General features: G+C 39.7%; 6 protein-coding genes across 36 annotated transcripts; 2 read left to right on the top strand and 4 right to left on the bottom strand.

Annotated features, from left to right (window-relative positions):
- Positions 1-6562: 6562 nt before the first annotated feature.
- Positions 6563-25942, bottom strand: ANAPC7 (anaphase promoting complex subunit 7). Of its 10 annotated transcripts, none has more exons than XM_081540006.1 (13): positions 25678-25942; positions 21769-21955; positions 19343-19462; positions 19027-19094; positions 17803-17842; positions 16076-16187; positions 15653-15806; positions 14827-14969; positions 13137-13254; positions 12355-12551; positions 9856-10080; positions 9075-9225; positions 6563-7402 (listed from the first exon to the last, which is right to left on the bottom strand). In XM_081540006.1, exons 6-13 carry the CDS (start codon positions 16179-16181, stop codon positions 7213-7215), a joined length of 1284 nt encoding a protein of 427 aa, XP_081396132.1. In that variant the 5' UTR covers positions 16182-16187; positions 17803-17842; positions 19027-19094; positions 19343-19462; positions 21769-21955; positions 25678-25942; the 3' UTR covers positions 6563-7212. The 10 variants fall into 10 exon arrangements, with proteins under 10 accessions (XP_081396132.1, XP_081396134.1, XP_081396131.1 ...); XM_081540008.1 differs by having other exon boundaries at positions 17579-17842; positions 21769-21980; positions 25769-25942; XM_081540005.1 differs by having other exon boundaries at positions 17579-17842; positions 25769-25942.
- An 18763-nt stretch (positions 25943-44705) lies between these two features.
- On the bottom strand, positions 44706-55492 carry ARPC3 (actin related protein 2/3 complex subunit 3). Of its 2 annotated transcripts, none has more exons than XM_081539989.1 (7): positions 55422-55492; positions 52793-52892; positions 50262-50338; positions 46943-47011; positions 45951-46077; positions 45499-45593; positions 44706-45009 (listed from the first exon to the last, which is right to left on the bottom strand). In XM_081539989.1, the coding sequence occupies exons 1-7, from the start codon at positions 55425-55427 to the stop codon at positions 44947-44949; spliced, it is 537 nt and encodes a 178-aa protein (XP_081396115.1). In that variant the 5' UTR covers positions 55428-55492; the 3' UTR covers positions 44706-44946. The 2 variants fall into 2 exon arrangements, with proteins under 2 accessions (XP_081396115.1, XP_081396116.1); XM_081539990.1 differs by having other exon boundaries at positions 45499-45590.
- Positions 55493-61754: 6262 nt separating this feature from the next.
- Positions 61755-74947, bottom strand: GPN3 (GPN-loop GTPase 3). Of its 3 annotated transcripts, XM_081539976.1 has the most exons (9): positions 74853-74880; positions 74723-74817; positions 71306-71414; positions 66746-66913; positions 65302-65426; positions 64477-64592; positions 64250-64346; positions 63332-63460; positions 61755-62359 (listed from the first exon to the last, which is right to left on the bottom strand). In XM_081539976.1, exons 2-9 carry the CDS (start codon positions 74798-74800, stop codon positions 62297-62299), a joined length of 885 nt encoding a protein of 294 aa, XP_081396102.1. In that variant the 5' UTR covers positions 74801-74817; positions 74853-74880; the 3' UTR covers positions 61755-62296. The 3 variants fall into 3 exon arrangements, with proteins under 3 accessions (XP_081396102.1, XP_081396099.1, XP_081396100.1); XM_081539973.1 differs by having other exon boundaries at positions 74723-74947; XM_081539974.1 differs by having other exon boundaries at positions 74753-74947.
- Positions 74948-75080: 133 nt separating this feature from the next.
- FAM216A (family with sequence similarity 216 member A) lies at positions 75081-83854 on the top strand. 8 transcript variants are annotated; one of them, XM_081539983.1, is made up of 7 exons: positions 75081-75216; positions 77067-77101; positions 79775-79918; positions 80552-80681; positions 80761-80941; positions 82089-82171; positions 83503-83854. In XM_081539983.1, exons 3-7 carry the CDS (start codon positions 79787-79789, stop codon positions 83619-83621), a joined length of 645 nt encoding a protein of 214 aa, XP_081396109.1. In that variant the 5' UTR covers positions 75081-75216; positions 77067-77101; positions 79775-79786; the 3' UTR covers positions 83622-83854. The 8 variants fall into 8 exon arrangements, with proteins under 8 accessions (XP_081396109.1, XP_081396107.1, XP_081396110.1 ...); XM_081539981.1 differs by having other exon boundaries at positions 77067-77107; XM_081539984.1 differs by having other exon boundaries at positions 75081-75246.
- Positions 83855-84992: 1138 nt separating this feature from the next.
- VPS29 (VPS29 retromer complex component) lies at positions 84993-92594 on the bottom strand. 2 transcript variants are annotated; one of them, XM_081539987.1, is made up of 4 exons: positions 92512-92594; positions 88001-88192; positions 85736-85971; positions 84993-85496 (listed from the first exon to the last, which is right to left on the bottom strand). In XM_081539987.1, exons 1-4 carry the CDS (start codon positions 92524-92526, stop codon positions 85379-85381), a joined length of 561 nt encoding a protein of 186 aa, XP_081396113.1. In that variant the 5' UTR covers positions 92527-92594; the 3' UTR covers positions 84993-85378. The 2 variants fall into 2 exon arrangements, with proteins under 2 accessions (XP_081396113.1, XP_081396114.1); XM_081539988.1 differs by having other exon boundaries at positions 92524-92594.
- Positions 92246-118601, top strand: RAD9B (RAD9 checkpoint clamp component B). Of its 11 annotated transcripts, none has more exons than XM_081539970.1 (12): positions 92686-92842; positions 93480-93541; positions 94787-94857; positions 96281-96430; positions 96639-96753; positions 102664-102763; positions 104781-104887; positions 108174-108280; positions 108368-108432; positions 108983-109105; positions 110283-110553; positions 117629-118601. In XM_081539970.1, the coding sequence occupies exons 4-12, from the start codon at positions 96380-96382 to the stop codon at positions 117755-117757; spliced, it is 1068 nt and encodes a 355-aa protein (XP_081396096.1). In that variant the 5' UTR covers positions 92686-92842; positions 93480-93541; positions 94787-94857; positions 96281-96379; the 3' UTR covers positions 117758-118601. The 11 variants fall into 11 exon arrangements, with proteins under 11 accessions (XP_081396098.1, XP_081396096.1, XP_081396094.1 ...); XM_081539961.1 differs by lacking the exons at positions 92686-92842; positions 93480-93541 and adding exons at positions 93026-93104; positions 93618-93626; XM_081539972.1 differs by lacking the exons at positions 92686-92842; positions 93480-93541 and adding an exon at positions 92246-92627.
- Positions 118602-122851: the final 4250 nt, after the last annotated feature.

Here is a 122851-nt window from a genome sequence, read left to right as displayed (position 1 = left end):
TGGACAGGGAGGCCTGGCGTGCTGCGGTTCATGGGGTCACAAAGAGTCGGACACGACTGAGCAACTGAACTGAACTGATGCTTATTAAAAAAGAAAGGAAAACTTTATCTGGCCTGTGGGCAAGCTCTAGCCCTAGTGCCCCGGCACAACTATTCTTCATGGGAAGCAGCTCTCCAAGATCTGGTTAGGGGGCTCCCCCTGGCCTCCCCTAGGCTGACAGAAGCTGCCTGCCTGATCAGCGCATGGCTGGCTGGAGTAGCTCCAGATAGAGGTCATCTCTGTCCCTTCCTGTCAAGCAGCATCAAGCTAAGCAAAGCAGCAGCATGGACTGGGGAGCAATGGGGACCTGTGGGGGCTTTGGGGATCAGCTTGTTTTAGTCCATCAAGTATGGGGCTTCAGTCTCGGTACTACCCAGGCTGAAGGACAGAGGCCTCTCTCAGGAAAGGTTCCTGCTTGCTACCATTCCTTCTCAATTCCTGGACAGAATCCTCACTGTCCCTGGGGATTGAAAAGGGGGATAGGCCAGTGAGGAGAGTGGGCTGAAGTCATAAGTGGATGATGATGCAAAAATTAAAAATAATTTCCCCAGGGCCACAAATCTACATAGGACTAGACCTGGCACTGAGAGGAGCTCACGACAAATCTGTTGATCTTGCACCAAAGGGGCACAGCCTATGGGCCAGAAGGCAAAGGCTCACGTCCACAGGGATGCTGACCCCAAAAGGACAAAAATTTAGCCTTGGGAGGCCAGTCTTCTCCCACAAGACCCACCCTGAGACTCCAATGGTAACAGCCCTACCACAAAACCCCACACACCAGACGATCCAGAGAGGGCTCCTGACCCCGAGAGATTAAGGGCCACATAGCCATTGACCTGAGCCTTCTTCCTGGTGATAGGGAGGCATCCTCCCTTTGAGAGGCTCAGGCCTCCAACTGGGGAGAGTGGAATTCCTCCCAGGAGGCAATGAAAGGATGGAGGCTCAGAGAGGACACAAGTAGCCAGCAATCACCATCACACACACACGCACACACACGATAGGAGGCTCAAAGAGGACACAAGTAGCCAGCAATCACCATCCCCCCCCACACACACACACACTAGAAGGCTCAGAGAGGAAACAAGTAGCCAACAATCACCATCTCCAAAATACATACACAAACATGATAAACCTTGTCAAGCAGTCTCCCTCAGTCCTAAAGTAGAGATATGACCTCAGTCCAGGAAACACCCTCCAACCCAGAGCTAGCAATGGCTGTGTCATAGGGGAAGAGGTCCCAACCCAAAGGCCTCAGCAGACCTCACCCGAGTCTCCCATAAGCTCCCACTCCAGCAAAGGGAAGTGAGATGGGAGTTTCAGAGACTGGCAAGTTCCTGGTTCACCCCTAACTTTGCAGCCCATGGATGGATTCCTGAGGCAGACTAGGGCAGCTGGGACACACCAACCAGAGACAGGGAGGCTGCAGGGCTGGCCTGAGCTTACAGATTCACTTCACAGAAAGAGGTCCAGCTAGTTAGCCTCCCCGAAAGTTCAAAAAAAGATCATTATATCCTTTCGCTCTGAAATCCGCCCCCCCCCCCCCCCGGAATTTACCCAAAGGAAAAATTTGTGAGCACAAAGGAGGTCACCAGTGTTGTTTATAGAGACAGATACTGGAAGATTTAAGTGGCCAGTGAGAGCTGCACTGTGATGGTACTGTCCCTGCCAGACAGTTTGGAAGCTCTTAAATCCAGTGAGCCTGGATGGACAGCAAGAAGTGCTTAGAGCCAATTTTTTCCTAACAGCTACAGAGATCACCATCAAAAACACACAAAAACTCTAAGGTGAGAAATCCTGGACAGATGAAGCCTGTTTGCTCATCTATGAAATGTGGCTAATTTAGTGATGATGCCTCAGGAGTGTGAGGTTAAGATGTGATAACACAAGGACAGGGCTTGCCTCATACCTCAGGCCAGACGAGTGCTCAAGAAACAGCAAATCAAAATACAGCTTTTTATCACCACCAAGACCAGTAAAGAAACAAAATCACTTGAGCAAGTGTTGGTGAGGGTTCAGGAAATAAGCACTCCCATCTATTGCTGGAATGCAATCTGACAGCATCTACGAAAGCCTTAAATGCACATACTCTGAGACCAGAAATTTCACTACAAGAACTTGCCCTCTGCAAGTCTTTGGCATATTATGTCAAGACATGTTCAAATCCCTTATGATTATACAGTGGAAGTGACGAATAGATTCAAGGGATTAGATCTGGTAGACAGAGTGCCTGAAGAACTATGGATGGAAGTTCATAGTATTGTACAGGAGGTCGTGACCAAAGCCATCCCCAAGAAAAAGAAATGCAAGAAGGCAAAGTGGTTGTCTGAGGAGGCCTTGCAAATAGCTGAGAAGAGAAGCAAAAAGCAAAGGAGAAAGGGAAAGATATAATCAACTGAATGCAGAGTTTCAGAGAACAGCAAGCAAAGATAAGAAAGCCTTCTCAAGTGCAAAGAAATACAGGAAATGCAAAGAAATAGAGAAAAACAATAGAATAGGAGAAAGACCAGCGATCTCAAGAAAATTGGAGATACCAAGGGAACATTTCATGCAAAGATGGGCACAATAAAGGACAGAAACGGCAGAAAAGATTATGGCGACAAGAATATACAGAACTACACAAAGAAGGTCTTAATGACCTGGATAACCATGATGGTGTGGTCACTCACCTAGAGACAGACATCCTGGAATGCCAAGTCAAGTGGTCCTTAGGAAGCATTACCACGAACAAAGCTAATGGAAATGATGGCTGAATTTCGGCTATTTCAAATCCTAAAAGATGCTGCTGCTAAACTGCTGCACTCAATGTGCCAGCAAATTTAGAAAACTCAGCAGTGGCTACAGGACTGAAAAAGGTCAGCTTTCATTCCAATCCCAAAGAAAGGCAAAACCAAAGAATGTTCAAACTACTGCACAATTGTACTCATGACAGTGCAGACTGTAATAATTACATACAAAGCTGGAACCAGGTGTCTACAAACCACAGAAGAGTTACAGAAGTGGTTCAGGAACAGAATGGGATTCTTGGAACTGTTAAGACAAGGAAGAGCAGAGTGATAATGCTGGCAGCAATTTCTGTGTTTACAGTATGACCAGTTTAACTTCCATATATGTATCATTAGGTAAAAGCTCAAAACTATTTTTCTACATGTAGTACTGGAAAATTATTTTGTGGAGACACTGGGATTCAGTAGAGACTGGTAAGTAGATGTATTTTTAATTTTAAACCTTTCTCTGAACTTTTAACCAAGTGTACATTTATGTAACACATAATACATTACAAACGTGTTAATAGGGTTATCTGAATGGCAGAATTATGTGTTTTTTTAACCATTTTTAAGTAGTTTGTTATACAACCATCATCCATCTTGAGTTTTCTCAACATTCCAAACTCCTACTTATTAAACTCCCCATTCAGTCTTCCTCTAGGCCCTGGTAAGCACCACTCTGTCTCGATTCATCTGACTCTTCTAGGGATCTCAAACAAGCAGAATCATTCTACTGTCCTTTAGCAGCTGGCTTACTTCACTTAGAATAATGAATGTCCTTAAGGTTTATCCATGTTTTACCATGTGGCAGGACTTCCTTCCTTTTTAACATTGAGTAACAAAATATACTACGTTTTGTTATTCTATTCATATGACAATGGACACTTGGGTTATTTTCATCGTGAATAATGTTGCTATGAATGTGTGTATGCAATGTTTTGAGACGCTGTGTCAATTCTTTTGGGTATACACCAGGAGAAATGGAATTGCTGGCTCATGTGGTAAATGTTTTTCTTTTAAAATTTTTGAAAACCGGTCAGGCTGTTTACCATAGCATCTGTATTATACTCCTACCAGCAGTGCATGAGGGTACGTGGTTAAACTGTTTCCTTCTAACAGCTGCTGAGCAGACTGACATCATCTTCTGGCTTTTCTTGGTGTTGCTGGCACCGTGTAGTCTGTGAAATAAGTAACACGTTCTGTGACGGCAGCTGATACCCTGCACACACCCAGGCCCCAAAGGTGTACACAGGGCAGGTCAGAACTTCTAAACAATAGAAGCCTGCCCTCTGTGGCCCATGACTGGTACCCCCTTCCACTACCCCAGGGCAGGGAGGCTCCTGGGGGAAATGGAAAACCTTAGTAAGGCACTTACCTCAATAGGCCCTCCCAGTGCCAGGGATTCCTGGCAGGCCTGGTTGTGGCTGCTGTCCCCAGAGGCCGAGGTGAGGTTCTTGTTGAGTCAGGCTTCACTGCCTGTTGTCGGCAGAGATAATGCAGTCACTATGCGGCAGGCAGTGCCCACAGCTTCTGGGTCAGCAAGCAGGTCTAGGCATGGGCTCCAGAGACCTGGTTATGGGAGGTGTCCCCACCCACAAGCAACTACACGGTCAGGTCCCCAAGGGCCCTCTAAAGTCAGGCCAGCAGCTTCTGGGGCCCTTTAACTCCCTTCTGCCAGGTTTCTCAGTATTTGGAGCAGGAACACCTGCATCAGAATAGTAAATTGGGATGAGATTGAAGATATAGACTCTTCGCTCCAGGTCCCAGACTTGGATTAAGGTTTGGTGTCGAGCCCATAAATCTGAATCACTGAGACACATGATCAAGTTCCAGAACTACAGATTCAGGCAAAAGCTGGCCTCATTCTCTGAGGAAGAATTCAAGCCAGGTATGTGGCCTCTAATAAGGCTGGCAAGGAGAGCACCTGACACAATCCTGTAAGGACCACATCTGCCAGATTCCTGGCACACGGCATGAGTTCAGAAGTGAAGAGCGATGACCCAAGCCCAGGGGCACGGAATACCCTTCCTTAGGACCCTGCCTCGCTGGTCAGCAGAAGGACCTCCAGGAGAGAAGAGCAAGGTTTCAGGGTGATTCCACCAATCCCCAATTCCCAGAAAAGAACTGGCATTCTAGAATCTCCATTACCCTGGTGGTAACGATGATGTTCATAACGGGGACCATGCTGAATTCCTCACAGCATTATTCAGTCCTCAGTCCAGGAGTGGATGAGGGAGCCCAGTGTGTGCAGGCTAACAACCTGGCCCCTGACCCACAGCACTTACAGGTGAGTTGAAATGAGGTGAGACTAAGAACCCAGCCCAGCCTGCTCCAAACACATACTTCATACAATCTGGAAGGAGTCAGGAGGAACACCACACATCAGGTTAAAACATCCCCACGATGGCCGTGTGGAGATCCCGACAGCAGAAGGAGACTGCAGGCACATGGAAGGCCATCCCTTAGCAGGTTGCTTGGTCTCCTGCAGGTGGCTCGGTGAGACAGTCAGAGCTGAGCAGCCTGATTCTGCCCCTGCTTCCTGGGGCTCCTCACTCTCGTTAAGGTTTTTTGTTTAGGAGAGCAAGTAACAGTGGCAGGGAAAGCTTCATGCCAAGTGAAACTCTTCCGATTCTCCAAAGTGGACCAAGGGTGTTTTCAATCCTATGTCAGGTACTCTAAAAATACAGTATTGTCACCCCAACACTGTCGTGATGGACATACTGGAGCTGCAGGCATGAAGGGCCTGAAGAATCCAGCGCAGGATATTGCTGGGGTGGAGGGGCCTGGGGTAGACAGGCCAGACTAATCCAGGGGCTCCCAGTAGAGATGAAAGGGGAGAAACTTCGTGAAGCTGCTGACTGAAGGCAATGTACAGGCCTGGGTTCCAAGGCACATTCTGATCCTGAGAGAATCTCAGGGTTCGCGGTGATGAGCCTGACATGCAGAAACAAGATCAGGAGGATAGGGCTGGGCTTCCTCCCCAGAAGAGAGGTTTCACCTTTTCTCTCAAAGCACTGACTGATCACGGCTGCTCATGGCAAGCTGAGGAAGGACATGAGCCTGCAGTTTCTTTTCTGGGCCGCACATTCACCTGGCCTGACTCTAACTGCCTGCTGGGTTCTTTAAAAACTGCTCTGTCAAATGATGCTACTCAAGCTTTGCTTCTCATACTGAAAGTTACTTTAACAGTAACTTTTTGCCCACTTTAAATTGCAGTTACCAAATGTTCTAAGCTCCTAAACTATTGTACCCTAGATGTGTACAATAGTTCTGTTTAAGACAGAACTTCCCATTTATGTCAAATTCATACTTTGTACTACCTTTGACTAATTTTGTTTTAATGGGAATTTGAGATTAGCTGCACCACCCCTCACTACCTTGATCTCTAAAAGCATCACCTTTTAAACAAGGAGGAGAGGGTGGGTCAAGTCTCCCAGCACAGGAGCCCAGGAATGAGACCCCTGCTGATCCCACAAAAGAATGTTGAAACCAGACATCAACCTCAGCACCCCTGACAGAGATTGGCAAAATCAATCTAAAATTCAGTCAGACTCTTCCCGGGAATTTAGCAATTGAAAATGCAAACAGATGAACCAGCTCAGTATACCTGAGGTTTCCAATCCTTCTGGCTCCCAACACTCTGGGAAGAAAGGGAGTCTATTTATGACAAATAGTTCTACGGCTGAATCAATGCACTGTAAACGAGACCAAAAAAAGAATCTCTATAAAGGGCTTCCATTCTGATCAACCCAACACCATTACTGTACAAAAAACAGTTTTATTAATTACCCCAACTGCGCTTCTGTTCATGCTCTCGGTCACACTTGTTTCTCAGACTCAGCCCAGGCTCATAGGCAAGTTACCAGGTTAGCAAATTGGAAAACTGTTCTGCAAAAACAGCAGCTGTCAGCTTAAGGCATTACTAACATTGCAGAAGGAAGCAAGGTTACTAGGGAAGTTTGGACAACTCAGGATGATGATTTCTGGGACAGTAAACCCTCTCTGCAAGGGCCAGCCCATGCTGCTGCCGGGAGATGACTCTTGCTCTGGATGACAGGTCACCCCTTTAAACCCATCCACAGTATCACAGAAAAAACACTGTCTAGTCCTCGAGCTTTCAGATTTTGACACAAAAAGCACTCTGTCGCAGAAGCCCCGACACGTCCAAGGGCCTCTCAGAGCACTCACTTGGTCCTCCCTGGCAGGAGCAGGGGAGGATGGAGGGTTGGTCAGGCTGTTTTTAAAAATGAAGTCACCACTAGAAATATGGAGTAAGGGGCAGGGACCCCTGCTGCAATCACATGCTGAATCATTGTCCTCCCAGAGAGCGGGCTCCTACAGGTTCCTTCAGTCCACGGAAGTGCTCAGAGCAGGGCAGGCCAGTGTGGCCACGGAGCTGCTGCCTGCCTCACTGCATGCCGAACCACTGCTCCTGGTCAGCCCACTGGGCCGCCTCACTGTCGCTGCCCTCCAGGTCCCCTTCTTCCCCACTCCCTTCCATGTCGTCCACATCCTCCTCCTGAGTGGCATCCGTGGGACTCTCCTCCTTCTCCATCTTCTGCATCCCCTCTAGAGACTTCTGGTCATTGGGGTCCAAACTAGGGGACAACAAAACAGAGGAGAGGCCTGAATCTCTGCCTTGCTTCTTGCTGGCTGATGTGTCATCTCCCTGGCACGGCAGGAAATGACCACTCAGTCACAGAGAATCTGCTAATGCCTGGCCTCTCCAAACAACTCCAGTTCCAAGGCAGGATTGAGGGAGTCCACCACTAGAAGTGAAAAAGGCGTCTTGTCCTAAGTTTTAGAATTCTCAATTTGCATTTTCTCCATATATTTCTTAAATTTTTTCACACCTAAAACCCCTAGCATTCTGCCAGAGGAAGACACTAGATAAATGAAAAAGCAGTAAGCAATCATTAACAGAAAAATTCAAATATAATTTAACAGTATGGGATTTCTAAGTTACAAGGTTACAAAAAATACTTATTTTTCTGTGCGTTAAAACTGTTCCATGCTCTTACAATATAATTAAACATATCAGCATTTCAGAAGGCAACCAAAACCATCATGCTTACCATGAACCAGATTTGTCAACTCCTAGGTTAGACCCCAGGACCCAAAGTTACCCCTACCTGGGCACTGTAGAAGCTAAGAGTACCGCCCATGTCCAAACCCTCAAAGTTCAGAGGGTCCAGAACATTTACTTACTTGGTTCCTAAGCAATCTTTCCTCTTGCCTTTGTGACCATCACTGAGGCCAGCTCGTGTCCAATCTCTAGCAAATCCCACCTCTATAATTTATTTTATTTTCTCATTTATTTGCTTCTGGGCTTTCAAAAAGCAGATGAAACCCACGTTGAAATCCTGTTCCTACTTATGTAACTGTAGATGATCTGTACCATCTCTTCTCTGAAACCTTCCATACAGCTCTCACCCACACCCATGGATTCCCACCCTCTGCACTCCCACCTTGCCTTCTCGAGATTGCTTTGAAAGCACTTAGCACATGGTATCTATTAGCCTGCACATCTGAGACTGTGAGCTCCCGGAATCACAGCATCCCCAGTGGTTACTGAGATGCCGAGCACATGAGTGGTGATCAACTGCTGAACAAGTAAATGGATGTGATCAGACTCCATTAAAGACAGGCCTTCACCATAACTTTATAGACACACAGACAATCCTCAAAGAAATCACTTCTGTATTAAGCAGTAAGAATACCACTATTTATTTAGTATTTACTATGTACCAGGCACAGTGCTAAGAGCTTTACATGAAATAATCATTTAATCCTCATTTAATCATTTAATACCTAATAAGGTAGATAGATATAGACAAGGAAATTTGTTAGTAACTTCCCAAGATAACAGGTGATAAAGGTAGTATTCTTCAGAGCTTAAGTTCTTAACTACTACAGTAGATAGAAACATGGGAAAGTACTTACAATACGCTGATTTGAAAAAGCAGAATATAAAATATATACTACGTATAACTCTATAAAAATATGTATATGTGTTGGCAAGGCCAGGAAGATGATCTACACAAATGAAAACAGATGTTATAGTGGTGTGGCTGGTTATGAGTTAAACAGTTCTTTAATGTTGTTAATATCACTTAAGACTTTAGAAGTCATAAATTAACAAACACTATCATTATTATTGTGTTTTCAACCGTGGGCACATAGTATGTGTGTTTCCAGAACTCCTGTTACACTGATCCCTGCCTCCTCTACCCCTCATGACCTTCCCCCCATGGGAGGCTAAGTGCCTACCTTAGTGCTATACTATACTGGTCCATTGCTTCCTGATACTCATTGACAGCTACAAGGAAATCTCCTAGGATCCGATGCAGGACACAGTCACTCTGATTAGCTAGTGCGTTCCTCAACAAAGCAATTCCATCTTCATATTTCTGTTCTCTGCCTGAAAAGAAAAAGACCCTCATTTTCCTACTTACACATTTCAAAATATATTCTCATTGCAAGTCATATACATATAACCACAAAAATGATCACAATCCAAATATCTACTTATAGATGTCAAGAGAACACTGGTGTGGCAGGAAATAAGAACAAGCTCATTTGAATTCCTATTCCATTAGGAAGTCAGCAGCTTGAGTTTTGATTTTTAAAAACTTATTCTTAACCAGAGTTCATATAAAAAGCCAAAATGGATTTGCCAAACTAGATCAAACTCAGTTCCTCACAAATCAGGATTTAAAAAAACCAAGGCTGAAAGAGAAGTCACAGGAGAATCATGATGGGTTAAAACCAGTTGTATTCAGCCCAAATTAGTTCAAGACAAAGTGAGCTGAATAGGTACTAACCAAGTATAGCTGGCTTGAGCCACTCCGGAAGTAATTCACTGCCAATCCGAGAAGGTCTAAGCCAATTACATTTGGTTGTGTAAATATAAAACAATTCAAATAGGCTCAGACCTACTGCAAAAGCACACACCTGCTTGGTCATCTGTAACCAACTGGGACTAGAAAATCCAACTGGACTCAGGTTTTACACAATTAACTCGGAACAGGGAAGTAAACAAGATACTTACTAAGTAGTTCTGCTTTTTTCACCACAGCCTTAATGTAATCCGGCCTCTGGGTCAGGGCTTTATCTAATAAGGTTTTGGCTTTCTCCTGTGTCACTGGGTCTTCAAGACAAACGGTGGCTAAAAGGGTAAGGGTCTGTGCATTTGCTCCTAGAGTTTTGTAAACATTGTTAGCCATTACCATTGCTTCACGAATACTGTTGGAGGCTAAGTAACATTCGATGAGACCTGGAAAAATATAACACAGAAAGTTCAATCACATTACCATTCCAAGCCATGCTTCCATTCTGACAGCCTTCCAAACTGCAAACTTTCAAAGTTTCAAACAAAAGGCAGGTCAGGGGAAGACTCTGATGGTGAGATCAGACTGAAGAGCATGTTAATGAAACAGCTAAGAGGTGCTCTTCCCAAGAGTACTTGATGAATGTGGAAAAAGCCTGTAGTGCAAACACACCTTTAGTGAAGGAAACAAGTATGCATAAGTAAACCAAAGCATGTAGCCAGCTCAGCTGACTGTTAGAGGAACAAACGTGACACTACTCATTAATTGATACTGTGAAAAGATGAGGTTTCCAACAAAACCCAAGGTCTTGCTGCCTTTTAACAAGCTGTTAATTTCCAGCACTGCTCAGTCACCTTTAGTCCTAAATTTAACTGTTCACCTCTAAAAATTAAAGGAACCAGGGGGCAACCTAGGGTCTCCCTAAACTGGATGGAAAGGTCTTCATCACAGAGATCAAACACCCTGAGACTGGTGGCTCCACCTTCACACCCACAGCTAGAGGCTGATGCTCCATGGGGACATTTCAACAGTCAACTCTCCAATCTTCATGCCAAGAAATCGAAGAGAACAGAGGAAGTACTCATTGGTACAGGGAACTCATCAAAACAGAAAAACAGTTTAAACCCCAAACCCACACACTCCCTGGCAGATTTTCTCTGTATACACTCCTCCACCCTAGTGGCATTTATAACATTTGTGCACATTCTACCACACACTACAGTTACTTAACTAGAAATTACCTAACTATTAAGGGCAACATGGTGGACTTTGGAATATGGTTGTTTGTAACTACTTGAATAGTTTTACTTTCCTGCTAAAGCCTCATAGGAAATTCAAAGGGAAATGTTAATAAGAACGCACTTCACCCTTACCCAGGGCCCCAATCAGTAAAGGAAGCTCAGCTAAAGGCTGCAAGATGCATCAGGGGCATTACCAGGTCACCCTGATCCAAATCTCCAAATGGGAGCTTGAGCAAAGTCATCTCATAAAGCTTCACAGGCCAAATGGGGAAAAACTAACTATCCTGTGTCCAACCACTCACTCTGGTAATGGAGATACTCGACTGCATTCCTGAGCTCTTGTGAGACATGCACACAGCAGAAGGGAATTAATGTGATAAAAGTAGTTGGGAGGATAGGGAAACTACAGTTTTAGGATCATGAATTTAATCAGAAACCAAAAGCATGGCTTGCTGCAGTTTAAGAACAAATCCACAAGAGGCATAGTTCTCTGGGTATCTAAGCAGATTTGCTTTTCACTCCAACTTCCAATTTTCTTTCTTTTTTTAATCTTTTGGCCATGCTGCAAGGCATGTGGAATCCTAGTTCCCTGACCAGGGATCAAACTCACACCCCCTGCATTGGCAGGGCAGAGTCTTAACCACTGGACCACCAGCGAAGTCCCCAAATTGTAATTTTTATTTCTCAAATTCGAACTCATCCTTCTGTTAAGAGCAAATCACTCCTAGACTCCTGGGTCTATTTTTAAATTCTTATAAAAATATGCTTTGGAGGAACTGCATCTTGTAAGATCTATTTTAACGTCTGTGACTGAGTCACCAAATGCTGCTGAAGCTGGCACAGCTTTGAACTCCTAGGGTCAGTTCACATGAACCTAAAATAGTACGTAACAAAACAAAGCTTGACCTTGATGAGGCCTACTCCGGAGGTCACAATGAACTGACCAGTTCCCACAACCAACACTGACATATGGATGTAGAGTTATCCTATGAGTAGTATTTCTGGCCCAAGGTAAGCCAACTATAAAAAAACAATAAAGACATACCAACCAATCCAGCACAGTGCCAGCACAGAGAGATTCACATTAACAAGTGAGCCACATCTGAGAAACAAAACAGAACAAAAAACCCACCAAAACTATACCCTCACCAAAAATGAGAAACAAAAAAAAATAAGAAAAGTGAATTATAAAGTATGGAGTGAAAAGTCCAGCCCTAAATAAATCTGTAATGCCTAATGAAGTGGTTCCCAAATATGTCTGCATGTTGGCATTACCTGTGATCATAAAAAAGTACTGACGCCTCTAGCCCACCAGCAAATATTCTGACTTAAACAATACTGAAATGACCTAGCATCAGGATTTCTAAAAGTTCCCCCAGAGGACTCCAATGTGCAACAGAGTTTGGAAATTGCTGGCCCAACAAAACCTTCCCTCTAAGTGCCACATCTACAGATCTACACCATCTATAATTATCTTACCTTCATAACAATCTAAGCGACAAGGTGCAAGACGTATAGCCTCCCGAAAGTGGATTATTGCTTCCTGGACTCTGCCCATGTTTCTAAGCGCTGCTCCCTTAAGTAGCAAAGCTTGAACACTATTACTATTCAGCTGAATGGCCTTGGCTCCTAAGTAGAGGGCTCGAGAATAGCGTTTGCTATAGAAGCTATGACACCTGGAGGAAAACACAAAGTTATCTGAAAAAAGACCATAAATAAATTTCATTCAAAAAGAAAATCAAAGAGACGGCCTTCTACACGATCCTTACTACAAACCCCTTCCAACTGTAGCGTAAGGTATTAGTGAAAAAAACAGCACAACAAAAATCTACTGAATATTTATTTTTAAGGGTGGAATCTTGATATGGAAGGGAAAATTACAAAAAAGAATCTGATGATCTGGATATGTTATCAGATCAGAGACATTCAGAGAATTTGTTAAGCCAGGTCAATAACAAAGCAGCACAGCTCCTGGCCTGCTCACTGATGGCTTCCCGTGAGCAGGTCCAGAGCTGAGCATGATGTATCCACTCAGTAAACACTTACCCCACAAAGCAGGGGTAGTATCCTCATTTTCCAAACGAGAAAACAGACTGAGAGAAATAAATGATGCATCCAGAGTCACAGACAGACTATGACTTGAATTCAAGTCTGATTATTCTTTAAACCAGTGCTTTCAAATTTATATTCTATTTAGGTGAAACCACAATTTCCTAAAGAATCTACTAAAACTGGGGAGAAAAGGGAATGTATAAACATACCCAGAGACCACCCAGGGTTCTGCATGTTGGTCAGAAATATTAAAAAGGCGGCAGCCAAGGTTCTCCACATCCTCCAGCCGCCCTTCTCGTGCCAGGAGGTAGCCATACACATCCATTCCTACAGAGGAAGAGGCTCATTAAAGGTTGTAACAGAGCTACAACCTTCATCAGAGCCCACACAAGAGCTTCTGCAGGGTCCGAGCCCTCACCAATATCATAAGCTCCTCCCACTAGCATTCCCATTTTCCTACAGAATGACTATTAAAAAGACAAAACACATACAAAAGTAAAAATAAATAAAAATAAAAAGCAAAGGAGTAGAAGGACCTACCTCACAATTTGAAAGCCTGTAATTTTCAGGAACTATTTGTCCCTACATCCTGTGGCGTGATAATACAGCCATAGTTATCCTAACACATAACCAGAAAAGGTCCAAAAAAAGCATCAAATTAAGTTCTCTCTTCCAAGAAGTCTAGACACAATCAGGAGTATACACTTAATATGCCAGTTAGTCTCAGAAAAAAGCTAGTCTATTCTAGAAAAAGTCATCCACTTCTTTCTAGAGTCTACTTCATTTAAGATCATCCCCCTGCTCTCCCCCCACCCTACCCCACTTTATTCTCGTTTATGTTCTATTAAAAAAAAAAAAAGCCCTAAGCTCACTGTCACCCAACTCTTACCACCATTCCCCTCCATTCCTTACTATTCCTTCAGATTCTCAAGAAAATGTCTCTTAAACCAAATTACTGCAATATTCCCTGCTGGCCCCTGGACTCGGGTCTGAACTTCCAATCTTAAGCAGCTGACTACTGTCAGGCTAGTACTTCTCAAATGCCATTTTCACCATGGGCACAGGCAGTTTGGTAAAGAGGAGTAACACTGGGCAGGAGGGACCCTGAGCAAACGAACTCATCTTTCTGAATCTGTTTCCCTATCTACATGCTTGTGAAGGTCCCCTCCCTGCTCTGTCATTCTTGTGGCTTAAGAGTCTACAAAACTGTTTATTGTCACAAGGCCGTATTTTTCTGATGACCATTTTTGGGCCTTTGCAAGCAGACTTCTGCCTATTTACGCAACCTTATTTCCCATTACTATTCCTGCACACATTTCCTTCACTCACTGCCAGTCACCCGACAGCCATCCTTTGGAAGTACAGATCTGCTAAGCTTTCCAGTAGGTCCACGCTTTCTCTGTGGACCTGTGGCTTACCTCTTTAGCAGCAATCTTCTTTTACATCAATGACTTTCTTTAATTGTTGTTCACGTCTAATTACTTCTTTTAGTCATCTTATCACTTTCTTAGTGTCTGTTGAATTACTCCTTTTTAAACTAAATTTAAGGACATAGTGAACCTAAACTCCCTAAAAGGATATTATGATTCTGGGGATGCCATCCAAATTCTCAGTCAGACACATCATAAATTTATAAACCGTAAGAAAGGGCTGTGATCCCTCCCCAAAGAAAAAAAGTCAAGTAATTATCTGTGGGGATATGACACTTGAATCCAACCAAAAACAACTGCTCAAAATGGAATTACCCGAGTGTTAAGAGACATTGTCAGGACCTTAAAAAAAAGGCTACTCTAATACATTTTATGAAAAGCTGTTATCAGAAGACCATGCTACATCTTCTCCCTATCTTCTGATTTGACCCTGGACATTTACCTCCATCCTGCCCCAAGAATTACTTACCTTTTATCAGATACGGATCCAACATCTGTGCCTGTTCAAACTTGAGGACCGAGTTTTTATTGTCTCCAGCTCTGAAGTACAGATCTGCTAAGCTTCCCAGTAGGTCCACGTTATCTCTCAACAAGGACTTTTTCTCTAGTGAACTTTAAAATATTAAACACGAACCTTAAAATATATCTTAAGTCTCTTAGTTGTTGAATCTGGGTGATGGGCATAAGGGTACTATTTTATGTAAGATTTTTCATAATGAAAGACTTCAAAAACAAACCATGTAACTAATTTTCTTAATTCTGAGCTTATAACTTAAAGTTATACAAGATAGGATAATAAATACACAGAATAAAGCAGAAATCTCTCTCATTACCTAGAAAGAACTTTCTGGTTGCAGTTTTTCAGAGAATAACATATACTGTATAGTGTTAAATATAATATCATTCAAAGTAACAGCTATTTATTACTCAACCAAATGATTCTGCCTAATACAAATCCCACTCTGATGACCTTGGACTTGACCTAACTAGAAAGAAAAACCCCAGTACCGAGGCAATCCAGGTCAGATGGTGCAAAAACTATGCTTCTAGGGCATCCAAAAAGATGTTCTTTCAGGTTCAAGTATGATACACAGAGTTAAACTTGGTCCAAGTTTACATTTAACAAAGATTATTACATCTGGGGCCACTGAGTACATTAAGAGATTAACAAAGCCCAGGGACAACAGGCTTTAACAACAAGAGATAAGCATCTCATTTTTCCATTTTGCTAATTTAGATACATCAACTTCCATATAAGGGTCCCAAGAATATTCAATTAACTTTGTGGTTCTCACCAAATGGTATTGATTGCTCTCGAATTGTCACCAACATGCACAAAAGCATAGGCTTTGATCCACACAGAAAGCCAATCCAAGTTAGGCACAGTCTGGATCACGTTCATTGTCATTGATGCCACCTCTGCACCTTTTACAGAAAGAGACAGCAAACCTAATCCAACAGAAAGTAGGAGAAAGAAGGTGAGGCATAGCATCCGTCTACAATGCAAGAAGCAATAGGCTACACTTTTCCCAGGTTGTAAGGCAACCCTTCCCCTATTCTAAGCAAGATGCATATGACAGAACAACTACAATATTTTTTCAGCAATGAAAGAATACACAGCAGTAGTAACCTAAATTATTCTAATGTACAGCCAAGATTAAGAATCACTATCTTAGAGAGTAAACACTCCATGAAAATAGGGAAAGAATGACCTGTACCTAGAATTGCATCAAGGGCTAATGGGCACTGCCTCAGTACTTCCTTATAGCTGGTGACTGAAGGTCGCTCCTGACCAGCCTTCTTGTACAGGTTTGCCAACATCATGTTTATCTGCAGTAAAAACAAAAGATAATAAGGTAAGTATTTAAAAATAAAATCTTACCATCAGTAAGTTCTGATTTTCATTATTAGCTATTCTACTTTTTACTGAAAAATCTACCCAAGGCCCTGTGGAAACAAAGTGCAACCCCACTCTCCAAACAAAGAGGAAATTACTACCTTTGCTTTTCTATGTCCTCCCATTACTTCCCAAATTCCTCACACTTACCCAACCAAAAGGCCCAATAATATCTGGACCAAAGATGCTGCCTCTGGAAATGGAAGTAACATTCATTTGAGAAATGTTACATAATTCTAATTACCTTGATTTTTAAAACAGAAGATGAACTATGTTAAAAATGTTTGTTTACATGTTTTATTTTTTAAGCATAATATCACAGTATAAGAAAGTGAGGAAGTCTTAACAAAGCTAGTTAAAAAAGATCAGATGAATTTTCCCCAAAAAGGAAATGATGGACACACAAGTACAACATTTGGCTCCTCTCTGACAATTAGTCTAGCAGCTAGACTCTAGCTTTTCTAATGTTTAAAGCTTTGACTCACAGGTATTGTCTGACTCAAAAAAAATGCTACAAAAATCAAACTCTAACTGATCTCCAGAGGTGACAATGATCCAGAAATTAGCTTTATTATTTAAATCTAGTGAATGCATTTTTAGCACAACTCAAATATGTAACTCAGTTTGGGGGGGGAGGGTGGCGGCGGGTGGAGGGGTGGGCAGGACAACTTCCTAAAAATGCAACAGGGAAAATTTGAGAAAACCTAAGAGCTCCCAAGAATAAGAAGTTACAGAGAAGAGATAAATGATCTTAATAGTACAAAGAGTATACAACATTCCAATTTAAAATTAATACATCTTAAATGGAACACAGTGTTTGCCAGATCATTAACCTAAGAAAGCAGTCAACACAAGGGCACAAAAGAAAAAAAGCAAATCCCCAATCTCTTCAATTATCTGTAGCTTGGTATGCCAGATATTTACTCAAAAAATTACTCTGCAAATGAAAAACATCTGTTTCAATTATGAACTCACAGTATATAAAACAATCTATTATGGCATTAATCCATACTGATTCCATGAAATAATGAAATACTAGAAATAAAACTATTTTTATTTGGCCTCAGATTTTCCATTTTAGGCTATGTTGAAATGCAAAAAAAAAAAGGTACTTAAAGGAAAACTCCAGTATTGGTGTCAATACTTGAAAAAAATAAAAGAATTAAATTTAAAATCCTTTCTTGACTGCTTGTTATTAACAAACTATGACTGACAGGCTTTCTATCTCAACAAATATTAAAAATTCCCTTTAAACTACTTGACACTTTGAGTTTTGAGAACTACCTAGTTAGAAAGTCAATTCTTTTTAAAAACAGATCCTTACTTGGGGACATCATTAAAGTCGCATTCCACCAGTTATAAATATAAGCAGTCATCATTTTCTAAAAACTGAGTGAGAAATTGTTTCTTGGTATGTTTCTCTTAAAAGTTGAAGATTTTCCAAGACATAATAATCTCACACTGGAATTTTCCTTTAAAATGTGAAGGAATGTGTGGCGGTGTTTACCATACATTAACAGACGTTCATTTAGACGTATTTTGACTCACTTCCTTGTCCTTTACACAGACTGAGAAGCCAGTTAACTCCCTAACGGACAAGAAAGAAAAACTGTAAATATTATAGGTTTATGTTTGAGGCACATATCTTTTGTTTGCTCCCGGCTACAACAGCTCTATGAAGGATATGTACTCTTAACATATGTGGACTCCTTTAGTTCTTCCTAAAATGACAGCTGTAAATACCAAAGTGTTGGATACCACAAGGCTCACTTTCTTGGCCATTACTCATTTTTAAAAATGCCCCCAAACTCCCTCAAGTCATTAAGAAGAAATTATGGAATGTTTCCAATAAGATAAGGAATAGGTATTCTTCAAAGCTTACAATCAAAGCAGCATTTTCCAAATGAAGACATTCTTCATATATACAAAAAAATTATTCTAGGGTAAGACTTTTATAGCGTACCAGAATATAATTAAGTACACAGTGCCCAGCTTACTGTGAGACAGGTTAGTCTATAATATACTTACAAATGTTTTAAATAACAATTATCACCATAAAATATGAGGAAATAGCTTAATTGTTAAAATTCAGAAAATATTACGTAAATCTTCAACATGAGGAGATGCTTAAACATGTTCTCATCAAGTGTGATTGATTACTTTTAAAACTCAGTAACACCTGGGTGAAAAAACGCTAAATACACCTGGTCCCTACTGCTTATAATTCCCTTTCTTTTAATGGCAGGAAGATGTACATTATACCTATAAAAGTTCCTATTGTTAACTACACTGCACAGTTTTTCAATGAAGAGAGGAAGGTAGATGACATGAGAGTATGTGTTAGAATATTAAATAATGATGTGAATTCACACCTAAGAGCTAAGATTTTGTTTTTCTAAACTGGACTTCAAAGAAAACCTGTAATCAGATGCCTAATATAATACTCCTTATAGAATAATACTTTAAAAAGTATTCTCACATACATGAACTTAGTTTATACCAAAGAAAGGATTATTATCCTTTTTTCCTTATTTTTTAATAAGGAAAAAAGTAAAGCCAGATTTTTAACTTGCCTAAGTTCACACTATACACTGCTTGTATGCCCTAAATGCAAAAACAAGAAACTAGATCTTCTCATTTCAGTTGAAGGTGTTCTACATACTATTATTGCCAAATAAAACACAAATACTATCCTACACACAAATATGTACAATCTTGAAGTCTTAATTCTGAAAATAAAAGGAATACACATTATCAAATGGGTATACCTACAGAATGCAAAAAATGAGATTCTTAAAAAGTACTGCTGCTACCTGGAAGTATACTGCAAATCATGTTTCCTACAATAAGAAAAATAAAATAATTAAACACATGTAGTACTCTCCAGCTACCATTTTCCTCAGCAGGATTTTCAGGGTCTTATAAGAAAGTCACTCCTCTCTCTAAACAGGGAGAACAGGGGAACAAAGTGGGAATTAGAGACAAGGTTTGTAAAATGTTCAGGTGTAGTCCCTGAAAACACTGAGGAAGACAGCTGGAAGGACTGGGGAAGGGAAAAATATGTAACTAAACTGTTAATTCAACTTACTTTGGGAGTTCTTTGTCTTGAAGGGATCCCATCAAGTATAGCAATGGCATCTTTATCTTGTTTTAGCATTGTATAACATTCAGCCATTTTGTATTTTACTTCAATTTCAGATGGAAGACACTTAAGAGGAAATGAAAACATCTCTTCAAAATATTACTTCAGCAGTATGGCAGTTCTTCAAAATGTTAAACATGATTACCATATGACCCAGTAATTCTGCTTCTATGTATACAGCCAAGAAAACTGAAAACGTACGCCCACACAAAAACCTGCACGCAAATGTTCATAGCATCATTAATGATAAAAAGTGGAAACAACACAAATGCCCACCAACTAATGAATAGTTAAAATATGGCACAACCACACAATGGAATATTATTCTGCAACAAAAAGGAATAAACAATTGCTTCTTTATTATGTGCCATAACATGGATCAACCTTGAAAACATACTAAGTAAAAGCAGCCAGCCACCAAAGGCCCCATATTGCATGATTCCATTCATATAAAAGGTCCAGAATAGGTGAACCCACAGAGGCAGAAAGGTCAGTGATTTCCAGGGTCTAGAGAGATAAAGAACACAAGGCTTTTCTAGAGGGATGAAAATGTTCTGAAATTAGACAGTGGTGGTGGTTGCACAATTCTGTGAAAATACTAAAACCCCTGAACTGTGAATATTATGTTGTAAACTGTATCTCAATTTTTAAAAAAACTCCTTCAAGATTAAATAAGGTTTAGCATAGTGCTTAGCATACAGAATGCCCCCCAAAATTACTTCTATGAATTATTCTATGTGGATAATACACATGACTTCCATTCAGGGTCAGAAAACAATTCCTGGCAATCAGCTCTTCAGTAACAAAAAACAAAGGCTCTACATAAAGAGAAATAAAACAAGAGAAAAATGTACAGGTGCTAAAAAATAAAAGCAATTATATTACTTTGTCTTTTTTTAATGTAGAAAAACACAGAACATGATTCATAATTTCACTTCGGTTCATTCTACTGACATTCCTTTTAAATGTAAATTGCATGTATAATTTAAAGACAGGTTCAAACTGAAAGTCAAGGTTCCCTCCCTCTAAAGTTTTGTTAATTTCTTTCACACACACGTTAAATTTTCCATGTATATTATCCATATATATTTTAGGCATATATCAGGATATATATCTATAAACTATCCCTTTTAGGGAATTCCCTGGCAGTCCAGTGGTTAGGACTCCACACTTTCACTGCCAAGAGGGCCAGGGTGCGTTCAGGTTCAATCCCTGGTTGGGGAACCAAGATCCCACAAGTAGCACAGCGTGGCCAAAAAATTAAAATAACTACCACCTTTAAACAGAAAGAGTAGTGAACACACTGCTTAAAAGCTTATTTACTAACATATACAGTCCTTTCCAAATCAGCGCATACACCATTATATTTCACTTCCTCAATATTCCCATCACATTCCATCCTAGGGCTACACTATAACTAGATCCTACTGATAAACACTTTTGCTTATAGTTTCTTACCATTATAAACAGTACCATAGTAAGCAGCCTTATATACCCTTGATTCACCTTTTGTGAATCAACTATTACAGTAAATATCTAGCAATGGTATGACTGTCAAGTGGTGAAATTAGGTTTTTACTCTTCATTTATTTAATCATCAACAACCAAAACTAGTAAGAACTCGCAAGATTATTTCATGTGAATTTCCCCAGGTACTCACAATCCTAAGAACTGACTAACATTTTGAAAGTGTACTTTCATTAAATTAAAAAAAAAAAACCACTTTAGATTTTTGAATTCTGTTTGTATAAACGGGAGGAATAATGCATGACTTTGGTTAGAGTCCAGATAATTCTATCTTTCAATTCATCCAGAGTGAATTTTGTTTTTAGCTCTTTGTGCTTGGTTGGATGAATTCTTGTACCTAAGTAGTTTTTAACCTTTGTTTCTCCAGTCAGCTCCCCTTTAAAATTTTTTTAATTTGTTTTTGGCTGTGCTGAATCTTCGTTGTTGTGCGGGCTTTTCTCTAGTTGCAGTGAGTGGGGGGGCTGGTCTCTAGTTGCAAGGCACAGGCTTCTTATTGTGGTGGCTTATCTTGTTGTGAACCACAGGCTCTAGAGCATGTGGGCTAAGTGAGTTGCTGTTCCCGGGCTCAAGAGCACAGGCTCTATAGTTACGGTGCATGGGCTTAGTTGATCCGAGGCATGTGGGATCTTTCCAGATCAGGGATCGAACCCGTTTCTCCTGAAAGGCAGATTCTTTACCACTGAGCCACCAGGGAAGTCCTTAAAATTACTTTTTTTTTTTTCCCTTAAAATTACTTTTTATTTTACATCTTCTACATCTAATCAGCAGTCTTTTAAATTCCTTCCACCTCTCCTGCTCTTAATATAAACAAACCAAAAACATGTCACACATCTATTTCCAATTACCTGACTCTGTGGAGTAGATGCAGAATTTCCAGTTGAAGGTCTCACTTTTGAAGTTTTACTTAGGGCTTTCTTCTGCTGTAAAGCCATAGTATACTTACTCACAGCATTCCGATACTCCTTATCATGAAAGAGAGAATCTGCATGATACACCAAAAGCTGGTACTTCTGAGATGGGGAGAATAACTCACTAGAAAAAAAAGAAAATATACCCCCTACATGGGTTATTTTGAAATGTCAGAAAGAACGCCCTCCTTAGTGTCCACATAAGCCAAAAAACAAAGGCAATGTACTTTAAACGCTAGTCCCTAAAAAAAGAGGCAAGACTCATACTCCATGTTAATATGGTCAACATACGTAGGAAATTGCCTTAAATTGTTCTGTTTTCCTTTACTTACTATGAAAACAATGATACCTCTAAATCAAATTCAGTAATACAGAGATATACAAAGAGCAACATTAACACGGCTGACCCTTGAATAAACCAGGCTTGAATTACAGGGTCCACCAATATGTAGATTTCTTTTTTCAATAGCACACACTACAGTACTATATACCATCTTGATGGAATCCATGTATGCGGAACTGCAAACTCAAAGGAAATGCATACATAAAGAGCCAACTATGAGTTATATATCGATTTTTGACTGTGAGGAGGATTGTCGCCCCTACCCTCTTCTGAAAGTTGTTCAAGGGTCATGTGTACAACTTTTCCTCCCCTTCTTTAACCCAAGCCACCTTAAGAGCTAATACTTTCACATTAACATCAAATTTTCAGGGTAATACAAAGGAGAGCAATCATGACTTAATATTACCAAATAGTGCCAAAGAAGGGTTAAAAAACTGGAAAAGAGAAACTCACCACTCTGAATCTTTTTTATCTAAGTGTTAACAAAAACAGGTTTGGAGGGAATTTGAAACTCTTCAAATACTGAAGAAAATGGGAATACTGAAATACAGGAAGACTAGGACAAGCCAATGGGACAGAGTGGAACAGATGAGAGGATTAGCCGTATTTGACAGAAGTTGTTTTCTTTTTCTCTCCATATGTAAGTAAAATTTACTGGAGCTTCCCAGGTGGCTCAGTAGTAAAGAGTCCACCTGCCAAGTAGGAGACTCAGGTTCAATCCCTGGATCTGGAAGATCCCTAGAGGAGGAAATGGCAACCCACTTCAGTATTCTTGCCTGGGAAACCCCATGGACAGAGGAGCCTGACAGGCTACAATCCATGGGGTAGCAAAGAGTTGGACACAACTTAGTAAACAGCAGCAGCAAGTAAACTTCACTAGCACTAGAAGATTACTTCCTTGAGTCTCAAGGGTTTAAGGACATAGTAACAGAACCAATACATTTCAGAATGTTCCCTTCAACCTTGAATATTGCTTGCAAGTGCCTAGAAGTGGCCACCAATCTTAATGGGAAACTTGTATTTTTAATCTCCAATCCCATCCCTCCTCTAGTTAAAATTTACATTTTTTTCTTTGACAAGGACAAGCTACTGCCACTTAAAAAGAAAGATAGTCCAAGAATTCTGTAGATAGTTAATTGCTCAGCAAATGAAGGATACCCAAGAATAGGTACCATGGATTAGTAACTGCCAAGGCCTGGGGCAAGTGGGATTGGTGACTACTAATAGATTTGGGGTTTCTTTGGGGATAATACAAATGCTTTAGAACAGACATTGGTGCTGGCTGTACAACTCTGTGAATATACTTAAAACCGCAGAAATGTATTCTTTAAAAGAGTGAATCTGATGGTATGTGAATTTTATCTTAATAAAAAATAATATTAAAAAAAAGGATAGATAGGCTAAACACTGGATATAAACTGACAAAGTTAAGGATTGAAAGGTACAGTTCAGACAGTTGAGATCTATTCCAGCTCTGACATTCTATTTACGGAGAGGTAAGATTTGAAAGAAAACTGTTGATTTGATAATACTACACGCAGAGAAAGCATTCAGATGTTTATATATTGTAACTTACATGCCTACTTACTGCATTCACAAGTTATTTCTGAAATGATACATGAAAAACTGTTAATTTGTTGCCTCCAGAAAAGGGAAAAGGTGGGGTGAAGTTCAAGACTCCAGGAGCAGACACTTATCTGCATACCCCTTCAGTACTGTTTTTTTTTTATGGTATATATTGGAGATTAAGTAATAAATTTTAAAACAGAAATGATAAAGGTCAGAATTTAAATACCTCCTGAAGCTAGGAAGGAAACTGCCAGTTCAGCCTAATATAAAGAATGGGCTAAATCTAATCAGAAGACCAATCTCCTTCTAATTATCCTGTAACATCTGAAAAACCAAGAATAATGACTGACCAGTGTATAAATTCTCAATGGTAGGCACTGTATACTTTGACAAATCACTAAGAACCAGGTGAAAGGCTCCAGAATAAACAAAGAAGGCTGACAGAGACCAGGGCTCCTCACTGTCAACACTAAGTGGATGGTGGTAAAATGATGGGCCTCACACAGTGAGGTCTAAAAGCACACTAGTGGAAATGAAACAGGGAAGAACAGCTGTAACACAGTTAAGTGGCCCAGACAGCTTCCACAGCAGGCCAAATGCAAATATGTCCACACTGAGTACATTATAATGCCACTTGACACAGTAGACTATGGAGGGTCAGAATGAGACTTTAGAGTCAGAAGGACCAAAATTCAGACACTGTGGCTCCTCCACTTACTAGATGTGTGAACTTGAACATCATGTTTCAACTTTCTGAGGTTGCAGCACTTTCCTTAGCACATCAACAGGCATGCCGCAGACTTCAATAGGTGTTAAGAGGAAGAATACAGAAAAAAGAATATAGAAAAGTTCCCATCGCAAGAAAAATACTTTTCTGTAACTATGTGGGGTTGTTAGATGTTAGCTGGACTTACTATAGTGATCATTTCACAGTATATACAAACAACAAATCATTATGTTGCACATCTGAGACTAATAAGTCAAAGATATCTCAAACAAACAAACAGTGATGTATAATATACAACAGGGCAAAGGGATAGAATGCTGAGGGCCAGGGACAATTCTGACGGCCAGACAAGAGTTCTCTAGGAAGGGTATCTGAGTTGAAACCTAAAGGAGGAGGGAGCTCTGAGTTGGACTCCAAGCAGAATGGTAAATGCAAAAGCCCTGAGCTGAGAACCACCTTGAGGTGTTCAAGTAACAGAAGAGCATAACCAAGGAAGCTGGAGTACAGAGAGCAGAGTAGGTGAGGCTGAGTCGGAGAGAGATCTTTGGCTTCATAGGCCATGGGAAGAAATTTAAGCAAAAGGGCGACAAGCAGTCAAGGCAGGAAATAACCCACCGCTTCATCCGCAATGTGTGCTAAGTCGCTTCACGCGTGTCCGACTCTTTGCAATCCTATGGACTATATGAAAATGTGAAAGGGTCACTGAGGGTCCTTAAAAACGCGCCACTCCCACCCACCAAGGAAGTCTCCAGTCTTCAGGTGTTTGCAGGAACGAGAAAGCTAACGCTACTGATACACTCATGGGGAAAGAAAAATCAACCTCAGACTTGGGACGAAGATCTAAAACTAAAATCTAAGTATTTTAACCAGGCGCCAGGGGACAAGGCTTCTTTGAGCCTGGGCGAGAGAGAAAACGTTCTTCGGGAAGAGAGGAGTTAGCCCAGAGATGTGACTGTCGCTACGACCGGCGACAGTGCCTTAGGGAACCCTCTGCTCCCAACTTTCTAGAAATCTTTGCTAGGGTCATTCTTAGAGCCTCCAACTTCATTTCTCCAACCAGCCGCTCGCCGCATCTCCCGCAGGGAGCGCGTCCCAGCGCCCTGCACAACGCGTGGACCCGGAGAACTCAACTTGCGTTCCTAAGTCTGCTGCGCCCGACTAGGCCCTCGCTGACCTCGGAACCTCAGCCAGGGGCCCGCATCCGCACCTTCCCGCCAATGCCCAGGCCCGCAAAGTCTCCGCTCCCAAACCGGCGCCGCTTTCTCCAGAGCCCCAGACCGCTCCCCGCCTCAACTCACGGGTTGTTATTACTCATTGTAAGTAACAAGCTGCTGAGGAGCCGCACGTTGGAGTGCAGCCCCGCGGCCGCCATGTCTCGCACATGGTCTATCACATTCATTCTGCCCAGGAAGGCCGCAAATAGCGGCGGCGGGAGCACGAAAAGCCGGCTGAAGCTCCTTGGGGAAGAGCCCAAAATGGCGGCCTCACCGGGGTCCATCGGGTCTACACGCGGCCCCGCCCCCAGGATAATAGGCAACTACTGAAATGCCTGAAGAACAACAACAACAAAAAAAGCCCCCGTTCCTTCCCTGCCAAGTTCCCTGTGAGGTGGTACAGTTTAGTTTGGGGTTTTTTTGTCTGTTTGTTTTTAGCAAAAGTTACATCATTTTTAAGTTGCAACCTTTCCTGAGGGCTTACAGCAGGCTGGGGACAAAAGGCACCTCAGGATCAACTGAAATTAGTCTTAAAATTAATTAAAATGTATTAGCATTTATCATAAATAAAAAGTAATATTCTAGTAGGGTGCGGAAGGAAAATCCCCAACAGTTGGACTTAAATATCTTAATCAGGCGCCAGGGGCAGTCCTAACTGCTTTAACGGTCTCGCCCGAGCTCTAAGTGCCACGCCCCCTCCTCTCAGGTGTTGTGTGTATGGTACCTGCGGGAGTCAGGCTTCACTCTTTGAGGACAAAAGGGCGTTTTTTTCCCCTGTGAAATTAGTCATTAGCTCAGAGTGAATAAACAGCAGGTTGAGTTTTAGCCATCCTAATATGAGTGCAGTGTTATGATTTTAATTTGCCATTCTCTAGTGATTTGTGAAATTGAGCATGTTCTCGTATGCTTCTTTGCCACCTGTGCATCTTCTTTGGTGAAGTATCTGTACAGATTTTTGGTCTGGTTTTAGTCGTGTTTTTTTTTTTTTGGCTGCCCCAAGAAACTTGTGGGATTTTCGTTTCCTGACCAGCAATTGAGACTGGGCCTTCAGCAATGAGAATAGGGAGTCCTAATCATTGGACCTCCAGGGAATTCCCAGGATGTTCCTGGTCTTATCGTTCAGTTTTAAGGGTTCTTTGTGTATTTTGGATAGCATCTCTTTATCAGATTTTATCAGAAAATATTTTCTAGTCTGTGGCTTTTCTCAGTCTCTTGACCACTCCTCTTTTATTCTCAGTAATAGCCCTGAAATAAGATGACTAACAATAACGTTCAGAAAAGAAACAGTGAAAATAGTTGGGAGTCAGGGGTGAAGTAGAAAAACATTGCTTTATTGCTTTACCAGGCAAAGGGGGACACAATGGGTTCCCGTCTGGAAAAACTGTGTCCCATTCTGGGAGGATTTGATGAGGAATTTTATAGCAACTATTCAAAGGTGGGATTGCTGATAAGAACAGAGTGTGTATTCCCTTAATCTGATCTCATCTAATCTTAATGAATGTCTCTGGTTCCTGGCCTCAGGTGGTCTTCTTTGGTATGAAGAACACTGACATCTTCCATTTGTTGGGTCTTAATTCTGGTCTCAGGACTTAATGAAGCTCAGGTTCTTGATGTCTCATGGTAGAAAGAATTCAGTGAGAGACAAAGTGATAGGCAAGAAGTGGATTTATTCAGAGAAAAACATTCCACAAAGTGTGGGGGCCATCTCAGAAGGTGAGAGCAACTGGCTACACACCAATATAAAATAAAAAGTTAAAAAAAAAGAACTGCAAAGAAATCTGAAGCTTTCTTAATAAGGTAATCATTAGCTTCAGAATCATACTATGTATTACATATGCATGTGGTATAATAATAGTACTACCATTATAAATTAGTATAAAGCAAATTACAAGTATATTAATGATAACAGAAACCAAGATTTTCATTGAAAGATAAAAGAGAAATAAGATTTAAAAAAAGTCAAGAGCATTATTTTATTAAATGTTACCTGAATAATATCAATAAAATTTTTAATGAAAAATAAAACTATTATACATGAAAAAAGGTACTGTATTGATACTTTTTAATTATATTAATGTATTTTTAAATACATGTGGATTAGCAAAGAAATGAATAAGGTACAGTTTCTGGCTCTGACCCTTAAATTCTACAAACTTATCAATGACTGCTTATCAAGTTATAATGACTAATCTATGATCCTCTTTACATATTCATGTTCCATACACAAGGTAAACAGATTTGTCAATCATTAGAGCACAGCCATGAAAAGACATGGAGAAAACTTAAATGCATATTACTAAGTGAAAAAAGCCAATCAGAAAAGGTTACATTATGTATGGTTCCAACTGTATGACATTCTGGAAAAGATAAAACTGGGGACAGTAAAAACATTAGCAGTTGCCAGGGATACAAGGGAGGGAAGAATAGATGGAACACAGGGTATTTTTAGGGCAGTGAAACTATTCTATCTGACATGATGGAAGATACATGTCATTCATTTATCAAAACTCATAAGATGTACATTACCTAGAGAAACCTAAGGTAAACTATGGACTTCAGGTCATAATGGTAGATTCATCTTTGTAACAAAAGTATCAGGAGTGTGAGATGCTGATAGTGGGGGAGGCTGTGCATGTGTGGGGGCAATGAGTATATGGGAACTCCCTGTTAGTGGCCCTTAATTTTGCTCTAAATTTAAACTGCTTGAAAAAATTAAACTTACTAAAAAAGAAGAAAGGGGATGGTGGTGTAAAAACTGACCTTCTCTGGGTGTCAAACATGCTAGATACACCACTGTATCCAACACATTTAGAACAAAGGATGGCACACAGTAAGCATAAAAATGCTTGCTATTATATATTTTTCTACTGATACACTTGAAATATTTCATAATTAAAACCATATCTAATAATAGCAAAAAGTGGAAACAATTGAAATGTTCAGCTGATCACTCTATAACCAAATATGGTATATTCATACAATGTAATCCTACTCAGCAAAAAATTAAAAATGAAAAGAACAAATTGCTGCTAACATGGATGAATCTCAAATATTATACTACATAAAAAGTCATGCTAGATAAAAGAAACCAGACCAGAAGAGATATCCAGAAAAGACAAACTGAAAGCAACAGAAAGATTTGTGGTAGCTTGGTGGTGAGGGTGGGAACAAAAACAAAAGCCCATGGTCTTATGGAGCTGACGTTATAATGAAGAACAATAAACAATAACTAAGTAGTACAAATATTATGTGAGATGGTAATAAAACATACTGTTCACCAAAGAAACAATATCTAGGATTTATTTTTAAATATTCCTGGGAGTGGAGGGAGATAGATGAAACAAAATTAGCAAAATGATGGTATCAACTGAAATTAAGTGGCAGATACATGGGAGTTCATTATGCTATTCTTTCACCTTGTATATATATTTAAAATTTCCAGGACTTCCCTAGGGGTCCAGTGGTTAAGATTCACCTTCCAAGGCCAGCAGCGTGGTTTTGATCCCTGGTCGAGGAGCTAAGATCCCACACGCCTCAGGGGCAAAATACCGAAACATAAAACAGAAGCAATATTGTAACAAATTCAATAAAGACTTTAAAAATGCTCCACATCAAAAAAATCTTTAAAAACCTTTTTTTTTAAGTAAAATTTCCGGACTTCCTTGGTGGGCCAGTGGTTATTAAAAATCTGCCTGCCAATGCAGAGGACAGGGGTTCAATCCCTGGTCTAGAAAGATTCCACATGTTGCGGGGCAGCTAAGCCTGTGTGCCACAACTACTGAGCCCAAGTGCTACTGAAGCCTGCATGCTTTAGAGCTCGAATACTTTAAAGCCCATGCTCAGCAACAAGAGAAGTCACCGCAACGAGAAGCCCACATACTGCAACTAGAGAGAAGCCACTTGCCACAACTAGAGAAAAGCTCTCATAAAGCAAAGACCCAGCACAGCCAAAAATAAATACATGAATAAAATTTAAAAAATAAAAAAATTTCCATTTTTTTTTTAAAGGTGCTTAAAAGGTAGAGAAGAAAGAAAGGGAGCGTTGGGGCAGGGGCTGCCATTTTTAACCAGAGAAGGCTGCACTGATTGGGTGACATATGAGTAAAGACCTGAGGGAGGGGAAGTGGGAGCCATGTAGAAATCTAGAGGGAGGGAGAGGACCCCAAGCAAAAGAAACAACAAACTTGGAGGTCTGAAGCAGAAGTAATCTTAGCAAGTTAGAGGAGTAAGGAGGTAAAGTGGGCTGGAGCTGAGAGAGGTGGGAGAGGAGTTGGAAACAGGCTCATGGATGTCCAAATTCCTGAGCAGAAAAGTAATGTGATCTGACTTGCTTTTTGATGGTTGTTCTGTCTGATGCATTAAGTAGATTGAAGGAGGAAATCAAATCCAAAATGTCCAAGTGTCAAAGTTGAGAAGTCCTGTGATACGGGGAAGCGGAGGGGGCAGGGGAGAATGAGTGATAGCAGGTGGGGGAAGCAGAATAAAGAGAGGGTTTTTTTTTTTTTCTTTTTTAAGATGGAAGAAATAACATGTTTATATCCTCCTGGGAATGAAGGAGAATGTATCACTAGCTAAATGGCAGGAGAAATGTTGATAATTTTGATAAAGAAATAGTGGTAAAACACATCTGTGTAGTTGATAAACCAAAAGAAGAATGCACAAAGCAAAATATTTTTGGAAAAAAATAAAGAGGCAAAGGAGAGTCTACCTCCTCTTGAAATTTTTTTATAATCCTCTTTAAAATAAATTACTACAAAATAGGATGGATTCATCTATAGTTAATCACTCACCCATGGTTAACCATTCATCCAAGGTTAAGTTCCATTAGACTCATGCAGGTCAGATCATACTGATTTTCATAACATACAAAGGACACATGTAATATTAAACTAACATGGGACACACAAGGGGACAAGGCCTCCTCTTTCTCATGGAATTTTTTAAAATAATAATTTTGTAACTGGAGGGGTCTTTTTAGACACACAGCTGGCTATGAACCTTTAGCTAAGCCACTTAACAGATGCAGAATGACATGGATTCTGTGGAGTACTGAATCAGATACATTAGAGGAACAATTTATAAATGTAAATATTCTGTTCCACTTAAGTTCATTTCTAAATGTCCAACAGACACCTAAGAATGAAAATCTTTCCCAGCTGCATTAGACATTTTTCTTAGATCTGTCTTTTGTACAAGGGGAAAACATAACACTTGTAAATTGTTCTAAGGGAAACATTACTTAATATCCCTTAAGTGTCTCCTGGCAGTGATAGCCTTCCTTTCATTGGAAAAGTAACTTCAGAATGAAGAATTTCCCTGGACAACTGGAGGGAATAAATACAGTCATCTTTCCAAATGATTTTCCCTTTCTCAGTAAAAGTGGCTGGCAAGGCAATATATTCTAGGGTTCTAAGTTGTCCAGATTGACATTTCGCTTATGAGATGGTCAGACAAGTAAGGATACAGCAACTAACTCATTCATACACAAATGCAAAACCAAGGTTTGTCAAGTGAGTTCAACTGCCATAAAGTTTTTTGGAGATTTTAACACTATCAACAACCCCTTCCAAGGAATTCCTCTCTAGGACTCCCACACTTTATTAATCCACCTTTTACTCTGATTTACTCTAATTAATCTAATTAATTAAGAATCTTAATTAATCTTAATCTTAATTAAAATTAAGAACATTTGAATCAGTTGTAATGAGGTGGATGAAACTGCAGCCTACTATACAGAGTGAAGTAAGCCAGAAAGAAAAACACCAATACAGTATACTAACGTATATATATATGGAATTTAGAAAGATGGTAATGATAACCCTATATGTGAGACAGCAAAAGAGACACAGATGTATAGAACAGTCTTTTGGACTCTGTGGGAGAGGGCGAGGGTGGGATGATTTGGGAGAATGGCATTGAAACATGTATATTATCATATGTGAAACGAATCGCCAGTCCAGGTTCAACGCATGAGACAGGGTGCTCCGGGCTGGTGCACCAGGATGACCCAGAGGGACGGGATGGGGAAGGAGGTGGGAGGTGGGGTTCGGGATGGGGAACACATGTATACCTGTGGCAGATTTATGTCAATGTATGGCAAAACCACAAAAAAATTTAAAAAAAAAAGAGAAGAAAAGAATCTTAGGCTGATTCTTTGCTGAGTCCTTCATTCTTCCTGATTTCTAGCTGCTGACTTGTCTCAGGGATCAAATTCAGTCTCCTAATTCTGCTAGGACCTCCTGTCTCTCACGTGCCTCTTGTATGCACCTCATTGTTCTAGGCATTAGGGGTACAAAAAACTTAAATAGCAATATGACAGATAATGACTAGTTCAGGGAAAAGTCTTCAGGGGGGACTTGTGACAATGTGGCAAATGAGTGATCTTTATTTTAAAGCACTGTTGAGAAAAATGAATTCGAACCAACACTTGTACACTGATGTTTATTACAGCATTATTCACAATGGCCAAAAGATAGAAACAATCCATCAGCAGGTGAATGGATAATGGGATATTATTCAGTCACACAAGGGAATGTTACAAATGAACCCCCAAAACGTGATGCTAAGTAAAAGAAGCCAGTTACAAAAGGACAAATACTGTGCGATTTCCCCTTATATGTGACATATAAGTAAGCAAATCCAGAGACAGAAAGTAGATTAGAGGTTAACATGGGCTGGGGGTAAGAGGAATGGGGAGTTACTGTTTAGTGGGTTTGGGATGATAAAAAAGTTTCAGAAATACAGGATTATATTTTTCTCCTTCTAGACTGAGTTGGTGTAGTGTATTCTTGGTTATCAAAATACTCATAACCTTTGGATTGTGAAATAATAAATATTCATGATGTGTGAAAAAGCATGATATATAACTATGATTTTAATTACATAAAAATGGATGGTTACTTGTGTAAACACACAAATGAAACCTAGAAGGACACATCAAATGGTAAAGTGCTTGTGATTATGGATGACTGCTTTTTGTTTCTTGTGTTTTTTGGTTTCCTATTATGTACATGTTAACTTTTAAGAAATGTTAGAATATCAGGCCACTGAATTGTACACTTAAAATGGTTACAATGGAAAATTAATATACTACAAACCATTGAATTGCATACTGTAAAATGGTGAATTATGTGAATTTTATCTCAAGAAGGCCATTGTTTTTGTTTTTTTTTAAAAATGCACTTGAAAGTAATGCACAGAACTATGGAATGGTTTGGGGGGAAAGTGGGGCAGGAAAAGTGATGATTAATCAGGCAAATAGGGGACTTTCCTGGTGCCAGTGGCTAAGATTCCATGCTCCCACTACAGGCAGTCCAGGTTTGATCCCTGATCAGGGAACTAGATCCCACATGCCACAACTGAGAGTTCGTAAGCTGCAACTAAAGATCCCTGGTGTCTCAACTAAGACCTGGTAAAGTCAAAAAATATTTTTTAAAAATCAGGCAAACTGTTCTCACATGTGCATGCTCAGCTGCTGAGTTGTGTCCAACTCTTTTCCACTCCATGGGCTGTAGTCTGACAGGCTCCTCTGTCCATGGGATTCTCCAGGCAAGAATAATGGAGTGGTTTGCCATTCCCTACTCCAGGGGATCTTCCCAACCCAGGGATCGAACCTGCATCTCCTACACTGGCAGGCAGATTCTTTGCCACTGTGCCATAATGGTTGGTGAAAGCAGAATGGTGCCTTTGTGTGGAGGTACTGTCATGTCCTTTGTCCCACTAACAGAATACAGTTTTAAGTTCTAACCCTGACCCTGGTTCTCAGAAACATGGGTCTTTCATTATTATCTGCTAGGGCAGCTTTGTCCCCATATTCTTTGCACTAACGTTGCCTTCATCCCAGGCCTGATTGTGTCAAAAAGCTGCCCAATATACTTCTCTCTCATTTAGCCTACCTGATTTGGCTCACCTGTTCTGAGCTCAGTTAATTTAAGTGCCATCTTCATTAAGTCTTCCCCAACCGACCTCAGTAATACCAGCCTGCCCTTTCTCTGGGCTTCTACATCACTGAACAGTCATGTCAATCTTTCAATGTTTCTTGGCTTTTATCTTGTTATACATATTTCTCATCAGATGGCTAAGAGACTGGAGAGCATAGCTGCTGTTTACATTTCTTGAACATCTGCAATCTCCTGATTATATTGCCTGAATGTTTTACTAAAAGTTGCAATGTAGCCAAATGAACATCTTATAATGGCTGCGAGGGCCAGCCCTAGGTTTGGAAAGACTTAGGTTTCATTGCCATTTCTGCGAACTTCCAAGTGTTTGAGTTTGGGCAAGTTATTTAATTCCTGTAGGCGTCAGCTTCTTGATAGTACTTGTATCTGCCGCAAAGACCCTTGAAAGGGTTAAATAGAATTTAAACATGCAAAGTGTTTAGCAAGCTGCCAGACCACCTGTAAATTGGAGCTGCAGTGTTAAGGCAAAGTGGGAAATCGTGATTGGTGATTTATCTCAAAATCAACACAGAACAGATGTGGCCCTAAAATTACACTCTCCTAATGGAATGGTCTTCCAAACTGCTATAAACAAAATGAAGGGAGAAATGAACCAAATGGCTTTTGGTATTACATCCCTTTCTGGACACAGCTCCAGACTTTTTTTTATTAAGGTCTTCAGTGCTAATAATTTTGGAGGAAAGGAAAATGTAGAAGAAAACAATTCTCATAAATGTTATTCAAGCATTTCCATGTGCCATTACTACACATATGACAGTAATCAGTGGCATATTAAAATAGTAAATGTAAACAGCATGCTTAAGAAAAGTACCAGGTGACTGTTGTCCTCACCTTGTTTATAGCTAATATATTTCTTCTAATATTTGATTTTCTATCAATGTTTTTTTAAAGACTAGATTCCCGCCCCCTCAGTTATTAAGTAATACACATCTCTTAGTAAATTACAGTTTATATAACTTAGAATGTACAAGTCTTTGTAATTGCCTTTGGTGCAAAATAGTCACTCTTAACAGTCTGGTGTTATGTATCTCTGTAGTTTTTTTGGGAGTACGTACAATCAAATAAACAAGGATGGAATCATACTATAATGCTACCTTCAACGTTTTTTTTTAAACTCAATGATGTATATCCTAAGGCATCTTTACATGACAGAACAGATAGAGCCCCTTATTATTTTTAATGGCTGCATATTTCATTTTATATGTACATCATGATTACTTATGTATCCAAAACTCTATTGAAAATGTCTGAATTATTTCCAGGTGTGTGTGTATGTGTTCCAATATTGAACAATACTTCAAGCTGAGTTTCTGACTCAAAAAGAATGAACACTTAACAATATAATACGATTTTAAAAAGAGAAAACAACCTTCTCTTTTGGAGAAAAGGGAACCCTCTTACACTGTTGGTGGGAATGCAAACTAGTACAGCCACTATGGAGAACAGTGTGGAGATTCCTTAAAAAACTGGGAATAGAACTGCCATATGACCCAGCAATCCCACTGCTGGGCATATACACCGAGGAAACCAGAATTGAAAGAGACGCGTGTACCCCAATGTTCATCGCAGCACTGTTTACAATAGCCAGGACATGGAAGCAACCTAGATGTCCATCAGCAGACGAATGGATAAGGAAGCTGTGGTACATATACACAATGGAATATTACTCAGCCATTAAAAAAATACATTTGAATCGGTTCTACTGAGATGGATGAAACTGGAGCCCATTATACAGAGTGAAGTAAGCCAGAAAGAAAAACAACAATACAGTATACTAATGCATATATATGGAATTTGAAAGATGGTAACGATAACCCTATATGCGAGACAGAATAAGAGACACAGATGCATAGAACAATTTTATGGACTCTGAGGGAGAAGGTGAGGGTGGGACGTTCTGGGAGAATAGCATTGAAACATGTATATTATCATATGTGAAACAGAACACCATTCCATGTTCGATGCATGAGACAAGGGCTCAGGGCCGGGGCAATGGGATGACCCAGAGGGATGGGATGGGGAGGGAGGTGGGTGGGGGGTCCAGGAAGGGGAACACATGTAAACCCATGGCTGATTCATGTCAATGTATGGCAAAAACTATTACAATATTGTAAAGTAATTAGCCCCCAACTAAAATAAATAAATTTATTAAAAAAAAAAAGAAAAAAATAAAAAGAAAAATAAAAAGAGAAAACAACCTCAGTAACTACTAAACTGCCTTCTCTAAAAAGTTGTACCTTTTAATCATCTTCTTTTAATGTCAACATTGCATTTTGATTAAAGCTACATTTTTGAACCCATTATGCTATACTTCATGTATAATTTACTTCTAAATCCTTTGGAAAATGTTCTCTCTGGTATGTTAAAAAACTGAACACTTAACCATCATACAGCACTAATGGGAAATGATTTAGAAGCCAGGTTTTTAACTTATTGTCTGTGCTCCCCCTGCTGGTACTAGTGAAACAGGCACCACAGTGAATTGGTTTCTATCACAGTGTTTCCAAAATTAAAAAAAACAGAACATATTTGTTATAAACAAACCTTTGATCTCGATATGAATCACTGTGGCTTGCTTTATTTTTGACACCTCTCTGAGTCTATACCAAAATTTCCAACTCAAACACCTAGAATCTGATTTGAGATAAGAGTTTTAATTAAAAAACAAAAAAAAAACCCCAAAACACTCTTTTGGCTTCAGGACTATTCTTTTATCTATCTATGGAGTACGTTTTCTTGGGTATGTGAAATATGGTACTTAACTTTGCCCATAATTTAGATCTTCAGTGAACATATGCTCAATTTAACTCATACATTTTAATTACATTTTAACCCATAAAAGCCAAAATGAAAATTCTCTAGTCAATCAAATTTCGCTGCAAAGCTCCAGTTTTAATACAATTTGAAATTTAGTTCTGCTCCTATATTCATTCCCTTTGCCCTTAGTAGCACAATACAAACAATCTGGGTGGCAAGATACTCAGTTGAAACTTGCCTCTTGGGCTTCCCTGGTGGTCCAGTGGTTAAGAATCTGGCTGTCAATGCAGGGGACACCACTTTGATCCCTGGTCCAGGAAGATGCCACATACCACAGGGCAACTAAACCTGTGCTCTGTAACAAGAAAAGCCACTGCAATGATACGCCCATGCAGAGCGAGAGAGTAGCCCCCACTCACTGCAACTAGGGAAAGCCCATGCAGCAACGAAGACCCAGTGCAGGCAAAAATAAATTTAATAAACAAAACAAAACAATCTTTCCCTCTTTCCAGGCTCCCTTGTAGCTGGAGACCAAGACACAAGTGCAAGTCTGGGCAGGATTTCTGGGAAGGTAAAAGATTACACTGTGAAAGTGCTGCACTCAATATGCCAGCAAATATGGAAAACTCAGCAGTGGCCACAGGACTGGAAAAGGTCAGTTTTCATTCCAATCCCAAAGCAAGGCAATGCCAAAGAATGCTCAAACTACCGCACAATTGTACTCATCTCACACGCTAGTAAAGTAATGCTTTTGAATTCTCTAAGCTAGGCTTCAGCAATACGTGAACCGTGAACTTCCAGATGTTCAAGCTGGTTTTAGAAAAGGCAGAGGAACCAGAGATCAAATTGTCAACATCCGATGGATCATTGAAAAAGCAAGAGAGTACCAGAAAAACATCTATTTCTGCTTTATTGACTATGCCAAAGCCTTTGACTGTGTGGATCACAATAAACTGTGGAAAATTCTGAAAGAGATGGGAATACCAGACCACCTGACCTGCCTCTTGAGAAACCTATATGCAGGTCAGGAAGCAAGTTAGAACTGGACATGGAACAACAGACTGGTTCCAAATAGGGAAAGGAGTATGTCAAGGCTGTATATTGTCACCCTGTTTACTTAACTTATATGCAGAGTACATCATGAGAAACGCTGGGCTGGATGAAGCACAAGCTGGAATCAAGATTGCCGGGAGAAATATCAATAACCGCAGATATGCAGATGACACCACCCTTATGGCGGAAAGTGAAGAAGAACTAAAGAGCCTCTTGATGAAAGTGAAAGAGGAGAGTGAAAAAGTTGCCTTAAAAGCTCAACATTCAGAAAACTAAGATCATGGCATCTGGTCCCAGCACTTCATGGCAGATAAGACAGGGAAACAGTAGAAACAGTGGCTGACTTTATTTTTCTGGGCTCCAAAATCACTGCAGATGGTGACTGCAGCCATGAAATTAAAAGATGCTTACTCCTTGGAAGGAAAGCTATTGACCAACCTAGATAGCATATTAAAAAGCAGAGACAACGGTCCGTCTAGTCAAGCCTATGGTTTTTCCAGTGGTAATGTATGGATGTGAGAGTTGGACTATAAAGAAAGCCGAGGGCTGAAGAATTAATGCTTTTGAACTGTGGTGTTGGAGAAGACTCTTGAGAGTCCCTTGGACTGCAAGGAGATCCAATCAATCCATCCTAAAGGAGATCAGCCCTGGGTGTTCATTGGAAGGACTGATGTTGAAGCTGAAACTCCAATACTTTGGCCACCTGATTTGAAGAGCTGACTCATTGGAAAAGACCCTGATGCTGGGAAAGATTGAGGGCAGGAGAAGGGGACGACAGAGGATGAGATGGCTGGATGGCATCACCAACTCGATGGACATGGGTTTGGGTGGACTCAGGGAGTTGGTGATGGACAGGGAGGCCTGGCATGCTGCGGTTCATGGGGTTGCAAAGAGTCGGACACGATTGAGCGACTAACCTGAACTGAAGTAAAATGGCACTCAGCTGCTACGCTCCTTCAGCCCTCATGCTCTCCTCTCTTCCCTCAGCCAAGCTGAGATGCAGGAGCATCGAGAGACTATGAGGATGAGAGCCACATGCAAAGGAGAGTGGAGCAGGAAGACAGGAAGAGCCTGGGCCCTTCACAACATCCTTTAAATGGCCACCCCATCTGGGACTACTTCCAGATTTAAAAAAACAGGGGCTTCCCAGTGTTTTAGCAGCTAAGACTCTGAGCTCCCAATGCAGGGGCCCTGGGTTCAATCCCCTGGTCAGGGAAATAGATCCCACATGCTGCAACTAAGAGTTTGCATCCCACAACCAAGAGATTCCACATGTTGCAACTATCCCACATACAACTAAGACCCTGTGCTGCCAAATGAATGACTACTTAAAAGCAAAACCAACAAAACCCCCAAGGCACTGTAAATTGGGTTTTCTGAGCTTGTGGCCGAATACAATTTCAACAGAGATACCAAAACAACTGCCTCTTAAAGTAAAAATCAAACACATAAAGGTACAACAAAGGTGAGTGAAAGTCACTCAGTCATGTAAAACTCTTTGTGACCCCAAGAACTATACAGTCCATGGAATTCTCCAGGCCAGAATCCTGGAATGGGTAGCCTTTCCCTCCTCCAGGGGATCTTCCCAACCTAGTGGCAGTGCACTAACTTTATGGCCCAAAGTCTTGAGGCACTTTCTAAAATACCTAATTTATAACCTTAACATACCTGGAAAATACATGGTCCCATAAGTTTTTGGAAGAACTCATGTTTACTGTCAGCCTAACAATGAAAACCTCTTAGATGCTAAAAACTGGCCAAATGTAAAAATGAATGCCACATAAGGACCGAAAATAGCATGTAAAAATAAATCTCTATATTTATGTTCTGCTGATCTTTGATGAGGGAGCCAATACAATTCAAAGAAGGATAGTCTTTTTCAAGAAATGGCACTGGTACCAATGGATAGTCACATGCAAAAGAAAAAAAGTTAGACCCTTACCCTCACTTCATATACAAAAGTTAATTAAAAAATGGATCAAAGACCTAAAATTTCTTGTTACACTAAATTTGTTACAATTTGGAAAATAAAAAGACCTGAATATAAGAACTGAAAGTATAAAATGCTTAGGAAACATAGGTGAAAACTGATACTTTGGGACAGGTAATGGTTTTTTAAGTATGACAACAAAAGCATAAGTGACCAAAGGAAAAACAGATAAATGAGCTTTAACTAAAATTAAATATATCTGTGCTTCAAAAGACACAATCAAGAAAGTAAAAAAAAACCAAGACCTACTATATAGCACAGTGAACTTAACTCTGTATCTTGTAATAACCTATAATGGAAAAGAATCTGACAAAGAATATAACAGAACATTGTAAATTAACTATGAAAGTGAAAGTCGCTCAGTCGTGTCCAACTCTTTGTGATCCCATGGACTATACAGTCCATGGAATTCTCTAGGCCAGAATACTGGAGTGGGTAGCCTTTCCCTTCTCCAGGGGATCTTCCCAACCCAGGGATTGAACCCAGACCCTTCAGATTGCAGGCGGATTCTTTACCAGCTGAGCCACAAGGGAAGCCCAAGAATACTAGAGTGGGTAGCCTATCCCTTCTTCAGCCGATCTTCCTGACCCAGGAATTGAACTGGGGTCTCCTGCATTGCAGGCAGATTCTTTACCAACTGAGCTATTAACTATACTTCAATTAAAAATTAACAGTTCTTCATAGAAAATAAACATTTCCTTCAAGGTTAAAAAAAAAAAGAAAAAAAAACCCTATGGAATGGGAGAAATATCTGCAAATCACATATCTGGTAAGGGTCTAGTATTTAGTATATATATTAAAAAAACCCTACAACTCAACAACAAAAAGACAAATCAAACAAAAAACGAGCAAAGGATTTGAACACTTTTCAAAAAGATAAGACAAATGGTCAATATCCACATGAAAAGATATCAGTATCATTATAAACAAATAACAAGTGTTGGTGAGGATGTGGGGAAATCAGAACCATCATGCTTTTCTGGAATGTAAGACAGTACAGCTGGTGCAGCTTCTGTGGAAACAAGTCCTGAAGTTCTTCAGAAAGCTAAATATAGTATGACTCAGTAATTCCACTTCTAGGTATATAACTGAGAGAAATGGAAACATATGTCCACACAAAAATTTGTACATGAATGTTCTTGGCAGCACTGCTTATAAGAGCCAAAAAAAAAAAAAAAATAGAAGCAACTCAGATGTCCATACGCTGATGAATGGATAAATAAAATGGGGTATATTCACATAATGGAATATTACAGAGCCATTAAAGCGAATGAAGTACTGACACAGGCTACAACATACATGAACTTTAACAACTATGCTAAGTAAAAGAGGCCAGACACAAAAAGATACGCATTATTTGATTTCATATCTAAGAGGTGCTAGGCAAAGGTAAATTCTGACACTGAAAGTAGATTAGAGGTGACCAGGAATTGGGAGTTACAGGTACCTGGGGTTTAATGGTTAGTGTTTCTGTTTGGGGTAACAAAAAAATTTTAGAAGCAGATGGTGGTGATGGTGGCACAACACTGTATGTAATTAATCCTAGTGAATTATACACTTAAAAGTGGTTCAGTCAGTTCAGTCGCTCAGTCGTGTCCGACTCTTTGCGACACCATGAATTGCAGCACGCCAGGCCTCTCTGTCCATCACCAACTCCCGGAGTCTACCCAAACCCATGTCCATCGAGTCGGTGATGCCATCCAACCATCTCATCTTCTGTCATCCCCTTCTCCTCCCGCCCCCAATCCTACCCAGCATTAGGGCCTTTTCCAATGAGTCAACTCTTCGCATGAGGTGCCCAAAGTATTGGAGTTTCAGCTTCAACATCAGACCTTCCAATGAACACCCAGGATTGATCTCTCTTAGGATGGATTGATTGGATCTCCTTGCAGTCCAAGGGACTCTCAAGAGTCTTCTCCAACACCACAGTTCAAAAGCATCAATTCTGCGGCGCTCAGCTTTCTTCACCATCCAACTCTCACATCCATACATGACCACTGGAAAAACCATAGCCTTGACTAGACAGACTTTTGTTGGCAAAGTAATGTCTCTGCTTTTAAATATGCTATCTAGGTTTGCCATAACCTTCCTTCCAAGGAGTAAGCGTCTTTTAATTTCATGGCTGCAATCACCATCAGCAGTGATTTTGGAGCCCAAAAAAATAAAGTCTGACACTGTTTCCACTGTTTCCCCATCTATTTCCCAGGAACTGATGGGACCAGATGCCATGATCTTAGTTTTCTGAACGTTGAGCTTTAAGCCAACTTTTTCACTCTCCTCCTTCACCTTCATCAAGAGGCTCTTTAGTTCTTCTTCACTTTCTGCCATAAGGGTGGTGTCATCCGCATATCTGAGGTTATTGATATTTCTCCCGGCAATCTTGATTCCAGCTTGTGTTTCTTCCAGCCCAGTGTTTCTCATGATGTACTCTGCATATAAGTTAAATAAGCAGGGTGACAATATACAGCCTTGATGTACTCCTTTTCCTATTTGGAACCAGTCTGTTGTTCCATGTCCAGTTCTAACTGTTGCTTCCTGACCTGCATACAGGTTTCTCAAGAGGCAGGTCAGGTGGTCTGGTATTCCCATCTCTTTCAGAATTTTCCACAGTTTATTGTGATCCACACAGTCAAAGGCTTTGGCATAGTCAATAAAGCAGAAATAGATGTTTTTCTGGAACTCTCTTGCTTTTTTCAATGATCCAGCGGATATTGGCAATTTGATCTCTGGTTCCTCTGCCTTTTCTAAAACCAGCTTGAACATCTGGAAGTTCACGGTTCATGTATTGCTGAAGCCTGGCTTGGAGAATTTTGAGCATTACTTTACTAGCGTGTGAGATGAGTGCAATTGTGCAGTAGTTTGAGCATTCTTTGGCATTGCCTTTCTTTGGGATTGGAATGAAGACTGACCTCTTCCAGTCCTGTGGCCACTGCTGAGTTTTCTAAATTTGCTGGCATATCGAGTGCAGCACTTCCACAGCATCACCTTTAAGGATTTGAAATAGCTCAACTGGAATTCCATCACCTCCACTAGCTTTGTTCGTAGTGATGCTTTCTAAGGCCCACTTGACTTCACATTCCAGGATGTCTGGCTCTAGGTGAGTGATCACACCATCGTGATTATCTGGGTCGTGAAGATCTTTTTTGTCCAGTTCTTCTGTGTATTCTTGCCACCTCTTCTTAATATCTTCTGCTTCTGTTAGGTCCATACCATTTCTGTCCTTTATCGAGCCTATCTTTGCATGAAATGTTCCTTTGGTATCTCTAATTTTCTTGAAGAGATCTCTAGTCTTTCCCAATCTGTTGTTTTCCTCTATTTCTTTGCACTGATCGCTGAGGAAGGCTTTCTTATCTCTCCTTGCTATTCTTTGGAACTCTGCATTCAGATGGGAATATCTTCCCTCTTCTCCTTTGGTTTTCGCTTCTCTTCTCTTCCAAGCTATCTGTAAGGCCTCCTCAGACAGCCATTTTGCTTTTTTGCATTTCTTTTCCATGGGGATTTTCTTGATCCCTGTCTCCTGCACAATGTCACAAACCTCTGTCCATAGTTCATCAGGCACTCTATCAGGTCTAGTCCCTTAAATCTATTTGTCACTTCCACTGTATACTCATAAGGGATTTGATCTAGGTCATACCTGAATGGTCTAGTGGTTTTCCCTACTTTCTTCAATTTAAGTCTGAATTTGGCAATACACAGTTCATGATCCGAGCCACAGTCTGCTCTCGGTTTTGTTTTTGCTGACTGTATAGAGCTTCTCCATCTTTGGCTGCAAAGAATATAATCAATCTGATTTCGGTGTTGACCATCTGGTGAGGTCCACGTGTAGAGTCTTCTCTTGTGTTGTTGGAATAGGGTGTTTGCTATTACCAGTGCGTTCTCGTGGCAAAACTCTATTAGCCTTTGCCCTGCTTCATTCTTTACTCCAAGGCCAAACTTGCCTGTTACGCCAGGTGTTTCTTGACTTCCTACTTTTGCATTCTAGTCCCCTAGAAACGTGGTTAAAACATAGTAAATGTTATACATTCAGTTCAGTTCAGTCACTCCGTTGTGTTCAACTCTCTGCAACCCCACGGACTGCAGCACGCCAGGCTTCCCTGTCCATCAGAAACTCCTGAAGCTTGCTCAAACTCATGTCCGTTGAGTCGGTGATGCCATTCAACCATCTCATCCTGTCGTCCCCTTCTCCTCTGACCTTCAATCTTTCCCAGCCTCAGGGTCTTTTCCAATGAGTCAGTTCTTCACATCAGGTGGCCAAAGGATTGGAGATTCAGCTTCAACATCAGTCCTTCCAGTGAATATTTAGGACTGATTTCCTTTAGGATTGACTGGTTTGATCTCCCTGCAGTCTAAGGGACTCTCAAGTCTTCTCCAACACCACAGTTCAAAAGCATCAATTCTTCAGTGCTCAGCTTTCTTTACAGTACAACTCTCACATCCACACAGGACTACTGGAAAAACCATAGCTTTGACTACACGGACCTTTGTTGGCAAAGTAATGTCTCTGGCTTTTTGATATGCTAATTTGGTAGTAGCTTTTCTTCTAAGGAGCAAGCATCTTTTAATTTCATGGCTGCAGTCACCTTTCTGCAGTGCTTTATTTTACCATAATTTTTTTTTAAAAAAGGAATGAGGTACTGATACACATTATAACATGGATGAACCTTGAAAACATTGTCCTGGGTCAAAGAAACAAGAGAGGAAAGACACCTGTTTTACAATTCCATTTATGTGAAATGTCCAGAAAAGGCAAATCCATAGAGACAGTGGGAAGAAGGGGTTGGAAAGGAATTTGGGGAGAATGATTGCTAAAGAGTACAAGTACATCTTTTTAGGGTGGCAAAAGTCTTCTGGAATTAGTGGTGAGGAGATAAACTTAGTATACAAAAGGAAATCAACCTGAATATTCATTGGAAGGACTGGTGCTGAAGTTGAAGCTCCAATACTTTGGCCACCTGATTTGAAGAGCCATCTCATTGGCATAGACCCTGATGCTGGGAAAGATTGAGGGCAGTAGGAGAAGGGGGCGACAGAGGATGAGAAAGTTGGCTGGCATCACTGACTCAATGGACATGAATTTGAGCAAACTCCGGGAGATTGCGAAGGACAGGGAAGCCTGGCGTGCTGCAGTCCATGGGGTCGAAAAGAGATGGACATAATTTAGTGACTGAACAGCAACAACAATGTATTATTATCAACTGAACTGTACACTTTTAAAGGGTGAATACTGTCCCCCAAATTTTTATGTAAATGTCAAAGCAATGGATTTCTTCTGACATGAAATGTTAGAAATTTCTTTATTATTATTTATTAAGCACCAGCTTAATACTGCAGACATTTCAAATCACCAGTCAACAACTCATTCTTCCCCACCCATCCCACCCCAAATTCTTGATAAAGAGCTCTTCAAGTAAAGACACACGCTCTTCTCTCCTCTGTATAAAACTTTATGAAATAAAGGCAAAGAACTGTGTACATCTTGCTGTGACTGCTGCCCGAGGCTGGCTTTATTGTCCAGGTCCTGAAAGACTCTTGTTCATGAACTGTCTCTTCACAAAGCAAGTCCACCACTAACAAGGGGGGACAAAACAAGGAACAGTGGTGGTCAAATCACAGTGCAAGTTCAAGGTAAGGTCAGAATATGAATTTACTTAACAAGAAAACTTAACAGTGGTCTGGCAGCCCTTACATTATATAAGCTCTTCGAAGGTACATGTAAAATTTTCTTTTTTTTTTTCCTTTCTTCCTTTTTTTCTCTCCTTTTTTTTCTGCAGTGACTCACAGGTCACTTAAAATTACAACAAAATAAATACATTAAAGCTATCTCACACAATACCCATTCTATCGGTTTAAAACGTCCCAACATAAGAGCATACAACCAAAATTTCTTATTACATGCAATTCATTATTCTGTGTGACTCAAGGAACTCCTACTATGTATAAGGTACCAAAGTTAAGCAACACTGCAATGTGAAAAATAAACACCTTAGTGTGTTTAACAGTGGCTACAGGGTAAAAGGTGATTTATCAACTAAATAGGCAATGAAAAGAGTTTTTACCTTGCTGGGTTTATCATTCTGAGGGTCAAAAACTTTCTCACAAAGTCTCAGTCCAGTCTCTTGCCTCAGCTGTTGTAAGTAGGCCCTCATCACTTCTAAAATCAAGAGCGGGTAAAATAAAAAATTATATCTGAGAAAGCATCCCAAATGTGCTAGCTGTTGGTTTAGACACTGACCTTGGCAATATTCTTCAACATCTGAACAGGGTAAGAAATAGAAACGGCAGTTCAAATGGTTTTAAGATTATACTCATTTTGGTTCAAAAGGTTCTCTACGTGTCACACTTGTTGCCAAGAATCTTTTGTGAGAGTGACTCTCACAAAGTAGGATAGTGCATGAGCTAATGATTCCACTCTCAATCTGTACAACAATTAAGTCAAGAAAAGGAGGGGGGTAAAAAGCCCAGTGGAGAAAACTGTGTGCCACATAGAAGGGGGAGGAGAGGTTCTTACCATCTTCCTGTTTGTTTGCAGGTTTGGCGTAAATGGCATTAAGTGGAAAACCAGGCTCTCCAGGAATGGGAAAATTAGTGATTCCCAGTGTATACATTTCTTTCTCGCCTTGGCTTTTAGAATTGCACTAAAAAAAAAAAAATTATATACACAAACGTAGGGAAAAGGGATATAACATTTCAATTTGCAGTTTTTTAGTCTAAGTGGCTATGTCTGGGGTTATGTTTTTGTGCCCTTTTGTAATCTGGTAAAGCCTGTAGGCTCCTCCTCAGACTAACCTTTTAAATAAATAAGATAAAACAGGACTACACAAGAATCCAATTATAATGAAATACAACAATTACAATACTTAAAAAATCAAATTTATGACATAGCTGCACATGTGCTCTTTAATGCACTAAATAACAACACTCAGCAGTGGACCTAACAACTGAATTTTGAAGCAGTAATGAATGTAAATAAAATTTCAAAATATCTTCAATTCTAAATGTAGTATGAAAATGCTGCAGAAAGTCACAGGTATTGCTAATGCTATTGTGGGTTGCTGCCTACGTTAATAATTAAAGTAAATGCTAGATTTCAGTTGGAGGTTAGTGAAAAGATGTAATCTTTTCTCTACTCAAGTTCATGCACCTCTGAATTCTATCCCTGGACCCCAGGTTAAGAACCCTTAAGCCACGGGCTTACAAAAGAATATTTTTGTCAAGATTTCTGTCTTGGAAAAATATACGCAAAGGCTTAAAACACCATCATCCTTATCTTCTCATTAGTCAACTACTGGAAGTTAAGAGATATACATTTGCAAAGCCGTAAAACACCATCATCCTTATCTTCTCATTAGTCAACTACTACAAGTTTAGACACCTACATTTATATTTTCCTCTCAAGTCCATGCTCTAAGTCAGAAGAAATATTTTCTACTTCTCCTTAAAGTCTCAACAAGTCTAAACACCTATTGTGTTCCTGACAAATGATCATCCGGGCTTAATTACCTTTTGGAGTTTCTTTAGACACTCAGAAATGTAGAGAGTTATATATATCAAGGTCCTATCGGCTTCATTCTATGGGAAGAAGACAAAACTTAAAAACAGTCCTGATCAAAATGCAATAATTATTTGCAATAAAAGAATTCAATCTTTGCCTTTTGATTTATTAACTGAAAATTGAGAGCACAGTTACTACAGCATCAAAAATTCCCATTCTCCAAATGCAATCTTCTCAAGCCCTCTGTCTGCTCCTGGGGAGGCAGCCACCAGCTTCCTCCCTGAGCTGTGCGGCTGCCCCTGTTTTCCTCAGCTCCCCTTGCCCTGGGTTCCTGAGGAGTTGTACCAATAATCTCTCCTTCTAGGAAGGAGAGCCAACAAAGCTGCCTGGAAAACCTGAAGTGAACCATATGGCTGGTTAATCTTTAAAAGCCCTTTCACTTCAGGATCTCTGCCGAGAATAGAAACATTTATGACTCTAAAGGAGGAAGCAATTATTTCACAACTGACCTATTCTTGAAGAGCTCCAAAAGTCCAACTCTTGACCTGACCCAAAGGAAAATGTGGAGAAGACAAATGGATGCTAATCAAATGTGGCACGTACTTCAGGTCAAATTTTACACCGATTTATAATTTTAAAGAAACAAACAACACTTTTGCCTATTTTTAAGAGTCTATGATATTCGAGAAAGAATGAAATGTGGTGGAATTTTAATTACAAACACCACACTTAAGACTATGCATCAGATCAGAAACGGCCATAACATCACAGAATGTTTAGATCACAGTTTATTGTCCAAGAGTCTACAAATAAAGATTTCACACCCTGTTGGATTCCAAGAGATTAAAGTTTGACAAGGAGTTGAAAGAAGCAAAAAGTAAAGGAGAAAAGGAAAGATATACCCATTTGAATGCAGAGTTCCAAAAATAGCAAGCAGAGATAAGAAAGCCTTCCTCAGTGATCAGGGCAAAGAAATAGAGGAAAACAATAGAATGAGCAAGACTAGAGATCTCTTCAAGAAAATTAGAGATACCAAGGGAACATTTCATGCAAAGATGGGCTCAATAAAGGACAGAAATTGTAGGGACCTAACAGAAGCAGAAGATATTAAGAAGAGGTGGCAAGAATACACAGAAGAACTGTACAGAAAAGATCTTCACGACCCAGATAATCACGATGGTGTGATCACTCACCTAGAGCCCGACATCCTGGAATGTGAAGTCAAGAGGGCCTTAGGAAGCATCACTACGAACAAAGCTAGTGAAGGTGATGAAATTCCAGTTGAGTTATTTCAAATCCTAAAAGATGATGCTGTGAAAGTGCTGCACTCAATATGCCAGCAAATTTGGAAAACTCAGCAGTGGCCACAGAACTGGACAAGGTCAGTTTTCATTCCAATCCCAAAGAAAGGCAATGCCAAAGAATGCTCAAACTACTGCACAATTGCACTCATCTCACATGCTAGTAAAGTAATGCTCAAAATTCTCCAAGCCAGGCTTCAGCAATACATGAACCGTGAACTTCCAGATGTTCAAGCTGGTTTTAGAAAAGGCAGAGGAACCAGAGATCAAATTGCCAACACCCGATGGATCATCGAAAAAGCAAGAGAATTCCAGAAAAACATCTATTTCTGCTTTATTGACTATGCCAAAGCCTTTGACTGTGTGGATCACAATAAACTGTGGAAAATTCTGAAAGAGATGGGAATACCAGACCACCTGACCTGCCTCTTGAGAAACCTGTATGCAGGTCAGGAAGCAACAGTTAGAAATGGACATGCAACAACAGACTGGTTCCAAATAGGAAAAGGAGTACATCAAGGGTGTATATTGTCACTCTGCCTATTTAACTTATATGCAGAGTATATCATGAGAAACACTGGGCTGGATGAAGCACAAGCTGGAATCAAGATTGCCAGGAGAAATATCAATAACCTCAGATATGCAGATGACACCACCCTGATGGCAGAAAGTGAAGAAGAACTAAAGAGCCTCTTGATGAAAGTGAGAGAGGAGAGTGAAAAAGTTGGCTTAAAGCTCAACATTCAGCAAACTAAGATCATGGCATCCGGTCCCATCACTTCATGGCCAATAGATGGGCAAACAGTGGAAACATGGCTGACTTTATTTTCTTGGGCTCCAAAATCACTGCCGATGGTGACTGAAGCCATGAAATTAAAAGACGCTTGCTCCTTGGAAGGAAAGTTATGACCAACTTAGACAGTGTATTAAAAAGCAGAGACATTACTTTGCCAACAAAGGTCCGTCTAGTCAAGGCTATAGTTTTTCCAGTAGTCGTGTATTGATGTGAGAGTTGGACTATAAAGAAAGCTGAGCGCCGAAGAACTGATGCTTTTGAACTGTGGTGTTGGAGAAGACTCTTGAGAGTCCCTTGGACTGCAAGGAGATCCAACCAGTCCATCCTAAAAGAGATCAGTCCTGGGTGTTCATTGGAAGGACTGATGTTGAAGCTGAAACTCCAATACTTTGGCCACCTGATGCAAAGAACTGACTCATTTGAAAAACACCCTGATGCTGGGAAAGACTGAGGGCAGGAGGAGAAGGTGACAACAGAGGATGAGATGGCTGATTGTGGATAAACTCCGGGAGTTGGTGATGGAGGGGGAAGCCTGGCGTGCTGCAGTCCATGGGGTCGCAAAGAGTCAGACACGAATGAAAGACTGAACTGAAATTCCATAATGTAGAACATTACCAAGAAGAGTTATTGACATTCCTTGTAACTTGCTCATAGCAGCATCTCAGAGAACTTCTTTCCATTTCTCCCTCTCCTTTTCTACCCACTCCCACGCCTCCCTTCCTCCTGAGATCACAAGAACTAGGAGGTTGAGGGAAGGGTCCAGGACACAGAAGTATATAAAAAACAGCATGCAAAAGTTTTTGGTTTTGGACTTGTACAAAGTAGGTGCTTAATACTGCTGAGTAAATAAATATAAAGAAGTGTCTAGACAAGGGTAAATCTCCTCAGTATAGGACCAAACAATATTTTAAGGTTTGTGAGCCACAGTCTGTCACAACTACTCAACTCAGCTGTTGTGGCATGAAAGCACCCATAGGCGATGTGTAACAAATGCAAATGGCTATGTTCCAGTAAAATGATTTACAAAAAGATGTGGTAGACCAGATTTGGCCCTCAGACAGTAGTTTCCAAAACCATGGTGAACTAAGATTAACACAGAATTAGGCACTGTTCTGGATTTTTAAAATCACACAATCTCATTTCATTTTACTTATTCCTCACATTAACTCTGACTGCCAAGTAGATACTATCCCCATCAGAAAACTAAAGAGCCAAAGTTTTGTACTTTACCTTAATTTCATAGTTTTTGAAGAAGACATTGGCCTTAAAGTAATAGATAGCTTCATCCACAATATCTGTATCTTTTGCTAAGCAGGGCAGATGGGAGAAAGGCAGAGGATATTAGCCAAATGTAAAACATTACATTTAAAAAGCTATAAAGAAAAAAAAAAATCAAAGCTCAACAGTCAAGGGCTTTGGAACTGAATAACATAGAATCAGGCTAGTGAAACAAAGTTTTTAGAAAAGATTTCTAGAAAAATAAGCACATGGTTTATTCAGACAGCTTTATTGTCTTTATAAAAATTATACATGCTCATTAGAGAAACAAATGAATCAATACAGGAAAAAAAAAAAGTAACAGTTACCTTAATCTCACTACCCAGAAATAACTACTCTCAGCATCTGGTGAACATTACTCCAGACATTTCTCAATGCATTTACAAAAACTGACCAAGACACAGACTAAATTTAATAAATTGCTTTCTTAAGAATATTTCGATGGCCAAAAAGTTCATTTGGGTTTTTCCAAAAGATGTTACAGAAAACCCCAACGAACTTTTTGGCCAACCCAATACAAAGAATTCCATACAATTTTATTTGAACTTACATACTATAGCTTTAGGGGAAAAAACTCTCAGCTGTTCATTTAGGAATGTACTGGGATTCACACATACATCTTTCTTTTTACAAAAACTGTGACTTCAAATATGTGCAATCTGTTCAAGGTGGCTAGAGACTGAGAAAAACCAGAAGTACTGTTGTAACAAAGACAGATCTCATTACAAAATTTCTTTGGCTTTTTTTGGGTTTTCCTTTTTTAATTTTAAAAAGGTCACAATCCCAGGGTCTTGATATCCAGCAGCTGGTTTCAGCAATGCAGAAACGGTTATTTTTATTTTGCAACCCTGACTGCTATCCCTCTCACACAGCAGAAAGGCAGAAGCTTTCGTACTGTAATCTAGTTGTCTTTATCTTTGCCCATTCCTCTGCTAGAGAATTTTAACAGAACTCTCTTTTTTTTTCCCTTCTTAAAAAAAAATTTTTTTTGGACATATGGGATCTTAGTTCCCCATCCAAGGGTTGAACCCACACCCTCTGTAGTGGAAGCGTGCAGTCTTAACCAATGGACCACCACAGAAATCCCCAACAGAATTCTAACTCTAAACTTATGTTCCCTGTGATCTATTCTCTTATTTGCAAAAAAAGAAACTTCCTTCTATGATCCCACAGTGCTTACAAAAGCCAGCTAGCTCCAGTGTCATGCTGCAGAGGAAGGGAAAGAGGCTAGCTGATAGGATTCAGGACATAGAAGAGCATTTGGCATATATAAGGTGTTCAAAAGACATCTGTTGAATGTAAATAACTAGATTAATGCTAACAGTTACTTAGTCCATAGCACAGGCTTAGATTTCTCCATAATTCCAATTCAGTCCTATTCCAGCCCCCTAGGGAAGAGTAACAGGTCACTCTTAACTATACAAATCCAGTTTCCTGCAGTCCTATTCTCTCTCAAGGGCCCAAGAATTGCAAAGGTGGTAATTAAATTTACTTCATCCTTGGTCAATTATGTCTTCTGATATATATGGTATTTTGTCACAATCTGGGAAGTAATCTGGTCAAACACTGATTCTTATTCTTCCTCTGCAAAAGAATAATGTAATTCTTTTACATTATTTTTCCTGTTTTTGGTGGCTTCCCCCCCCATCTCAGAACAAGAGTGTGGTGACTCACCAAAGTTTACTGAGCTTTAAACTGGTATTGAAAACAAAACTAAATTAAGAGGAAGTCAAGTCAAATAAACTGGCCAGAAGAATGGAGACAGGGTCAGTACAAAATTAGTAATCTAAACTATGGTCCTGGAAACCACAAATGGAACTCAGTGCACACCCTTCCTGGGCGCAGGGAAACCATGTCTAATACAACACAAATTGCACTGTTGGCAGAACATCTCAGAATGTCGTCAGAAGAGTCTCAGATAGTATCTGAAAAGAATGAGGCATTCTGAACAGAGGAAAAAAAAAAGCTCCAAAAAAAAAAAGTGAGTGCCAAGAAAGAAGTAAAAGATACAAAATTCAGAAAAGCAAGAGAAGAAATGAATAATGTTATACAGGACACTTAAGACTGAGGTATCGGTAAAAACTGGGATCCTGAAGAGTAGACAAAGGAAGTAGATTTAGATAAAGAAAGGTTAAAACACACTTTGTTTTTTCCAGCTTGATGACACAGAAAGGATGGGGACACGGTGTTCTATAGAAGCAGCAGCATTCAATTAGTAAGAACTGACAGTGATGACAGGAAGAGTGTTGAGAATTAAGCACATTTCCTCTTCCCTCTCAACAAAATATCCCAGAGAAAATGGCAGCAATAACAGTTTCCTATTAAATGCAACATCTACCCAAGATCTGAGAAGGTAGAAAGCACCATATCCATCAAGCAAATAGAAAATACAAGAACAATCTGAGAAAGTATTTCCCCGATGTGCTAACATCAGAGGGTTTCATACCAAAATGTGAAAATACCGGAAAGGGGTTTTGACTTACTCTCTCTAGGGGCAGGTCCTTTGAACTGACTTCTGATAGGCAACAGTGCCATGTTTCCAATGAGTTTGGTGTCAGGGTCCATGAGGGAAGAGTGGTAAGCCTGTAGGGACAAGCCAGGTAAGAACACAGAAGCAGAAAGAGAGCAAATGTCACTGGGGCAAACAAGTCCATTTCCCTAAAGGAAGAAAAAAAGAATAACTCATCCAAGATAAACTGGCTCATGAAAACAATCAAATTTTGAGGAATTTTGAGAAAATCTGAGGCAAGCTGGTTGTCGAACACAGCCATTATTAAAAATGAAATTATATACATTTTCAATTAAATTATATTAAAAACAAAGGTAACAAATATTTGACACTTTCATTATTTCCTATTTTAAAGTTATTTTACCAATGTCTGTGATCCTAAGGTTAGTTATGTCTTTTGCACCTACGGTGGAAACACTATGTGATAAGGTGCTACTGTGCTTCCCTTCCAATTTCACATTTGGTGACAGCGCTTGGTAACTGGTGGGGTATTCACACTGTAGAAATAGGCAAACACTATATAAATCAGAGGTACCCAGCAACCCAGCTGTTGTTAAAACCACAATCCAAGCACTGGCTCTTCAGCTCTGCCACTTCCTGGCTTTATGCCTTTTGACCAAGACATCGCTTTTCTTCTCTTAGCCTATTTCCACATTTGTAAAATAAAAACATATATACTTGGGTGGATGTGAGTTAGAGGAGGGAGAAAAAAGTCACATTTATGAGAACAATTTATAGGCCAATTTCTAGTTCGGCATTTTACAAGATGTCTGGCTTTTTGTAAGATAACATATGCCCCAGTCATTTATTCATTCATTCATCAGATTACTAAGTACCTTCTGTGTGCAAGGCATGTGGATATACTGGCATGCAAGACCAGCCCTGGCTCTGTCAGGTGAATGATGAGTACAAGCCTTCAGAGTTCTGGCTTAAAATCTGGCTTTATCAAGATTTACTAGTGTCCTTACGTATTTAAGGGCTTCCCTGGTGGGTCAAATGGTAAAGAATCTGCCTGCAATGCAGGAGACCTGGGTTCAATCCCTGGGTCGGGGAGATCCTCTAGAGGAGGAAATGGCAACCCACTCCAGTATTCTTGTCTAGAGGAGGAGCCCAGGATTCTTGCCTAGGACAGAGGAGCCTAGTAGGACCCATGGGATCCCAAAGAGTCAGACTCAACTGAGTGACTAACTTTCACTTTATGTGAAAATGGATTTAAAATGGATAACCAACAAGGACCTGCACATGGACCTCTGCCCATTGTAATGTGGCAGCCTGAGTGGGAGGGGAGTGTGGGGAAGAATAGATACATGTACATGTATGGCTGAGTCCCTTTGCTGTTCACCTTAAACTATCACAACATTTGTTAATCTACTACACCCCAATACAAACACACCACACACACACTGTGTGCAGCTTTGGGCTAGTTACTTAACTTCTCTGAGCCTCAACTTCCTCCTCTGCAAAATGAAAAACCACTAACATCTACTTCATAATCACTCCCAGGATTAATTAGGGAATAATTTATACAAACTATGTAGCTCAGAGCTGGCCTGACATGCATCAGGAGTCAAATGGTAGCTATGGGATTCACGAAATATGTAACTATGGTGTGCTCCTTTTTATTACAGATATGCTTCATCTAACGCAGCCTCTACCCTCCCCTGCACTAGCTATACTGTCTTGTTACCCACTTATTACCTTCATGGCATTTGTCACTATCTGAAACAATCCCCCTTATTTTATTTACAGTTACAGATTTATTATGTCTCCTCATTAGAATGTAAACTCCTTAAGAATAGGGATTTGTTGGCCTTATTCACTGCTGTAATAGTGCTTTGGCATGCAGCAGATGCTAAACATCACATGTTACTGAACATGCTTTTTCCTCATCTGCAAAAGGAAGACCATGATGGTGATAAATCTACCCCTGTGGCTGTCAGAAATTAAGAACAACCAAACCACCATCAATTTTAACTCCTACTCTGATGCGCATGAAAACAGAAACATTTGGAAACTAGGCGCGGACCTTGCACCTGCTCTGAGAGCCCTAAACCCAGAGGCTCAGGGGTGGCAGCCGCTGTCGGGGCGACAGGGGAGGAGGAGTCCGGAAAGTGGAGTCTGACAGGCGAAAGGCAGCATAAGGGACCCGCCTCCAGAGGCGAAGGAGGAAGTGGGCCTACAGGAAAAAAAAAAAAGAAGCCGGGCCCTAGCTGAGATATGAGAAATTAAAAGGGCAGCCCTTGCCTTCGCGGCTCTAGCGAGGCTTTGGGAACCCCGCTGGAATCGGGGGGACGGGGAGAGGCACAAAAAACGATAAAAAGGATCAAGTTTGGAGAAGAGAGAGCAGAAGACTTGAGGCGGTCTCCTCAGCACACCCCGGGTCTCTGGCGCACTCTGCCATGCCCTGTTCCTACACGGCCGGCCGACACCCCCGGGCCGCCCTAATCCCACAGAGGCCGGCCTCTCTCCTCTTGCCTTTCCCCTTCTCGGGCCCCTGCTTTCTCTCTGCCCTCCTCGGCCTGCTTTTTTCAGCGCACGCAAGGCTTCTCGCGACTCTTTCACATCCCCGCCGTCTCCCGACACCCCCAGCTTGGCCCCTTTACCGGCATTTTGGAGGCGCCCCGGTCTCAACCCCAAAGAAGAGAATCTGGTTAGAGATCGGCGGTTCCGGTCTGGCAGCCCGGGCGGGGTAGGCGGAAGTGAGCCGGAAGGGGAGGGCGAGGGCAGGACGCCGCGCTTCCGGCCTTGCAGTATGTGGCTAGCCGCTGTAGCTGCGCGGATCCGACAGGGCACCAGGGGGCGCTCGAGCCTTAGGCAGGAGCTCTGAGTATCGCGCCTGCGTGAAGTATGGGCGAGAATGAGGTTGATTTCGGGGTTACAGAATCCTAGATAAATCACCTCTTTTGTCTTTTCTCAAAGATCCCCTTTTAAGTGTAGCATTCCCTGGGTCATCCTAAATTCAGTCTCCCTTCACCCTCCTTTGCCTCAGTTCTTATGATTCTTTTATGTTTTACTTTTGGGTTTTGTCTCCCTTCGTTCGTATGAACGACAAAAATTCAAGGATTGTCTGTTTTGTTCACTGCTTTCTTCGCTGTTCACTGCTTATATCCCTATACCTGTAACAGGATGGTACATGGTAAGCATCAATAATATGTGTTGAGTGAAAGAATGAACTCAATCCACTGATTTTAAAAAGGAAAAGACGATCACAGAAGGGATTTGTGTATTTGTATTACTCTTATGTGATTACGTACTGTGATTCTTTGCGTAATGGTTGAGAAAACAGACTCTGGGTTTGAAGCCAGCTCCAACATTTATTGGCTGTGTCACTTTGGGCAAGTTAACCTCCATACCTCAGTTTCCTCATCTGAAAAATGGAGATAACAGTGATTACCTCAGTTTTGTGAGGATGAAATGAATTGCATGGAATGTGCTTAGAACGTACATGCCTGAAACATATTAAAAGCTAAGGAAGTCTTAACCTTTACTGGAAAGCACCTCAGTAAAGCCAAGTTCACTGGTGCTTCTGCCCATTTCTTTTGCCAGTCTCACAGAATGAATTACTTTGTCCCATGTTTTCACAATTGATTTCTCACTTATATGTCTGGCCAAATTGCACCTTTTAGGAGGAGACTTCCTTCGTGGTCTCAGATGGTAAAGATAGTCTTCCCTGGTGGTCAGATGGTAAAGAATCTGCCTGCAGTGCAGGAGACCCGGGTTTAAGGTTCTCCAGGGAAGAACCCCTGGAGAAGGGCATGACAACCCACTCTAGTATTCTTGCCTGGAGAATTCCACGGACAGTGGTGCCTGGTGGGCTACAGTCCATGGAGTCGCAGAGAGGTGGACACGACTGAGTGACTAACACACAAGAGGAGGCTACTTTGATGGGAGAAAAATAGCCCCACAATCACTCTCCTTTTCATTATTTTTTTTTCTTCTTCACATTCCTTATTAGAGCTTTCCTTGTTTATAATTCTGCTTCTGTTAGGTCCATACGATTTCTGTCCTTTATCGAGCCTATCTTTGCCTGAAATGTTCCTTTGGTATCTCTAATTTTCTTGAAGAGGTCTCTAGTCTTTCCCAATCTGTTGTTTTCCTCTATTTGTTTGCACTGATCGCTGAGGAAGGCTTTCTTATCTCTCCTTGCTATTCTTTGGAACTCTGCATTCAGATGAGAATATCTTTCCTTTTCTCCTTTGCTTTTCGCTTCTCTTCTCTTCCCAGCTATCTGTAAGGCCTCCTCAGACAGCCATTTTGCTTTTTTGCATTTCTTTTCCATGGGGATTTTCTTGACCCCTGTCTCCTGTACAATGTCACGAACCTCTGTCCATAGTTCATCAGGCACTCTATCAGGTCTAGTCCCTTAAATCTATTTGTCACTTCCACTGTATACTCATAAGGGATTTGATCTAGGTCATACCTGAATGGTCTAGTGGTTTTCCCTACTTTCTTCAATTTAAGTCTGAATTTGGCAATAAACAGTTCATGATCTGAGCCACAGTCTGCTCCTGGTCTTGTTTTTGCTGACTGTATAGAGCTTCTCCATCTCTGGCTGCAAAGAATATAATCAATCTGATTTCGGTGTTGACCATCTGGTGAGGTCCACGTGTAGAGTCTTCTCTTGTGTTGTTGGAATAGGGTGTTTGCTATCACCAGTGCGTTCTCGTGGCAAAACTCTATTAGCCTTTGCCCTGCTTCATTCTGTACTCCAAGGCCAAACTTGCCTGTTACGCCAGGTGTTTCTTGACTTCCTACTTTTGCATTCCAGTCCCCTATAATGAAAAGGACATCTTTTTTGGGTGTTAGTTCTAGAAGGTCTTGTAGGTCTTCATAGAACCGTTCAACTTCAGCTTCTTCGGTGTTACTGGTCGGGGCATAGACTTGGATTACCGTGATATTGAATGGTTTGCCTTGGAAACGAACAGAGATCAATCTGTCGTTTTTGAGATTGCATCCAAGTACTGCATTTCGGACTCTTTTGTTGACCATGATGGCTACTCCATTTCTTCTAAGGGATTCTTGCCCACAGTAGTAGATATAATGGTCATCAGAAATGGTATGGACCTAACAGAAGCAGAAGATATTAAGAAGAGGTGGCAAGAATACACAGAAGAACTGGACAAAAAAGATCTTCACGACCCAGATAATCACGATGGTGTGATCACTCACCTAGAGCCAGACATCCTGGAATGTGAAGTCAAGTGGGCCTTAGAAAGCATCACTACGAACAAAGCTAGTGGAAGTGATGGAATTCCAGTTGAGCTATTTCAAATCCTCAAAGGTGATGCTGTGAAAGTGCTGCACTTGATATGCCAGCAAATTTGGAAAACTCAGCAGTGGCCACAGGACTGGAAAAGGTCAGTTTTCGTTCCAATCCCAAAGAAAGGCAATGCCAAAGAATGCTCAAACTACTGCACAATTTCACTCATCTCACACGCTAGTAAAGTAATGCTCAAAATTCTCCAAGCCAGGCTTCAGCAATACGTGAACCGTGAACTTCCAGATGTTCAAGCTGGTTTTAGAAAAGGCAGAGGAACCAGAGATCAAATTGCCAATATCCGCTGGATCATTGAAAAAGCAAGAGAGTTCCAGAAAAACATCTATTTCTGCTTTATTGACTATGCCAAAGCCTTTGACTGTGTGGATCACAATAAACTGTGGAAAATTCTTCAAGAGATGGGAATACCAGACCACCTGACCTGCCTCTTGAGAAACCTGTATGCAGGTCAGGAAGCAACAGTTAGAACTGGACATGGAACAACAGACTGGTTCCAAATAGGAAAAGGAGTACGTCAAGGCTGTATACTGTCACCCTGCTTATTTAACTTATATGCAGAGTACATCATGAGAAACACTGGGCTGGAAGAAACACAAGCTGGAATCAAGATTGCCGGGAGAAATATCAACAACCTCAGATATGCAGATGAAACCACCCTTATGGCAGAAAGTGAAGAAGAACTAAAGAGCCTCTTGATGAAGGTGAAGGAGGAGAGTGAAAAAGTTGGCTTAAAGCTCAATGTTCAGAAAACTAAGATCATGGCATCTGGTCCCATCACTCCATGGGAAATAGATGGGGAAACAGTGGAAACAGTGTCAGACTTTACTTTTTTGGGCTCCAGAATCACTGCTGATGGTGACTGCAGCCATGAAATTAAAAGACGCTTACTCCTTGGAAGGAAGGTTATGGCCAACCTAGATAGCATGTTTAAAAGCAGAGACATTACTTTGCCAACAAAAGTCCGTCTAGTCAAGGCTATGGTTTTTCCAGTGGTCATGTATGGATGTGAGAGTTGGACGGTGAAGAAAGCTGAGCGCCGCAGAATTGATGCTTTTGAACTGTGGTGTTGGAGAAGACTCTTGAGAGTCCCTTGGACTGCAAGGAGATCCAATCAATCCATCCTAAGAGAGATCAATCCTGGGTGTTCATTGAAAGGTCTGATGTTGAAGCTGAAGCTCCAATACTTTGGCCACCTCATGGGAAGGGTTGACTCATTGGAAAAGACCCTGATGCTGGGTAGGATTGGGGGCGGAAGGAGAAGGGGACGACAGAGGATGAGATGGTTGGATGGCATCACCGACTCGATGAACATGGGTTTGGGTAGACTCCGGGAGTTGGTGATGGACAGAGAGGCCTGGCGTGTTGCGGTTCATGGGGTCGCAAAGAGTCGGACACAACTGAGCGACTGAACTGAACTGTTTATAATTAGTCTTAAGGGCCAAGCAGATCAGCTTGATGAGACTAAAGTCCTTTTTGGCCTCAGCGTTCCTATTCTTTCCCATACCTGGCACCTACTCATAAATTTGTGTGAAGAATCATGTCAGGTTCTCCTACAAGGCAGTAAAATCTTTCAGGACTGGATTGTCATATTCATCTTTTAAACCCCCGTGTCCAGAGGGGAAGGAAATGGAATCTGGCCCTTCACTTTTTCCCCACAGGCACACACCAAACTCTCCAGAAGCTAAATTAGGGAGGTATAGCTCAAGCAGGATGAGGAGGGCAAATGAAAAGCTGTCTTATCTTTCTTCCTCTCTCACATGACAGTAACATTTCTAAAATCTAGCAACACTGAGAGATCAGAGTGTTTTTGCCCTTTGCATACTCGAGGACCACAGAAAAAAGAAAAAGCAAGAGTTCCAAAAAAACATCTACTTCTGCTTTATTGGCTATGCCAAAGCCTTTGACTGTGTGAATCACAACTATGGAAAATTCTTAAAGAGACGGGAACACCAGACCATCTGACCTGCCTCCTGAGACATCTGTATGCAGGTTAGGAAGCAAGTTACAACTAGACATGAAACAACAGACTGGTTCCAAATAGGGAAAGGAGTACGTCACGGCTGTATATTGTCACCCTGCTTATTTAACGTATATGCAGAGTACATCATGAGAAACACTGGGCTGGATGAAGCACAAGCTGGAATCAAGATTGCCAGGAGAAATATCAATAACCTCAGATATGTAGATAACACCACCCTTATGGCAGAAAGCAAAGAACTAAAGAGCCTCTTGATGAAAGTGAAAAAGGAGAGTGAAAAAGTTGGCTTAAAGCTCAACATTCAGTAAACTAAGATGGCATCTGGTCCTATCACTTCATGGCAAATAGATGGGAAAACAGTGGAAACAGTGACAGACTTTTATTTTGGGGGGTTCCAAAATCACTGCAGATGGTGACTGCAGCCATGAAATTAAAAGACGCTTGCTCCTTGGAAGGAAAGTTATGACTAACTTAGACAGTGCATTAAAAAGCAGAGACATTACTTTGTCAATAAAGGTCTGTCTAGTCAAGGCTATAGTTTTTCCAGTAGTCATATATGGATGTGAGTTGGACTATAAAGCTGAGCACTGAAGAATTGATGCTTTTGAACTGTGGTGTTGGAGAAGACTCTTGAGAGTCCCTTGGACTGCAAGGAGATCCAACCAGTCCATCCTAAAGGACATCAGTCCTGAGTGTTCATTGGAAGGACTGATGTTGAACCTGAAACTCCAATACTTTGGCCACCTCATGCGAAGAGCTGGAAAAGACCCTAATGGTGGGAAAGACTGAAGGCAGGAGGAGCACGGGACGACAGAGGATGAGATGGTTGGATTGCATCACCGACTCAGGGGACATGAGTTTAGTAAACTCTGGGAGGCCTGGCGTGCTGCAGTTCATGGGGTTGCAAAGAGTCGGACACGACTGAGCAACTGAACTGAACTGCACTGGGCCACAGAAAAAGTCCCTGAGAAGCCCAGTCTGTCTTCATGTTGTCTACTACTTATGTTCTCCTAAGTGCCCCTGTGAGAATTAGCTCACACCAGCAGATCACGGTGCAAATACCCAACTCTTGACCCCAGCGTGGGCCCCCAGGCACGTTGCTATCAGTTACCCCTGATAGCTATGGCTCCTCACATTTTACATCTTTAATGAAAATGGATCAAATTTGACACTGTAGGTGTATTTCTGCTATCTAGGCCCAAGAATGATTAAAAATTTAACCTGAGTTGCAGGTTTTCTACAAGGAGTTGATCTGAATCAGCAGGAAGATCCAACACCAATGGAACCTAGACCTGCTGTGAGGATTAAATGAAAGAGATTCTGCTTTCTGTTAGCAGGGTCTGGGTTATTAGCGGGTGCTGGAGAAGTATCTGTTGACTGATTAGCCATTCCCCAGTGCCTATCACAAATGAACTCAGAAATACTGAAAATAAACAACTCAATGTGGCAAGAAGGTAAAAAGAAAAAATTATGTCCTTTGCATTTTTGTGTGCATTTGTTATTAAAGGAAAGTATACATTTTTAAAGTACTCAGAGACTATAAACCACATTTTAAAAAACAAAGTCACTGCCTACATTTTGCCTGCATTTTGCACTTGGGGAAATTTACTCATTCAAAAATTTGCCTTAGTTGAGTATTTCAAATTCTGATTGGAAAACAAGAGTGTGATGAAAAGTTAGTGCTATTTTTCTGTTTCTTTTATTTATATACATATATATCTGAAGACACAGTTATTTTTTTAATTTTTTAATTACACAAATAATACATTTTCAGTGTAGGAAAACTAGAAGCTAATGATAAGCAATGGTCTTATCTCTATCCTTCCAGATATTTTTTCTCTGGACACATAATGTATATTTTATTACAATAATTCCTGTCCCTCCAAAAAAAACTTCAAAAATAACTAAAAGTAGACTGGTCTTAACTGTACCCCAGGTCCTAATTTATATTATACACAAACCTATGTACATTCAACTTTGACTTTTAAAATCTAAATTGATGCTGTTAAAATAATACTAAACGATGCCACTTTAAACAGAAGCACTTTCAGAATACCTAAGAACTTGATTCAGGAATGTTGATGATTGCTGATAAAGAGTCAAGTATTATTTTTTTCATTAAATAAGTAGTTTTCTCTAGCATTCCATCTTTCGAAGAGAAGAAGGTTCTGCCAGTTGAGCCACAAGCTCCTCACACAAACAGTTACTTTTTAATAAACTCTTCATTCATTCTGGTGTTCTTGAAAATATTCGTCAAACATAGAAGAAGACTCATCTTCATGTTCCTGACACCAAGGAAACACAAGATAGAAAATACATTTATTTCAGAACTTCCCTGATGGTCCAGTGGTTAAAAATCTGCACTCCAAATGCAGGGGGCCCAGGTTCGATCCTTGGTCATGGAACTAGATACCACATGCTGCAACTAAGAGTTCACATGCCACAACTAAAAACGATCCTGCATGCAGCACAGCCAAATAAATAAAATTTTAAAAAAAGAAGAAAATACATTCATTTCCCCTCAGTTGGACTATTTTTAGGCAATGCTCTGTAAAGAGCCAAGGCCCAGCACCAGCTCCATGTGTTGTTCACAGAAATCAATAATAACAAAAGGAATGATGGATAGAATGTTTCCAGATATGTGATAAATTGAAAGGCTTATGGGGATTCCCTGGTGGCTCAGACGGTAAAGAATCCTCCTGGAATGGGGGAGACCTGGGTTCAATCCCTGGGATGGGAAGATCCCTTGGAAGAGGGCATGGCAACCCACTCTAGTATTCTTGCCTGGAAATTTCCATGGACAGAGGAGCCTGGCAGGCTACAGTCCACAGGGTCGCAGAGAGTTGGACCCAACTGAGCAATTAAGCACAGCATAGCAAAAGGTTTATGTCCCATTAAAAGTAAACTCTTATTTGAGTTTACATTCACGTCAATTCTCAGCTAATGTGCTGGGAGAGGGCCCCACTGACATTTGTGAGGGCAGCCCAAGGCCAGTTGAATTTTACCTCCTCTTTGCATATATGCCCAAGCTCTGAATACAAAGAACTTAACTCAGTAATATGTACTAACTCAACGAAAGGCAGAGTAAAACTGGTATTGCTTGTTTAGCACAGATGTCAATTTCAAAGATTACCTGGAACAGCCTAGCTTACTGCCACCATGAAGACAAAATTTAGAGTTGTTGGGATTATGCAGGAGGCCCAAGTGCTGGTAAACACTTTTACAAACAGGCAGTAACACCCTAAACCAGAAATTACCTTTGGTTCTTTAAATTCCAAGTCTTCTCCATACTGGATGGCAAAATCAATATGCTGTAATACAATGTTCATGCTTTCTTCATCTGACTGATCATAAGGCAAAAATCGAACCATGCTGTAGTCGTCAATCTACAAGTTGAGGATTTCAGAAAAGGTCATTCTGAGGTATAAAACACTTAATTTTCAAATTATATTTGAGTTTTATAACCATTTACAACTTCTGATTAAAACCAACTGTGTGTGTGCTGTGGGGAGGAGGGACAGACAGAGACAAAACAACAGCAAATCAATAGTAATTTTTCTTACCTCTGACCAACTACAACACTTAACTAGACATTGTTTCATAGGCATTTACTTGAATTTAAAAACCACTGGAAATTTCCTAAGGGTAAAGACAGTTCTGAACTCCCAAACAGCTTGGAATAATAGGTATGTCAGTTAATTGACGGAGAAGGCAATGGCACCCCACTCCAGTACTCTTGCCTGGAAAATCCCATGGACAGAGAGGCCTGGTAGGCTACAGTCCATGGGGTTGCTAAGAGTCGGATATGACTGAGCGACTTCACTTCCACTTTTCCCTTTCATGTACTGGAGAAGGAAATGGCAACCCACTCCAGTGTTCTTGCCTGGAGAATCCCAGGGACGGCGGAGCCTAGTGGGCTGCCATCTATGGGGTCGCACAGAGTCGGACACGACTGAAGCGACTTAGCAGCAGCAGCAGTAGTTAATTTATTGGTACTGCCAATGATTGCTTCTAAATTCAACTGCTGACCAGCCAGTCCACAGACTCCCACCCTCCCCCCTTTGCAAGGAAACAGGGTTGGACTGTGCTTTCCAAAATGGTGGCCACTCAATGGATGCTGAGAAAACACCTGACAAGGCCATTAAAAACAAAACTCAACAACTCCAAAAGCTTACCAGTCCACATATAGCGTTAGTCAATTTTTTGAATTTTTTGCTTCTTAAGTCACTTGTAGAGTCGTCTAATAAAGAATACATGTCTGGATCTAGAAACCTTTAAAAGTGAGAAAGAAGATAAATGAAAGTAAGAATAAATCAGGAAACTAGTTTTATAGTTTCACATCTAAATGAAGCTTAGAGGGTTCATCTCAGCAACAGAGATGTGATAACGGAAATGAACTCACTTCTCAATTTCCTTTTTAGCTTTTTTACTCAGCAGATCCATTTTCGTCATGATGTTAACTTGAGGAATTTCTAGAGAGATCATAGCACTCAGGGCTGCCAAAATGCCAGAAATAAACTGAAGGAGGAAACAGAAAAGGGAAGATGAATTAACTTTGTGTGAACAAAGTTCCCTGGTCTCTGCACAAAAGAGAGGTTCCTGCTCCTCTCTGAGCAAAACTGCCCTAAGTAAAAGAAGGACTAATTCTAAAGAAAGGACAGTTCACTAATCAGATGGTTGACTCCTGGTTTCCCAGGGTGAGGATGAGATGGGAAAATGTAGATATAAACAGTGATCACAAATCTCAATTTAGATGATATCTTTAATCATTCCCATCAAATATTCCTTAGGGGATACTAATGAGAAATAAAGTTTGTTTTAGATAGTTTATAAACTAGACAAACCATTATCAGAAAACAGACACACATGCACACATCTGCCTAATTTTTCTTCATAAGTAGTACTCCCAAATCTGTATAGTATAATTTACCATGTAAATTTTAAAAATCCATTATTATAGCAACTTCCTTGGCGGTCCAGTGGTTAAGACTCAGTGCTTCCACTTCAGGAGGCACAGTTCAATCCCCAGTCAGGGAACTAAGATCCTGCATGCCACAAAGCATGGCAAAAAAAAAAAAAAAAAAAATTATAATAATTTAATAATAAGGCATATTAAATAACTCTGGAGTATAGTTTGAGAAATATCCAGAATCAAAAAACAATTAAAGGAGATTGTCATCTGCCTGTACCCATGACTAAAGAATTGACAACAGATATATTCTCAAACCTTGAACGACTCCACCATGAACTGAGAATCAACAAGAAAAACTCCACAGACTCGAAACTCCCATTGTTCCAGCTGCTGGACCAGCTGTTTCATCACAGGCAGGTGAGTGTACAACTCGATTTGACCTACATGGAGAATATTACGAGACTGTTACAATCAGGACACAAGATAAATTGTCAAATCACAGAAAAAAATTTTTCCATAAGACAGCTGAGAAAAAATAGGAAGTCAACCTCTGGCAGTAATTTGTTCAACTTTTAAGGGGTCTTACAGGCTCTTAAAGCAATCACAATGCCAAGAGAATCCGCAGGAAACTATTCAGTTTTATGTATAAAGTGAGGTTCTTCACACTTATAGTTTTAGCTAATCAAAAGCAAGTACTATGAAGGTGTGTTAGGTTTGGGAATATTCATCAAGTTGTGCACTTAGGACGTCTGCACTTTTCTGTGGGTGTGTGGTGTTGCTGCTGCTGCTGCTGCTAAGTCGCTTCAGTTGTGTCCGACTCTGTGCAACCCCATAGACGGCAGCCCACCAGGCTCCCCCGTCCCTGGGATTCTCCAGGCAAGAACACTAGGGTGGGTTGCCATTTCCTTCTCCAATGCGTGAAAGTGAAAAGTGAAAGTGAAGTCGCTCAGTCATGTCCGACTCTTAGCGACCCCATGGACTGCAGCCTACCAGGCTCCTCCATCCATGGGATTTTCCAGGCAAGAGTACTGGAGTGGGGTGCCATTGCCCTTCTCAGGTGGGTGTGTGTATGTTCAATTAAAAACAAAAGGGAAACCAACACAATATTGTAAAGCAATTTCCCAATTAAAAATAAACTAAAGGGAAAATAAAGGTAAAAATATGAAAGTCACAAATGATCAAAACTAGGTTAGGCTCAAGTATAAAATTCACGATTTGGCTTGAAAAGTCGGTGTGATCATTTGTCCCCTACCAGTCTCACCTCAGGACACTTCCCTTTGTTTACTGGGGCCTATATGGCACGTCAAACCCACCTGGCTCCTTTCTGCCTCAAGGTCTTCAGCCCATGCTTTCTGCCTGGAGCACAGTCTCCCTCGCCTCACCCTATGGCCCGGCTCACATGCTACTTGGTCAGAAACCTCCCACCTCCCTGCTGCATGATGGTCGGTGCTACTCCTGTGAGGAGCCTGTCACAAATATTAAATAATCATTCGGGTGATTTCTGATTTATACTGCCTAGCATTCTCACTTTCTTATGAGCTCCATGAGGGCAGAGACCATGGCTACTTTGCTCTTTAGGTATTTCCAGTGAACAAAATAAGCACTCAGCAAACACAGTGAATGAATAAGAGACAATGAATGAGTGAATGGTACCTTACCGCGGAGGGTTTAGAGCTACGAATGCTAACTCCACTGTCTCCACTGAGGACTGAAAGAGCATGATCTCAAGGAAAATGACACATTCAAATTGCTGACTTACCTGGACAATCAAAAAGGATGTAGTCATCCTCTACATGGCCAAGACAGTTCTCTAGCCAGTCAAAATTATTGGCAAAGTACTCCATGCAAAATACCAATCCTCCATTGGGACCGAATTGCAGAGTATTGTCCTCCATCACGTCATCCACCTCAATCAGTTCCCGGATGTCTGAAAACGACAGAAAGGCCCAAAACACAAGAGCATCATCCTCACTGGTGATAATTAACAATTATATAACAACTCACATGTATGAAATGATTTCTGTCCATGGCTATTCACTGTAGTAGTGTCCATGGAAACAAATTAAATACATTTTTGTATAGCCAGACAATGGAATCCTGTGCAGCCACAAAAAGAAGTTCTTTAAGTACTGATGTGATATCATCTCCCAGGTATACTGTTAAGTGAAAAGTACAAAACTCTGTGTTAGAATGCCATCATCTGTGTTAAAAAAAAGACAAAAATTTACTATGTATACATATATACACATTTTATTTTACATGCAAAGACTATGGAAAGATACCCTAGAAATTAGCAACACTAGCTGCCTCAGTGGAGGGAAGCCACCTTCTAGGACCCAGAGCTAGGAGGAAGACATTTTCCTGCCTACTTACTCCTTGTACCTTTTGCAGTTTGAACAATGTGAATATACACTACCTATTCTTAAACTTATGGACAGAGGTTCGTGACATTGTATAGGAGGCAGTGATCAAGACCATCCCCAAGAAAAAGAAATACAAAAAGGCAAAATGGTTGTTTGAGGAGGCCTCACAAATAGCTGAGAAAAGAAGAGAAGCGAAAGGCAACAAAGAAAAGGAAAGATATACCCCTCTGAATGCAGAGTTCGAAAGAATAGCAAGGAGAGACAAGAAAGGCTTCCTCAGCGATCAACGCAAAGAAATAGAGGAAAACGATAGAAAAGACTAGAGATCTCTTCAAGAAAATTAGAGACACCAAGGAAACATTTCATGCAAAGATGGGCTCAATAAAGGACAGAAATGGTATGGCCCTAACCGAAGCAGAAGATATTAAGAACAGATGCCAAGAATACACAGAAGAACTATACAAAAAAGATCTTCATAACTCAGATAACCACGATGGTGTGATCACTCACCTAGAGCCAGATATCCTGGAGTGCAAAGTCAAGTGGGCCATAGGAAGCATCACTACAAACAAAGCTAGTGGAGGTGATGGAATTCCAGCTAAAATAAGTCCTAAAAGATGATGCTGTGAAAGTGCTGCACTCAATATGCCAGCAAATTTGGAAAACTCAGCAGTGACCACAGAACTGGAAAAGGTCAGTTTTCATTCCAATCCCAAAGAAAGGCAATGCCAAAGAATGCTCAAACTACCACACAATTGCACTCATCTCACACGCTAGTACAGTAATGCTCAAAATTCTCCAAGCCAGGCTTCAGCAATACATGAACTGTGAACTTCCAGATCTACAAGCTGGATTTAGAAAAGGCAGAGGAACCAGAGATCAAATTGCCAACATCCACTGGATCATCAAAAAAGCAAGAGTGTTCCAGAAAAACATCTACTTTTGCTTTATTGACTATGCCAAAGACTGACTGTGTGAATCACAACAAACTGTGGAAAATTCTTAAAAGAGATGGGAATACCAGACCACCTTACTTGCCTCCTGAGAAATCTGTATGCAGGTCAAGAAGCAACAGTTAGAACCGGATATGGAACAAGGGACTGGTTCCAAATTGGGAAAGAAGTACGTCAAGGCTGTATATTATCACCCTGCTTATTTAACGTATATGCAGAGTACATCATGCAAAATGCTGGGCTGGATGAAGCACAAGCTGGAATCAAGATTGCCAGGAGAAATATCAATAACCTCAGATATGCAGATGACACCATCCTTATGGCAGAAAGCAAAGAGGAACTGAAGAGCCTCTGGATGAAAGTGAAAGAGGAGAGTGAAAAAGTTGCTTAAAACTCAACATTAAGAAAACTAAGATCATGGCATCTGGTCCCAGCACTTCATGGCAAATAGATGGGGAAACAATGGAAACAGTGGTAGACTTTATTTTCTGGGCTCCAAAATCACTGCTGATGGTGACTGCAGCCATGAAATTAAAAAACACTTGCTCCTTGGAAGAAAAGACATGACAAACCTAGCATATTAAAAAGCAGAGACATTACTTTGCCAACAAAGGTCCGTCTAGTCAGAGCTATGGTTTTTCCAGTAGTCATGTATGGATGTGAGAGCTGGACCATAAAGTAAGCTGAGCGCCAAACAACTGATGCTTTTGAACTGTGGTGTTGGAAAAGACTCTTGGGAGTCCCTTGGACTGCAAGGAGATCCAACCAGTCCATCCTAAAGGAGATCAGTCCTGGATGTTCACTGGAAGGACTGATGCTGAAGCAGAAACTCCAATAGTTTGGCCACCTGATGGGAAGAGGTGACTGATTTGAAAAGACCCTGATGCTGGGAAAGATTGAAGGCAGGAGGAGAAGGGGACGACAGGATAAGATGGTTGGATGGCATCACCGACTCAGTGAACATAAGTTTGAGCAAGCTCCGGGAGTTGGTGATGGACAGGGAAGCCTGGCATGCTGCAGTCCATGAGGTTGCAAAAAGTCGGATACGACTGAGTGACAGAACTGAATTGAACTGATGAACAAGTAAAGCAAAATCAAACCAAGAAAACCAATTCCATTTCTTAATTTGATGGCCCGGGGTTTCCCTGGTGGAGCAATAGCCAAGAATCCACCTGCCAATGTAGGGGACACGAGTTCCATCCCTGCTCCAGGAAGATCCCACATGGAGCAACTACTGAGTCCAGTCCGGCCAAAGCCTGTGCTCCACAACAAAGAAACCACCACACTGAGAAGCCCAAGCACCACAATGAAGAGTAGCCCCCACTCGCTGCAGCTAGAGAAAGCTCTCACAAAGCAACAAAGATCCAACGCAACCAAAATAAATATCTTTAAATATATATATAAGATGATCCTACGCTGACTTGTCTTCCTCACCAGTAAACAGGATCATGCACTCAACAGCTCAAGTCAGAAACCTAACAGTGACTCTTGATCCCCCCCTTTCCTCCAACCTTTTTAGTTCAATTTCCCACAAAATGCTGCTAATTCTATTTGCAAAATACATACCTGTCTGCACCTTTGTATCTCCACCATGACCACCCCAGTCCCCCTTCTACTCTTGACTCTCTAGAGTCCATTTTTCATCTGAGAGCCAGAGATGTTTTTAAAATCATAAATCAGATGTCAGTCCTCTCCCCTGCTGGAAACCCTCTAATGGCATTTCACAGTTGAAAGGTGCTATGAATTGAGGGGGTTTTTTTGGTTTTTTTTTTTGCTCTGCTGCACACAGCCTGCAGGGGGTCCAATCCATGCCCCTTGCAATGGCAATACAAAGTCCTACCCACTGGACTGCCAGGGAATTCCCTTATGAGTATTTGTGTCCCTCTAAAACTCATGCTGAAAACCAGGGTGATGATATTAATTGGTGGGACTTTGGGAAGGTGAATGGGATCAGTGCTCTCATAAAAGAGGTCCCAAGAGATCCCTCGCCCACTTCCATCATATGAGGACACAGTGAGCAGTCGGCAGTCTACAGGTGGGAAGAGGGCCTTCACCAGAAGCTGACCATGCTGGCAGCACCCCAATCTTGGGCTTCCAGCCTCCAGAACTGTGAGAAATCCATTTTTGTTGTTTAGAAGCCACCCAGTCTGTAGTATTTTGTTACAGCAGCCCAAACAGAACAACAGGGTGAAAAAACAGGATAAAAGCCATACTCCTCTTGTCCTACTAGCTGCTACCCATCTCTTTCCTTCACTTCTTATGCCCCAGCTCATCAACACCTTTGCTTTTTCTGGAACACACCAAACCCTTTCCCATCTCTCGGCTATATATTGACCTTGACGTTCCTTCATCTCGGAGAGCCTTTTGCCAGCTTGGTGAGCATGTTACTTACCATCTTCAGGCCTAGGCCCTAATAGCCCCTCCTCAGAGATGTCGTCCCTGACTATGCTACCTAAAGCTCTCTTCCCTAGTTATTTCTTCACATCAGCCTATAGCAGCACTTGTCACAATCTGCAACCGATTTTATCATTTTGCTTATTTCCCTTGCTAAAAGGCCCACAAAGGTAGGGATAGTATCTGTCTTGTTTTCTGCTATGACCCTGGTGTCCAGCATAAAGCAAGTGCTCAGTAGACATTTGAATAAATTAAAAGATTACAAAACAAAACAAAATACTTAAAGGTTGGTCACTTATAGTATAGTATGATCAGCAGTAAAACAGATTTACCAAACAGGATCAAACATGAAAGAAACAGAAGGGAAGGGTGGTGAGGGAGGAGTCTACTCACTTTTCATTCCTACATCAGAGACTAAGAAAGGATACTGTCACACACATCAACATGAGCTGATGTCACCACATGACATTCAGCCTCATATTGTTCACCAGGAAACCAGGGGACCAGACTGTATTAATTTTCAGCTTTTGTGTGCAGCAGCCAGCACTCACTGCCTCCCCACTCTCCTATTTTTCCTGAAGGAGGGGGAAGGCTCTGCTCAGGACTTACCAGCCATCACGGAGTAGTTGAAATGTTCTGCTGCAGGATCTAGGTTCACAACTTGGACAGACCTATTGAGGGCTTCACAGTGCTGCACCATGGTGGCACAGTAAGTGCTCTGTAATGTCACAAGGCACGAGGGATTAGAGCAACACTCGGCATAGTGCTTACCCCTACGCCTCCCGAAGGACTCTCCACCCGCCTTGGGCAGGATCTACTAAGGCCAAAACTATTCCTTCATTGACCAAGAAGCTAAAAGGCATTAGGCTAGGAGTCAGGACACCTGACTGGGCTGTGGATCCAGACCTGGCTCAGACTCATGGGGATGTTGCTTTTGCATTCTATCCCTAAGTTTTCTTGTCTCTAAATGTGATGGCTTCCACGATCACTAAGGCTCCTTACTGCTGTAATCTGCAACAAGTGGAATTTAAAGGGAAGATTTCTGATTACACTGTGCAGTATCTAACACATGATGTTGCCATTAGGATTGGTACAGTCCAAACAGAGCTTTAGGTGGGCTGGTTGGGGATGATGTCTCTGAGAAGAGAGGATATAAGCTGAGGGACAGCACTGTGCTTGCCAGGCCAGCAGAATAACAATCCAAGATGAGATAACATTAGGCCAATAAACAGCCTGGCAATATGCTATCAGTTTACACCTTCTAGTTTATAGAATTCTTCATCCCTCATATATTACATTAAAGCTACTAGTCTGTCTCTCCCACCCTCTATTTAAAGGCAGGGATGTGCCAGGAATTCCCTGGCAATCTAGTGGTTGGGACTCGGTGCTTTCACCGCTGGGGCAGGGTTTGATCCCTGGTCTGGGAACTAAAATCCTGAAAGCTGCCTGACATGCCCAATAAATAAAGAAAGGCAGGGATGTGTCTTGTTCAGTTTTATAAGCCTAGGGGCCATAACATACTTTCCAGGTGGCTCAGTGGTCAAGGAATCTGCCTGCCAATGCAGGAGATGTGGGTTCAATCAATGGGTCTGGAAGATCCCCTGGAGAAGGAAATGGCAACCCACTCCAGTATTCTTGCCTGAAAAATCTCAGGGAGAGGGGAGCCTGGTGGGCTAAAATCCACAGAGTTTCAAAGAACTGGACATGACTGAGCAACTGAGATGCATGCAGGAGCTATAACAGTACCTGGTACATAGTAAGTGCTTGATAATTATTTCTAATTGATTAATACGTTTGAATAAACTCCACCAGGGCAGAGGATTTTTGTGTGTGTATTTGTCACTACACAATCCCCCAAAACAGTGCTTGGCACAAAGAACATGCCCAATGAGTATTTCTGATAGGAGGCATCAAAAGTTTATAGAAAGATACTTATTTAACACAGTGTGAAAGTTAATCTAGAATATAAAAATAACCTCTATCATGCTTTTATCTTTCTTCTCAGTGACTTGACACACACTGTTCTCTCTGCCTAGGAGGCCCTCTCTACATATCACATTGTATTTTAATTGACTAGTCACCTATAAGTGTGATCAGTTCAGTCACTCAGTCATGTCCAACTCTTTGTGACCCCATGAACCGCAGCACGCCAGGCCTCCCTGTCCATCACTAACTCCTGGAGTCCACCCAAACCCATGTCCATTGAGTCGGTGATGCCATCCAGCCATCTCATCCTCTGTCGTCCCCTTCTTCTCCTGCCCTCAATCTTTCCCAGCATCAGGGTCTTTTCAAATGTGTCAGCTCTTCCCATCAGGTGGCCAAAGTACTGGAGTATCAGCTTCAACATCAGTCCTTCCAATGAACACCCAGGACTGATGTCCTTTAGGATGGACTGGTTGGATCTCCTTGCAGTCCAAGGGACTCTCAAGAGTCTTTTCCAACACCACAGTTCAAAAGCATCAATTCTTCGGGGCTCAGCTTTCTTTATAGTCCAACTCTCACATCCATACACGACCACTGGAAAAACCATAGCCTTGACTAGACCTTTGTTGGCAAAGTAATGTCTCTGCTTTTTAACATGCTGTCTAGGTTGGTCATAACTTTCCTTCCAAGGAGTAAGCGTCTTTTAATTTCATGGCGGCAGTCACCATCTGCAGTGATTTTGGAGCCCAAAAAAATAAAGTCTGACACTGTTTCCACTGTTTCCCCATCTATTGGCCATGAAGCGATGGGACTGGATGCCATGATCTTAGTTTCCTGAATGTTGAGCTTTAAGCCAACTTTTTCACTCTCTTCTTTCACCTTCATCAAGAGGCTCTTTAGTTCTTCTTCAATTTCTGCCATCAGGGTGGTGTCATCTGCATATCTGAGGTTATTGATATTTTTCCCCACAATCTTGATTCCAGCTTGTGCTTCCTCCAGCCCAGTAATCTACTAATCACTCCAGTATTCTTGCCTGGAGAATCCCATGGACAGAGGAGCCTGGTGGGTTACCATCCATGGAGTCGCAAAGAGTTGGACACGACTGAGCAACTAACACACACATACACATTCCAACATACACATACATACACACATACACATACTGGTTCCAGGAAAGCAAGGGTCATACCATAGTCACATGTGTATCTCCTACATCCAGAATAGGCCAAGAATCAGAGGAACGAGTTTGTCAACTTAAAAACTGAAGCCACACAACACCTTCACAGACTCCAGTGTTTCCCACACTCCTGTTATTTGATCAATATCATCGCAATCTCTACCATAGTTAAGTGCCTCTAATAGGATTTACGTAATAGTTGCTTAGAAGAAAAAATTGTATCTCTAACCAGAAAAGCAGCTATGCTTATCATAACGTGAAGATAACCATAAAATTAAACACAACTTTAAAACTCTTAGTTCTAGGTAAATATAATTGCCTGTCAAAAGCTCTGAGTCTAAGATCTGCTCTTGAAAAAGAGGAGATTTAAAGTGTTGAAGACACACTAGCACCAAACTGATGATTTCATCTCAATGCAAACTGAAAGAAAATTGAAAAGGGAGCGAATTTCTCAATACATGATTCAATGTTCATTAATGTCAGGCCTATGTATTTCCTAAGTACACCACAAGTCCACGTCTCAAGCTCTGAGAAACAGTGATTAACGAGACCTCACCTTAAATTAACCTCCTAGGTTAAAGACACGGGCAGATTTCGGAGTTACACAAAACTGGATTCAAATTCCAACCGTCACTTACTAGCTGTGCGATCTTGAGCAAAATCTTAAGTCTCATTTTCCTTACCGGTAAAGTAGGAGTAACAGGACTTAACTCACAGGGTTGTTGTGGAAATAAGTTTAAGCGCAGTATGTGGGGCTTAATTATGCAATAAAAACTAGAAACTATCACTAAATTCCTTTCAAAAGAACAACAAAAAGACAGTGAAGCCCAGGCTGCAGAAGCGAGCTGCCCAGGTCTCAGGGTGCCAATACAACCGTCAGCCCTTTCCTCAGGACCCGAACCTCCCTACCCCCCACAAACTCCAACATTTCCCTCCTTCGCCCGCCAAATCCTCACCTTCCCGCTGCCGGCGGGGCCCATAACCAGCTGAGCGTACCGAGGCATGGTAGCTCCCCGAGTTCCTGACGCCTCCAGTCGCACAGACTGACCACCACGCTCCCTTCAGCCTTCGCGCGACGCCCACTAAGTTCCGGGAACACGACGTAGAAAACAATCGCAATCCTAATTCCTTGGCGTCTTCTGTTCTGCCACGCCTCCGACTACGGATCGTCCCGAAGGCCAAATCCCAGGAGAAACGCGTTTTGCCAAAAGTACCGGGATATTTTGCGCGTGCGCAGAAGTAGTTGGCGGAAATGAACCGTTGGGATTCTGGCACGGTCTGGTTGCCTTGGTGATAACGGACAACTGACAACGCTCCGCATCCCTCAGAGAGGTGCTTTGGTCCTTGGTTTGCGTACTGCTGTTTGACCTATATGGTGACCCTCAAGATTTGCAAATTTGCAGAGGGTCTGGATACTGAGGTGAAACGCACCTTTCGTTTTAGAGGGAAAGTATACTTCCTTTCCGCGACGCATCCCTTCTACAAAAAGACGCAAATGAACAAACGTGCAATCAACTAATGAACTCCCGCCCCTCCCCCAACTTAATTCCAGGATCTTGAATCTGCCCTCCCCGCTTTCCCGAAGCTATTCGGGCAGAGTCCGGACTTCATCGGAGGGGGCTAGAATCCGGCGTCTGCCTGTTCACCCCCAATATCTCCCGGCCTGACGCACTCGTGCTGACAGGGGAGGGGAGAGGGGAAAGCTTCTCTCGCACAGAGCTCGCGGTCAGGGCACCCGGGAGGAGATGCCTAACCAGGGTCCAGTGTCCGGCTGGACGGAGTGCAGTTCTTCCGCAGAGCCGCCCGCAGTGGCCAGGGCCGAGGGTGGCGGCGGCGGGTGAGGCTGCAGGGCCCTGAGGGATTTGGGAGGATGGCTGTCAGCCCTGGGTCGTGATCCCCGGGTAGAGGAGGGGGTGGGAGTTGGCTGCTCCTATGGACTGGTCCCCAGTGTACTGAAGTGAGAAGAAGGGAGAATCTTTGTTGTGGCCGACTCACAGTTTAGGGGAAGGGCTTCTGAGGAAAGCTGTGGACAAGAGTTGGTGCAATGACTGACTAAACGCAGTGACTGCGACAGTCGTCTGGGTGCTTCTTGTGCCCTAGAGGGCGCTGCGAAATCTGCTTGAACGTTTGCCGTCTGGCCACTGTATTTCTACAAAAAGGGGTTGGCAGGCTGGGGGTGGGGGGTTAGGGAGGCACCAAGGGAATGGAGGCTCAAAGGAGCGCTTCCAAGTCAACAAATCATTTCCCTGTGTGACATTAGTCACCTTTATGTCAAATTGAGATTCAAAATCTGTAATGAGACAAGTTTTAGAGGCACCTTGATTTTGGCGTTTTCTTCACTCAGTAGTTCCTTTTTCATAAATCCATTTTGAGCAAGTTTTTATTTATTTATTTATTTATTTTTACTGCTTAGTGGGGACTTTTTTGTATTTTAATTTTTAGTTGAAGAATAATTGCTTTACAATATTGTAATGGTTTCTGCCATGGGTTTTTACTATTATTTCCTGGACGCTGAAGATAGTTTAGTTGGTGAAATTACTGTTGGAGGCAGTACCTCATCCTTTGCATCAGTTATTCCCTAAAAGTGAGAACTGCCAGATGTTCCTCTCAAGCCCACAGTCATGGCTCCTGCTGCACCCATGGCCATCTTTAAAAATATATATATGTGTTTGGTGCATTGATGACGTCTAAAGATGGGATGGTGCCATGTTCCTCTTTTCTGCTCCTCAGGGTGTTTAGCAAAGTTCTGGATCCTAGTATATCAGAGCATCAATGAATTCTTGGCCATTGAAAAAATTGCAGGAAGAGGAAAAGGGGAGTGTTTTGTCTTAATTTGAGAACAGAAAAAAATGAACTGTACAAACATTCTAGACAAACTTAGTTCCAGTACACCTTAAATTAAATATAATAATTTTATTAAGAATAAAGGAAGAAAATATCACGGATAGCACAGAAGCCCAATTACTTCATTGAGCTCAGTGTAGGAATTAGATTCTGAGGCTGTAAAAGTTAGACCAAATCTGGCTTAAAGTAAATCCTTTATATGTAGTATGGTAAAAATCTCTGATAACTCACTTTGAAAAAGCCTGGAGTCATTAGGGTATACCCAGAATTATAGGAGAAGGCTTTGCAAGACATTATATCTGATGGAAATGGAAAGTAAAAAGCATATGTAATACTGTCCTTATTTTTCATTTAAAATACTTTATTTAATGCTTATACAACTGTCAATTGTTACATATTATATACATCCTTTTTTTCTTAAAACAGATCAGCTGGACATTCTTATTACCAAAATTCCAAAGGTACCGGTGAGTAGAGTATATGAAGCAGATAATACATATCAATAATATGGCTAAGAGAAGTAAATTTTGCCATGATTACTAACACAATGGAGTCTTAAAAAGTCTTTATTAGCATTTTCGGTAAACTCAGTTTTTAAGATTTTCGAAGAACAATCCAGCAGGTTCTTTGTCTCCTGCTAAGATATCTCACATCAGGGACTTCCCTGGTGGTTCAGTGGCTAGGACTCTGTGCTCTCAGTTCAGGGGGCCCAAGTTTGATCTCTGGGCAAAGAACTAGATCCCTTATGATGCAACTAAGACCTGGAGCAGCCAAATAAAATACCGCACATCAAAAGAGTACTTCAAAATTGCAGTGAATCTGAAAAGAACTGTTTATAACTGATATTGGTTGGAAGGACAGAACCTTACCTGGGGTTTATATTAATATTAATACAAAGATTGAAGGAAAAAATTCTCAACTGTACAACTTCAAAGAACATAAAATATTTTTCAATGCTGTTGTTTTCCTCTCACTTGAAATTAGGGATATAGCTGCTGGAGGTAAGAGGTTAAGTCAGGCCCCCAAAGACCTCTCACTAACTTTTTGTGGGTGAGCAATTTCAATTCAAATGATATATAAAACTTGAATTCACTTTGCTTTTTCTTGGAAAATTTATAGTCCTTACAGTTACCTAGGAAAAACACTCACACATATTTGTGTGTGTATGTATATATCCACATAACTTTATTTTGTATACATGTGGTTGTTTTAAAATGGAATTGCTGAATCACATGGCAATTCTGTTTTATTTTTTGAGGAACTGCCATACTGTTTCCTCAGCAGCTGCACCATTTTGTATTCCCAGCAGCAACACACAGAAGTCCAGTTTCTCCACATCCTAGCTAACACTTGTTTCCATTTTTTTGATGAGAAGGAAATGGCAACCCATTCCAGTATTCTTGCCTGAGAATCCCATGGATGGAGAAGCCTGGCAAGCTACAGTCCATGGGGTCTAAAAGAGTTGGACACAACTGAGCAACTTCACTTTCACTTTCTCTCACTTTCATACTTATGGATATGAAGTGATATCCCATTGTGATTTTGATTGCATTTCCCTAATGATTAGTGATAGTGAACATCTTTTCATGTGTTCATTAACCACTTGTATATCTTCTTTGAAGACACACGACTGAATGACTGAACTGAACTGAACTGAAAGTCTATTCGAGCCCATAGCCCGTTTTCAGCTGGGTTGTTTGTTGTGTTTAACTATTGTTTTTAAAGATTTCATTTTCTGTAAAGAAATGCTGCTAAGCTTCTGAGGAATTAAATTTTAGTCCCAGTTCTAATATGCACCTCAGAACTATTAACAAGGACAAACAAAATATATTCTTAGATAATTACCCCACACTTATGACTTGAAAAGGCTTAAAAAATAAACTTTTAGTATGTTGAATTGTTCATTTTATTATTACAGATTCCAAATTATGTTTTAAGGATCATAATAACATAATTTCTGGATGATTTTGTATTTGTTGGCAAATCAGCTAGTCCTTAAGTATGCAAATGTAATTCTTAGTTATCTGCACTAAGCATCCGATTTCCCAAAATCTTGAAGAAGTAACTAAATTTAAGGTTTGATATATAAAATTACAGTGGCTTTGTTATCAATAATAACTGAAACAAAACTGTGCTTATTTAGTTTACCTAGTACAGATTTTTAACTTGGAATTTGTTCTGCCAGCTTTGTTTGTAATAGCCCCAAACTGGAAACAACCCAAATTTCCATCAAGAAGTGGATGGATAATCAAATTGTGGTGTATACATGCAATGGAATAAAAGCCAAGAATAAAAAGGCATGGTCTATTGTTACACATCACATAAGTGGATCTCAAAATAATTATGTTGAGTGAAAGAAGTCAGACAAAACCAGAATATATGATGTATGTTTCCATTTATAGCAAACTCAAAAAACTAAGCTATAGTGATAGAAAATGCATCAGTGGTTGCTTGGAGAGAGGAAGTGTATGGGGAGGATAGGAATGTAAAAGTTATTTTCTGATTAAACTTTGCCAGGTACTGTTTTTCCCCAAACTGCTAGTAATCCTGAGTTAACATATGTGAAGCTAAAAACTACTTTCCATTCTTCTGGGAAAACATCTCAACTTTTATTTTTATTAAAGGCAATTACTTTAATCTACCCACATCCATATTTAAAACAATGAAATAACTGAAATTATGTAAAAGTAAGTTTTAATTTCTGCAAAGCTCTTCATTTTAACACTGCCTTATTAAAGGGACAAAATGTGTGTTATTTTATGTTGCGTATAATATAAAATTTTGAAACTACATACCGAAGTCAAATAAATGATAAAATATTTTTGAAAATCTTTAAAAGCACAAATCCTGCATGTATATTCCTGTTTAGTGTGGTCTGACATACAATGAACTAAAGAAGTATACTGTCAACAGTTTGCATCTCAGCTGAGTTCAAAATAATTTTGTCCATATGTAATGATTATATATAGTAAATATTTATTAATGTCTTTGATTTTTTGTGTGCTCTAAAACCAAATGGCAATCATAAAGTCTCTTCAAATTTAAGTTTGACTAAAACTAGTACTCCAGAATAATCACTGACACATGTAAACAGATAGATCTTAATAATTGTTAAACCAATCTTTGCTTCTCAGATTCACATTATAATGTCGTTGCCTACAGACAGAATCAAAGATGGACATAAAGTGAACTCACCTAGAGCCAAGCTTCAAGAGTTATGGAAAATGCCTCAAACAATTCACACCCCTAAGTCAATGACAGAGCCGTTCTTTCTAAAGGTATGCTAACTAAATACCAATAGTTTATTTAAATACTAATAGTCTTTGTATTGAGTTGAACTTTTTATTGAATCTGGTTAAGAGGGTAAAACACTGTAGAACACAAGTACACCCAGCACATTGTCTAGGAGTCCATAACTATCTGCTGGGTAAACTCATGAATGAATGCAAGAATTTTATCATTATAGATCCCCTTTCATATGAATATTTTCATGCTTTATGATACTTTGGCTTTAATGTACATTTCTTCACTCTGGAAGCTTAGTGCCCCAAGCACAAAGATGCCTGAGGAAAGTTCCACTCTAGAGATAGAAACCCAACCTCCTAAAGATTTTGCTCAAGGGCTCAAATTAAAAGCAAGCAAGAAAATGGCAACAAGCATTTCAGGACTGTTGATTTGTATTACCCATTAAAGATCATAGCTGCCAGAATTAACCTCTCTAGAGCAATGTAAATTAGGGTTATTAAAGAGGTGTGCAAACTGGTAATTTTTGAGCCAGATTAATATAGTTGAATTTGCATAAGTAAAATGTACAGATGGTACAACACTCCTAACATTTCATCCTTTCAGATGTGGAATATTGCCAACCTCTGTTCTACAATGCAGCCTATAAATCTTGTTTTGTCTTTTAGCATCCAGACCTCACCTTAGTCCAGAAGCGCTACCTGTGTAGCATTGCTAAGATCTATAATGCAAACTATCTGAGGACTCTAATGAAGAGGCACTACATGCATGTGATCCAGCACAGCTCCCAAAAGCCAGGCAGGTGTACCTCCAGGTAGTTTCTCACTAGTTCTCACAAGAAATGAGGAGCATTCTAACAGAGGTGATTTGTGTACAGGTGTCCTCACTCATCACAGGGGCCACCTCAGTTCTCGTTACTCGCAGAAGCAGCATTACCCCTGCACTACATGGCGACACCAGCTGGAGAGAGAGGACTTGGGGCCTTCTAACATTGCAGCTGCATCTGTACCTGAGATGATACAACATTCGCTTTGGCGACCAGTGAGAAACAAAGAAGGGTCTGTTTCCTTTTGTTTCAGAGAAAAAATGTACCCCTAACTTTACTTGAAGGGTAGCTAAATGATGTTAAATCTCATGCTCCCTATAAGCTCATTTTAAGTTCAAAATAGGTTGGACAAAGGCACAAAAGAATGCTATCTTATGGCCTCTTGATTGAGCTGACTGGGATATGCTACTGCTTTTATTTTTTTTTATATGTAATTTTATTTATTTATTTTTGGCTGCACTGGGTCTTTGTTGCTTTGCATGGACTTTGCTCCAGTTGCAGCGAGCAGGGGCTACTCTTCATTAAAGTGCACTGGCTTCTCATTGAGGTGGTTTCTCTTGTTGAGCACAGGCCCTTGGTGCACAGGCTACAGTAGATGCAGCACGCAGGCTCCAGTAGTTGTGGCTCAGGGGCTCGAGAGTGTGGGCTCAGTAGTTGTGGCATCTTCCTGGACCAGGGATCGAATCCATGTCATGTCCCCTGCATTGGCAGGCAGATTCTTATCCACTGTGCTACAAGTCCTGCTACTACTTTTAGAATTTTGTAGAATTGTAAAAATTTCGATCAGCTAGAGCCCTTTTAAATGCTAAGTCGCTTCAGTCGTGTCCGACTCTGTGTGACCCCATAGACGGCAGCCCACCGGGCTCCGCAGTCCCTGGGATTCTCCAGGCAAGAATACTGGAGTGGGTTGCCATTTCCTTCTCCAGTGCATGAAAGGGAAAAGTGAAAGTGAAGTCGCTCAGTCGTGTCCAACTGTTAGCGACCCCATGGACTGTAGCCTACCAGGCTCCTCCATCCATGGGATTCTCCAGGCAAGAGTACTGGAGTGGGGTGCCATTGCCTTCTCCACCTTTTAAATGATTCCCACTTAAATTCAAAATAATACAAACTCTTCCAAAAGGAGAAGTATACAGTGGCTTCTGCACAGGGGAATACTATAAACCAAAAAGGAAAAAAGAGATTAAGATGCCTGATTATTCAACCTATCTATAACTGATAGCTTTGCATCTCAGGGTTAATAAGTCATGTGACAATTCAGGGGCTAAAAGGGTCTCTTTGGTGATGCCAGCAGCTTAATAAAAAGAATTTATATGGTCTTCCACATATATTAGACAACTGCACTTTGCTAGTTCCAATTAAGATGCTTCTCTTTCTTACAGTTTAAAAACTGGATATGCATCTAAAACAAGATGTAAGTCATTGAAGATTTTTAGAAAACCAGGCAGACTGTTCATGCAATCAGGTAAATGTGGAATTTTTAATATATGTTTTTAAAGATGTTATGCTTTAAAAATATTAAACCCAATATAGCTCCATTTCTATTAAAGACATTAAAAATTTTGAAGTGTGATTTGCTTACATTGCTCCAAACAAAACTAAACATGAAATCGATTTCTGTTTCCACATAAAAGAACAATGGTCAGGGAAGTTAAGATTCAATGTATTTCTAATTCTAAGTAAAGATATTATAGTCAAGGCCAGAGACTTAATAGAGAATGAAATTTGTCAGAACTCAGAGCCATAAGCATGACCTTTTCATGCCATAGCACTTGTTTTATGAGATAGCACTTCTTTATAATTTCTGGACAGACAGCACTGAAAACATTTTTTTGGCTACTTGTGCAGCATGAGAGATCTTAGTTCCCTGACCAGGCATCGAACCTGTGCCCCCTGCAGTGGAAGCAGAGTCTTAACCACTGGACCACAAGGGAAATACACCGATAGCATATTTTGTATGAATCAAATAGTTAACAAAGGGCTATATAACCCATACCATTTTGTTTAATATTCAACAAACCGGAGGAAGCAAACCAACCAGTTGTTATTAGCAAAATTTTGCAGAGCTACTCAGATAAATTCACATTTAGGAAGGATTGGCTTAAAGGATCCTTCTACCCCAAGTATGACAAAGTGAAAAAGGCAAAAGAGGAAGGAAGACTGAATGCTCAGAGATCTCTCTCAGAATTGATAAAGTGGAAAGGATTAAGTGGAAGTTAAACAATTACCTAGTTACTACCACAGTAGGAGGGAAGTGGGTAGGAAGTAGGGAAGTTAGGCCTTCCGAACCCCTATCCCACTGCTGTACAGCACCGCCCAGCTCTGCTGTAAATACCATACTGTGCCTACCCAAGAAATGAGGGAAATGGCAGGGTAGAACATAAGTATGGTTCCAAAAAGAACAGCTGAAGGAAACTACAGACAGAGGAAAAGTCCCTGTGGTCCCCAAGAGAAAAGAAATGAGAAGAAACTTAAGGAATGGAGAATACTAAAGCTATAACTTCCCCCAGTCAAGATTTTTGCAAAGCAATGAAAAAACAGGACTTAGGTAGCAGAGAATTTGCTATAATATAACCTGATTAGAATACAGTATTGGGCAACTTACTTTTTAAAAAAAGTGAGATATTTAGGGGGAGGGGAAAGTCATGAAATTTTGAAAATTACAAGAAGTTTATGGCAAAGGCTTATTAATAAGGTAGGTCATTTTGAAGCTTGTTCTTAAATACAAATCTCAATTTTCAGGATGAAATACTTTAATTCTAAAACAGACATTATAGACTCTTATTTTCCCTTCAGTTTCTACAAATGATTCTGAATCATACATGAATGAAGAAAAGAAGGAAGAAGATTTACTAAATAAGTGTATGCAGTCAATGTCAATTGAAGAACAGGGAGACCATCTGATGTTAACTTGACAACTTGAGTATTGATGATGTGCCAAAGGTGGGGGAAGGGATTGTGAATTGTGTCCTCTCTCTACATTTAGGGCAGTATTGTTATTCAAGTAATTTTAGTTTGTTCAGAAACTTTTACCACAATATAAAAAGTATGATGTAGTTTCATGTACTACTGATATTTATGTAATAAAATTTATGTGTAATACATGCTTGTATTCCTAGGCACAATTAAAATTTATTGTCACCTAAAATCTGAATTTTCTTTTTTCCTAAAATCTGAATTTTCTTTAAAGCTGACAAATGCATTGTATAATTCTGTTTACAAGTCCTAAAATAGCAACATTAGAATATCCTAGAAGTATTTTCCTCCAGCTGAGGAAAACTCTGAATATCCTGATATAGAACAGGCTTTGATAGAGATAATACCCTGCCTTGTAGAGAAGGTGCTCAATAAATATTATCTCCTTGAACTTAAAAACAGAAATATCAATTTGTCCTATTTTATGAAAATTGCCGAACACTTGGAGTCTCTAAAGATTTAAGTTTTAATACAACAGTACTACAATTAGTACAATAGTGGTACTAACAAAAGAACTAGTCACATTACATTTTCATCTAGTGTCCTTGCCTTCTAAACAATAGTGTTTAAAAAATTTTTATTTTTAAAAAAATTTTTTGAGGTACAGTTGATGTACAATATTATGTAAGTTTTAGGTGTACAACATAGTGATTCACAATTTTTAAAGGTTATACTCCATTTATAGTTATAAAATAGTGGCTATATTCCCTATGTTATACAATATATCCTTGTAGCTTATTTATTTATATTTTAAGTTTGTACCTCTTGATCCCCTTATTCCTATCTTGCCTCTCCCCCTGGTAACCACTAGTTTGTTCTCTATATCCATGTTTCCTTTTTGTTATATTCACTAGTTTATTTTTTAGATTCCACAAACAAGTGATACCTATAGTAATCTGTCTTTCCCTGACTTTGGCGAGTAATACTCCCATCTTCCTTATGCATCCATCTGTTGATGAACGCTTCGGTTCTCTCCGTATCTTGGCAATTGTAAATAATACTGCTCTCAACACTGGGGTGCATGTACCTTCCTGAATTAACATTGTTTGCAAAATTTTGTTGTTAAAACTTAAAAGAACAGGGAATTTAAAGGCAACAGTCTGAAAAGTCACTGGATTTACTATGTCAATATGGTATACTATTTAGAAAATAAAACCTGAGTCCAACATTATCATCTAGAAGAGTTGTTAAGGAACGAGCTCTGAAAAGTCATTTCATCTACCTTATCACTGTAACACCTGTCTGCAGTTTCATTTGGCCTCTTTATTTTCATGATTTTTAAAAATTAAAACACAGTTTAATCAAGAAAGTATAAATGAAAGGTAACTGTTTATTACTGGAGAAGAGAAAAATGTATACAAGAAAGTCTAGATTCTTCCTCTTCATGCACTACTTTGGTAATAAAGTTCCAAATATCAACTATGAAGATATTTACAAGGATAAATTTTTCTTAATGTGTGACCATTTACTGTGTGGTGAACATTTTTTCATAGAAATCATATACTTAAACTAAATATAATCTTATAGTTTACAAGAAGCTCCAACATTGTATTAACAGAAGACAATATATTTTACTGCAAAATATTATAAAAGTGATACAATTTTGTGGCTCTTAAATGTTTAATTACTTGAGTTGAACAGGGGAATGAAAAAAAAAAAAAGGCCTAGCAGAAAAATCAACAGGACAGGCCCGGCTTTAAGATTTTTTGTATTCGATTCGTTCTACTTTCACATCATCTCCAATTAGCTGATACACGTAAGTGACAACTGTAGAAGCCTGGATATCCATCAACACAAATGAAGGAATAATGTTTCTGGAAGAAAATATAAGTAATGTCATTGTTTTGTATTAAAAAGCCATAGCATTATAAACTTCAACTTAGGATGACAATTGGGATTCAAGGAGAAATCTGGTTGTTAGACACATTAAAGATAATCAAATAAAATACTGCCAAAAAGGCTGTAATTATTTAAATAATCACATTTATATTTTATGAAATGTCACATGTGCAATTACTAACTTTATAAAACCCCCAAAGTGCATACTACTCACGTTTCCAAGGCATTATATGCTCCCGTGGCAGAACCTGGATTAATGTAGAATTTATTTTCATGCTCAAATGCTTCAAATTTATGTGTATGTCCTGAAATAAGAATGTCCACATCAAACTGCCTCTGCAATAGGGCTAGGCTGGCCATATCTCCCCATGGAATAACTTGATGACCATGGATCAAACCAATTTTGAACTGCCCAACAGTCACAACTTTCTGCTCTGGATAATTCAGATTCTAAAATACGAAATAGACATAAAAAAAATATTTTAGAGGTACTGATGTTTATAAATAACTTTCTTTTAAATATTCAATCTCATATGGTTGTTTTGAAACAGTGCTCCACAACCAACAAATCTGTTAAATATCTGATTTCTTATCAATCTCTAAGGGTATAACTGCTCAAAACATAACTTCCTTCAGGAGAACTGGAATTTATCATGCAATCTCTTTATTGAGTTTGTTTTTATAGACTATGAGTTCTTTACAGAGTAATTCCCCCAAATTTGTGTTTCCTCTAAGAATCCAAGGAATATGACCTGTAAGCTAGGAGGTGTTGAAATTACATCTCAGGCTTTAATAGTTACACAGATGGCTTAGAATAATAATGATAGTTAACACTTACGTAGCACTTAGTATCGGAGAAGGCAATGGCACCCCACTCCAGTACTCTTGCCTGGAAAATCCCATGGACGGAGAAGCCTGGTAGGCTGCAGCCCATGCAGTCGCTAAGAGTCGGACATGACTGAGCGACTTCACTTTCACTTTTCCCTTTCATGTGCTGGAGAAGGAAATGGCAACCCACTCCAGTATTCTTGCCTGGAGAATCCCAGGGACGGCGGAACCTGGTGGGCTGCCGTCTATGGGGTCGCACAGAGTCGGACACGACTGAAGCGACTTAGCAGCAGCAGCACTTAGTATGAACCAGGCACTATTCTAAGAGGTTATAAATGTCAACCTATCTAATACTTACAGACAACCCTAAGAGGTAGGTTTCATTTTGACCCCCATTTTATGGGTGAGGAAAATAAGGCAGAGAGAGGTTAAAATAGCTTGCCTGAGGTCACAGTTTATTAAGATCTAATAAGCCAAGATCTAAACCCTCGAAGTATGGCTCCAGGGTTGGTGAATTTATTAGCAAGTTAGAAGCAAAAAAAATTTAATTCTTGCTACTGAAACTAGCATATCACAAACAGAACTCCTAATTTATTTTTAATAACCCAAACCTATACCCTGTTGACAAGATGTCTGCCCTTTCCCATTTCATCACCCCCAACTCTCATCCCACCTTCATGCCAACTCTAGTTTACTCAAACTTAACTGCAAAAAAAAAGGAGCACCAGTGAAGTTAAATAATTTATAAAAAATCTTCTATTTCCAGAAATACAAAATAAAAATTTCACACTAGAGTCAGGTTTACTAAGCTTGTTCATACAGTGTTAACACTGGTAGGGGTCTTAAAAATCATCTATTCCAATCTTATTTACATAGTAGGGAACTAAGAAAGAGGATACAGCTTGCCTAAAATCTCAGTATTAATTAATAGGCGAAGCTGGGACTTCAGAACTCCTTATTTTTTCTCTAAGGCAAGATTTATTGAGATATAACTTCCATACAGGAAAATTACTCTTTTTGGTATACAATTCAAGGAGTTTTGACAAATACATGTAGCCGTGCTGCCACAATCAAGATACAAAACAGTCTACCCCCTCCTCAAAACTCTTTCATGCCTGTTTATAGTTAAGCCTTGAGATAGGGAGCCATGGCAGGATGTTTAGCAGAGAAGTGATGTGATCTTACTTCATCTATAAAAGATCACTCTGGCTGCTACTTGGAGAACAAACTATGGAGGAAGCAAGGGTAGAATCAGGAAGCTGGACATAGTAAAGTGATATGGTGGCTTAGAACGGGGTAGCAGAGGTGGTGGCAGTTAAATTTCTAACAAAAACTTTGTATTCTAAATGATAACACTACAAAAAATAGTGACAAAACCTTGTCAATTCAGTTAGAACAAGTATGAAACGTTTAATAAGCAGTCTAAAATCACCAATTTTCAAACTGTACATATCGTAATTTTTCACCAGAACACTAGGAAAAAGAAAAAAAAAAGACCTTAACAGTTGAGAAATTCTGGTCTAAAAAATAAAAATAAAGCTTATACATATATGAGAATCAACAAAAGGAAATATTTCATGAATATATAGTCAACGCAACAGGAAAAAAAAGAAAAAGGAAGTATTTGGGAAGGGAAAGGGAAGCACATCACCTCATCGAAGTCTCCTCTCACAATATGGACATCGCCAGCCAGAGTCTTGAGATAGTCATAACTCTCTTTGGTGCAAAGGTTTCCAGTGCAGAGAATGTGCTGAATCTTCCCTGGCACCAGCAGTTTTTTGAACTTAGCTGGCAAACTGTTGCACCGATGTGGGATGTGCAGGTCTCCTAATACCAACACCAACTTTAAAGTGTCAAGGTGAGAAAAGGTGTAATGTTAAACATGATTTCAAAACAAGATATTCTTTTCCCATAACTCCTCTTTTAAATTAAATTAATCAGAGATTCCAAAACCCCAAAGAGCAGAACTTATTCACACAGTTCCTATCATGAACATTTTAACAATACACGTGATTCTAAATCAATCTAAGTTTATTTTGGTCATAAATAGGTGTGCACACACAAGGTAACCATTCTATTTATTGAGAATAAAACCAAGCTTTCTAACGCAATTCATTTAGAGACCTATAAAATTAAACTCCATAAAAAAACTGAAAAATGAAAAATATACTACTGAGTCCTATGGAATTTGATATGGTAATTCATATTTCTGCAGTTTTAAATGTAAAACATATATTGATTCCAGGAACATTAATAAAAAGAATGGTTAAAATTATAATGACAGAGAAAAAAGTTAATTCTATAATTTACTATGTTGACAACTATTTGGAGGAAGAGTAGCGAAAATTTACAATATTTGTTATTTAAAATATTAACTATACATTACAGAAAAATAAAATCAGCCTATGCCTCAAAGAGTTTCAGTAGGACAAACATGCTTTTGAATTATAATCTTTGTTATCCTGTCTTTCTTTCATCGTTAGAAATCCTGTCATATTTTTGTCTGGATTAAATTGCCTATGTATCCTCAGTTTAGTTCCCAAACTTAAAATAACAAATCACAATTTTCATGTACATTAGAGCATTAAAAAAAGAAAGATCAACCAAATAAGTGATAAATTCAGCAGGAGGTGGTTTAGAGTTAGAACACAATCTCAGATGATAAAAACAAATCCTGCACATAAATACTAAAGAATTAAAAAACCTCAATTCTGTGAATTTTTAATTTTAAAATTTCAAGATTTGACATGTATACATCATTTAACAGAATATTGTCAAAAAGGTCATGTAAAAACAGTTATCTGCCCTCCAAAGGACAACAGAATCATTTCTCCATGTGGATTAGTATAAGCACCTTCAGATGAGATCAAGGTGGTATGGCCATAGACAGTATAGGCACCTTCTTTCTACAACAGGATGTCTTCCCACACAGATGTCCCATCCATAAATATAGAAGCCCTTTAACTGGTTTCAAAGAAGGTATGACTATTCCTTAATATTACCAAAAAAAAAAAAAATTAACTGTCTTAAACACGATAAACAGAAGTTTGGCCACCACAGACTTTGTAAATTAAAATTAATCAAAAGGTGTAAAAGTAAAATTATCACCACAATAAGCTTGATTCATCTTGCAACAAATATCAAAATGATCACAAATGAAAGGAAATGTCAACAGAACATACAGTAACCAAAGTAACACAAGGTAACAAAACCCGTGCACTTTAAAAGAAATTATTAAATAAGCTTCTTTACAAAGAGTAGTTTCAGCTGGTATTTGCTCTATGACTTATATTTCAATCCAGACTTATATGTTCAATCCAGACTTATATGACTTATATGTTTCAATCCAGATCTCAGTGGACAAGACATCTATAAAACTAAAAACCACCACATAGTTTCCACCCTCAGTGGTAATCAATACAAAAGTACCTGCAGATAGAACAATCTTCATCTTTAGAGGGGGATCCCTTCAGATATGGATTGAAGTGCATAGTTAATGTGGGAAGCTGGCATTTAAGAAAAAGGTGAAAAAACAGATTTCTATATTAAAAAAAAAAAAAAGAACCCCAAACTCATAAATTTAGGGTATATGACTGTAACAGGTTGAAAATTTTGGGGACTAATCATGAATGAGCTGTTCAATCTGAGTGTGGCTGAACGAACATTCATAAAACGTGATACTTTATAATGATCAATAACCTGAATTCTATAATGTACTGTGGATTATGCCCCAGTGTACCTACACTATAAGCAGTTTAAAAATGTAACAATGAAAGGCCATAAAGAAATTATTTCAAATTACTAAGGATCCTTACTAGGACTCTGGTTTCCTGCAGCTAATGAAGTTACATGGGGAACAGTGTCACATAACAAATGTCGTACTCTGCGCAGTGTCTTTGCCCAAATTCCACACGTTGACAGTGCAGGTTAGACACAGATTACAGAGTCTTTTAAGATGGCAAAAGATTCTGGAAATGGCAGTCTTGTTAAATTCAAATAAAGAACCAATCTAATCAAAGCATAGAAAAATTGGTTACTTGCTATTTGATAGACTGTAAAAGGGTGAAATCCCAGTAATCAGCCACCCCACCACCACTGTTAGTAGGAGCTAAGAGAAGAAACTTACTCTGTGCCCAGCCTTAGTGGAATGAAGAAGTTGATTGCAGACAGGGGAACAAAAAAAAAAAAAGGGTGAAACATGACCAATGTTAAAAGAAAGCAACGAAAAGAAACAAACCAAAAAAAGAAAAAACTCATCAAATGAATAAGCAAACAATTGTTAATGATTTCTGAGTGTTATGAAAGAAAATGTTAAAAATCAGCTTTGCTCAAAACAATACCAAAAGAACCATTTGCTGTACTATTAAATATCACACATACAAACACACACACACACACATTTACAATCTTTTCTAATTTTCTTAATCTCACTCTCCACTTTGACTCCTATCCCTTTTGTTTGTTGTTCTGTTTAGAATTTTACAAAACAATTCGGAAAATTCACCACCGATAGCTTAAATGAAAGCTAACATTTTCTGGATTCTTTAGGCTTAATTATTCTTTAAATACATTGATTTTAATTCTCTTATGTTTAAAATTCTAGTAGTTGGAAAATTATGCCGCAGCTAGGTCATTATTTTGTACAGAAGATCTAACTCAGCATTATCAATACATCATCAAGTCACCAGATACTGGATGACAGAAGCCGACACCCTCCTCCAGCTAAAATTGGACTTTTCCCCACACCTAAATTTGTCGCCCACAGACTCTGGATACTGCTGAATATTAAACATTTTTAGTCTCTTTACCAAATAAAATGCTTTTAATTGTAAAAGAATCCATCAATGCTAAACCTTGCCCAGTTCTATTTCACATGAAAAGTGATACTTCAGTACAACTACCCTGGAAAACTACCTCTTAAAAAAACCTCAGAAACATGAATACTTAAATCATGTCAGGTAATTTCATCTTCTCCCCACGATAAGATGTCTCAAAGTTACTGTTAACTGGACTACTCTAATCTGGAGTCCGTTTAGGAGCAAAAATCAAAAGCGAGATTAGAGTCTCTAACATATACAAAGAACTAAAGAACCACAGACCACGAGTGTCACGTTTATAAGGCACCTTAAACGTTGTTTGCTATAGAATCACGATTATCTTAAAAATGCACTGAATGTTCATCACAGAGAGAAGTCCCTTTTTATCAACAAACACCAAGATAATCAGAGCTCCTTTTCAAACCGTTCTTTTCAGAGAATCAAGGGCACTTTGAAAATCTGATTACAGCTATTAGGCCTCTCTAGCAGCAGCTCCCAAGATTTCACGTAGGAAGGTCTTAGGGGTACCGACTTATTGGGGGTGAGGGGGTGATGGGCCGGTCCGGGGCAATCCGATGGACAATGAGGTAAAGCTTCCCAAACTCCTCTTGGCCGCCAATAATGGCCCTTTAACTAGAAGAACATACGTACTCACAAAATCAGTTCGAAAACCATTAAGGAATTCTACTCTAAAGGGTCGCAGTATCCTGAAGAAGCAAGTAGTTCCAGCAAGTCTAAAAGCCAAAAAAAAAAAAAAGCCAAATCCAGTCCTTTGAGGGTACACCGCCACATTTCAACGGCAGCTGCACGTTATTTCAGGGGAGAAAGGAGACTTGTTATCCCCTTTCCCCAGACAGCAAATTAAAATGGGTAGGGAATTCTACTCGCTTCTTCCCGTTTTGCATCCGAGAAGCCAGTTTTCGCCCCATGGGGGTGGTAACCAGTGGGTTACCAACCAACGGGAGGTGCTTTTTGCGGGAAAGGAGCTAGGAAACGTCTGGAAACGGAGGGGATCCCGTGGCTCCTTTCTCGGGGACTCCCAAGGCACAGGCCCAAAGCCTTCCCCGGCTCGGGCGTGCGGGTCTCGTGACAGAAGGAGCAGCTGAGAGTGGCCCTTTCCGCCTTCGGACGTCCTCTGGCCCCTGGGGCTGGGATGCAAGGCCCGGCCTGGCCGCACCCAGAGGTGGCCGCTCTCTTTCCTCCTTTGCCTTTCCCCAGGCACCAGCCCAGGCCGCGGTCACGCCCGTCACGGCCTCCAGGATCACCCAAGCCCTCGCCCAGTGACTCCCAGCGGCTCCCAACGACGCAGAACCTCAGCCGAGAGACAGGCCTCGGTGGTCGCAACTGCGGTACTCACCATCCTGTCACTGGGCTCCGTTCAGTCACACAATCGCCGCCGCCTTCTTTTCCTCACACTTCTCGACGACCCGCCCACCTCGCTCACAACCAATGTAAAGAGAGGTCAGCAAGAGACCGTTCTACGGAGGCCCGCGCGGGCCCTTCCCCGCCGTAAAGCGAAGTTGTTCTTTGGCAAATGGGTTGGGGGCAAAATCGCGAAGTTTCGAAGCGCGGGCAACATCCGGGCAACATCTGGGGCTCTCGCTCTGAGGCGTGCCGTGTGACTTGACTTTTTAGGAATTGCAGCCATGCTGAAATGCGTGATGAGCGGCAGTCAGGTGAAAGGTGCAGAGGCCTTTCTTGCCTTGTGTAAAAAAGGGAAAGCTTAGGGTTTGTAGGCGTTTGTGGACGTTTCCACCGCCATCTCATTTCTTGACCTTTGCCTTTATGCCTAAGGGATATAAGGCTTGGCCATAGCCAGCATCCACTCACCCAGGGCCCTGTTAACTTATGAGGAGCAAATGAAGGCTCATCTGCTTTTATTTATGCTTATTATTTATATTCATAGTTGCCCATTAAATGAAGTTGCCACCGGGACAGGTAGTGGAAGGGTAGGCCTCAAACTCGGGGTGATAAGGACTGTGTGGGAAATTGGGAAAAATAACGCTTGGACAGTTAAAAGTATTTTAGCGCGATGAGAAAAGCATAAACCTCGTTTTTATTCCAAATTCTACCATTTTTAAATGTATGACCTAGGACAAGACATTGAATCCTTTCAGGGCTCAGTTTTCTCATCTGTGAAATGAGAATAATAACAGCATCTTCATTATAGTATTTGTTGTAGGAATGAAATGCGGGTAAAGAGCTCAGTAACAAATGGTAATGTACACGAACTAATCCTTATTATAAACGGTATTATGAGCATGTAAGTTACTCCAGAAAGTCTCTGTTTAGAAAAGTAACGGTTTTCTACAGATCATAATCTGAAAATGATCGTTGAAAGGCATCTTGTGTCGCAGCTGGCTTCCTCCGCTATGGTGAGGGCATCTATGGAACAGTATTAATGAGCAGGAAAGGAAAGAAAAAGATCCCCATTGTTGCATGTTTTCAGAGTTCTAGAAAGTTCTCTTTTGCAGTGTGTACCTTAGTTCTCAGTAAGTGATAATTTGTATGATTGTTTAATTTTGTTTTTTCTCCAGAACCTAAACACTGTGAGGGTGGGAACTGTAAACCTGTAAACCTGGCTTGTTCATTGCTATACCCGCATTGCCTTGGCTTATACTCTTGGAACCTGCTAGGGGCTCAGTGAATAATCACTGAATGAATAAAAGGTCTTCATTAGCTAGCTCCAGGAAAAAGTGGTGAATGTGAAGTGTTAAAAGGGCCACTTTTTTTTTTCCCCTAGTCATCCTATGTTCTCAGTTTGAGGCCTGCACCTCCAGCTCTGATTCTTTTTTCCCGCCTCTCTTTCTTAGCATGCCATGTGGCTTGTGGGATCTTAGTGCAGAGTCCTAACCACTGGACCAATCGTATGATGCTCCAAACTCTGATTCTTAAGCATAATATGATTTTACATTCTAGAATTATTTTTCTTTTTTTTCTACTTTTCCATGAATTGATATGGCCATCCTTTTTTATTGAAGCATAGTATCCCATATGTTTGCCATATTTTTTTTTTACTTATTCGTAATTTTTAAGAACACTAACAGTGTCATACCAAATCAGACCAGTATTTCATCCAGGCCTAGCTACTCTTTATGACAGGGCATCTAACTGTGTTTTCTGGCGAGATCTGGCATGATCCATGCTCAAGCATCAGAGATATATCTTGAATGCCTCTAATTTCTCTCTTATAACTTGTTTTGACTTTGCCACCTGTGAAGTTATGAAAACCCTTTGAACCATTTTATATATGCTCTGTTTTCACACTTTTTTTTGCAGTAAGGGGTATACATTTAAACCAAGTTTAAAAATGCTTTAGTATGGAAATTAGCTTACCACAATAGTTACGTGCAACATTTTTAACATCTAGAAATAAAGGATTTTGCATTTTATTATTTCACACACCCAATCTGTGAATTTATTGAGCACTTATTTATTATGTGTCTGGAATTTTGCCAAGGCCATTATATTGTATTTCTTAAAGCAATTTGTAGCATTAGTCTATAAAACACTGTTCTTTGTGAATTTATCTTGTTAAGTTGCATGAAGGCTGAAGTAGTTCTATGGTTTATTTTTATTGTTTGAAAGAATGTAAACAGCATCTTTCTTTTTCTCCATAGTATTTGGGAAAGCAATCCAAGCTCTCTCACGAATTAGTGATGAGCTGTGGCTAGACCCCTCTGAAAAAGGTGTAAGTAAGAAATTTAGCTTATAGACCATCAAGTAAGGGCAAAAGATGATGTTTAAAGATCCCAGTCAAGATTGAATGTTAACTAGGAAATCCAGAAATTGTAATTATCCCTTCCACTGTTGATCTGTATTTTATATATCTGAATACATTTAGAGCATGGTAAACTTAAAAAAATCATACACAATTGATTTAAGCCAGAATCACAAACTGGTGGTCAAGAGGCTAGATATGACTTGCAGAAATGTTTTGTGGGGCCTGTACTGTCTGTTTAAAAATTGAAATATAACACTGGGAATGCGATTTGGTGCTCTGTGATGACCTAGAGGAGTGGGATGGAGGAGTGGGAGGGGGACTCAAGAAGGAAGGGAATATGTATACTTATAGCTGATTCACATTGTTATACAGCAGAAACCAATACAATATTGTAATGCAATTATCCTCCAATTTTAAAAAATTGAAATAATTTTCTAACAGTAGTTGAGAGAGTCCACATAAAAATCTGAATTTCTTGCTTCTCTTGAAAACTCAGAAGATCTGATAGTTTGGGGCCTGAATTCCCAAGTGGAAGTATTAATGGTTGACTGACTAACAATTTCTTACCTTAGACAAGATAAGACTACCATTTTGCTGCAGTCTTTTTACTTCCTTTCATATTATTGCCTTTGAGCACTTTGTACTTTAAAGTTAAGATGCCTGTGGGCATTTACATTTTTGCGATTAAAAATATGTTCTTGTTACCAAAACAAACAAAAAATACAAATTCAACATGCAGAATTTTAGACTTAAAACCTATAGATATAGTATAGATATGGATACGTGTGCATATACATATGCAAATTACAAACACACTCTAAAGGGGCTTCTCTGGTGGCTCAGTGGTAAACAATCCACCTGCCAATGCAGCAGACACCGGTTTGATCCCTGACCCGGGAAGATCCCAAATGCCATGGAGCAACTAAGCCCCTGTGCCATAACTATTGAGCCTGTGCACTGAGGCCCGCAAGCCACAACTACTGAGTCCACGTGCTACAACTGCTGAATCCCATGCTCCCTAGAGCCCATTCTCTGAAACAAGAGAAGCTACCACATTAAGTAGTCCGTGCACCACAACTAAAGAGTAGGCCCCACTTGACACAGCTAGAGAGTAGCCCCTGCTTGCCGCAACTAGAGAAAAGCCCATGCGGCGATGAAGACCCAGCACAGCCAAAAAATAATAATAATAATTTTTAAAAAACACACTGTATAATGCAGTTCATATTATATCAGTATTATAATTCATATCTATAATGTGGTCTATATAATGCAGTTAACATCCCATAGCTTACTTGAATGCATTTCAATGACATGCTAAACATATTAGAATTTTTTTTGAATTATTAAAGCTGCTTTCTTTTCCTATATGGCTGTTATTTTATTTTTCTAGCTTGCTTTAAGATCTGTGAATTCTTGTCGGTCAGCGTATGGATGTGTCCTCTTCTCTCCTGTGTTTTTTCAACATTATCAATGGTCAACCTCAGTGAAAATGAATTATACTGACATAATATTGAATTTAAATTGCAGACTGGGAATGAAGGTAAGTTTAAGGGGCCTGATTTCCTTTTGTGTTGCAGAAATGCTCGATATATAGGGTATAACACCTATCCTGTACTTAATACTTGGTTTAAATTGCGTGCAAGACAGGTCTGTTCATTTAAGAATATAAATACTCTTGTTAGATTTTTTAAAAATAATCAAGCAACCATGTTAAGTATGTGCTGTTCTCTAATGTGTTTGCATTACAGTCAATTCTGCCCATCTTTAGATGTCTGAATTCCCTAGAGAAAAATGTGGAGAAGTGCAAAATATTTACCAGATCTGATAAGTGCAAAGTAGTTATTCAATTCTTCTGCAGACATGGTAGGTATAGTTAAATCTAGTTTAAAGTATGTGCATTTTTTTGTTAATATTATTCACGTTTAGAATATTCAGACTGCAATATTGCTTAGAATTTGTGTAGTCTATGGTAGGGAGGTTGTAAATATTATTGTACTTTTCTCTGTAGAAGTATTGTGAGATGACTGATATTAATTCTTTCCTTTTTTGGCTTGTCAGTGGCACAAGCTATGCCTACATACAGACCAGTTGGGTTTTGGGGTTTTTTTTGTTTTTTTTTTGCCATATAGAATCTTATTTCCCCAACCAAGGATCAAACCCATGCCCCTTGCGTTGGGAGCATGGAGTCTTAACCACTGGATTACCAGTCCCCAGGCAAATTTTTTAAATGTTCATCTGAACTCTTAACAATTGATTATTCTAAAATCAGCTAGCTGCTGGATGATATTCTGTAAGCATGCCTTGGTAACAGTGTTCCTTGCAAAGAACAGAAAAAGAAGAATGCCTACTTGTATTAGAAGTGCTCTGAGTCCAGCCCCTCAATTACAGGAGCCAAGACCTTCATTCATTCTCTCTGATACACCAAGTTGTAAAACAGATTTCCTGCCTCCCAGCCTTTCAAGGTAGATATTCAGATGTTGTAGTCATACAGGATTTTACATGGTTAATATATGTAGCATGATAATAAAGAGCATGGACTCTGGAGGCCCCAAGGTCTGGGGTGGAACCCTGCACTGCTGCTTCCTTGCTGAGACTGGGCAAATTATTTTACTTTGTGCCTCAATTTCCCTTATGTAAAATGGGGACAATAGTAATACAAGCCTTCTAGGGTTTTTGTGAAGATTCAGTGAGTTATAGGAAGTTATAGCTCTGCAATGTTTAAAGAAATAAGTGGCATAGTTTCTACGAGGTATCACTGGTACTAAGTTTTCAGTTTCTTAAGTATGTCTCAAGTGATTTGATTAATGTCCAATACATATTTGTGATTGGTAGATTTTTAATAGCTTTTGTTGGGAAATTGTACGAGTTAGGATGCTCTAAGTTACAAGTAACAGAAAGAAAGGAAAAACACCCAGAAAATCCAACTCAAACTGACTTAAACAGTAAAGAGGAATGTTGGCTCATATAAGCTAAAAGTTCAAAATTAGATCAGAGGGGTGGTTTGATCCAGGCTGCAGCAGCTGCTTCTCCTTCCTTTTAAAATTCTCTCAGTTCTACATTCCTCCATTTGATTTATACTAGTCCAGCTTCTCTTATAAACTTTTAATAATAAGGTAGCTTCTAGCAGCAGCTGTTGGGGCCACATGCTTGCTCTTTCATATCCAAGAGGGGTGAGAGTCATACCTCATACATGCATTGAACAGAAGTGCTTGGCTTGGCTCTGATTGGACCAACCTAAACTAATCCTGGGGGGCCATGGGAATTCCATTCTCTATTTGCCTTGGCTTATTGCCATATCTGGACCAAATTCAATCACAGGAAGATAAGATTACATCAACTGATTTATACCAATGAGGGCCCACAAGTGATGCTTGAAGTGAAACTGGTGCCTCCCAAACTTCATGGCGGCTACACAACGGGGAAGGATGGCTCAGGAAGGAAGGGGAACAAAGGTGATAGATGCTAGTATAATAATTGGGGTAAATATTAATACTTATATTTTCCAAAACTGTATGTACTCAGGAAATCATGCTTGCAATTTTATTTCTGTAATCTGGCAGGGAAACAGTGTTCAAATTTAGTTGAGAAAAATCACCTGGGCAGAGATATCCAATAAATTGCTAGAAATACATATTTGGAATTTGGGAAGAAATTAAGGACAGTGAAGTAAATTTGGCTCTCTTCATTGATAGAAAACAGTTGTGAAAATATGAGCCACTAAAAAAGACTAATTTCTCTGAATCTAACCACAGGTAGTTCCCAGAATGGTGATTTCTTAGAGTATTTAGCATCTATTAATGGAAAAAAGATGATTTATATCGTCAAGAACCAAGATTCATATGAAATATTCACCTGCCTAATAATAATTCTGTCAACTCTCTGTATTTTCATTTGCACAAGTCCCAGAGTAGCTAAAAGTAAGTCAGCGAATTGTCCCTGAAGAACATGCTCTGCTGATCCAAAGCACCTGCTACTAAGTTCTGTTCCTGATCAAGAAAACAGGTCTCCAACAGAGAGGGGATTCCCTAAGAGGGGGGCACTGGCTCTTTGACTGAAAATAAAACCCTGATTTGTACATGTATATTAATGACGTGGTGTCAAGAGGGCAGGATTCCCACTTCAGGGTTTTAAGGTTTTTTGAAAGGGCATTTACAGATGTGCTCATGACTAAACTTCGGTAACAGTGAATGTAAAGGGATTAGGAGCATTGGCCAACTTGTAAGATTTTTGAACTATCACTAACCTCTGAAATTCCAAACTCCACAAATGGAACATCTCCAAAATAATGCTTATTCCTTAGCTGTGCCTCTTCAGGTCTGAGAGAGTTCTCTGGAGCCACTGAGGGAAGTTGCAGATTGAGCTATGAAATGGCAAGCAGAATTCTATCATAGCATCAGGTATCCCATTGCTGGGAGCAGATGGTACAGACCAGTGCTATCAAGTGGTCCACGGACTGGCAGCTGGACCTCAGACTGTCTGTTACTGGTCTGTGAGAAGATAAGGAACTTATGCCAGAATTTAAGTCAACACTACTAAGCATTCTATTTAGTTCAGCTGTTTTGTTTTCATTGTTGTCTCAATAATAAGACTTTCTTAATGAAGGAAGAAATTCTGGTGAAAATTCCTTGTCTCATTATAGTCCAGTACTTTGTGCAGCACTAGAAAAAGTCAGTAAATGACACAGAGTAAACAGGACTTTAAATTTTTATCCCACAGAAAATTATTAAACTAGAAGGCTAGAAAAAAAATGCAATGAAGAAGTACATCAAGCCAAGTTACTTTATTTTTTTAACGATTAATTTATTTATTTTTGGCCGCACTGGGTTTTCATTGCTGCATGGGTTTTCTCTGATTGCAGCGAGCAGGGGCTACTCTCTGGTTGTGGTGCACGGGCTTCTCATTGTGATGGCTTCTCTTGTTGCAGAGCACAGGCTCTAGGTGTGTGGGCCTCAGTAGTTGCAGCACGAGGGCTCAGTTGCAGCTCAAGGGCTCTAAATAAAGCACAGGCTCAGCAGTTGTGGAGCACAGGCTTAGCTATTCCGCGGCATGTGGGATCTTCCTGACCAGGGATTGAACCTGTGTCCCCTGCATTGACAGGCAGGTTCTTAGCCACTGGACCATCAGGGAAGCCCCCAGCCAAGTTGCTTTAAAAAGGGTACAATGGATGTACTTGGGAGAGAAAAGGTGAAGAGGAAAGGTTTTGTAGGTGCTGGCCTCACATCTGGGTACATTTCCAATGGTCAGAAATGGGAGGGCATTCTACTGTGAGGAAGCAGTGTGATCAAAGGTCTAAACTGAAAGTGTCTTGTTCCTGTTAACGAAAAAGAGGAAGGAAGCAAGCAGCAAGAAAAAGAGCCTCAGGGATGACAAAGAAATAAGGCATCTCTCAACTTGGACATCCTTGGTAATACCAATACAATATTCACCTGAGTCAGGTATTTGTTACAGAGGTATGATTGTGCTTGTATATGCATGGACTGTTTCTGGAGAATACCTAAGAAACTGGTGACAGTAGTTACCTCTGAAAAGGGTACTGGGGTGCAGGAGTCAGAGGTGGAGGGTGACTAACTTTCATTGTCTATTTTTGGTAGTTTTTTAATGTTATGCCTTGGGCATCTATTGTCTTCTATTATGTATCCATCTAAAAGTAACTTGAAAATATTTTTTAAAATAAGTAAGATATGCCAACTTTTGAACTTCATATCTTTTCAAAATAGCAGCCACAGTAATACCTTTAAAATAGGTCAGATTATGTCACTCCAGCTCAAAACTCTCAAAAAGCTCACCATTGTACCCAAGGTAGAAGCTGAAGATCTTACAGTGGCCTGTGAGGTCCCACATGATCCAGGAGTCCCAGGCATGCTTTCTTCTCAAGGGCTGGGCTGCTGTCTCCTCTGCCTAGCAAGCTCCCTCTCCAGACAGCACATGGTTTGATCTTTTGAAGACCTCCTTCAGTCTTTGCTCAAATGGCATCTTTTCCATGAGGTCTTCCTTGAACTCCCTATTTAAAATTGCTACCCTCACCACTGGCACTCCCCAGCTCCCTTTCTGCCATTTTTTTTTATTCCTGTGTACTTATTACTTTGTGACATGTGTGCATGCATGCTAAGTTGCTTCAGTCATGTCTGACTCTGTGCGACCCTATGGATTGTAGCCGGCCAGGCTCCTCTGTGCATGGAATTCTCCAGGGAAGAATATTGGAGTGGGTTGCCATCACCTCCTCCAAGGAATCTTCCCGACCTAAGGATCTAACGCGCATCTCTCTCCTGCATTGGCAGGCAGGTTCTTTACTGCTAGCGCCACCTGGGAAGCCCACTATGTGATATACCAATTGTTTCATTAATACTTATTTTCTTATTGTGTGCCTCTCTTTACTAGAATGTAAGGTTTGTGAGGTCAAAGATTTTTGTCTGAGTTGTTCTTCGCTAGTCCATAGCTCCCAAATCGTCTCTTGTGTGGTAGATTACAAAAAATAAATAAATAAATAAATAAATAAATAAAAACCTCATAAATTATCTGCAGGCCCTCCCTTCAAAAGCTGAAGTCTGTTTCCCCACTTCGAATCTCAGCTGGCCCTGGACTTGCTTTGATATCAGTAGAATGCACTAGAATTGATGTTGTGTGAGTTCCAAGCCTAGGCCTCAAGAGGCCCGTCAGCTTCCACTGTTAAACTAAGAACATTTCCATCAACATGAGAATAAGCATAGCCTGTGTAGACACCTGGAAGATGGGAGACCATGTGATGTGAGGCCCCAGCCATCCAGACTGTCCCAGCGTCCCAACTGTGAGGCCTCGGATATGAAAGTGAGGCCCTTCAAAATGATCCAGCCACAGTGAAGCCAGCCCAAACCAGAGAAGCCACTTAACTGAATTGTGAAAAATAACAAACACTTGTTATTTTGAGTCACTGTATTTTTGATGATCATTAAAAACTAATTGATCAGCCTGGCAGACATTAAGCACTCAGTAAATATTTATGAAAATAATAAATATTGCTGTTATTAATTCAGTTGAAAAAATAAATTGAGAAATGCTGTTTATAGTGAATCCTTTTGATTCTCATCGTAACATTATTATGCCGCAGAAAGTTGTAGCCTACCTGGATTTTATTACATGGGCTCTATGTTCAAATTTAGATTCAGAAAAAAAAAAAAAAGATAAACTTAAATTCAAATTCTGACTATACTTGTTAAAACAGCTTAGCCTTGAAGTCATTTAACCAAGCTCAAGCTATAGTTTCCTCTTCTGAGATTAAGTAGCTACCCCATAGAGATATTGAGAGGATCAGAGATAATGTCTGTGCAATGTATACTGTAGTTGTGGATACACTGGACCATAGCCATTACTGCTCCACATCCTCTCATCCTCTCAGAGGGAAAGAACACATACTCAATGCTCAGGTTTTATTTTCAAAGGTCCCGTCCAGAAATACCAGCTTTGGTTGAAAAATTCTGAAAGAGAATCATAGATATATGACTGGTAGTGGGCAACTACTATTTTACACACAATTTAAGAAATTACTCATATTTCAAAAGAATGTGGAAACTCGACTGCCTAATTGTTTGGAGGGTGTGACATGTTACGTGGTGTCCACTAGGGAGCGATAAACACATTCATTTAGGGTTAGTGTTTCTTGTAACCTGTGTGCACCTGCTAGATATTAAATATTACTTTAATTTTATTATTTTAATCTGAACTTAAAGTGTAAAAGTCTTTAAAAATTTTTTAATTTTGCACTTAAAATTATTAACGGATTGCTTTGTTATTTTCAAGGTATTAAAAAGATTCATAATGTGTGTTTTCAAGAAAGTCAGCCTTTGCAAGTTATTTTTCAAAAGAATATGTGTGCTAATACACTAGTGATTCAACCAAGGTAATGAGTTCTCTGTTGTTTTTTTCCTGAATATAGTATGGTCACAGAGTAAAGAATTAATGCCCTAGAACTTTTAAATCAATTACATTTTTTAAAGCTAACATTAGACTTGCAGAAATCACCTTACAGGATCAAGAGGAAACCTGAAGAAAGATAGTGGTAGATAATAACTGCCTAATGGTAGACATAATAATTTATTGGCCAAGAAATTCTAGAAATATCCCATCAGTGGCTTTCTACATCAAGTGGTATTAAGAGAAAAATATATTATCTGATAACACTTTGCATTCATATGGTGCTTTCTAGAAGACACTGTGTCTTAAAACACACAGTATGAGGAAATCTGAACAGTTTTTATGTGCTTGATTTTATCCCTGCTTGTTTGTTTTTTCCTAGAGAATGAGTGAAATGTATTTGTCAGTGAGGGGGAACTCAATTTTTCAATTAAACCGTAGCATTAAATGTTAATTATTTTGTAAGCCAAAAGATATTTTACCCTTACTGTTTTTTAAATTACAAAAGAAATACATACTACTTGCAATGCATCTAAAATTTATAGTAAAGTGCAAAGATGAAAAATGAAAGTCTTTCTCCTCTACTTACCCCATATATCGCACTTAGCAGGTGTAACATCTATTAACAATTTGGTGTATATCTTTTTACATCCATTTATAGTCAGTTTGTCTATAACTTTCCCTCTCCCTATATCTATGGATACCTTTCTCTCTTTCACAATTGTATCACATACTTTGTTGTTTAGTTGCTAAGCTGTGTCCAATTCTTTTGCAACCCCATGGACTGTAGCCCACCACGCTCCTCTGTCCATGGGATTTTCCAGGCACGAATACTGCAGTGGGGTACCATTTCCTTCTCCAGTGGATCTTGCTGACCCAGGGATTGAACCCACATCTCTTGCATTAATAGGCAGATTCTTTACCACTGAGCTACCTGGGAAGCCCACAACACATATTGAGTCCTGGAAATGAAACTGCTGGGTCAAAGGCTTACACAAATTTTAAATTTGCATACATATGGACTAGCAAATTGCTATCTGAAAAGTTTGTGCCAATTTACATTCCTACCAAAAGTGTAGGAGAATCCTTCCAAGTAAAGGATTATTATTAATCTTCAAAAATTTTGCCAGCCTGTTGGGTAGAAAATGGCATTTTAGTTGTTCTTTACTATGTCTGTTTTCTTACTAGGGAGCTTGAGCATCTTTTTACATTTATTAGAAGTTTGTATTTCTCTTTTTTGAATTGCACATTCATGTTGTAATTTTTTGAATCAGCTTGTTTGATATCTTGTACAACACCTCTCCCTTAACACTGGAAAAGTTCCCAGGTTAATTCGGTAGGTGTTCCTGACATTTTGGCATTGAGACACACTGCTAATCTAAAAGTCTAGCATCAGGTTAACACCAACATTACAGAAGTTCTAAGAATCTCATTCTTATCTAACCTCACTTCAATTAAAAAAATAAGCCAGAACTTTTAATTCAATAATAAAAAGATAAATAACCTAACTAAAAAAAAATGGGCAAAGGATTTGAATGGACATTTTTCCAAAGAATATATGCAAATGGCCAACAAGCACATGAAAAGATGATCAACATCATTAGTCCTTAGGGAAATGCAAACCATACAGCTTTAAATCTGTGAATTGTGTAGAGTATGAATTGTATCTCAGTGAAGATGTTTTTAAAAAGGGAACCCAGGATGAAAGGGCATTTGTGATGTCAGGACAACCTGGACCAGGGATTGAACCCAGGCCCTGGCAGTGAAAGCATGAGTCCTAACCACTGGAACATACTGAAATTTCCAATGGTGTAATTTTAAGGTATATGAAAAATATAGCAGGTCATGTAGAAGAATAGAGATAAGTCTTTTGGGTAGATTTTTCTAAATTCAGGTCAATTCACCTATTTATTTCCAGATTAAAGATTTGAGTTCCATTTCATAAGATAATTTCTTTCTGTTTGTTCTTCAAATAGTGTAATATTGTTCATTGCATTTTATAGGGTGCTTGCTGAGGCGATTGTTGTTTTTACATCGAGTCAAGAGGAAGTTACTCTTGCTGTTACTCCGCTGAAGGTTTGCATTAAGAGTTCTAATGAGGAATCAATGGGTAAGGATTATATCTGTCACTGTGCTTTGATGGAATATTACTTCCTGGCTTTCCTGATTACCCTATGGTTATACAGTAAATATTACTGGCATAATATTTATTCTTGACTAAAAGGCAGTAAAAGTAAAATATAGAAAGATCATCAGAATTTTCAAGAGACCAAATAAATTTGTCACCCAGTAAATAAAATACTTGGCTGTGAAATTCAAATTGTTTTAAAATTAGGAGAATGGTTACTGAGAAAAATATTTTTTCAGTTAAAATCTTAAGGTCTATTTCTTATCCTTTGTATTTAGCATAAAGGAAAGGAAGAGGCCAGCCATCCAATTGAGATGATTTTTGACCACATAAAAAGGAAAATTAACTTTAAGTTAGAAATGTAAGATATTCCATATGGCAAATATATAGGGCAGAAAATGTGAATATTTCTTTAGTTCACTCTTCCAAGAGTTATCCAGATGGAATGGAGACACTATGGCATGATTAAATCTGGAGTTTTGCTATTAAGGAAATTTACTAGGGTATTTTTGGCATAAGCTGTTTGAGATTCTTTGACCTTAGATAATATTTGGGGGGTGATAGCAGTAAAGAAAAAATATAAAGGTAAAAACATTATTTGAAAGTGAAAAACCAGTATAACTAGGGCTTAAGGTGGGTCAGATGACTTTGTAGTGTTTAGTTTGTGCCAGATGCTGTTCTAAATGGTTTACATTTGTGAATCCATTTGATCTTTGTAACAACTCTATGATGTAGCTGCTATTAGTATCCTCATTTTCCATATGAACAATATGAAGCACAGAGAAACTAAGTGACTTGCTGCTGTCACACAGTTAAGTGGTGGATTATGATCTGAATAGAGGCTGTCAGGTTCCAGGGCTTAGGCTCATTATCACCGTGCTCTTATTGCTTCTCTCAAGTCTCATCTAGTATCCTTTTTTGGCACTTAGAAGTGCATGATCTGGAAAATATATGCGTGGCTAGTGAGAGGGTCTGTTTTATATTCATAATGCCATCTCTGAATAAAGATGGCCATTTAGTAACCAGGAGACACTATCCCTTGTGAGCAGCTGTCTAATGAGTAGTTATAGTTATGGTTGACTGGGGACCCAGTTGTTTAATTTTATTATTGAACCTACTGTATGCCAGCACACTGGGAGTGACATGAGCCTTCTTTTCTTAATTTATTTTTTTAAATATTCTTTTTTTTGGTATTCTTTTCCATCATGGTTTATTATAGCATATTGAATATAGTTACCTGTGCTATACAGTAGGACATGCTTATCCATTTTACATCTAATAGTTTGCATCTGCTAATCCCAAACTCCCAATCCAACCCTCCCTTGCCCTCTCCCTCCCCCATGGCAATAAGTCGTGACATGAGCCTTCTTGATTGAGATGAAGGTATTTGGAAGGTATTGTTTGGTCCCTTTAAAATATAAATACTCTTCCTCCTTTGTTCTTATGCTTAAATAATTCATGTTCATTGAAGAAAATTAAAAACACACAAAAAGTACTAATAAAGTCACCTGGAATCCCCCTATCTGGAGAAAAGCACAATAGTTTGGTTCATCTTTTTCTATATCTTAGATCTGAGAACAGAAGATTGGTTTAATTGGTGAAATACAATGCAGCTGTTCTTAAAAGTGGTCTTGGGAGTTCCCTGGTGGCCTAGCAGGATTCCAGGCCTTTACTGCCATGGGCCTGGGTTGGCCCAACCTGTGGCCCTGGTTGGGGAACTAAGATCCTGCAAGCCAAAAAAGAAATAGTAGTCTTGTTTGTGTGTATATATACATTTCTTTCTCTCTGGGTATGTATATCAAAGATGTTTACTGAAGTTAATATTGTAGTGGAAAACACAAAATACCAACACACACAAATAATTTGGAAAATGTACTTATTGACATAAGGGACTGAGCTTCCCTCATAGTTCAATTGGTAAAGAATCCGCCTGCAATGCAGGAGACTCCAGTTTGATTCCTGGGTTGGGAAGATCCCCTGGAGAAGGGAAAGGCTACCCACTCCAGTATTCTGGCCTGGAGAATTCCATGGACTGTACAGTTTATGGGGTCGCAAAGAGTCGGACACGACTGAACAACTTTCAGTTATTGACGTGGAAATATAGCCAGGATATATTATTGAATAGATTATAAAATGGTATGCATAGTATGATTGTATTTTCATTTTAAAAATGTACATGAAATTTTAATAAAATATTAGAGAACAAAATTCACCTGATATTGTCTGTCTTTTGGATTATAGCCATCCTAGTGGGTGTGAAGTGTTGTTGCATTGTGCTTTTGATTTTCATTCCCCTAATAACTAATGATGTTGAGTATCTTTTTTTGTGAGCTTATTGTTTACTTGTATATTTTCTTTGGAGAAATGTCTGTTCACATCCCTTGCTTATTTTTCACTTGAGTTATTTGTCTTTATTATTCTGAATACTAGTCCCTTATCACATGTTCCGTGCTGTGCTAAGTCGCTTCAGTCAACTCTGTACGACCCTATGGATCATAGCCCGCCAGGCTCCTCTGTCCATGGGATTCTCCCAGCAAGAATGCTGGAGTGGCTTGCTGTGCCCTCCTCCAGGGTATCTTCCCAAGCTAGGGATCAAACCCGTGTCTCTTATGTCTCCTTCATTGGCAGGCGCATTCTTTACCACTAGCACCACCTGGGAAGACCTCCTTATCATATATATGATTTCAAATATTCTCCCATTCTGTGAAGTTGATTTTTACTTTCCATTTTTTCTTTTTTGACCACCCTGCCCACCTTGTGGGATAGAGGAAGTGGAGGTGGCAGTCTCTTAATGCCTGGTCCCAGACCAGAAACAAGCACTAGATCCCTCCACCACATACTATTAGTGAGAGTAGACAGAAAGCCCACTCACCCCAGATTCAAGGGGAGGGGACACAGACAAAGACCCCACCACTCAGTGATGAAATGTCAAAGAACTTGTGGGTATTTTTAACCGACAATTTATGGTTATATTTACTTTTCTTTTTTAAAGAAATATTTATTTATTTGGCTGCACTGGGTCTTAATTGCAGGACCTTCCATTTTTGTTGTGCTGTGTGGGATCTTTAGTTGCAGCAAGGGAACTCTTCAGTTATGAAATGTGGGATCTAGTGCCCTGACCAGGTATCGAACCCCAGCCCCCTGCATTGGGAGTAAGGAGTCTTAGCCACTGGACCACCAGAGAAGTCGCTGACTATATTTTCTTATTAAAATTTCACAAATACCTACAGAATTGATGTTATTCTTTTTTTCCTATAATATTGAACAGACCTGACCAATTCTGTATACAGTGAGATGTTTGTTGGTCCAGATGAGTTTGACTTCTTTCAAGTTGGAATTGACACTGAAATAACATTTTGCTTCAAAGAACTGAAGGTAAAACCAAAAGTAGTGTCCAATTAGAATTATCAATGGCAGTTTTTAATAAAGATTTCACGTTTTTTTCCCTTCTTTTCCCTTCAGGGAGTGCTGACATTTTCAGAAGCTATACATGCTCCTATAACCATTCATTTTGACTTTCCTGGAAAGTAGGTCTTTGGGAAATTTCTGAGTTTGTTTCTTTTTCTTTTGTCATATACTAATAAATAAAACCCTTTGGATCACGTTGAAATTAATTCACACCTCATGAATTCCTTAACTTTACTAGCAACATTTATCAAACTAAAATTTTGAAAGATGTTATAACCTAGTGTTCCTTTGATTGGTGACTTGATTTAGAAAGACACATTATTCTGCAGAGCGAAAACATTTATAAACTTGATATACTGAATAAATTGCCTAATTAGAAAATTATATATGGCTTAAACAAGTTAAATCTCTATGAAACTATGGTATGTTATATTTCAGAACTAAAATTTCAAAGACATTGGGCTAGGATAAATGTGTCTTACAAAGTTGGATGTGATGATTTTTAAGGGCTCTTTTAGCTCTAAGGACTATCTCAATTTGTGAAAAAACAAATAAGACTTCTACTTTTACTGTTTCTTTTTACTCCAAAATTAAGTATCATTTTCTAATGTTTTCCCAGTGTCCATCAGAAAATGAGTGTGGTTTTTGCTCTGGTTTTGCCTTTTTTAGACCCATGGCTTTAAGTATTGACAATATGTTATTGGAAGCCACCTTTATTTTGGCTACATTAGCTGATGAGCCAAGTAGAGCATCTTCTCCACAAACACTGTGTCTTTCACAAAAACAAAAAAGGTAAGGCTATGTTTTTAATGTCTTTATTGGTTGGGATAAAGCCATTGCAGTCTTACTCTGCAGTAATTCAGTGGCATTCATTTAGGAAACAACTGAGAAGGAAAACATTAGAAGATCTGAAATTTTAACTGAATCAGGAAGAGCTCCAGAAAGACCTAACTGTAACATAGAAACATCACCCATGTTTCACAGATACTTGCTTTTTTCTCTTATGATCACAATTTAACATAACTGTCTAGTTTATCTTTGTCGTTACCCAAAACTCATTTCTAGTTTCAGTGGTTGTTTTTTAGGAGTGATATAGTGTTAAGTTTCACAGGAAGATTTGTATTCATTACCCAGAGCTCTCTTAGACATATGGACAGGCAGCCATTGTTTTTCTTTCTTTTTTTCCCTTTTGTCTCTCTCTTTTCTTTTTTTAAATTTTGGCTGCACTGCATGGCTTGCGGGATCTCAGTTCCCTGTCCAGGGATTGAACCTAGGTGACAGCAGTGAAAGTGTAATGTCCTAACCACTGGACTGCCAGGGTTCTCCCCCTTTTGCCTCTTAACTTTTTTTTTTTTGGTGGAGGCTACTTCATAGTAAAAATAACAAATTTCTATGGGAAATTAGGAAAATGCAGTAAAGTACAAAGAATAAAGTGAAAAACACCCACAATTTTACCACCTAACGATAGCCATTGTTAATGTTTGGCACACTATGTTTTCTTTCAGACTTTTAATTTTGCATATATTTGCATTTTAAAACAAGATTGGCTCATATAGCATATGTAGTTTTGTATCCTGTTGTTTTTCCACAAAATATTATATTGTGAACATTTTCTAATATTGCTGGTAATGACTTAGAAACATGCTTTTTAATGATTCTATACAATTTTATCATATGGATGTATTGTAATTTATTTGACTTTTTTTTCCCCTACCTATGCCCTTCTACTGTGTTATAAGATTGGCTTATGCACACTTGGGTTGCTTTACTGAAAAATTTGAATCTGTCAAGAGAATTTCTAAATAATCATGTATGTGAATCTTAACTTTCAAACAATTAGTTTGATGTTTTTTCAATATATTCCCTAAACTGGTGTTATCATTGTCATTTCATGTTGCTCCTTTAGTTATATACAAATATATATTTCAAAGTAAACAGTTCATTCATTTAATCTCTATTAATACCTCAGGTCAGAGCCGATACATTCAAATTCAAAGGCTGGTAAAAATGTAACCAGCAAGGTCCCAGAGTATATCTCAAGAAAAGTAGAATCCAAAAGGCTGTATTCTAATGAGACTCCCACGAACATCTCTACATTGGAAAATTGTGGCAGCCCTTTAATGAAAAGAGCGAACAAAGACGTTACTGAAGTACCCGAAAGCAATGGAGATATTAGTGAAGCCCCAGAAGGCAATGTCAGCGACACGGAAGAAGTGCCGGGGTCTCCATGTCTCAGGAAGGTAAAGGAACAACAACACTGAGACGTAACTAAGCCTCAGTCAAGAATTCTTGTTGTCTGTCTCCCTTTTCAATCTCCCTGCCTCAGCCTAACCCCAATATCCTTGAAATTAATTTCCTTATTTTTTGATGGGGAGAGCTGAAACCAGTCTGAGATGGAGAAAAGGCTGATTTACACAATGTCAATACAAAACAAATTGCTCATTGAGTAATTCTAACAAAGTATGTTTAGAGATTTGAGTCACTTGTTTTAAAGAACAAATTATGATTTTTTACAGCATATTTATCTTTGAGTACAAATATTGATAATATGCTAAGGTCATATACTTTGTTTTCTAAAATAAGTGTCCTTCTAATTTTCTTTTTCAAGTTTGGTCAAGAAATCATGGTAGCACAGATATAAATTTCATCACAAGAAACATCACAAATTTCTTCGTAGTAGAGTCCCAGTTAATAACATTATTGTGATACCAATATTTTGCTATTATAGATGGATAATAAACTTTACAATATGCTATAATGTTAAACCTTATGAAATCTATTGAACTGAAGATAAACATAATTTATTAGAAGTATCTTAAATAATGATAGTCCCCATTTTACATGTTTACATTAATGTTTTATTCAAGCTTGTTTTGCTGTTGTTATTATTGGTTTGGAAATACGAGTTTCTTAGAGTTAGAAATTTGAAAGGAGAAATAATATTGCTAGAAGTTATTACTTACTTCTCACTACTCCTTTTCAGAATTGATAGTAATTAGCAAAATGGACCAATTTAAGTTGCATTTCCAAAGTGTCATTAGGATGGCAGTCGGTTTTTTACTAAGAGAAAGAGCAGGGAGCTGACACTTGCCATGTTACATACCCCTGTGAATTTTACATTCTTGACTTTATTTCATTTTTAAGTCACAATATCCACTGCTACTGGGCTTTCCTGGTGGCTCAGTGGTAAAGAATCTGCCTGCCAGTGCAGGCGATGCAGGTTTGGTTCCTGGATCAGGAAGATCCCCTGGAGAAGGAAATGGCAACCTACTCCAGTATTCTTGCCTGGGAAATCCAATGGACAGAGGAATCTGGCCAGCTACAATCTACGGGGTTGCAAAGAGTCAAATACGACTGAGCAACTAAACAATAACAATGCTGTAATAAAGACTTCTAGGGTCGTAAAATGGGACAGTAAACTCCACTTATTATTCAGTTTGATGCCATAAGTCTTTATTGACTGCCTGTTATATGCCCAGTACTTATGGAAATTTTCTCTTCTTGTGAATTACTAACTTGGCCATAAGCGAAAACTGAAATTTGTCTTTTCATTATGCAAAAACATTTTCCCCATCCTGTTTTTTGGTCACACATATTGTGCTTACTTTTATTTTTTTTTACAGACAACAACAGGAACACATTTCCCTGCTGCTTCATCTCCCTGAAGTTCACTAAGATTGCCAATTTCCTCACTAGGGAAAGTGACATTTAGAGTTATAAGCGTCATGAGTTTCATTACAGCACTCTTTTCTTTTCTACCATGTCACTTAAATTCTAAATTCTAAAAAGAAAACTCTACTTTGGAAGGGAAGTTTTTGCCTTAACTCCTGGAAAAATGAGATTACATTATGGGTAAATGATTTAGACCCTTATCATCTATCTGAATTACGGTGAGCCTTCTGATTGGCCTCCATACCTCCATTCTTCTCCACTCTGGTTTTCCTCCACACTGTACTAGACGATTCTGTTTGGACCTTACAATGAGGTATAGGGCAAGTCTCTGTCTTGCCACTTGTATGACTTGGGCAAGTTACGTATCTTTGCTTCAGTTTTCTTTTCGTTAGTAAAATGAGGATAATAATGATGAATTGTTGTGAAATTGAATTGTTGTGAAAATTAATTGAGCTAATAGATGGAGCTGGCAGATGGTCAGTGCTCAGCATCACTCTCCTGCTTTTAAATCTCTTGGATCATCCACTTTTCCCATAGAATTTCACCTAAACTCCTTGAAATGGCATTAGGGGACTTTCCCTAGAGTATTTAATATAATCTTCTCATTTCCTCCCCTGAGGTCCAGTTCTAGTCCTTCAGATTATGTTTTAATGTCTGGTAGATTTAGTATCCCTTTGTAGATTTTGTCAGTTTTGTTCCTAGTTATTCCTGAGTATATATTTTTTATTTGAACTTTAATATCAACGTATCCAACTCCATAAAAAAAATCTATTGGTGTTTTTTTTATTAGGATTTCCTTAAATTTCTGTTAACTTGAGGATGTTAAGTGACATCTTTATGATGTTGAGTCGTTCTGTCTATAAACACAGGCAATGTAATTCCATTTATTCAGGTCTACTTCTGTGTCTTTCAGGAGTGTTTCAAAATGTTTCTCATACATTTACACATTTAATATTAAGCTTACTCCTAAATGATTAACCTTTTATATTGCTATTGTGAATGGATATTATGTTTTCTGTTTTCTCACTGCCTTTTGTGTATATGAAGGCTATTGTTTTTTGTGTTAATTTTATATCGTACTACCCTGCTGACTTATGTTATTATTTCCATTAGTTTTATCACTGATTCTCTCAGGGTTTTTAGCCATACTATATGTCACTTTTTTATATACCAACAGTTTCATTTCTTCTTTAATGCCTCCAACTGACTCTTGTGTTCAGTTACGTTAGCACATAACCTCTACTACAACATTTGGAGTGGAGAGAATGGGCCTGCTTGCTTAGTTCCTGATCTTAATGGAAACATTCTGCATATACTTTTGTGTTCTACTTTTGCTCATATTATTGCTCCTACATTTCAGGGTAGTAGTATTCCTCTTTTCACTTTTCAAACTCCTACCCACCTTCAAAGCCCAACTCAAATGGTACATCTCCTTCTGAAGTCTTTTCATTCTACTCATTATTACTGTCACATAATAACTTGATAGATATGCTTGTTACTCCACTAGGTAGACTGTGAGTTCATCAAGGGCAGACCTGAGTCTTACTCATCTCTGTATTCCTAGTACATAAGCCAGTAGTCGGCAGACCTTCAGCCGTGGTTTGGGATAGCCTGAGAAAATTTTTTAAATCCCTCCAATAGTATCACAAAATTCCAAAATGAAACCATTTTGGTGAATTTCTTAATTCACCTTATTAAAAAAAATAAATATATGGTAGTATTCTACTTTGGGGAAGGGGGTTTTCAAAATTAAATTATTGTAGAGGAGTATTGGGCTTCCCTGGTAACTCAGCTGGTAAAGAATCCGCCTGCAATGCAGGAGACCCTGGTTTGATCCCTGGGTTGGGAAGATCCTCTGGAGGAGGGCATGGCAACCAATTCCAGTATTCTTACCTGGAGAATTCCATGGACAGCGGAGCCTGGCAGGCTACAGTCCATGGGGTTGCAAAGAGTCTAACATGACTGAGTGACGAAGCACAGCACAGAGAAATAGTACTATATTCTAAATAATGACCAATATTTTTTCCATTGTGAATTTTCAATAAGTTTAATCAAGAAGTTATACACAGCTCTTGGGGACACCAAAATGAGGAAAAATATCTAGTATTGTTATCTTTTTTTACTGAAGTATGATTGACCTACAACACTATGTAAGTTCTACGTGCATAACATAATGATTCAGTATTTCCACACATTACAAAATGATCACAATAATAGAAATTTAGAGCGGTTTTCAAAGACCAAAGTCCCATAAAAGTTATGATAATATTGTTGACTGTTTCTTCATGCTGTACATTTTATCCACATGATTCATTTATTTTGTAACTGGACTGGAATTTGTACCTCTTAATCTCCCTCACACCTAGTTCACTCATCCCCCCACACCTCTCCACTCTGGCAACCACCTGTTTGTTCTCTGTATCTATGAGTCTGTTTCTGTTTCATTATGTTTGTTTATTTGTTTTGCTTTTTAGATTCCATATATAAGTGAAATCTTATAGTGTTTGTCTTTCTGTGACTTATTTCCCTTAGTATAATACCTTCTAGGTCCGTTGATTTTGTTATAAATGGCAAGACTTTATTCTTTTTTGTGGCTGAGTAATATTCCTTTGTATACAGGCACTGCATCTTCTTTATCCATTCATCTATTGATGGACACAGGTTGCTTCTATATCTTGGCTATTACAAATAATGCTGCAAAGAATATAGGGGTGCAGATACTTTTTTGCATTAAGTGTTTTTACTTTTATTTTTTTCAGAAAAATAGCAGGAGTGGAATTACTGGATTGTATGGCAGTTCTATTTTTAAGAAAACATGTATACTGTTAAAAAAAATTTTTATAACAATGTACCTTCTTACTCAATTCATATAGAACTTGGACTCATTCTGAGTTACATAGCTATTCACAGACTTTCTGCATTAGAAGACTGTTAGATACTAGGGAAGGGCTTGATCATCCAGCCATGAACAACTTAAAGGCTGAAGAGTAGGTGGGGACAAGAGGGGGTAGCAAATGACTCAAAGACCGGAGTAAACTAAGATTTTTAGCTTACCGGTGTTTTAGTTTCTTATTGCTGCTATGGCAAATTACCACATGCTTAGTGGCTTAAGACAACACAAATTATCTTCAGTTCAGAAGTCCAAAATGGGTCTCAATGAGCTAAAATCAAAACATTGGCAAGGCCGTGTTCCTTTGTGGAGACTAGGGAAGAATCTGCTTTCTTTCTTTTCCTATCTTCTTGAGATCATCTGCATTCTTTAATCATGGTTACCCTTCAGCTTTAAACCAGCAATGGCTGGTGGAGTCCATTTCACATTTCCTCACTCTGATGCTGATTTCCACATTTAAGGATCATTACAATTCCCCATTGGGCCTACCTGGATAGCAACCTTATTCCACTTGCTCTTTTAATTCCCTTTTGCCTTGTGATATATTCACAGGGTCCTGGGATTAAGATGTGGACATCTTTGGGGGTGAAGGTAGACCATCATTCTGCCTACCACAGCCAATATCACAGCTAATTTGGGGTGTTTCATCTGGAGCCAAGGTTCAACAGCTGCTGTCTGAAATGCCCCATGCAGAGGGCATCTTCAGTTTCTGATTTGTAAGGATGAGCCAAGAATAGGGATCGTTCATTTATTCATGCTTGATACCTAGCAACTCCCACCAGTATTTGTTGAGGGCCTTGAGTCATAAACGTGGGGTATACAATGCTGTGCAAAATAAACAAGAAAGGTTCATAGACTGGGGCTAGGGGGTGGGGGAGATAGACACTAAACAAATAATCATATGACTAAACATATGATAATTAAAAAAAAAAAACCTGTGGTAAGTTTAATAAAGGAAAAGTTCAAGGTGCTTTGAGAGGATTTAAAGTGTGAGTTGACCTAATCCAGGAGGTCAGAAAGTCTTTGAAACTGGTGTTTGGAGCTGAACTGGAAAGGACAAGATAGTAGTGGGAAGCTGAGTGGATGTGGCATGTGCAAAGGCCCGTCATGGAGGGAGTATGGTAGTTTTAAGGACCTGGAGGAAGACCAGTGTGGCCAGAGGGCAGACAGACAGGGGAAACAATGGCACAGGGTGAATGCAACTGGAGCAGTGAGTTCCAACTCATGTCGGATGTAAATGGCCATATCAGGTACTGTGGCATTGAAAGTATTTGAAGAGTTTTAACGGGGAGGCTGCCCACAGTGCAGTGAAGCAAGACTGGAAACTCAGTTGTGGCGTCTGAGAGATGGTGATTCAGTAGAAAATGGAGAGAAGTGGCCAAAGTAAACAGCTAATTGAGGAAGTAAAACAGCAGGACTCTGTGATGGATCGGTCATGGAGCTTAAGGGAAAGGGAGGTATCAAGGTTGGGGAAACAGGTTCAGTGCTAAGATCATGAATTCTATTTTTTGATATAAGTTGCAGAAATCAAGTAGGTAGTAGGATATAGGAAGCTCAGATTCTAACAGTGAGACTCCCTGGCATATACACAGTAATTTCTGCCAGCAGTGTGAATGCAAGTTCCTAGAGAGAGGGTGTGGCAGAGAAGACTGCCACTGTTTAAAGCAGTGGCTGTTAACCACAGCCAGGGGACACAGAGCCATCAATGTCTGCAGACACTTCTGGATGTCACAGTTCAGGAAAGGGGGCTGCTATTGGCATGTGGCGGGTAGAGGCCAGGGGTGCTGCTCAGTGTCCTCCCAGGAGCAGAACAGCCCCCACAGCAAAGAAACTTAAGTCCTCCAATGTCAGCAGTGCTGAGGTTGAGAAACCCTGATTCAAAGTTTGGGTAGAAGAGGGCAAACATTCATCTTTGTTTCATTTAAAGATAAATAAATAAATTTAATAATAATAAAAAAAAGAAGGCAAGCCAACTGAAAAGAGTAACCAGGAGAACATAGCATGAGGAAGGTATGAGAAGAAAGTGTCAGAGTGAGTATCTAGTGGCGTGGAGACTGAAAATGGCCATTAGTTTAGGGAATCTGGCAATTTTTGGTGACCATTAAAAGGACAATTTCTGTGTGAGGTCAGGAGCTTTTTTAGATAGAACCTAAGAGTAGGAGAATGAGAAAATAGAGAAAGCAAGTGTAAACAATTCTACAACAGAGATTAAGTTGGAGGGAGGATGTGGATGAGGCTATATATTTTAATGAGACATCTGATTATTTTAAAATGCTGATATTCCTACCCAGTAGAGGAGAGGCATGGGAGGGGCTGGGAGTCAGAGACAGGAAGGGAAGGACTGACTCTGGTCAGGAGTAGCTTCTGTCACAGCAGGAGGGAAAGGGGAGAGGATGGATGAAGTGGAGGAAGATAGCCAGCAGATAGATAAATAAATTTAATAATAATAAAAAAAAGAAGGCAAGCCAACTGAAAAGAGTAACCAGGCTGTTCGTCTGCCTCCCACATCCCTGGTGGTTTCAATGGCTCGGGCAGGGTAATCAGAAGCAGATCACTGATCCCAAACTGTGTGCCTCTGGAATCCAGGGAAGGGTTTTACTTGAGGATGTTTTGGGGCCACTCATGAAGGTTCTGGGTGTCTCATGAACCATCAGCTAATGTGATACTACAGTGGCTGAGTTGCTGAAAAGGGGCATTTGATAAGCACTAACTTGCTTTGAATAAACAAGTTACCCCCCCACCCCCACCCCTAGTTCTCTTGCATGTTCTTTGGAGCAGTTTCTTCTGACCAACAAGAACCCTTCAGCCTCCCTTTACAGAGTCTGGCAACAGCAAGTGACAGTGAAGAGGACATGAAAAATGGCCGTTTCTCTACATTCTAACAATGATGGCTGAGCTCGCCCCCCTATTTACTGGTTCACTTGTACCGCAAACACATTTTCACATTTAAATCTATGAAGATACTGTCTTGGGCTTCCTGGAGAATGGGCTACTGGTTATCTAAACTTCATCTTGTACAACCACCATATCTAGAAGTAACTACTTGTCAATAAATGTAACTTGCTTTAAATCCCTTATGCTGTGTGAGAGGCAGAAAACTTTTTGTGTAGGAAAAAGTTCATTAGAATTTCCTTCAGGGAATTCCCTGGCGGTCCAGTGGTTAGGACTCCGAGTTTCCATTCGGGGGCAAGGGTTTGATCTCTGATTCGATCACAGGTTCAATCTCTGGGATCTAAGGTTCAACAAGCTGCATGGCGTGGCTAAAAAAAAAAAAGAATTCTTCAAATGTAGTGTTTATTTACAATAGAGTTTTTAGCATTTTGCCAGTTTTATAGTTAAACATTCTGTAGCAGCCATTTCGAGTGCATCAGAATGGCTTGTAAAGTTCAAGTATCTTTTGTATTTGATTCCAAGTGTTTGAGTTTTGATGCTTTCTGACAGATTAAAACATTCTGCAATCTTTTCTTATGTAAGATCATAACTTTTACACAGCAGGGGAAGAAGAGAGTGAGATGAATGGAGAAAGCACCGTCAACATATATGCACTAACAAGTGTAAGATGGATAGCTGAGGAGACATTGCTGTATAGCACAGGGAGCCCAGTATTGTGCTCTTTGATGGCCTGGAGGGAGGGGATGTATGATTATGGCTGATTCACATTGTTGTATGGCAGAAACCAACCCAACATTGCAAAAATTAAAAAAAAAAAAAAGGCAAAAAACCCAACTTTTTCTCCATTGCTTGTATTTTGTTAAGAATTTAAGTTAAATAATGTGATTTAAAAATTTTGCGGTGTGATGCAGAAAAGAATGGAAGGGATGCAAAAAAATTATTTCTGTATTAGCTGACATAGAACAGCCGCCTCCACTGCCAAGAGAGCCTGGGTCTGGAGTGGAATGAGGGGGAAGATTAATGTCTCTGTTCTTTGCCTCTTTAAGAATTAGCTTCTTACCTGCACAAGCTAAACAATCTGACACAATAACATTGTTATGTAACATCTTATGATGTATGCTTCTCCCTCCCCTAAACCTGTTTACAGTCAGTTATAACCTGACAAACTAGACTTCTGTAACACCTTATTGTTAAGTCTGTGAAACTATCAAATCACAAGGAAATATTAACTGGCAAGCAGTTGTGCTTTAGATTTTGTGAGGATTAACAAAACAAAGGTGGCTGAGTGGATCAGTAAACTTTAGAACTGTGAACAGAGTTCTAACTAAAACCAGAATGAGTCTGACTCATGTAGCTTGGTGATGAGTCAGAACTACCCACAATAACCTAATAAAAACTCAAGTTCATCCCGAAATGTTCCTCAGTGAATGAAAATGGGCTTTCACCAAGCTTTTTGTGGAAATTGGCAATGCCCACATAATTCCACATTGTAGGCTAAAGTTTTATGTATCTTTTGTTTACACTGATGATTAACAATGAATTACACATATTCCTAACAAATGCGGATGACTACCCAGAAGATATTATATCCAAGAGTAAGTGTAGGTCTCCTTGCTGAGGATGAAGTTTCTGATTTGCTTACTGAAATGGGCCAAGGCGGTTTAGCCAGTGAAGGCACCATCATCAGTGATCACCTAGATTCAGCACTGGTCTGTAAGATAGTTACACTGTCAAGTTGTATATAGTTTGGATTTTAGAATTTGGATACAGAATGCTAAATTTAAATGACACCAGATTTGTGTGTGACTTCACATACCATTTAAAAGATGCAAAAGTTTTCCCAGCTAGGAGAACAGCTATATGTTACATTCAATGATTAATCCATTTTGATTCATTTTTGAGGATGCTAAACTGATGTAGTAAATCAGCTGGTGAAAAAGAGCCTTAGCGATAAACTAGTGAAAGACAGAAACGATAGCCACAAAGTATGGAGTCACTGCTAGACTGAGAGGCTTGGAAATGAGGACCTGATAGAGACCAACAAACTCCATGTCAAGGACCAGTGTCTTGTTACTACTCAAATTAAACGGAGTACACAGATTAGTATAAATACTATATTTATTAAATATCTTTACAGTTTATTTAAATGTATTTACAGAACTATTCCTGCATAAGTTATACTTCAGACATCCAATTCAGGTCATTGCCTCTTGGGTAATAAGACAAATAATGATAGTCTCAACAGAAAAAAGCAGCTCATTAGTATACAGAAATTCAGACTTGCTTCATTGTTTAGCCATCTTTGCCACAAACTACCTGCTTACAGTTAAAATTTTGACATGGACAACTGCTGATTTTTAACTAAGAAGCCCAATTTTGCAAATAATTTTTTTCTAAACAAGTAGAATCCAAATGTTTTCTGTTCCAAATGTTGTATAAGCAGATTTTATTTTTTTTGCTATTGCAAAATTTGTTAAATGCACAAATGTGATAGTTTCCAGGAAAATTGGATGCTGTAGCTTCTACCAAAGATAGCTGGTATAAGGTGACAAAGAACCATGAACTTAATCAAAAATACAAACATTTACAGTTCTAGCCAATCTTGTTTACAATCTCCAAAATGCTCAAAACTGACTCAGTGAATTCCCACAATTCCTGCCTTGTTACTTGATGTGGTACGTTGGTGGTACTGAAGGTGGTACTGAAGGCTACTGTTCTACCCAGAACAAATGCAACTGATGGGATAAGATACCTGCCCACCATGCAAAGCTTGAAGTCTATTTTCTAAATCTAGACAGCCCAACCCCCAGACATGCACAACTGGAATGGATTCTTTTGTGATTTAGTACCCATCAACCATGTCAAGCCAGTACAGTAATTCAGGACAAAGAACTTGTTCTCCCAACCTCATTTCTTCTTTCAGTTTTAAGAGCCTATGGACTCTACTGCATATCCATTTGGTAATTTTTTTTTTTTTTTTTGTGCGCAGGCGGCCTAAGTTCACAGGAAGAAATAAGGTTCTGATATGTTTAGAGTGCACACTTTAAAACAGAACAAAATAACAATTTCAAGCATGTGATAAAAATATTGATTTTTATAATACAGTATTGCTTTATAAATATAGATGGAAAAGCTATAAACTTTACTGGTCTTTGGTGCATCCAGAGAGGGATAAATAATTTGCCATTTTTAAATTAGAAATCCAAATTCTCTTTTGTTATAAAAGTCCACTACACGAGGCGAATGTGTGTGTTTATACTGCTTGATTTAAAGTACAATTAACACATCAAGTTTAGAATTAAACCCACCAAGTGGTAAATGTCAGGCACACCCCACAGACTTGGGTCCTGTGGCCTGGAAAATTCCAGTATGGGTACCTACACAGCCTCTGACCATTGAGAGTAGGAGAGTTGTTGAACAGCACTCCAGCAGACCCCCAAAGTCATAAAATTAAGTGCATAACACAAAAAGGGCAGAGGGGAAAAAACAGAGAAAATATTTTGCGTCCCTAATCTACAAGCCAGGTCCAAAGTCAATTCCCCTGTGAAACTCAATTCTTGTCCCACTGTTTTCAACATCACTGAAACACGTCAATTTCTAACGATCATTTCTCAAAAAAGACTAAGTTGATTAAATGAGTTGTGTAAAATACCATCAATCTACCTTTATGAAGACGGTGTTTGATGAGTTTAGATGAGTGCAAAGAAAAGCCAGTGACTTGACCAGCACTACTCTTACCAGGAATTAAATGTATGCAATGGAAAATTAATACAAAATATACCTGGATCATAAGGCTCCATGCCTCTGACCAGAAATAATTAAAAACCCAGCAAAAGAACTGAAGTTGTCAGTCCAAGTGTAAATGTATTCCTTCCAACAAAACCTTTCTGGATGCAACTTTCTTTACTTTTTAAATACAGAGAGACTGCAAATAGTTTGTGCAAAATAAATACCCTACCACTTGCCACTCACCCGTCTGTGTATTATCACAGCACGATGGGTTCTCATTATTTGAACAGTCTCTCTCCACTCCCTACCCCACCCCCCGATCTCCTTTACCAAAGAATTCTGTTTTGTCAAGTTAGGGTAGTTAAGGCATTCTGACAAGTAATTAAAGGTGATTCAAAATAGATATCTAAACATTATGCCAATTTAGGAATAGTAGATAAATTACTGAACGGCTTACAAATGAATAACTCATTCTTATTATAAATGAAATGCCTGTTACAAGCATGATGCATTGAAATATAGTAATGACATGTACATGGTACATGTTAAACAATTTTAAATAAAACAAGCTTGACAGTTACTCAAATATACAGTACAAATTCACAAAACAAAATCTTTTTAAAACAAGTTGAGGTAACCTCAAACATAAGTTTTAATGCAATAAACCAGGGAATAAGTATCTCCTTTAGAGAAAGAGACTTTCTATGTTCTCCTCAAGTAGATTCTCATCAGGTTTAATTGCATTCTTATCTATACACCAATGTTACCTGACTTATATATAAAACATGGCTTTAATTTAAGGATTTCTAAGTATATATATTTTTCTACCACCAAGTTAATGAAGGAAAAAAACTGACCCCAAAATATATATCTTTACAGCAGTCAACTTGTACACAAACCTTAAAAATAACTTTGAGCTTGCAGATAATGGAAAACTGAATACGGGATAATTTTATAGGGAAACTATACACTGCAAGATGGCTATTTGGAAACTGTAAACATTAAGCTTGATTTGGAAACCCCTAAATTTCTGTGGAGGGCAAATGCAAATGTCAGATCACTAGACATCTTCCTCGTGGACTCTTGTGCCACTGCCATGGTGCTCTTTCACATGGACTCCCTGAATTTGGTACATGCTCTACAGAAAGCAAGGCTACTAATGACAGGTCTAAGACATGAGGGGTGGCATGACCTGATAGGCCAACAAAATTCAAAGTTAGAGCTGTCCATTCTCAACCCTTCAGGCCTGTGGGCCTAGAGCTCTCATGTGGGGGCATCATACCAGACAGCTGGGAGGAACTTCAGCTGCAACATTAAACACCTAGGCCTTGAGGAATTTTATAACCTTGAATAAT

Source organism: Giraffa tippelskirchi, chromosome 11 (assembly GCF_054371585.1).
Source record: "Giraffa tippelskirchi isolate mGirTip1 chromosome 11, T2T-mGirTip1v1.2.pri, whole genome shotgun sequence".
Taxonomy (NCBI): domain Eukaryota; kingdom Metazoa; phylum Chordata; class Mammalia; order Artiodactyla; family Giraffidae; genus Giraffa; species Giraffa tippelskirchi.
The sequence above is the reverse complement of the archived record's forward strand: the minus strand, read 5'-3'. Positions and strand labels throughout refer to the sequence as shown.

Bases quoted from the DNA above. Each gene is read 5' to 3' on its own strand.
- RAD9B (XM_081539961.1), top strand. From the start codon at position 93,026: ATGAAGGCTCATCTGCTTTTATTTATGCTTATTATTTATATTCATAGT. The intron at 96,754-102,663 runs GTAGGTATAGTT...GTTATTTTCAAG, and splicing joins TCAATTCTTCTGCAGACATG to GTATTAAAAAGATTCATAAT. The intron at 108,281-108,367 runs GTAAAACCAAAA...TTTTCCCTTCAG, and splicing joins TTTGCTTCAAAGAACTGAAG to GGAGTGCTGACATTTTCAGA.
- GPN3 (XM_081539973.1), bottom strand. From the start codon at position 74,800: ATGCCTCGGTACGCTCAGCTGGTTATGGGCCCCGCCGGCAGCGGGAAG. The intron at 66,914-71,305 runs GTAAGTCCTGAG...TGTCGTTTTCAG, and splicing joins CAACTACTCCGTGATGGCTG to ACATCCGGGAACTGATTGAG. The intron at 63,461-64,249 runs GTAAGCTTTTGG...CTCAACTTGTAG, and splicing joins CTAACGCTATATGTGGACTG to ATTGACGACTACAGCATGGT.
- ANAPC7 (XM_081539998.1), bottom strand. From the start codon at position 25,869: ATGAATGTGATAGACCATGTGCGAGACATGGCGGCCGCGGGGCTGCAC. The intron at 16,188-19,342 runs GTAAGTTGAATT...TTTTTACTGCAG, and splicing joins CAAGACAAAGAACTCCCAAA to ATAAACATGATGTTGGCAAA. The intron at 13,255-14,826 runs GTAAGTAATTCT...CTTCCTCTGTAG, and splicing joins GGATCCGTATCTGATAAAAG to GAATGGATGTGTATGGCTAC.
- VPS29 (XM_081539987.1), bottom strand. The intron at 85,972-88,000 runs GTGATGTGCTTC...TTCGTATTTTAG, and splicing joins TGAGAGGAGACTTCGATGAG to AATCTGAATTATCCAGAGCA. The intron at 85,497-85,735 runs GTGAGTAGTATG...ATTTTCTTCCAG, and splicing joins GCATATAATGCCTTGGAAAC to AAACATTATTCCTTCATTTG.
- FAM216A (XM_081539977.1), top strand. From the start codon at position 75,542: ATGCCTAACCAGGGTCCAGTGTCCGGCTGGACGGAGTGCAGTTCTTCC. The intron at 79,919-80,551 runs GTATGCTAACTA...TTTGTCTTTTAG, and splicing joins CAGAGCCGTTCTTTCTAAAG to CATCCAGACCTCACCTTAGT. The intron at 80,682-80,760 runs GCAGGTGTACCT...ATTTGTGTACAG, and splicing joins GCACAGCTCCCAAAAGCCAG to GTGTCCTCACTCATCACAGG.
- ARPC3 (XM_081539989.1), bottom strand. The intron at 50,339-52,792 runs GTAAGTCAAAAC...TGCCCTGCTTAG, and splicing joins AGGACCTGCCCCTAGAGAGA to CAAAAGATACAGATATTGTG. The intron at 47,012-50,261 runs GTAAAGTACAAA...TTCTTCCCATAG, and splicing joins TCAAAAACTATGAAATTAAG to AATGAAGCCGATAGGACCTT.